This window comes from Amblyomma americanum, chromosome 8, assembly GCF_052857255.1.
Source record: "Amblyomma americanum isolate KBUSLIRL-KWMA chromosome 8, ASM5285725v1, whole genome shotgun sequence".
Classification (NCBI taxonomy): domain Eukaryota; kingdom Metazoa; phylum Arthropoda; class Arachnida; order Ixodida; family Ixodidae; genus Amblyomma; species Amblyomma americanum.
Genome location: NC_135504.1, coordinates 31,849,232 through 31,993,410, shown reverse-complemented (window position 1 = coordinate 31,993,410; position 144,179 = coordinate 31,849,232). Strand labels below are relative to the sequence as shown.

At 47.2% G+C, this 144,179-nt stretch overlaps 2 protein-coding genes across 4 annotated transcripts; one reads left to right on the top strand and one right to left on the bottom strand.

Annotated features, from left to right (window-relative positions):
- Positions 1-63,497: 63,497 nt before the first annotated feature.
- Positions 63,498-113,243, bottom strand: LOC144101246 (uncharacterized). Of its 3 annotated transcripts, XM_077634324.1 has the most exons (6): positions 113,110-113,243; positions 111,295-111,448; positions 104,421-104,546; positions 97,099-97,188; positions 68,163-70,022; positions 63,498-63,991 (listed from the first exon to the last, which is right to left on the bottom strand). In XM_077634324.1, exons 4-6 carry the CDS (start codon positions 97,107-97,109, stop codon positions 63,685-63,687), a joined length of 2,178 nt encoding a protein of 725 aa, XP_077490450.1. In that variant the 5' UTR covers positions 97,110-97,188; positions 104,421-104,546; positions 111,295-111,448; positions 113,110-113,243; the 3' UTR covers positions 63,498-63,684. The 3 variants fall into 3 exon arrangements, with proteins under 3 accessions (XP_077490450.1, XP_077490451.1, XP_077490449.1); XM_077634325.1 differs by lacking the exons at positions 104,421-104,546; positions 111,295-111,448; positions 113,110-113,243 and having other exon boundaries at positions 97,099-97,891; XM_077634323.1 differs by lacking the exons at positions 97,099-97,188; positions 104,421-104,546; positions 111,295-111,448; positions 113,110-113,243 and adding an exon at positions 84,699-84,930 and having other exon boundaries at positions 63,511-63,991.
- A 10,736-nt stretch (positions 113,244-123,979) lies between these two features.
- On the top strand, positions 123,980-136,719 carry LOC144100196 (uncharacterized). The gene is made up of 10 exons (XM_077633211.1): positions 123,980-124,133; positions 126,787-126,833; positions 127,599-127,637; positions 129,202-129,240; positions 130,351-130,447; positions 131,255-131,388; positions 131,498-131,545; positions 134,004-134,039; positions 135,932-136,094; positions 136,540-136,719. Exons 1-10 carry the CDS (start codon positions 124,061-124,063, stop codon positions 136,554-136,556), a joined length of 693 nt encoding a protein of 230 aa, XP_077489337.1. The 5' UTR covers positions 123,980-124,060; the 3' UTR covers positions 136,557-136,719.
- The last annotated feature ends 7,460 nt before the right edge of the window (positions 136,720-144,179 follow it).

Here is a 144,179-nt window from a genome sequence, read left to right as displayed (position 1 = left end):
TGGGGACAGAGTCACCCGGTCGGCGCCGGCGGACGGCAGAGGTTCACGGAGAATGGGGAAGGCTGAGGAGGAAATTAGGGATAGAAAAAAAAGAAGGAAACGGTCAGTGCTACCGTCGCGCAGTGGAGAATATCGATCCGTTCAGGAGCAGGGCTACGGATCTGTGCGAGGGGGGGGGGGGGGGCGTGTGTTCTTGCGTGGAGAGGGAGAGGGTCATGAGAGAGGGATTGGAGGCAGGGAAAGCAACGGCTTGGAGCAGGTGCACGCGGACAGGACATGCTTGGCCGCTCCCGTAACCCGCACGGTGGCACCGGTTCGGATGGGGCGTTGACGTCGGGTGCCGGAGTCCCACCCGATGCTGGGAGTTGCTTCAGAGTAGGGGCTCTGACTCGGCGACTTCGGGGAAATTTTTTTCGAAGCACTGTGTCGCGAGAATCTTCACGTGCGCGGACCTTCCCTGCGACTAAAACGTTTTTCCTATTCTCCTAAAATGTGTGCTCTTAATAAACCCGATCTTGGTCTACCTAAACGACTTTTGTTAAACAATGAAAACATTCGTTTTGGAAAGCCAAATGAAGGTGGTGTATTCGTTTCGCGCAGCGAGTTGCGGAAACACTGCGGCTGCCATGGCGGACAATTTGTCTGAGGGGTGCGTAGTAAAAACGGCATATGCGAGATACGCATAGCTCTTTGTTCTTGTTTTTACGGATGCAACGTGGTCAAGTACTAAGCCTACCGTGCTCCGGCGAGATGCACTGATCAGGCCTCCTCATTAGGGCTATATTTGTTTTCCTGAAGATTCTTGCTGTGAAATTTTATCGCAGGCTTGCATTGTATCAGGCCTCACTTAGCGCTTTTGGCGTATTGTATCTGATGAAGGTTACAGTAACAGCAAAGTTATCTATATTTAAAAAGAATATCTGAAAATGCGCATTACAGTTATAAAGGCCCCTGTAAAGCATGCATTTTTGCATTAACAAATCACTTGCGGCGAAGCCAATTATACGAATATACGAGACATTTATAATTAAATGAACAGTTAGCTTGGAAAGAAAATGGAGCATTTTGCGCAAAAACGAGAATGTGTTTCGTTACTGTGGCCTTCTTGTTTTTACATGGCTTCGACTTTCTTTTTAGCCTAGGCAAAAATACATAGGGACAGTCTGAACGCGTGTTCACCTTACAACACCCTCCTGTAAAGCGTGCATTTTTGCATAGTTAACGTGCTTGCAACAAAGCTAACTCAAGGTTACTTGTGATTCGGACGGAGGGACGGTTACGCTGTAAACGGCGAACTAGAGTCGTTTTTAATGAGAAAGAATTATATGCCCATTAGCAGAAAAGACGCCATCCGCCGTTTTCCGTTTATGGCACTAAATTTTAAGGATATCAGAACGCCGGTGTACGATGTCAAAACACATGTAAGCGAACATGTATATAGTCACGAATGATGAAACGTAACATACTATGACTTATGAAAGTAATAACTGGTAGTTATATTCACTATTCATAGTCATTCTGCAACGTATAATGACTCAGTACTTTACAATTAACGTAATGTTAGGTGTATAGAGCATGTGGAAAGCATGCGTAGTCATAGTCATGAATCATAATCATTCTGAAACTTAGCATGACTCAGCACTATGCAAGCAACGTAGTGCACTATACAAGTATGCGTAGTCATGACTCATAGTCATTCTGCAACGTAGCATGACTCACACTTTAATGCTTTCGCAGTCGCACACGCAAGCAGTCTCAAATGTCTCTGCCGAATGTTTTGAAAGAACAGTGGAATAAGAGGCAATCAGAACGTGAGACCGGAAGAGCAGAAGGAAAATTATAAAGTTAATAAGCGTCATCGCTAGCATCTCAGAAGTAGAAGAAAAAAAAAACGTCGATGCCAGCAAAACCTTGACAAAGTTAAACAGGCATTTAAGCTTACAAAAGAGATTCAAGCTACTCAAAGAGCGGGATACTTAATAAGAACAGAAAGTTGGGCTAGTTGGTGTGGATTCATACTTGGCAGCGCAAAAAAAAAAACAAGGACAAAAGCGAACGAGGAGACACAACACAAGCGCTTGCGTTGTGTCTCCTCGTTCGCTTTTGTCCTCGTTTTTTTTGCGCTGCCAAGTATGGGATACTTATCTTCAGCACTCTGAGTGGGAGTGAGTCAGTGAAAAACTTTATTGAGCTCTAGGTTCGCTGGTCTTCTGCGGTCTTCAGATGGCTTCGTCCATCTCCTTGCACAACAGTCGGTTGCCCTTAGTCCAGGGCTCCGCTGGATGCTGCTGCCAGTTGTGCTCGCCGAATCAGACCTTCTTGGTCGACCCGGCGATCGCTGGAGAGCACTCCCTCCCATTGCTCCGCACTAACGGGTACCACGTCTATCTTCCGGCATGCCCACGTTATGCGATACAGCGTGCGTGTTTCGTGGCACCAGGGGAATTGGTCCTTGTATTGTGTGGGATACATTTTGCTGAGTACGTTTAGGTTCGGGTACGAGCCCGTTTGTAGCTGCCTCCACGCGACAGAGTCCTCTCTGCTAAGGGAGTTGTGCGGTGGTGGATACCGCTTTCTGCAGCCCTTGTAGTAATTTAGTATCGCCAAATAGTCTTGGGGTACAGGTTCGGTCCCGTCGAGGTTGCCTACGTTGGATGCTCGGTAATAAGTGTACCCTCGAGCTATCCTGTCCGCCTCTAGGTTCCCTGCCACTCCCGTGTGTCCCGGCGTCCATACTATCGTATGCCTAATTGGTTCTTCGTTGGGTTGTCGTTGTGTTATGTGGTCTCCGGGGCGGAGTATGCTGAGCGCTCCGTGCCCTATTCTGCCGCATAGGTAGTTGCGGCACGCCGTTTGTGAGTTTGTAAGGATTGTTAGAGACCGTTTAGACCGATAGCCCTCCGCTGCCTCTAGAGCGACGGCCGCTTCTTCAGCCTCGACTATCGTACAGTCTTGTAGTGATGCGCTGGTGATCTTGCGTGGGTTCGAATCAATCACCGTTGCTACCGCGTTGCTGATGCTCTGCCGCGATGCTCTGGCGTAGGCGGCTGCGTTCACGCATACCGTCGTTTCTTGGGGTGCTAGTGTGTTTTGTAGGTATTCAGCCCTCGCCTCTCTGCGTGCTTTGTGTAGGTTGGGATCCATGTTCCTGGGTATGGGTGCTGCTTTTAGTGTGTTTTACGATACTCGTCCGGAATTGTTTCGCTCCTCTGTATCTCTTGAAGTTGAAACAATGTGCGCGAAGTCACTGTATGACTGAAACAGGTATAAGCATGTCTTACTAGGCGAGGTATCTCAGTCGCTCCCGAAGATATTATCAGCGTTCTTCTGGTCGAATGCACGCATTATCAGGTGAAGTAAAAATTCCTGATTAAAAATCGAGCTGCGAAGCAACACTCCTTTTTTTTTGAAGTCGAACATGAACCAGGTGATCTTGACGTATAATCAGCAGTTCTGCGGTCACAATTACTTACTCCCTTCTCTCCTAATAAAAAAAAAAACCCGTAGCAGTGTTACGCAGAAATTATTTAGGTAAAAATGCGCTCGAATTAAACCAGGTGAAAAAAAAATTCTGTGTGAGCCCTGCCTCCGTTTAAGTTGCATATTTCTTTCAATGGCCAATTCACAAAAAAGAATAAAACATGAGTCGTCTCATCACTCGTCGGCACTTCTTAATATTGTTTAGGCTCTAACTGAAGCCATGATGTTATGATTGTTGTTCTTAGTTAAACTGACCAAAGAGACAACCGCAGTCAAGCAGCTCTTGTGAGGCCCGGTGCGGTTTTTAGGGCATCAGCGAGAAGGATCATTAAGTGACAAGTAATTGGGTGGACCGGAAGCGACGCAAGCACATAGTTGTAGAAGGAGCATCATATGAGGCATGCCCGCTCAATAGAGATAACAAAATGGGCACGAAGAAACCGACACTGCAAAGAGAACCGAATGATGTTGCAAATGCAGGGAATTGTAGAACCCACACTCAAGAATGTGTAAGCCGCCGCGGTGGCTCAGTGGTTATGGCGCACGGCTGCTGAACCGAAAGACGCGGGTTCGATCCTGGCCGCGGCGGTCGAATTTCGATGGAGACGAAATGCTAGAGGCCCGTGTACTGCGCGATGTCAGTACACGTTAAAGAGCCCCAGGTGGTCGAAATTTCCGAAGCCCTTCACTATGGCGTCCCTCATAGCTTGAGTCGCTTTGGGAAACCCCCATAAACCATAATCCAAGAATGTGCAGGAACGCTAGACAGATGCTTGCGGAGCCCAGCAAGATTAACGCGCTGGAATCAAGGTTCGGACGTTGTTGTGCTGGTTAAGAAGAAGATGGTGATTGTCAGCAACGTGCAATAAATCATCTCTCTACATAAAACTGATAAGAATATGCAGATCGTCTTTAGCGCTGACAAATACATATAAAAAATGGCTTATAATTCTAAACGCCTGACGTTTCTAACAGATCTTTAATTTTCAGCGAAAATAAACACTACGTAAAGATTAGCACATGACAGTTGAAGTGTGTTCGACGAAGGAACGGTCTAGAGGGCACGCATGCAAACTAGCAGTAAGCACATTGCAAGCATTAAACTATTTACATAACATTTTTATTGTGTAAATAGTTTGTGACTATTACCTCTCCCCCTATCCTTTCTTGCTGTCCCCTCACCTCTTTCATTTCTCTTCATACTGCCTTCTATCCTTTATTTCCGCTGCCCCAGCTCAGGTGCATCAGTATCGATGGCAGAGGCCGGGGCTAGCAAAAATATTTTCCTTCCTTTTATTATTATTTTAATAAAAAAAACGCTTACTACTACTACTACTTACTACAAAGTAGACATGTAGCCACGAAGCCTGAAGAAAACAACGTTTATGTTGTTTGTAGTATCAGCAAACAGGAGAACTGGAACAATATGAAGAGTAGAGTCAATCGTTTATTTATTTATTTATTTATTTATTTGTTTGTTTGTTTATTTATTTATACTGCAGCCTCCATGTGGAGGTATTGCAGGAGTGGGGCAAACAAATCAATAAACTTAATCCACAAACAACGAACAATAAAAACCGAATCGACATGAAATGTGGCAGAGGAGAAGAAATGAATAACACAATATATAAAAGTTGGAGTAGCATGAAAGAACTGAAAACAATATACTCTAAATAACACAAAATAGATTAAATATTGTGGGCTTAATTTCTATTCGGAATGAGTTTAATGGGAGAGATATTATTATTACAGAGATTAAGTTCCATTATTCTACTGTGCGCGGAAAAAAACAAATTCTCAGTACAGTCGAAATATGGCCTAATGTTATGGTTGTGGTACCGGGACGAATTAAATAGTTATGCATGAATAGCTAAGTCTCTTTCGGAGCATTGCTGAAGTTGCACCTCAAGTGCCCACGCTTTTTAAGGGCTTTAACAAATCAAATTATTATGTTTCGAACAAGAAATGTTAGTCGTAAATATGAAGCCGAGATACTTTTATTCTAACACTTTGAGCAATGATAAGCCATTGAAAGCGTAATTGAAAAGTAAGGAAAATAGGCTGTTAGTGAAATACACAACCAAAGTTTTAGTAAAATTTATTTTCATTTGCCACGCATTACACCAGGTACAAAAACTATCAAATGAGACATTTAGTTGCAGGCGATCTTCTGTTGCGTTAATTACCTGATATAATACGCAGTCGTCCGCATCAAGGCGTATGTGTAAGGTGATATTACGAGGAGAGTGATTAATGTATATTAAAAATACTAAAGGACTGAGAACCGACCCTCGAGGGAGGTCATATGACATGTGTAAAGAACGAGAGTTACTTTCATTATAAGATACAAACAATGATCGGTCCGAAAGCAAACTGGCAACCCAACTAACCTAATTTTAACTAGGCCAGTTAACAACTACATTTCATAACCCTGGCGCCGTGGTGTAGGAGTTAAAATTAAAAAGAAACAATCCCCGCTCCGAATGTCCATCGTTTTATCCATTAAAGGGAAGCTCTACGCTTGAAAGGGGAGGCGGCAAGAGGGGTGGGGAGGTGGAAAGAGAGTCGGCTCCCTCGATTACTGCCCTAGCGGGCAAGTCTAGACAGACCGAGACGCGCGCGATGCCAGACACCGGAAAATGTCTGGCGCCGCACGGCGCTGCCGTCATCGAGGCAGTCTGCGCGCTCGCAAAGAATAAACCCCCCAAAAAAAAACAGAAAAAGAGGGGAAATCCGACGCCCAGCTTGGCGACACGACGTGCGGGTGAGACGTGGGAGCGAGGGGGTTAAGGAGGAGAGAGTGAGAACAAAAAGGAAAGAAGGAATATGAAATGGGCGGAGTTGAGTCAAAGTGTTGCTCTGGTGTTCCTATTTTGTTTTGGTTTTTTGTTTTGTTCGTTGTCTTTCTGTTTTGGCTACCGCGCTTCTCTAGCAAGAGCATGCGCTGACGCGCAGGAGAGATTTAGACTTTATCCCCACATGAAGAAAGGAGGAAAATAGGAAAAAGGGGGAGGGGGTCGAAAAGAAATGAAAGGGGGCTTGCTAACGTGTTGTCATTTGATTCTTAACGGGAGGGTGCTCTTTCCTTCTTTCTTTCTTTCTTTCTTTCTTTCTTTCTTTCTTTCCTTCGTTCTTTCTTTTTCTTTTCTCTTTTTTCTTTCCTATTTCCTTCCTTTTTTCTTTCTTTCCTTCTTTCTTTCTATCTTTCTTTCTTCCCTTCTTTCCTTCCTCCTTTCTTTCTTTCCTTCCTTCTTTCTTTTTTCTTCCTTTATTTCTTTCCTTCCTTCTTTCTCTCTTTTCTTTCTTTCCTTCCCTCCTTCTCTCTTTCGTTCTTTCTTTCTTGTTCTTTCCTTCTTCCTTTCTTTATTCCTTTCTTCCCTTCCTTCTTTCTTTCTTTCTTCCTTTCTTTCTTTCTCTCTCTCTCTGTTTCTTTTTTCCTTTGTTCCTTTATTCCCTTCCTTCTTTCTCTCTTTCTTCCTTTCTCTCTTTGTTTGTTTCTCTCTTTCTTTATTCCTTTATTTCTTTCTCTCTTTGTTTCTTTGTTCCTTTCTTCCCTTCCTTCTTTCTCTCTCTCTCTTTCTTTCTCTCGTTTCTTTCTTTCTTTGTTCCTTGCTTCCCTTCCTTCTTTCTATTTTTCTTTCTTTCTTTCTCTCTTTGTTTCTTTCTTTCTTTGTTCCTTTCCTCCTTTCCTTATTTCTATCTTTCTTTCTCTCTTTCTTTGTTCCTTTCTTCCCTTCTTTCTCTCTTTGTTTCTTTCTTCCTTTCTTTCTTTCTTTCTTCCCTTCCTTCCTTCTTTCTCTCTTCCTTTCTTTCATTCCTTCTTTCTTTCTTTCCCTCTTTCCCTCTTTCTCGCGTTCCTTCTTCCTTTATTTCCTTCTTCCTTTCTTTCTTTCTTAACGGAATTAACCGCGTGCACTGGTAGCGTCGGATGTCGTACGTGATGAGGCGCGCAGCAGCAATTTACGCGGTATAGCTTCGCATTCTTCGTCATTACAGTGCAGTGCATTGCGCTAGTAACGACACCATTCAGCAGTACTGCTAGTTCTCCACGACTCGAGTTGAATAATATACGGACAAAAAGAAAATCGAACTGCCTCCACTTGTTGTTATTCTTATAAGCGCACTAGAAGCTCTAAACGAATGCAATTCCAGAAAGTAGCGCCAAATGCCCCTGAAAAGGAGCCCTATTACCAAATGTGCCAACCTATGCCAGTGCGCAGTGCACAACATAATATGCGCGAGCCGGTTGATCGCACACCATGAAAAAATATCGAGGTCATTGGCTGAGGTGCTTCCGTTAATGGCCATTCACTGCGTCGTTTTTGAGTTGTATTCGTCAATAATATAACGCAGAGTTCGACCAATAGTTTGGTCAGATAACCTGTTCGAACGTACAGAAAACAAGGAGCAAATAAATTAAAAGGATTTCGCAGGGTTATGCTTCCGCATACCTTTTCAATCGCACCTTTTTCATAGTTCTTTTCGTGGTCACACATTAGAAACCCCAATTTGCGTCGGAAAAAGAAACCTGGAAGAAACAATCAAATTACTAAAGTCGGACACAACAACGCAGTGGAATATGCCGCTGGCCCCGCCGCGGTGGCTCAGTGGTTAGGGCGCTCGGCTACTGATCCGGAGTTCCCGGGTTCGAACCCGACCGCGGCGGCTGTGTTTTTATGGAGGAAAAACGCTAATGCACCCGTGTGCTGTGCGATGTCAGTGCACATTAAAGATCCCCAGGTGGTCGAAGTAATTCCGGAGCCCTCCACTATGGAACCTCTTTCTTCCTTTCTTCTTTCATTCCCTTCTTTATCCCCTCCCTTACGGCGCGGTTCAGGTGTCCAACGATGTATGAGACAGATACTGCGCCATTTCCTTTCCCCCAAAACCAATTATCATATGCTGCTCAGAGGAGGCCCTACAGCCAATAAAAATAATAATAATAATAATAATTGGTTTTTGGGGAAGGAAATGGCGCAGTATCTGTCTCATAAATCGTTGGACACCTGAACCGCGCCGTAAGAGAAGGGATAAATGAGGGAATGAAAGATGAAAGGAAGAGAGGAGCTGTAGTGGGGGGCTCCGGAATAATTTCGACCACCTGGGGATCTTTAACGTGCACTGACATCGCACAGCACACGGGCGCCTTTGCGTTTCGCCTCCATCGAAACAGCCAATAGCGTGGACCAATTTTTATGGTGCCTCGGTTAATCCGATCAGGCCGTGGTTAATTCTATTTTAATCTGCCAACCACTGCAATTTCACGCTACCAGGTCAAAGGAGGTTAGACACTACGTCATGAGAATCGGTGGGCGTTTTTGGCTGGAATTAAAGGGACACTGAGGAGAACTCTATCAATTTTTTATTCTTAGCAAAATCTGATTGTTCGGCATTTCATGGCTTCGTTGCCGCTTGTCCGGGCGCGAAAGATGCATTTATTTCAAAGAAATTTGGATTCGAAGATGAAAAAGTTTTTCCCGCCGCTCTGATTCAAACTCAGGGAACTCTTATGACGCCACGGCAACTCTTATGACGTCTCAGAACGGAGTGACGTGACACATGACGTAAACGCAGATTCCGTGATTTCTGACGGCTAGCGGTTCGGTGCGTAACCTTCCTTTGCCAGCCTCAGAGATTCGCGTCATCCATGAAGTAAGGAGAACTCCTCCAAGGTGGCGCCTCTTGTCCTAGGAAGTCATCACGCTTGTACTTGCGAGATTGGCCTGTGGCGGCGATACCTGTATTTTGGTTCTTGCTATTTTCTACATTACAAGAACTTTGTTTTCAGTAAGAGTGGCGTTTTTGTGATCAGGAGCTGCTATTCTATCGATACAAGCCAACTTCAATTTCTCCTCAGTGTCCCTTTAAGACCTCCTTTGAAGGGAATCTGCCGCTTGGTTCTTGAGTTGTATCCGACTAAAAGTACGGTACACATCGTGGTGTATGATGCAGTGCCTGGATGAGTCCTTTCTTATCGCAGGATGAACAGAGTGGGACAGGAAGAGAGAAAGGGGGAGGGACAGATATAGCGGTGCACCGCTGCACCCAGACCGCAGAAATGATTACACAGAGAGCAGTGGAGGGGTATCTAGCCGGAATCGCTTTACTCACGCGACTCGCGATGGAAACCGCTGAGGGACCTCGCCCACTGTATACGTAAAGGCATCACGCCAGTTCGCGGTGGCACGCCAGGATTCCCTCTTGGTTTGCAAACTCCTTCCTTTGGAAGCTGCCGCCGCATGGCGTGGCCTGCCGAAACTTCTGCTGGCTGAGAGACCAAACGCCGAAAAGAACTTATTCGTGGTCTGGCGATGGGTATTCTTCCAACTATCCCGACTTTCACAAAGATTGCATATTTTCCAGAAGGTCCGCCAAAGAAACGTTACTACTGTACGCCAGATGACTCAATTTTTTTTTTTCAGTTTGGATTGAAGGTGCAAAAAATTATACGTCAAGTCAGCGTACCTTTCTGCTATAGTCGGATACAACTCAAGAAAGAAGCGGCTTTTTCCAGTCGAAGGATATCCTTCCAGCCAATGGCGTCGGCCGATTCTCACGAACTTGCTATCCTTACAAGAGCAGCGTGACAATGCAGGGAGAAAACCACCCCTTTTCATCTCCCACCTCCTGCATTGTAACGCTAGCAGGGTCACGAGAATAGGCAGACGCCATTGGCTGGAAGGAGGTCCTCGGGAAAAAAGTCGCTTCTTTCTTGAGTTGTATTCGACTACAGGGGGCAGTAATTAAAATGTACGTAACTATATATCTGCTACTCTGCTAACCGGGTGGCATGCACAGACGGTGTCTCAGGGAGCATGTTTTCCAAGTTTAAATATTTATCCCATAAAAAAAGATCCAAATATTATTTGCGTCGGCGAAGCGCTTACTGACTGTTTCAGTGTTTTCTCGTATTTACACACTCGTACGTACGGCACACATACAGAAAAAAACTAAATATTCAATTTGGTTTCTTTCCATATTTTTTGCTAACTATTAAATGTAATATTTCCTGCCATTGGAGTGGACGAAGTATCAGGTTTTCGGTAACCATTCGTGGCTAGCTATGGTTGCTGTAATCACGTCCTTAAAATGACAGGTTGTTCTGCCTTGACGACGTTCCCTTTCATTGAATTTTCTAGTGCACGCCGAAATATTATTTGGAAAGCAGACTATCGTTGTGAGCTAGTGTTATTTAATTTCTACTGCTTACAACGCAGTCAGACATCTCGAATTGAGCTGCAAATGTGCCAAAAGAAAAACAAGGACAAATAACTGGTTATCGAAACGACGTATTGACAATGATAGCAAGCTTCATCGAATTAATAAGCCTCAAAACAGTCGCATCACCTTGTACAAGATCAGACGAGTAAAATCACCAGGAAGTAATCCATTGAGAGATTGAGAGATGAACAAGCACTCAGTAAAACAACGTACTTTCTAAAGGGTGCATTTGGAAAGTTGCCACCCATAAACCTCTCGGAAAAGGCTGCTTACGAGCGCTAACGTCCTAACAAAGATGTCATAATCAACAATAAACCAACTACGTTTACTGCAGGCCAGAGGCTTCACATATATCGCTTCAATGAACTCTGTCGCAAGAAGTACAAACAAATTAATCTTAAGTCAACACAGCCGCGTCGTGGAGGTAGCCCCAACCTTATACTCACCACTATTTAAAACTTGATCTTTCTTCAGAGAAGTAACCGGGAAAAATTTAGCTGCCGTTTCAGAGACAAAACAATTTATGAACCATCTCCCAAGAAGTTTCAAGACGGATTAAATCGTCAAACCCAACTTCTTCAGCCGCGAAACAAAATAGTGAAATCTTATTCGAAATGGATTGTGTTAAAGGGTTAGAATGAATCATTGTGCACTCAATACAAAACAAAATAATGCTTTATCACACTATTGCAGCAACCAGGGCCAAAGCAGCACAGATGCAAAATCAACGCAATAATCTTTGCTTGTAGTGTTACCAGATATGTCGCTACTGCGATATTAAAAAAGGAAAGCCAGCTTTCACAAAGCTAAGCAAGTCACAGCTTAAATACCCTCACCCAGAAAACAAATCCCCGGCGTGACGAATCCCCCGCTGAGGTCGTTACACTTACTCTCGGCCCGCCACTTAACTCTCCGCTTCCGTCCGCCACCCGCCACCCGTCTTGCGTTAATCGCCTCGTCGCCCACCAGGGGGCGCGACCTGCCGCACAAGTGCCACGGCCAACGCCCACCGCTTCTGCCGCCTGTGCTCTCACGGCCACGACGATCATGGGCAGACGAAAAAGAGGCGAAAAACTGCACTCCCCCCCCCCCCTCCCCAATCCTGTCTTTATTTTGTTTGGATGTGTTTGAGTTTATCATCACTATTAGTTCGTTTCCTTTCTGTAATGCTTTGCACTTTGTATCCACAACCGGTGCAGAGAGGGAGCTCGCGGATTGATTATGAGGGCGCCACTGTTCCACCGTAGCGCATGCGCACTAGTTGGGTGCACTGCTACCAGAAGCTGCGCGGCTCGGCACCGAGGTTGTTGGCGGCGTGGTCTCGCAATTAGCAGATGAGGATGGAGTGACGCATGCCTGTATACCGCGCTTGTATCACTCTACGTGTTCGCATAATAGCTTCGGTTTTCTTGTCTTTTAGCTTCTTGCTTCGAAAGGCAGTGCGTTCAGTGATGTCCACCTCGCGTTTTCTTTTATTGCACCATTGTTTAGTTATTCCTTTATTCTTTTTATTTTCGCCGCTCGTTTGTGGATAATTGTTAAGCAGTGGTCATCACACATTGCAGGCACGAGAGGTTCTATCTCTTTTTTCTTGTCACTCTTTTTTTTGCACCACATGCATTCTAGATCACTATTTAATTCTATTTTGCACAGAACTGCATCCGTCTTTGGTTGAAAACATAAACGTTTCACGAGGAAAGGAAACGCGCTGTATTTGTTTTACGTCTCGATGGGTGCCTCAACTGCGCCGTTAGAAAAGCGAGAAATGAAGGAGTGAAAGAAGAATGGGAAGAAAGAGGCGTTGTAGTGGAGGGATTCGAAATAATTTCGACCTCCTGGGGTTATCTGACCAGCACTGACGTTTAAATGGCTAGTGTAAACACCTGGACTCGTTTGGAGCAACGTGTTAGCGAAGCGCTGTGAGTGTGTATCTGCCGCCCTTTCGGCTGTAGTCCTTCGAGTAGCCTTTTGATGGAAAGAAACCTCGTACCTTACTTGGCCTTGCTGTAGCAGTATATCTTCACAGAGCCATTTGCTCGTCTCCATTGAAAAAAACAACAACAACAAACAAACAGAAAACATTATCAGCATAGGGATACGCAGCCCCACTCCACCCACCAGGGTATACAGCGTGCTATAATAAGCAAGAACACCTTCGCGCTCTCTTCAATACCTTACTTTGCGTTGCACACAATTCGTCACACGGGCCGTCTCCCTCCAAACGCGTCGGTCCTTTGTTTTTCGATGATCCTTTATTGCTGCGATCGTTCGCGCATGTCCTCGTGAGACCACTTCCCATGCTGGAGGGCGCACTGTATAATAGGGGGGAGCGGTTCCACAGGCCTCCCTCTCCCCCTTCCCCAACCCGTGCCGCTTCCCACCCCGCCATCGCCAATCCCCCCCCCCTCCCCCTCCACCCGCTTTCATCAAATCATCCGCTCTAGGAAGGGCGTGAGGATGATGCGCAGAGCATCGCGGGAGCAGTCATCCGTGCGCCTGTGGCGGTGAGGTGGCCGACAACAACCAAACCGTAAACGCAGGGGAATCCCCGTTTCGTGCTACCTGGGCTATGTACACGTAGGCGGGAGAATTTCGCGTGAACGTGGGGCTGAGTAATGGTCGTTGCTGCATACATTCGATGACCGACTAGATCTAGAAGTGTGATAAAACAAACAAGAATAAAGCGAACAGATTTGCGTGGACCACCAGATTTCGTGGAACCTTGGAATACGGCTCGGGAAAGAGCCGTCGAGCACATCTCGCTTCTCAAGCCGCACTGCCCAATCTGCCAACTAAAGCGCCATGTTTCTCTAGTAGGGATCGTAACTTGTGCAGCTTTTACAGTGTTTTTGTTGAGTAAAACGCCGTGTTCACCTCAAGCCACATTGTGTTCTTACTTCATAGGACGTAGCACGTGGTCGCGATGGTTTTACGTTGGGCCCACATTTCGTGAAGACCTTATGCATACCCTCTATTGCAGTTAATGTCGCTGCGCCGTTCATATCATAATGCTGCTTGCAAAAGCGCTTTTTAAAACAGTGCACAATGTTATGCAAACATTTCTGACTCAAGAAAACATCTTTGGTGCAGCCTGGAATAACGCTGAACCACAACTCTTCTCGTTTAAGACGAAATCTCTCCGTCCATTGCACTCGCCGCGGTGGCTCAGTGGTTAGGGCGCTCGGCTACTGATCCGAAGTACCCGGGTTCGAACCCGGCCGCGGCGGCTGCGTATTTATGGAGGAAAAACACTAAGGCGCCCGTTTGCTGTGCGATGTCAGTGCACGTTAAAGACCCCCTGGTGGTCGAAATTATTCCGGAGCCCTTCACTACGGCACCTATTTCTTCCTCTCTTCTTTCACTCCCTCCTTTATCCCTTCCCTTATGGCGCGGTTCAGGTGTCCAACGATATATATGAGACAGATACTGCGCCATTTCCTTTCCCGAAAAAAACAATTATCGTCCATTGCCTCCTTCACAAACATCCTGGACCAGACGATCAGTCGCTGATCCAATGCGTAGTGAAATGAAGCTATATAGGAAGAGATTGAAACTGAGGACGTGATAACTGCGTTTGAAAAACGCTGGTATAAGACTAATACCACTGCTACCCCGGCATTCACACCGCTATTCAGGTTCATCGTATAGTGAGAGGACATTCACAGACACCTTCGTGGGATATCGCTGTCAAAGTATCCGGGATGACCGTCGCACATCCACGTGATATGAGACGAATGACGACTGATTTGGTTCACAGGAAAGCCATACAGCTTCCGGAGGTAATAAGCAAGACTGGGAAGATATATTGGAAAGCCTTGATTAAACACTTGTACAGACATTAGAGCCGGCTTAACACGAAGGGTTTGCCAAGCATCGAAGATGGAGGTTGTGTTTTCATAGGACGGCTGAAGTCCCCCCCCCCCCCCCCCCCCTTCTTCTAGCTCGGGCATGGAGTAAGCCCTTGCATGAGCGATGGCATGGTATGGCATGGTAAAACATTGATGGTGGGAGTGGTTTTTATTGAAATAATAGTAAAAAGGAAGCAAAAGATTTTTGCTAGCCCCGGCATCTGCCATCGATACTGAAGAACCTGAGCTGGGGCAGCGGAAATAAAGGACAGCAGGCAGAATGGAGAAATGAAATGAAAGAGGTGAGGGGACAGGAAGAGAGGATAGGGGGAGACGTAATATATACAAACTATTTACACAATAAGAAATGTGTCCAGGTCGTGCGCGTGATGTTGGAGGAATTAAAACACACGCGCACAACACTGTGTTGGCTACAACTGGAGTGGGGTGTCCAGTTATTAATCGTTCAGTAAAACATTGAGTAAAGAACGAATTTGGGGGAGTTGATATGCATTCAACGCAGGGGAACAGAGCAACAGCATTGGGACATATAGACAGCGCTGGTCTTGTCGGTGTCCAGTTGCTGCTGCGCTGTTACCCTACAATGAAGAAGAGAAGAATTTTCTTCCTTGAAGAGGCTACGCTAGACTGCAATTAACTTCATAACGGTGCATTTCCAGTAAGGACGACACGCGTTTGAAACTACTGGTGGAAAGATTTTAATATCCACATTTCTCAGCGAGAAATGCGTCATATTTCGCCGCACAAACTTAAACTCAGCCAGAAAAAGGCAGAGCACCAATTTTTACTGCGAACAATAACTGAATAGAGTTGTCCTTAGTTACCCTTTAAACCTTCAGAACCTATAATTCGGCACACAAAGAACCCAAAAATGAATGTTTCGAATTGTCTTATAGCCCCAGTTCCATACCGAAAAACTGAATATTTAATCATCGGCGTTGAATGATGTAAAATTTAGCTAATTAAGCGCTATCTCCTTCAGGGTTCCGGCTCGCGTGACTGCAGGTGCCGAGATTTGACGTAGACTCCGGTGCTCCTACTTCTATAAAGTTCAATTCTTACTAGGCACAAATAACAGCGTACTGCCGCTCCGCGCACGTGTCTACTTTGCGTTACGTTAAACGCCACTACTGCGCGGTGGGCCGCGGACCGCAACAAAGCGCGTTTCCTGACTGCGGAACGGAGCGCTATACGGAGCAGCGCCACGAGTCGTGTCGTGGCCAAAAAATATATATATATACGCTTAAGTACTTACACTTATACGTGAAATCACGTAGACCAGCCTCCCCCCCCCCCTCCTCCTCCCTACAGAACAGGCAAAAATTAAAGCAGTGGCTGGCCAAACAGTACCACAGACGGTAAAAAAAGAGAAAGAAGTTGGCGCTGCAATCGCGGTAATTCGTCGGCTTTCCGCTCACCGTGGGAGAGCGCTGCGGGAGCACGTGTCGCTCTGGATGGGATGATACGAGGGAAATGGGGATGGGGTCCGGGGGCAGCGTGGTTAGAGGTCTGATACAACATTAGGCTCCGGCGCCACGTGGCCTGCTACGCGAGCACCACTTCATGGATACGCGATGGCGTGTGTGCGGTGGCTGATCGCGTGAGGGCGTGACGATCGCTTCTTCATCCTCGAGTATTTATTATACGTGATGACCTGAGTTGCGGTGTCGAGGGAGACTCCCGCGGAAGGCGCGGTCCCTCAACGCGATATACCTGTGTAAGCATCGCGGTCGTTCATACCGTGCTGTCACAACAGTGTCGTGGTGGTTCTGCTGTCCGAATGCTAAGCCCTGGATCGCGGGATCGAACTCCGGGCCGCGACGGTCGCATTTCGATGGAAGCGAATTTCGATCGAAACGCTCAAGCCCGCTGCGGTGGCCTAGTGGTTAGCGCGCTTGGCTAATGATCCGGAGTTCCCGGGTTCGAACCCGCCCGCGGCGGCCGCGCTTCGATGGAGGCGAAACGCTAAGGCGGCCGTGTGCTGCGCGATGTCAGTGCACGCTAAAGATCACCAGGTGGTCGAAATTATTCCCGAGCCTTGCACTACGGCAGCTCTTTCTTGCTTTCTTAGTCCCTCCTTTATCACTTCTCTTACGGCGTGGTTCAGGTGTCCGCCGATATGTGAGACAGATACTGCGCCATTTCTTTTCCCCAAAAGCCAATTTATTCAAATTTAAACGCAAAATGCGCCCCCGTGCAGTGTGATCTCAGTGCACGTTAAAGATTCCCAGGTGGTCTAAATTATTCTGGGGCCCTCCACTATACGACACCTCTTTAAATCTTTCTCCTTCCACACCCTCCTTTATCCCTTCCTTACAGCGCGGCTTGGGTGTCCGCCGAGATGTGACACGGATGCCGCTCCAATTCCTTTCCCGCAAAACCAATTTTCCAATTTCATAAAAAAAAAATTTCTACCCACTTTCATCGCACAATGGCGTCTTTACAGTTCGCCTTCTTAGAAACACGGCCACCTTGGCCAGGACTTGATATTGCGTCCTCATGTTTATCAGCCTAACGCCAAGGTGGGTTCTCTGAGTGAGCATCTGAAAGGAGGGCGCGGAAGAAGGTGTTGAAAGAAGGGAGAGAGAGAGAGAGAGTAGGACAATTACGTGTCATGCACAGTCTATGACATGGGGCATAAGAGATTTTATATCTATAATATACGGGGCAGGATACTCAGCATAAAGGACGATATAAGGAGGATGTGACTACCATGCACAACACACCCACACAGATGTCGCGCATACATACATATGCGCATACATACATACATACATACATACATACATACATACATACATACATACATACATACATACATACATACATACATACATACATACATACATACATACATACATACATACATACATAGGCTTTTCCATGTAACATCAGCATGCCGAGGCTTTAAAAAAAGTGGTACTCCGCAGCGATGTGAAGCAGGCATCATATTGTTCGCAGTCGTGTGACGTAACTCACGGTATTTTCACAATACTGCCTAAATAAATAATGAGCTCAAATTATCCATGCTGCATTTTGATACTCACTGCCCTAGTGCGTTTTACTTATAGTAGAGGGGTTTCAGACACAGCCAGTCCAATTTTGAAGCGAAAATCTTCACTACGCTAGTCAACACCGCGCTTCGCGCGAGCCGGCGTATGTCGGAGCACGAATGATGTCACGCACGGCACAGGTGGCCGCCGCCGACTCTATCGCCTGACCTTTCGCCGCTGCCGCGTTTCTCTCTCTTTCGCCCCCTCGTTACTACTGCGCATGCGCCACTAGTAGCACCGAACCACAGGTGTACCGCCGCTGCGCAGCGCCGCGTCTTTCCTCAAAATCCTACTTTAATATAATTGGTTTTGGGGGGAAAGGAAATGGCGCAATATCTGTCTCATATATCGTTGGACACCTGAACCGCGCCGTAAGGGAAGGGATAAAGGCGGGAGTGAAAGAAGAAAGGAAGAGGGAGGTGCCGTAGTGGAGGGCTCCGGAATAATTTCGACCACCTGGGGATCTTTAACGTGCGCTGACATCGCACAACACACGGGCGCCTTACCGTTTTTCAATTATCAGTTTTCTTTTGGTTCTTTCCCACCCTCCTTTATCCCTTCCTTTACGGCGCGGTTCGGGCGTCCACCGAGATATGTGAGACGATTACTGTGCCATTTCGTTTCCACAGAAACCAAACAATTGGTTTTTTGAGGAAAGGAAATGGCGCAGTACCTGTCTCATATATCGGCGGACACCTGAACCGCACCGTAGGAGAAGGGATAAAGGAGGGAGTGAAAGAAGAAAGGAAGAAAGAGGTGCCGTAGTGGGGGGCACCGGAACAATTTCGACCACCTGGGGATCTTTAACGTGCACTGGCATCGCACAGCACACGGGCGCCTTAGCGTTTTGCCTCCATAAAAACGCAGCCGCCGCGGTCGGGTTCGAACGCGGGCACTCCGGATCAGTAGCCGAGCGCCCTACCACTGAGCCACCGCGGCGGGTTCGTTAAGGGAAGAAGGGGGTTATCGCCTTTACCAAACCCTTCCAGCTCCTCATGATATAAGGAGACCATTCGGATGAGTATAGCGATGGCGAAGGTTCACGCTCCAGGTTATCCTCAGGTTATCTCGGTTTAGGTTATCCTCACAAGCGATAAGAGCTGGCGACAGCAGGTTCGCCGATGCGCCGTCAGCCCGCTTTTAACGCATGCAGCCATAGCAGCCCAGTTACTTCTGGCAAGAACGGTGTTTGCATATGCCAGTGAATGGCGTGCAGTCTCAGAGACGTTGGCCTACTATTCTACCTGGTACAGCTACTTGGCAGATGAGGATGACAAGAAAGAAATGAGACACATCGACATCAAAGCCGCACGCACACATATGCAATACCGGCAAAGGATTGTAAAACTGAAAATTAGGTATAAGAGCGTTAGCTCTTACTCATCACGTTTCGAGATTTCGTGAGACCTCCTACCACCCTGAGATCAAAACGCCATCTGTGGCTGCAACTAGAAAACGGCTCATCTCGCATTGAGACTTGTAGCGCCATCTACAATAGCACTGTAGAAACAACCAGCTGCCACGTGCCAATAATGACGTCACGGTCCAATATGGTGGATAGAGGTGGAACTATGTGAGTATGACGTCAGGGGATGAAATGGAGGCATAGTTTAGGTTTTTCAAATACAGAATGGCGGCCATTAAAATCGGTTGTGCCCTCTCATCCCTTCCCCCTCCCCTCACCAAAAATAACCTAAAACAGGTAAAAAACTTCCCGTTACGGGACCGCTATACCTGTATACATTCTACCGCTATACCTGTATACAAGGGAGGCGTACGTCTTGAAATGTTACTTGCACGATGGCTCCAAAAGAGTTGCTCTGCGATCCGGCGCGTTATCGATCGGCAAGGCGAAAGGCGCTTTGTTCTAGCGCTGGCAAGTTCTCGCACCATCCTCGTCATTCGGGATGCACCTCTGAGGATCCGCGGACGCAGCTGATTCGGTTCAGCCATTGGCCGGGAGAGGTGATGCGGCGGAGCTCGGAGGCGAACCCCGCCCAAACAACTCCGCATCAAATTCCCGGAGCGCCCGCTCCCATTGGACCGCTCCCATTGAGATGCGGGGGGCACCGCCCGATGGCGGATGAGGTGGAGCCACAGTCGCGGAGGAAGGCGACGCCATGACCCGCGCGCCTGTTCCTCTATCGATCGGCTGGCTCCAAAGCCGCCGCTTGCCGCTGCTGCCTGCTGTGGAGGGACGGCAGCGGGTAGGGCAGCTTCGAGGCGCAATAATGCGCTGTTGTCGGACCCACTTACTCAGGGTTTTTTTTTTAGCCCTTAACGGTTCCTTCCGGAACCAGTGGTCATTCTTCGCGGCTTCTCTCGCGTTGCGACGGCTCTGAATTGCGTCGCTAAGTTCAAATGCCATCGGCGACCGAGATTTCGCGGTACGAGAAGAGAACACAACGAATTGACGACGGCGTCATCAATAAAGGACGAGAATGAATAAAAACTTAATTGTCAAGGGGGATTCTCTCGGCGTAGGTGGGTCCCTCAGTCCAGGGCCCCAGTGGCCTTTGCAATCTTGCGAGCCCTGTAGATCAGCTTGAGCTGTTCTGCAGGCTTCGAGCAGGACAGCGCAGCCTCCCACTGCTACGGTGTTGGTATGTTGCTTGTTGGCGCTGCCTGCGTTTTCTAACAGGTCCATGTAACGGGATAAAGCATTGAGTGTTCCCCGCAGACTGCGTCCAGTTTCCCTTCAGTGTGCGCCTCCCGGTGGGCGTATGCTCAGGCGTTGGCGTCCGCACGTTGGTTTCCTTTGACAGCCTCATGGCCTGGTGTCCACATGATGAAGCATCTCATAAAAGGAATTGTTCTCGCCTTCAGTATGCGTATGGCCGCAGTGGATATGCGTCCACTGCTGTACCTTTAGCACGCCTCTTGCGAGTCTGTAATTATGTCTGCATGGAGATCCTCGCCCTGGTTGGTGATGGCGAGTGCGATTGCTGCTTCGTCAGCCTCGAGGATGTCGTTGGTTTTGATCGAAGCGCAGTTTATTTCCTTCAGCTGGTCATCCACCGCGCTGGCAACCAAGCCGTATCGTTCTCTGTATGTAGTTCCGTCAACGTATAATACGTCTTTTTTTTCCCGGCTTAGCTTCTTTCGTGGGCTTCCGAGCTTGCCTTTCTTCTCGCCTTGTGTATATCTGGATGCATGTTTCTCGCAATCGGGATGACCTCAATGATCCCCCTGGTTTCATTCGGTGCGCTGGCAGGGCTGTTGATTTCTCTCAAAGCATCCCTATTGCCCCGTAAACGCAGCGTGATTCTGCCCGTTCGGGACAGCATTAGTCTGGTTTCCTGCGGGAGATGGGCCTCGATATGGTCTTGTACTGTGTCGTTTATGATCAGTTAAAGGAATTTCTCCGTCGAAGTGTTGACCGGCAGTCCGAGAGCGCTTTTGTATGCTTTCCTAAGAATTGCCTCTAATTGTTCCTTTTCTTGCTGGAGCGGTGTTTGGTAGGGGACGCTGTATAATATCCTACTAACAACGAGGGCCTGTACTCTAGCCTTACATGTTTTCTCCTCCTTCATACCTCTTCTTCGGTTGGGAATTCGTGCAATCGTGCTTGTGATCCGTGATGTGGTATTTGCTAGCAGTCTGATTGTGTGATCTATACGACGGTTACTCTATCCACATGCCAAGGGTCCTAACTCTAGATACTCGTGAATCTTCGTTTCCCCTATGTAGATGTCAATGGAGACTTGCAGATCATACCATTTTCTGTAGACTCTCAGCACCTCGGATTTTCAGGGGAGCATGCAAGTCAGCAGTGCTGGGCGTAGTATGCGTTGACCGTGTCTGCTGCTCGCTGAAGAAGGTCTTATTTTTCTGCTAAGGATCCCTTTGTCACCCAGATTGTGATATCGTCTGCGTAGCTGGCATGCCTTAACCCTTCAATTTCTTCGATCTTCCTTGTTAAGTCGATATAACAATGTTAAAAAGCATAGGGGATATCACAGAGCCTTGCGGTGTTTATTTTTTGGGGGTGATGAAGGTAGCTGTTCTGTTGCCGAGGAAGGCTTGTACATAGTTTTATATTCTCTGCCCGCAACACAGGTTGCTGAGCCCCTCAGGCACAGCCCTGTGACTGACGTTGTCGAAGGCTGCTTTAAGATCGAGAGCGAGCATGCTGTTTTCTTCATATTTTGCGACAGTATTGAGCCCCTCTTCCTTGATCTGCAGGAGAACGTCGCGTGCTGATACGTATTTTCGGAATCCAGACATAGCGTGCGGCATGAGTTCCTTGTCTTCAACGTGGTCTACAACCTCTGATGCACAACTCTCTCATATACTTTTCCCAAGCATGAAGCTAACGAAATGGGTCTAAGATTTTCCAGGTTTGGAGGACGAGAAAAAGAGAGCGTTTCGCCTCCATCGAAACGCAGCCGCCGCGGTCGGGTTCGAACCCAGGAACTCCGGATCAGTAGCCGAGCGTCCTAACCACTGAGCCACCGCGCGGCTCGCCGCCGCCGCCGCTTGGTATGACGTCACACCGTGTTCATCACCCGAACCGCGCATCGTCGCATGCAGAGCATTGCGTATAAAAAAGCAGAGATGTAATCGGCGGCTGTATCGCAACGCTTGATATGGATGCACAGGAGGAGAGTCCAGCCGCTGCTAAACGGCGGTGTGGACAACTCTTCCGATCCTGAGGTTGTCGCCTGGCGCTTGGCTACTAAAAAACGAGAGAATGAGCGGCAGAAGGCGAAGAGAGCAGCGGAGACGCCCGAACAGAGAGAGGAACGGCTTGCCAAACGGAGACGCCAGACTGCCGAGCGTAATAGACGCCGCATAGCCGCCGAGATGGAGCCTATGGAAGGCGTCAGTCAACCGGAACCAACCGAAGAGGATGTGAAGGCCCGTCGTGTGACTGATCACACCATTCGAGTTTCCGAAAGTGCATCTGCGACCCGGATATTTCAAGCGGACATACAGTGCAAACAACTAGCTCAGCCAGGGAAATGTATCTCCCGCTACGTATATCCTGGCATAGCGGAGCTAAGCCACTGCCAATTTTTTCCTCCTCCCCCAAAACCAATTTTTATTTCATTTTCGCCTGATTCACCTGAGGCTCTGAGCAGTGTGGACGTGCACCGCACATCCTCTGACCTCGTTAACAGTTTTTGAGGATTTTCGTTGACTTCTGTTTCTGTGAATATTGCGAAGGATTCGGAAAGGTGCTTCATGCCAACCGATACACGATTTCGCCGGGAACGACCACTGGTTACCCATCTTTCGGGACTTTTAAGTGTCAACACTTTGTGAACTGCATTTGGCCTGACGCTAGACTGAACGCCGGTGCCGTGCCGCTGGGACCCGCTCGCCATGCGGACCACCCAGGACGATCGCATCATGGAATACGCCGTAGAGGGCGAAGACATTACTCCGGCGCAGCTTGCCGAAGGAGGATGGAAGACCGTTCTCAACCTGCAAGAAGGCTACCGGCGCCCCGGAGCGAAAAACGCCATTCATGACAACGCAGACCCGACGAACGCGCCGGCGACACCGGGGAAGGAGCTCGGCACCGCTACCGGCGTTCGTCGTAATGAAAGCAAGTCCAAATCCGCTCTTCGGAAAAATCCACCTGCCCGACGTAGGCAGGCATCGCTCCCATATTTACCAGCAAACGACTATAAAGTCGCCGTCAGGCCGCGAGGCATGGACTTGGGCACCGTCGCGCCGCGCAGCATTTACAGAGCTACCTGCAGGTGTAGATTTCGATCTACTGCTTGAAGAGGTGGTGAATCAAGACAGTCTTCATGTCAACACAGTTAACACATTTACCATTAGCACACCGAATAAGCTCAGGGCTTCAGGAACAACAATAGCAAAAACACCGAAACAATCAGCAGACTCACGGCCACGGTCAATCATACTGTGCGGCTAATCAGACGGATCTCCTGCAAAAGACTAGGCATGAAAGAAAAAGATCTATGTCGACTTGTGCAGGCTTTCGTGCTGAGCAGGGTCGTCTACTCCCTCCCTTACCTGCAACTGCAGCTCGCGGAAAGGAACTAGGTCGAAGCTACAATCCGGCAGGCCTCCAAGGCGGCCCTTGGGCTCCCGCACAGTACGTCCACGGAAAGGTTGATGGCCCTTGGGGTACAACACAACATACTCTCGGAGCTGTGCGAGGCGCACCTCGTTTCCCGGCTCGGGTCACTCGTAGGAGCGCGGGAAGGGCCATCCTATTCAGAATAAAGATGTGCAAACAGCTCCCAGAGAGGGACGCGAAAACGCAATTACCCACGCACATCAGGAGAGCTCTTTTGATGAAACCCCTACCCAAGAACGTGCACCCCGCGCACCACGAAGGCCGACGCGCAGCGAAGGCTCGCGCCCTACACACCCCATACGGCCGACTCGACGATGTGGCGTACGTGGACGAAGCGGAATAGCGACAAACCCCGAGAAAAGCGTTTGCACAGGTCGCGGTGAACGGGAACGGCGCCCCGTCGGCGGCCGTGTCGATAGAAACCACCTCTTCTGCGACGGCGGAGGAAGCGGCAATAGCCTTAGCTACAGCGAACACGCGTGCTGATATTATATTCAGCGACTCCTAAACAGCCATTCGAATTTCGCGAGGGGCCGTATCACATCTACCTCACTCCGCATCCTTCAAAACACACCCCTTCCGAATGGAGAAGTTGAATCGTCTAATTCAGGGAACGAAGAGGCTCACGCGCAAGCCCGACGTTTCTTCGACAGGGCAGTGAGAGCACCCTCCAACCCGAATTTCACGAGGGACGGGTTCATCTCATTTCATGATATCCCCCATAATTTAGGCTGGAGAGGCGCGCATACCCCCCTCGCCACAAATCGTTAACAAAAGCCCAGGAAGTTACCTGGCGCCGACTGCAAACACGCTCCCTTCTGAATCCGGCAGTGCTTGCCCTCATGTACCCTGGCCAGTACGACCCAAACTGCCATAAATGTGGTGAAATGGCCACATACGACCACATTCTGTGGAACTGCGCAAATGATCCACCTCCGGCGGAGTTGATACAGCTCCCTTCTCCCGAGCGATGGGAGGCCGTGTTGGTCAGCTCGGACCCTAAGATTCAAGCACGGGCAATCGAGCGGGCCAATGAGGACGCTGCCAGGCATGGGCTAGCGGCCATCTATAGTATGTGTCTCCTGCAACCTGCTCTTGACGCAATAAGTGTCTTGCAATCAAATAATTTCCATTTCTTGAGGAAAGAAAATGGCGCTACTGTCTCACAAGTCTCGGGTGAACACCCGAACTTTGCCGCAAGGGAAGTGATAAAGGATGGAGTGAAAGAAAAAAGGAAGTTGCCGTAGTGGTTGTCTGCGGATTGATTCCGACCTCCTGGGGATCTTTGACGTGCTGTTGCAAATGGGTTGCAAGCCCCAAGGGTAGCGTTGGCCTGGCGGCCTGGGGCAAAGCTGGAAACATCCGAAGGTCCCGGCAAAGGATAAGTCGACTGGCAACAGAACAACTTGTTTATTCTGGCATCGCAAAAGAGCAGCCGGTCAGGGCGACCACGTTACTCGAAGGACGAAATCGAAGTCTCTCTCGGCGTCCGGGGCAGCGGCTTTTTTTATACCATCGGAGTCGAGGGCAAGAGGGAACGGCTTGGGAAGAGTCATCCGATACGGCGACGCTTGAACATGTCCAGACGTGACGGGCGCGTCCGCCAGGCCGGCGCCGGTCAGACCTCCTCGCCTCCCAGTTGGGGAGCTCCTCTCCCCGGCTGCCGCGCTTTGACAAGCGTGGGCAAAACATGCACACACACACACGCACGCACGACACGTGGCACTGAAACCTGCCTGGACGCGCTTGGCGGGAGGCGTTGCGGCAGCGATGAACGAAGCCGCGGCATCCGGTGCATCCGCGCCGGCTACACCGCGCGCTGTAGGCGAGACGTAACAGACCGCCCCGCCGGGAGAAGGAGATCCCGATGGTCAGGGGACTGCATCCGCTGTCCAGAGGGATGTCGCTCGATGATGCTCGTAAACGAAACCGGTCGTCCCTCGACGTTGCTTGAGCGCAGCGCACAGAGAAGGCCTCGTTCTCAGGTTCAGGATCACACAGGGCACTGCAAAGTCACTTCAGGAGAGTTGCCATTTTTGTGCTCGTTCCCAGCAAGCGTTAGAACTACGCCGAAACGCAACCGCTCAGTCAGCAAGCACGAGACAACCCTCACTAAGCTCTGCCAGGCTCTTTCCCCTTTTATACTACTGCCTAGTTCCTTACAGTAGTCAAGCAGCACTCAGAACGCGTCCACAAATTGGAAAATTGCACTAGAAAGCACATAATCACTTTGAAACACTAAACAAAAGCAATATGTTAAAAATCCTGCCTCAGGAAGAAAACATCAGTAGCCAACAACTTTGAGGCGGATTCCTACGTTAGGGGCTTCGACTTAAGCCATCGGCGTTACCGTTGAGACTCCCCTTTTTGTAACGCACCTCAAAGGAATATTGTTGCAAAGCGAGGCTCCAGCGCAGGAGGCGGCCATTTTTGGGAGATATGGTCTGCAGCCATTGGAGAGGGCAGTGATCCGTCTCAATGATAAACCTCGAGCCGGCTAGGTAGCATGACAATTTCTGAACGGCCCACACGAGACACGCACACTCTTTCTCGGTGGCGCTGTACGCCTGCTCACGACAGGTCAGCTTACGACTAGCATACAGGACGGGGTGTTCCACTTCTCCATTGTCCCTTTGGCACAGTACAACGCCCATGCCTCGCTCACTAGCATCGCACTGAACAACGAACCCTTTTGTATAGTCTGGCGATCGTAGCACAGGCTGGCTTGTTAGGGCGCTCTTTAGGGCGCTAAAAGCTCTTTCCTTTGTCTCGCTCCAGACGACTGTTTGGGGCTCTGTTTTTCTTAGAGCATCCGTCAGGGGAGCCGCGATATCGGAGTACCTGGGGATGTACCTCTGATAGTAGCCGGCGACACCTAAGAACGACCGAATATCGGTCTTCGTGCGCGGTTGCGGGAAGTCTCGTACAGCGGCCACCTTTATTTCAGAGGGGCGGCGACGACCCTGTCCAATCACGTGACCGAGGTAGACAACCTCGGCCTGTGCTAATTGGCACTTGGGAGCCTTGACTGTCAAGCCCGCTTCGCGCAGGCGGGTTAGCACTGCCCGCAAGTGTGCCATATGCTCAGACCAGGATGCGGAGAATATTGCTACGTCGTCTAAATACGGTAAAGCGAATTCTTCCTGTCCTCGCAACACTTTGTCCATGAGGCTTGAAAAGCAGTATGGCGCGTTCCTCAAACCAAAACTCAAAACTTTAGGACGGAATGTTCCCATTGGTGAAATGAACGCCGCATACCTACTAGCCTCTTCTGTAAGTGGAACCTGCCAATAACCCCTGACAAGATCTAGGGTGGAAATAAACTGAGCGCTACTAACTTTCTCAAGGCGCTCCTCGATGTTAGGGATCGGATAAATTTGATCCTTAGTGATGGAATTAAGCCTGCGGTAGTCGACGCAAGGACGAGGTTCCTTGCCCGGTACCTCAACTAAAATCAAAGGGGAGGTATAATCACTCTCACCTGCCTCAATAACACCGAGCTGTAGCATTTTCTTTACCTCAGCCTCCATAATATCGCGCTGGCGGGGTGACACCCGGTACGCCTTGGATCGTACTGGCTCTGGGGAGGTAAGTTCTATATCATGAGTAAGGACAGAAGTCCTACCAGGCCTCTCAGAGAACTGACCTTGAAACTCTTGTAAGAGTTGGTGTAGTTCGGTTTTCTGCTCAGGCGACAGCGGTGCTTTACTGAGTAAGTCACTAATGACCTGATCAGTGTCTTCCCTGTTCGTCACTGAGCCTATTCCCGGAAGCTCGACCGGAAGCTCTTCTAACTTTCCCTTGTCGGGCATTTTCTTTCCAGTACCTGGTGCCTTCAACGCTACAGGCTCAATTTTATCCAGTTCGGACGTGCTCGGAATATCAGCTTGCTGCGCCTCCGACCCTTTTTCATTGTTCGACAACGTCGGCCCCGCAACTACCGCCTTTGCAGCGAGCTCCCGAACTCTCGGTCTGGTTAAGGCCTGAACGCTAGCCTCACCAAACAAAAGCCCCTTCTCGCGCAGGAGGTGATCGGACCTGTTCGAAAATAGGTACGGGTACTGGGGGGGCAGCATAGATGACACTACGGCCTCCGTCTCAAGTGCTCCGAAAGGTCCTTCAATAAGCACTTTTGCTACGGGCAGACACACGCTATGAGCTTCCAAGGCTTGCTTGATCCATGCGCACTCGCCCGTGAACATATCGGGTTCTACGTAAGAGGGGTGAACTACATCCATTGTAGCTGCAGAATCACGAAGCACTCGGCACTCTTTCCCGTTCACGAGGAAGTCTCGCATGTAAGGCTCAAGAAGCTTCATGTTCTCGTCAGTGTTACATAATGACAAACACACGACTTCTCTTTTTGTTTCTGGACACTGCGCCGAAAAGTGACCCGGCTTCTGGCACGTATAACACACGCGCGCTTGCCTCCTCTCGAACCGCTTTCTGCGTTCGGCATCGGCTGCCGCCGTCTCCTTACGTTCGGTCGGACTGCTTTCACTCGCATCCGCACTACGCGTGTCCCCCCATGCTCTCATGGGTGTGAACTTCGGCCTCTCAGACTTGGAGCCAAATTCACCCTTTTGACCGTCCTTAGCTCCGCGAGCCCGACGCGTCACAAACTCCTCGGCTAGCTCGGCGGCTTTAGCCACTGTACTAACGTCTGGCCTATCCAAGACCCAGTACCGCACGTTCTCAGGTAACCGACTATAAAACTGTTCCAGCCCGAAACACTGCAGAATTTTCTCGTTGTCACCAAACGCTTTCTCTTCTTTGAGCCACTCCTGCATGTTTGACATAAGCCTGTAGGCAAACTCTGTATATGACTCATTTCTGCCTTTTTCATTTTCCCGAAACTTCCGACGGAACGCCTCCGCTGACAGCCTGTACTTTTTTAGCAGACTCGATTTCACTTGGTCGAAATCCTCTGCCTCCTCTCTCTTCAAGCGAGCGACTACGTCGGCCGCCTCGCCGGGTAACAAAGTGAGCAAGCGCTGTGGCCACGTTTCCCGAGAGAACCCCTGCTTCTCGCACGTTCGCTCAAAGTTAACCAGGAACAAACCAATGTCCTCTCCAAGCTTAAACGGCCGCATCAGGTCAGTCATTTTGAACGATACCCGTTCTCCTGCACCGTGTGCCTGACTTCCATTACGAGCGCGTTCCATCTCTACCTCGAGACGCTTCATTTCCAAAGCGTGTTGACGGTCGCGCTCTTCTTTCTCTTTATCTTTTTGCTCTTTACGTTCGCGCTCCTCTTTCTCTTTTTGTTCTTTACGTTCGCGCTCGTTTTTCTCTTTTTCTTTTTGTTCCCTCTCCTCAATCGTCTCAAGGCATTCCGACAGCTCGTCATCCTCAGCCTCCAACTCAAGAATAGCCCTTAGCAGTTCTGGTTTTCTGAGTTTGTCTGAGACATCCAGACCCAACTCTCTTGCAAGCTCCAGCAATTTCGGTTTGCGCAACGACTTCAAATCCATGGCTGCTCCGAATGCTGCTTTCTCTACTGCCTACTATTGTCTTGCCGCAAACTAACCCGGCAGCAACGACAACACAATTACCAGCTCTGTTTCTGACACTAACAAAAGCCTGGCAAAACTCAGAAGAAGAAAGTCCCGCACTCACCAAACCTCGCAGCCAAGAATTCAGCGCAGTCGTTCCGCTGCAGGCAACCAGTCATCACACAGGGCTCGTTGCACTGCTCCCGGATGGTCGTTGTGCTGCTCAGCATACAGTTGAACGCATATCTTCGCTGCTGGCCTCCGTTGTCGGGATCTCACCGCTGGCAACCAGTTGTTGCAAATGGGTTGCAAGCCCCAAGGGTAGCGTTGGCCTGGCGGCCTGGGGCAAAGCTGGAAACATCCGAAGGTCCCGGCAAAGGATAAGTCGACTGGCAACAGAACAACTTGTTTATTCTGGCATCGCAAAAGAGCAGCCGGTCAGGGCGACCACGTTACTCGAAGGACGAAATCGAAGTCTCTCTCGGCGTCCGGGGCAGCGGCTTTTTTTATACCATCGGAGTCGAGGGCAAGAGGGAACGGCTTGGGAAGAGTCATCCGATACGGCGACGCTTGAACATGTCCAGACGTGACGGGCGCGTCCGCCAGGCCGGCGCCGGTCAGACCTCCTCGCCTCCCAGTTGGGGAGCTCCTCTCCCCGGCTGCCGCGCTTTGACAAGCGTGGGCAAAACATGCACACACACACACACGCACGCACGACGACACGTGGCACTGAAACCTGCCTGGACGCGCTTGGCGGGAGGCGTTGCGGCAGCGATGAACGAAGCCGCGGCATCCGGTGCATCCGCGCCGGCTACACCGCGCGCTGTAGGCGAGACGTAACAGTGCACTGACATCGCAAAGCACACGGGCGCCTTCTGCGTTTCGCCTCCATCAAAACGCGGTCGCCTCAGTCGGGTTCGAATCCAGGTGCTGCGGCTCAGTAGACGTGCGCCTTAACCACTGAGCCACCGCGGCGGCTCAGTGATCGTCCATTGTCCACTTCTCATAATCACATCCCCGGTTCCACCGCAGGCCCACCTCCCCGAGGAGCCGTTTTCTAATAGCAGCCGTCGCCGGACACGTCCGCAAGAAGTGCCGCACATCACAAATATCCGGTGCAGCGCCACAGTGAGGGCACCTGTCAGTTGCTGGAAGATCTTTTTCACTCCACCGATGAAAGACAGATGGGGTAAGAGCCGCCTTTACCCGCATTCGGCGCACGGATACCTCCTCCTGCCGAGTTATGGACTGAGTGGGAGAGGGTGCACAAAGGAATTACAGCGCGTGTTCGCTGGCGCAGAACTTGATAATCGGAAACATATGGGACAGGAGCGGATCTGAGGGAAGAGGGGAAGGCGGCGGGGGATACCATTGAAGGTGCATATGCCGTCGGTTCGAATCCATGTCGCAAGCTAGCCTTCGACTTGACCAGCGCATGTAGGCTATATGCAACGACAAATCGTATGACACCACTCGGAACGCTGTACGACAAACGCTTGCTCAAAATTTTGGTACGATTGCCAGGAAAACAGGAGCCACATTGACTGACTGACTGATGTTTCTGAGAGGAAGAAGGAAAAGGAAAGACCACGGGCCTGCCTACTGGCTCGAGCCGAGCCACGCTCGCTGCCGCGTGCTGAAAGTAGGAGAGTTAAAGAATAGGAGAGCAAAGATGGAAAGAAATGGCGCGCCCTAATGGCCGGGCCAATCCCGGAGGCAGTGCAATACCGGGCCGATCCGTGCAGTGCTTCAAGCCAAACACTCCGCCATATTCAAAAATAGGTCTAATGTCTTGGGTCCAAGGACCCGCAGCAGATATTGATGCAGATGCCCACGGGTTGTTGCAGTTCCTGATAGGAAGAAAGAAAAGTGCGAGGGCCTGCCTACTGGGTCAAGCCGAACCACGTTCGCTGCCGCGTGCTGAAAGTAGGACAGTTAAAGAATAGGAGAGCAAAGATAGAAAGAAAAGACGCGCTGACCGGGCCGACCCGTGCCAGAGTGCTTCAAGCCAAGCACACCGGCACATTGAGGCAGCTAGTGGGGTATATATGCACGAACGAACGTGCATACGATTGTCTGTGTCCAGCGCCTGTGTCTGTCCGCTCTTTTAGTCCCGTCTTTTTGCGCTGTACCTTTTCCTGCATGCGATTTTCTGACATGGCGGTGCTCAACCAAGCTCATCTTGCTTTGTGCCCACAGCTGCGAGTGCGCACATACACACGCCACTGGCTTTTCTCGCAATGGGCTGGCAATATCCGCCGCGGTGGAGCAGTGATTAAGGCGCTCCTCTACTGAGCCGTATAGTACCCGGATTCGAACCGACCGCGACGGCCGCGTTTCGATTTGGTTTTTGAGGAAAGAAAATGGTGCAGTAATTGTCTCACACATGTCGGTGGGCACCGGAACCGCGCCGCAAGGAAAAGGAGGAAGGTGGGAGTGAATTAAGAAAGAACAGAGGTGTCGTAGTGTAAATCGGAATAATTTCGACCCCCTGGGGTTCTTTAACGTGCACTGACAGCACACGGGCCTCTAGAATTTCGCCTTCTTCCATGGAGTCGAAATGCAAAAGAAGCCCGTGTGCTCTGCAATGTCAGTGTATGTTAAAGATCCCCACGAAGTCGAAATTTTTCTGGAGCCCTCCACTACGGCACTCATTTCTTCCTGTCCTCTCTCTCAGTCCCTCCTTTATCCCTTCCCTTACGGCGGGGTTCAGGTGCCCGCGGGGATGTGAGACAGATACTGCACCACTTCCTTTCCCCAACAACAATTTTCAAAGGAAATGACGTAGTAACTGTCTCATATATCTCGGTGTGCTGTGCAATGTCAGTGCACGTTAATGATCCCCAGGTGATCGAAATTATTTCGGAGCCCTCCCCTACGGCAGTTCTTTCTTCTCTTAGTCCCTCCTTTATCCCTTCCCTTACGACACGGTTCAGGTGTCCGCCGATATGTGAGACCGATACTGCACCATTTCCTTTCCCCAAAAACCAATTTTTCAATTTTAATTTATCTCGGTGCACACCCGAACCACGCGGTCAGGTTCGAGCCCGGGTACTCCGGACCAGTAGCCGAGCGCCCTAACCACTGAGCCACCGCGGCGGGTATCCATTTCCTTTCCTGAAATGAATCTGAAATTGGTTCTTGGGGAAAGGAAATGGCGCAGTATCTGTCTCACATCTGGGCGGACATTTGATGTTTTAACCCGTGCCTGCCACCCTTTAGCCATGGCAATTTTTTTTCGCTCACATCAACTGTCATCCAATAAATACATACATCACTTCGCTATTAATTTCATATTATGCTGATATATTTAATAACTGCACAATATCCTCCTTCATATGTAACGTCCTCTCGTTTTCTTTGGGCATATAGTCAACTAAACAGGAATAATTTCAATCCTCCCTGTGTATATAACGTAGTATCAAAATATTGATGACGATGACTTGCTTGATTGGAAATCCTGAGGATAATGCAAAAGTAAGGCATGCCCCAGCGACAGGCTCATCGCGTTCCGCGTTAAAGTGTGCTCTTTTTCGTAAGTTAAGTTTGACTTGAATGTAACGGCCTGCTTTCTACGCCACACAGAGACGAATAGGGTCCAGCAGCCCAGCTGTCGGGAACCGCTGGAGCGCATTGCGAAGCAGCCACGCTTGCGTGACGACGCGCGTGCCGCCACGCGCTGACGCCGAGCCCAAAGCTGCTGCTAGGAGCATGGTATGCTCTTCGACGAAAACATCTGCTCGCAGCGCCGCCTGTTGAGCGGCGACGCTGCTAGGAGGAGGAGTGGCTCTACTAGAGGTTGACGGCGACAGCTGTCACGAGCGGGAGTTGCGTGCGTTGCAGCCTGATGCTGTTGCTGCGAGCTGTGTAGTGAGATGTGTCTTTCTGTGAGCCCGAGTATGAGGACGTCGTAACAAGGAATACAGAAAGAGATAGTGAGCAGGGAGAGGAACACTGAGTGTTTCATATCTGGTATGTTTGCGCACGTGCGTGCGCCGCCCGCGGAAAACTACGCTTGTATTCATAGTGGAGAGAGGCGTAGTAGCGTCCATCCGTGGCAACCGCAGGAATTCGAGTGCCACGCAAGCTGAAGGTGTCTTGAGATGTCTGTAAAAATGAATTAAACGAGTTATACTGTTTGTTCCGGGGCTGCTTTATGCTCGGACAAGGCCAAGCGGTGGTCAAAACGTTAGTAGGTCTGCGTATCGCATGTTCAGCCGCAGGTAGTCCGGCGGCGCATATTTCCTGCGACGTAAAAGTGCGTTTAAGTCGCCGCGCGGCTGTAGTTCACGCACAAGCATACTAATTCCTTAGAGAAGGTCATAAAAAGGTAAATAACTATCCTGGAGGAGTTGCCATCTTTCTCAAGTGGGACGTTTGAAAGGTTCACACGGCTCTGTACTCGCCATACATTTCTTTTTTTGCATGTCCGTCCCACTCTCTCTGCGTGTTCCAAAAAGCGTTGGCGTCATAAAAAGACCGTCTTCCGACACACCCTTGTTCAAGTTTGAGTAAGAGATTTTTTTTTTTTTGTGTAAGTAACACCCAGTCACGGGTGCGGGTACGTCATATCTAGAGTTTCAAAAAAGCATACAAACAAAAGAATCGTTCTGTGCAATTGTAAGTACTAATAAGGTAGTAATTATTCATTAGTGTCTACCCAAGAACAACCACGCGGCTCCAAAGGAAATGTATACAGCTTGCAAAGAAACTTTGTATTTGGAGAAATGTCCTTTCTGGTAAGGGCTACGAACCTGTGACTACCCCCTCTACCAACTGTGCTAACCGGGATGGCTTGCATATTGCATACGGTGAGAGCGAACTGATCACTCGAAGTGGGAATGATGTTGGTTTAATGCTTAGGGGAATCCCCCAAGGTAGAGTAATAAGGGAGTAATCACACATTAGCATCCACCCAAGCGACACCATACGGCTACAAAAGAAAGCTGTAGATACAGATTCAATAGGAACTTCGCAATTGAATAAAAGTTCGAGCTGGTCCGGAGTCCCCTGAAAATTGGACCTATACTTCAACTGTGAAAGCATTTCGGTGGTGTCCTTTGCTTTCCTGCTTAACTATTCCATTATTTTATGCACTATTTTCTTTCTGGTAGCTGTACTGTCGGAAAAAAGATAGCCAAATCAGCTTAATATTCATTTTCTGTATCCCAGCTCGGTGATTGCTGTTCTCTTGGGCATTCGATACGATTGAAGAGAGGAATAATATATACGCGAATTATTTTTAAACCAACGTCCTTCTCTGTCGCCTCTGGAGCACGGCCTTATCCTAGGTCTGTTTCATCGTTTGGGAGGAGCAACCTAATGTATATTAAGGCGATGCCGCTAAATTGCTCGGCAAAGGTCGCGATCACGCGCCCCTTATTGTGAGAGGTTTATGAGACCTCGCGGAAGTGCATGCAGTTATCTTTGTTGTTTTTGTTACGACCAACATAAAATTGTACAAGCAGCTGCCTGTACTTCCCTTACAAAAATTTTTCTTAGACAGTCTATAGGCTGTCCATAGACGACTGTCTAACCGTCTATTGACTCTCTATAGTTTATAGAAAATGCTATAGTTTAACCTATAGACAATAGAAATCCTATACAGAGTCAATGCAGAATGTATAGATTTATGACCATAGAGTTTCAATAGACTTCCGTCTATAAAAAAAACTACATACTTTAAATAGACACGATGAAATATCTATAGAAGGCAACAGAGTCTGTAGGCAGTCTACAGTAGACCATTTTTATAAGGGTCTGGCTGCATGTTTTTTGCATAGGTCTGCAATAAAATTTCTATACAGCATGAACTCAGTTCAAGGAAATCGATTTCGTTTCTTTCAAACATCCTAAAAGGTGTAGCTTGTAGCGCTGTGCTGTCTAGTTTTTCTGGGTTCTACGAAGTTATGAAACGCGCTCTCGAAATTTCCCACTTGCGCGATCTCTCACGGATATTTATGAAAATACCTATACGAAGTCAGCCATTTATAAAAAAGATTGATGCTCAATTTGGCCGAACACCAACCCGTCGCTTTTAGGCTAATATAAAGTTGGTAGGACGCATAATGAGGAGGGTAGTATACATTGTCACAAAGAAGGTAGTCTTCCATTAGCTGTGTGTTACATTCAACGCCCGACGCAAAGGCTATATCGAGCATCGTGTAACAACGCCTACTTAAAAAAAAAAGCGATGTATTTACTTAGAGACACTGTTGCACCCATTCTTGGAACTGCGTTATTCAATAGAGTGGGCAGCGCAAGCGATGGCTAAACACGAAAACCTTCACCTAAACCAAAACACGGAGTCACGACCTGTCCTGGCCGAGCTTGACGCCAGAGAATTGTGGTTTTTCCAAAGCAGCGCACGGAAACACACGAGCGAACGCGAACCACTTTGAAAATCTCCTGCGTCTTCTTACTGCGTGCAGCAAAGCCAACGGTCATTATGTGTTTTCATCGTTGCTGTGAAATAAGGTCCCTCCATTCATTCATGTTTTTTTTCTATAGAGGACAAAATACTGACGCAGACGTGTTCTGTGCGACGCCAGGACAGGCTAAAGAACCCCATGTGCGTAATATAATCCGAAGCACTGTTTTACGGCGTCCTTCTCATAATCCACAGGCAGCTTCGGATTGTTTATCACAAATACCAATCTTTCTCGCTAGAACTCACACTGACGTGTGGAAAGATGAAGTTTCTTCATGTTTTATCCTGTCGTTGATTTTACGTTAGGTGATCGCAAAGCAAACGCACAGGAGTAAAACCAATATACTTGAGGCGGCCAAGCCCCGCCGCGGTGGCTCAGTGGTTAGGGCGCTCGACTACTGATCCGGAGTTCCCGGGCTCGAACCCGACCGCGGCGGCAGCGTTTTTATGGAGGAAAAACGCCAAGGCGCCCGTGTGCTGTGCGATGTCAGTGCACGTTAAAGATCCCCAGGTGGTCGAAATTATTCCGGAGCCCTCCACTACGGTACCTAATTCTTCCTTTCTTCTTTCACTCCCTCTCTTATCCCTTCCCTTACGGCGCGGTTCAGGTGTCCAACGATATATGAGACAGATACTGCGCCATTTCCTTCCCCCCCCAAAAAAAACCAATTGAGGCGGCCAACGGGCAGGGTCCCGTCTGCCCACAGGTCGCAAGAGAGCGTGTAGCTAGAGAGCCATTTTCCGACTTGACCGTATATTCTCTGCCAGGCGAAATGTGCAGCCAAGCCGCAGCAGCAGCAGAGCACCGGAAACATATGAGGATCGCCAGTGGCAGCCGGCACTGTCGGCCAGTTCGTGCGAGTCGCGTGGGACATCTGCGACTCGCCTCAGCGAGCAGCGTGCTAGGCGACACGAAACCCGTCCGGCCGTGACGAGTACAGCCGAGCTCGACGCTTGCGCCCCCCCCCCCCCCCCCTCCCTCTCAAGCTTGCTCCGCGACATTGCAAATGTGTGCGTGCAGAGTGCAGATGACGGCTGCTCCGTGCGTTGGATAACGGCGGTCCAGTGGGAAAGGACACCGCAACGAGTCGCCTATAAGCAGCCATTTTTTCCCCTTTATTCATGCTCACGAAGAACGCGGAGAGGGGTGAAAGAGGGTCGATGATTGCTAACTCGGGACTGACCCAGCAGATCGGCCCGAGGATTTACGGAGCGGGTACAATCGCAGTTGTATTCACTTTCACGCCCCAGGTGAAAGGCACGAAAGAAGGAGATAGGCAGAAATGAGCAAAAGGAGGAAAAAGAATGAAATAATGGAAGGGAGAAATAGAAGAAAGGAAGAAAGAAAGAAACGAATAAAGGAAGAAAGAAAGAAGTAAAGAAAAAAGAAAGATAGGAAGAAAGTAACAACGAACGACAGAAAGACCAAGAAAGAACGAAAGTAGGAAAGAAGAGGAAAGAAAGATTGTGGCAGGTGGGAGAAAAAATGCGCGGCTGAACGGAACTAAGTGCGCCCGAATAGTTTCAGTCGGTACCCAGATGGCGTGAACCTGGTTTTATTTTTTAATTCTCATTCTTCGTGAACCTTTGAGTGGAACAGCCCACGTGGTGGAAAGGCTGATTAAAAATTCGCTAAAACAGACGTGAACGACTGAAGGGCCCGAACTGAGTAGTAAATACGTAACTTCGATTAGAAGTGATCAAATCGCCGGAACAAGTACACTAGGCGAATTCAATCCTCAACTATTCAGGAATCCTCTTACCAATAAGTGTGCGTTCAGAAAAGCTAAACCATGCTCTTGGCAAGCCAATTAAGGATGCCATTTCTTTTTTCTCCTCATCATTCAACAGTCGTGTGCAGATTACAAACTGTTCCCCTCGCTCAAAGAAATAAAGCGTTAGAGAGTTTTAGCGCAGCGGACATGCACTAGCGTATACCTGTAGCGGACTGCAGGCGAGTGTCTACTGCTCATGCGCAGTACCAGGTGCATACCGCAATGGAAGCCGTCCGAAAAGAAAAATCTTCACATCATTCAACCTTCCGCGGTGGCTCAGTGGTTAGGGCGCTCGACTACTGATCCGGAGTTCCCGGGTTCGAACCCGACCGCAGCGGCTGCGTTTTTATGGAGGAAAAACGCTAAGGCGCCCGTGTGCTGTGCGGTATCAGTGCACGTTAAAGATCCCCATGTGGTCGAAATTATTCCGGAGCCCTCCATTACGGCACCTCTTCTTCCTTTATTCTTTCACTCCCTCCTTTATCCCTTCCCTTACGGCGTGGTTCAGGTGTCCGCCCATATATGATGCAGATACTGCGCCATTTCATTTCCCCCAAAACCAATTATTAATCTTATTATTAACAAAACTTAGAGTAACAGCTGTAGCTCAGTGGTTAGGGCGCTCGACTACTGATCCGGAGCTCCCGGGTTCGAACCCGACCGCGGCGGCTGCGTTTTTATGGAGGAAAAACGCTAAGGCGCCCGTGTGCTGTGCGATGTCAGTGTACGTTAAAGATCCCCAGGTGGTCGAAATTATTCCGGAGCCCTCCACTACGGCACCTCCTTCTTCCTTTCTTCTTTCACTCCCTCCTTTATCCCTTCCCTTACGGCGTGGTTCAGGTGTCCAACGATATATGAGACAGATACTGCGCCATTTCATTTCCCCAAACACCAATTATTAATCTTATTATTAACAAAACTTACAGTAACAGCTGTAGCTCAGTGGTTAGGGCGCTCGACTACTGATCCGGAGTTCCCGGGTTCGAACCCGACCGCGGCGGCTGCGTTTTTATGGAGGAAAAACGCTAAGGCACCCGTGTGCTGTGCGATGTCAGTGCACGTTAAAGATCCCCAGGCGGTTGAAATTATTCCGGAGCCGTTCACTACGGCACCTCTTTCTTCCTTTCTTTTTTCACTCCCTCCTGTATCCCTTCCCTTACGGCGTGGTTCAGGTGTCCATCGATATATGAGACAGATACTGCGCCATTTCCATTCCCCCAAAAACCAATTATTATTATTATTCACATCATTCAACGTTCGGCTAGCTCCTCGAGCCTCCGTGCGAGTGCATTGTGCAACCGTGGCACCGACATCGCAATCGAAGTCGTCGTCCCGCGGCAGACTGGAAATGTGCCGACAGAGTACACAGCAGAGGCACTGCATACGCAAGTACGGCGCCGGACAAACACTGCAACACTTTGCCAGGTCCGCACGGACGACGAAGGGTGACTAATATTCCTGCACACCGGCGCTTAATGAACATGAGAGCGTAAGCGTACACTCTCCGCGCAGAAAGACCAGCGAAGGAAGACGATAGCGGCTACTGCGGCAGCAGAGGCTGGACGCCGCCCTCGTGTGCCTGGTACAGGCAAACAAACGTGCACGTGTGATTGCGCTCGAAGCGAACCACCGACGGAGTAGGATATAATCGATGCGGCGTCGGCCGAAATGCGCTATCCGCTTGAACGGGAACGTAATGCGCTGACGGCAGCTTCTTTCTTTGTTTCTTTCTTTCTTCTTTTCTTTCTTTCTTCCTTACTTTCTTTCTTTCTTTGTTTCTTTCTTTCTTTCTTTCTTTCTTCCTTTCTTTCTTTCTTTCTTCCTTTCTTTCTTTGTTTCTTTCTTTCCTTCTTTCTTCTTTCTTTCTTACTCTCTTTCTTTCTTTCTTGCTTTCATTCCTTCTTTCGGATCACCAGTCTTTCCTTCCTTTTCCTTGGTTTGACCGGGAACGTAATGCGTTCACGGCAGTTCCTTTCTTTCTTTCCTTCTTTCTTTCTTTCTTCCTTCTTTCCTTCCTCTTTCTTTCTCTCTTTCTTTCTTTCATTCCTTCTTTCGGATCACCAGTCTTTCCTTCCTTTTCCTTGGTTTGACCGGGAACGTAATGCGTTCCCGGCAGTTTCTTTCTTTCTTTCCTTCTTTCTTTCTTCCTTCTTTCTTTCCTTCTCTCTTTCTTTCTTTCATTCCTTCTTTCGGATCACCAGTCTTTCCTTCCTTTTCCTTGGTTTGACCGGGAACGTAATGCGTTCACGGCAGTTTCTTTCTTTCTTTCCTTCTTTCTTTCTTCCTTCTTTCTTTCCTTCCTCTTTCTTTCTTTCTCTCTTTCTTTCATTCCTTCTTTCGGATCACCAGTCTTTCCTTCCTTTTCCTTGGTTTGACCGGGAACGTAATGCGTTCACGGCAGTTTCTTTCTTTCTTTCCTTCTTTCTTTCTTTCTTCCTTCTTTCCTTCCTCTTTCTTTCTTTCTCTCTTTTTTTCTTTCATTCCTTCTTTCGGATCACCAGTCTTTCCTTCCTTTTCCTTGGTTTGACCGGGAACGTAATGCGTTCACGGCAGTTTCTTTCTTTCCTTCTTTCTTTCTTCCTTCTTTCTTTCCTTCTCTCTTTCTTTCTTTCATTCCTTCTTTCGGATCACCAGTCTTTCCTTCCTTTTCCTTGGTTTGACCGGGAACGTAATGCGTTCACGGCAGTTTCTTTCTTTCTTTCCTTCTTTCTTTCTTCCTTCTTTCTTTCCTTCCTCTTTCTTTCTTTCTCTCTTTCTTTCTTTCATTCCTTCTTTCGGATCACCAGTCTTTCCTTCCTTTTCCTTGGTTTGACCGGGAACGTAATGCGTTCACGGCAGTTTCTTTCTTTCTTTCCTTCTTTCTTTCTTTCTTTCTTTCTTTCTTTCTTCCTTCTTTCCTTCCTCTTTCTTTCTTTCTCTCTTTCTTTCTTTCATTCCTTCTTTCGGATCACCAGTCTTTCCTTCCTTCTCCTTGGTTTGACCGGGAACGTAATGCGTTCACGGCAGTTTCTTTCTTTCTTTCTTTCTTTCCTTCTTTCTTTCTTCCTTCTTTCTTTCCTTCTCTCTTTCTTTCTTTCATTCCTTCTTTCGGATCACCAGTCTTTCCTTCCTTTTCCTTGGTTTGACCGGGAACGTAATGCGTTCACGGCAGTTTCTTTCTTTCTTTCCTTCTTTCTTTCTTCCTTCTTTCTTTCCTTCTCTCTTTCTTTCTTTCATTCCTTCTTTCGGATCACCAGTCTTTCCTTCCTTTTCCTTGGTTTGACCGGGAACGTAATGCGTTCACGGCAGTTTCTTTCTTTCTTTCCTTCTTTCTTTCTTCCTTCTTTCTTTCTCTCTTTCTTTCTTTCATTCCTTCTTTCGGATCACCAGTCTTTCCTTCCTTTTCCTTGGTTTGACCGGGAACGTAATGCGTTCACGGCAGTTTCTTTCTTTCCTTCTTTCTTTCTTCCTTCTTTCTTTCCTTCCTCTTTCTTTCTTTCTCTCTTTCTTTCTTTCATTCCTTCTTTCGGATCACCAGTCTTTCCTTCCTTTTCCTTGGTTTGACCGGGAACGTAATGCGTTCACGGCAGTTTCTTTCTTTCTTTCCTTCTTTCTTTCTTCCTTCTTTCTTTCCTTCTCTCTTTCTTTCTTTCATTCCTTCTTTCGGATCACCAGTCTTTCCTTCCTTTTCCTTGGTTTGACCGGGAACGTAATGCGTTCACGGCAGTTTCTTTCTTTCTTTCCTTCTTTCTTTCTTCCTTCTTTCTTTCCTTCTCTCTTTCTTTCTTTCATTCGTTCTTTCGGATCACCAGTCTTTCCTTCCTTTTCCTTGGTTTGACCGGGAACGTAATGCGTTCACGGCAGTTTCTTTCTTTCCTTCTTTCTTTCTTTCTTCCTTCTTTCTTTCCTTCCTCTTTCTTTCTTTCTCTCTTTCTTTCTTTCATTCCTTCTTTCGGATCATCAGTCTTTCCTTCCTTTTCCTTGGTTTGACCGGGAACGTAATGCGTTCACGGCAGTTTCTTTCTTTCCTTCTTTCTTTCTTCCTTCTTTCTTTCCTTCCTCTTTCTTTCCTTCTCTCTTTCTTTCTTTCATTCCTTCTTTCGGATCACCAGTCTTTCCTTCCTTTTCCTTGGTTTGACCGGGAACGTAATGCGTTCACGGCAGTTTCTTTCTTTCCTTCTTTCTTTCTTCCTTCTTTCTTTCCTTCCTCTTTCTTTCTTTCTCTCTTTCTTTCTTTCATTCCTTCTTTCGGATCACCAGTCTTTCCTTCCTTTTCCTTGGTTTGACCGGGAACGTAATGCGTTCACGGCAGTTTCTTTCTTTCTTTCCTTCTTTCTTTCTTCCTTCTTTCTTTCCTTCCTCTTTCGTTCTTTCTCTCTTTCTTTCTTTCATTCCTTCATTCGGATCATCAGTCTTTCCTTCATTTTCCTCGGTTTGACCGGGAATGTAATACGTTCACAGCAGTGCTTGCTTGCTTGCTTGATTGCTTTCTTTCTTTCTTTCTTTCTTTCTTTCTTTCTTTCTTTCTTTCTTTCTTTCTTTCTTTCCTTCCTTCCTTCTTTCTTTCTTTCTCTCTTTCTTTCTTTCTTCTGTTCTTCCTTTCTTTCTACCTTTCATTGCTTCTTTCTTTCCTTCCTTTCATGTCTTCTAGCATGCTTTCTTTATTCCTTCCTTTCTTCCTTCCATTCTTTTTATTCGTTCGTTCTTTATTCATTTCCTTTCTCGATTTTTTCTTTGTTCTGTTCTCACATTCCTTTCCTTCTTTTTTCTTCATTGTTTTCTCCTTTCCTTCTTTTCCTTTCTCTTCTTCCTTTCATCCTGCCTTTCTTGTCTTACCTTCACCCATCGACCCCTTGCACTCCCATGTCGAAACAAGTGTGTCGTAAGGAACTAAAAAGAAAAAGACGCAAATGGTACGCGTTGATAGCTATCGCTCGAAACCCCAGCGTGGCCTTGGTTCTAAGTGATATTGCCGCGAATAAAGAGGGTGTTTGGTTTTGTTGAAAAGAACGAGCCGGTGACGACACTTTCGAAAATTAAATAATAATAAAAATTGTTTTTTGGGGGGGGAAAGGAAATGGCGCAGTATCTGTCTCATACATCAGCGGACACCGGAACCGCGCTGTAAGGGAACGGATAAAGGAGGGAGTGAAAGAAGAAAGGAAGAAAGAGGTGCCGTAGTGGAGGGCTCCGGAATAATTTCGACCACCTGGGGATCTTTAACGTGCGCTGGCATCGGACAAAAAAATTTAAAAAAAAAGTAAAAAATTAAAGTCTTCGTTTCTAAAGTGCTGTTGCAGCACGGTCGACGGTGTCTTCGTGAGCGGTAAGAAAGTGGTCCAGCCGTTTAAAGAAATGAGGCGGGAACGGAAACTTGGCGCCTAACTGTTTCTCAGTTTTCGCTCGAAGTTTTCCTGTTTTGCAATTTTCACGCTTAAAATTTCCTCGTTTGTCAAGTTTCATGCTTAAATTTTTTCCTGTTCGTCCATTTTCACGCTTAAATTTTGTTTAACCGTTTGTAAAATTTTCACATTTGAGTCTTTCAGTTTTCTTTTTTCTTCACCGTAGTTCTGATTAAATAGTTTTCGGCAACGTCCGTTTTCGAACTTTTCATTGTGTGGCCATCCCTCGTAGTCTCATAGGTGATGTTTTCTTAGACACCAACATTACCAGGAATTCAATACAAGCGTTTCTAGTTCCTGTGGCTGCCATCACGTGGCGTGTGGCACTGAACATTCAAAAATAGCACGTTGACGTCATTCGTGTCGCCCGAAATTATAAATAGTATGACTGCGTGCCTGCAGAACCGAGTACTCTGATAAGCCGGCAGGCTTAGTTGCCCTTTCTGGACGTTCCGAATTCTCAGTAATACACAACAACAAGCGGAATATTGCCTATGTCATTGTCTTTCTCGTTGCTCAAATATCGATTGTTTATCTTTTTAGCTCAACCTATGGTCTCAAGCGTCCTATAATAATCGCTGCACTCAGTTATAAAAAATCGATCCGTACATCCCCACTTCCACACAAATCTTCGGTTTTTTTTTTCAAAGCCAAAATTTTCTTTGAGATTCTATATATCAGAACAGCGGGGATGTTTGCGGACTTTTAGCCTGCTCAGGGCGTCCGAAATGAGACGTCGCTTTGCGGTCTTTAGTTCCTATTTTCGACAGGCGTGCCGACGTTCTTAATGTTCTTCTCTTAATGAACATCACGGCTGCGAGTGTTCCTTAGTGCGCGCTCTATGCTGTGCGGATCCACAGCACCGATGGCTATTTCGAAGTGCTACTTTCACCTACTCAGTAAATTGCGTGCAGCGCTACGGAGATGGAGGGTCATTTGTAGAGTCTTGAATTGTGTTCCTACTCGTACTAATGTAGTCAATCAGCATCCGCGGTTTCCATTACCCTGCTTTTAGATAGCGGTATGAACCGTACAATTTCTGCAATATACCAACGTGCATCACACTCGAATTCAAGATGTCTGAAGCGCTTCCTTTCCATTGCCACTGTTTATAACGTTTATGATTTTTGTTACCTCTCTGTATAATGAGCGGTGTTAGTTCAGCGTTCTTGCGTGTGGAAGGGCTAAATAATCCCAAGCCCAAGTGAGCGAGCGTAGATTTTTCTATCTACGCGGGTTCGATCCCGGCCGCGGCGGACGAATTTCGATGGAGGCGAAATTCTAGAGGCCCGTGTACTGTGCGATGCCAGTGCACGTTAAAAAACCCCAGGTGGTCGAAATTAATGGAGCTCTTCACTACGGCGTCCTTCATAGCCTCAGTCGCTTTGGGACGTTAAACCTCCATAAACCAACCTTTTATATCTATCTCAATGCTCCTCGAACGCTTCTCTCCGTCGTCTTAAAAAAAAAAGAATCCTTTTCTGTTTTAATTTCTTTCAAGCGGGTTCGATGAGCCATGTGTGAATGATATGGAACCGGCCCTGATTGAGAACCTGCATAACGCCGCAATTTCCAGCCAATCCAGACCCTCCACTACGGAGTGCCTCATATCACTTAGTGTTGCTCTGGCACGTAGTGATCAATCATTCAATTAATTAATTAATTAATTAATTTCAGTAGAAAATATCGGCCAACGGATCAATCATAAGTCCTAGATTCTTGGACATCAGTTTTAAGTGAGGCAACTGTGGTATACTGTAAGCTACTGGTATAGAAATATTGAAGCTAATGGTCCATAGAATAGCAATGGCAAACATTTATGTCGATAGCAAAAACCTTCACAGCAAAAAAATGCAAACCTGCCCAAGGGATATCTGCGGGTATATTGATTGTTATAGTGAAATCCTACATTATATGAAAATTTCTGTTCATAAACTGTTTCCTGCTCAAAAATGCTGCTTCCTTCCTTCTCTCAATCTCTCCTTCATCCCTTCCCTTACGCCGCGGTTCATGTGTCCGCCCAAGTGTGAAACAGATACCGCGTCATTTCCTTTCTCAAAAAACCAATTTTCAATTTTTCAAAAATGCTTTTGTCCAGAATTGCCGGATATGATAGCGCTCAGGCAACAAAAATGAGATGTTGAATTTACCACTGAAGGCTCGGGCGACGGTTTCTTTATCTGTTCACTGTGAAGGACTGCGTTTCTGGGAGCGGCTTTGTGGACTGTCTACCAGAAGCATGCACATTTTAAAGGCTAGCTAAGAGTCTGATTCGTACATATTTCGCCCAGGGAAGTCAGTGGTACTCAGAGTAGCCAATTGGAAATGAGAATGCACTTGTTAAAACTGGAACGAGCTCTAAACAAGTTTATATTATAGCAAGGGAAATTATGTGCCAGCCTAGCTGCTCTTGCGGCACGAGTAAACTTAAAACATAGCGCTGGCAGACAACGGACGAGCTGTGTCCTTTTTCGCGTCCGTTGTCTGCCAGTGCTGTGTTTCTCAGAACGTTCCTCAAAGTGACCTTGCAGCGAATACAGATGGCCACGAAAGAGAGTCGTCACAGTGGAGTCTTCGGCAAAAGGTAGCAAAAAGACTCAGAAAAAGCGTAACGTATATGATAGGATTGCGAAAGAAAAGACAACCAAAAAGACTGCTCCTTCGTCGGAATACTAACGACCTGATGACGAAGCCTTGGACCTGGTTAGAACGATTGCCAAGGACCGCGTATCCCAGCTGTTGCATCACCACGTACGTTTAGAAAAACGATCTTATTCTTGTTCGTTGTATACGCAAACGCAGCGTTGGCAGAGCTCTGTGATCGATTTCACATGCCATAAATAATGGCAATGGTAACAAATGAACACGCCGGGAATGCTTGCAGTCGCCATCGCTGAGCTCTTGCGAAAAAAAGGTAACCTTGCAATGCCCGGACTAGAAGAGCGGCGGCGCTTATTTTAATTTTTTTTATCAGATCTCATCGATGCCGCTGTAAATGGATGGTTTCCATCTGATGACGTCGCGCTTATTGGAACTAAAGACTAACTATATGGTTCTAACCTGGTTTGCTGAGAACGAAAAAGTTCTCTCAGCTAAACACTTTTCCACAGGCCCCTCATAACGCGCGCACTTTGTTTGAATTTACAGTTGAATAAAGCAGATGTGTTAATTAACGAATAAGTAGGTACATTTCAAACTGTACCAAGCAATACTCAAGGAAAATATTTTTCGGTTAATATTAATCAGTAACAACAAATCAGTGCTCCATACTAACACGTGCTGCGTGACCATTTCATTGTGTTCATTCAAACATGGGCAGATCAAAGTACCTACAGCCTGTCTTGCATCAGTTGGATTGTTCCCTTTAGTTTTTATGGGTAGCAGCGTTCATTAAAATACCATAGATAACTATTGGTTGTCGCCAATCACAGCGCAGAAAAATTTAGAAGGGACCGTGTCATGGTGACGATGTTGCAGTGGACACCTTGGTGCTAACTGTTGCTCCAGGTACAATAAGACATGAGAATTGCACTTTTTTAAAAAACAAATCCACTGTCCACGAAATGGAAAACTGTAACTATTAGTATGTCAACAGGAGTGCTCGTAGGTTACCCTGATTCTTCGGGAGGAGGACTTGCAATTTACCCTTGTTATGCCGTGACGTAGGCCGAAGAGGCTCAAGGTAACTGTCTGCCCTTGGTTCTAATCTCAGGGTTCAGGTCCTCCAAAACGTTCAAAACAGCTAAAAGCGAAAACCCCAAACTTGTTCAGAAGGCGCTGTACGTGTAACAAAAATATATTTACAACCGCTTTTTTCCATATTTGCTTTTTGTTGCTATGCGGTCACAATAATTCTTAAGAGAGCATTCAAAATTCCACATTGCCCTGCCGACACAGTACTGGACACTGAACTCTCAAGGTGTCTTTTTTACCATATTTCACCAATGCCGAAATACTGAGCATGAAATTCATAGAGCCGCTGCAGTGGCTCAACGTTTATGGGGCTCGGCTGCTGACCCGAAACACGTAGGTTTGATCCCAGCCGAATTTCGGTTGAAGCGAAATTCCAGAGGTCCGTGTACTGTGCGATGTCAGTACACGTCAAAGAACGCGAGGCGGTCGAAATTACCGGAGTCCTTCACTAAGGCGTCCAACATAGCCTGAATCGCTTTGTGAAGTTAAACCGCCATAAACCAAACCGAAATTCATAAAGGCATTTCCGTAGAAAGATGTGTCCGGCGATCTTGTCGCGAAGTCAGAGCCTATGGTTATCTTATCTACCATACGCCACAGGGTGGCCGTGAAGAACGGAGTCGTGGGACCAGCAATTACAAGCGTCAGGCTACACCGACCACCGGAGCTCATGGACCATCCAGCCTTCCTCCCCCACCTCTGTCCCTCCCATGGCCAGAGGAGAGAAGAGAGCCATCGATCCGCCAGCGGACAAACAGTGTCGTGCACCAGGGTCCCCAGCGCTCGAGGGACACGCGGCATCATGGCGCCGCACACTCCACACGCCTGCGCGGTCGCAATCCCGCTGCTCAAAAATGGCCGCCGGCCGTTCGATCGTACATGGCGTCCCTGGTGCGGAGGATGCTGCGGCCATCAGCTGCTGCTGCTTCGGGACGCGGTTGCGCTGCGGTGACCGTGATTTTCTTTCCAGGACAGCACGCGAACGGAAACGCAACGTTGGATTAAGCGTGAAGAGTGGCCCAGAAGACGAGATATTAGGCACAGTTTAGGGGGACAGATGTAAAAGTCAAATTGGAGGATCTTTAAGCGTCATATGCCACGAGGGACATGCAGATTAAGCGGGAGATGTTCGTAAGGACGAGCCAGGAGCCGTACCCAGATAATGACCATCCCAGATAAACGCAGTGCATGAAGTTTTCTTTTTCATAGTCTTCCATATGAACACATTGATTTATACTGCCTTTTTATCCCGCAGAGTGCCCGCACCTCCTTTATTTTCTTCAATAGATAGCTAAATTTTTAAGGTGAGGTTCAGAGTTCAGCTTGCCAATATACGTGTCCAGAGTAGGAAAGGACACACGTAGCAGGTAGCAGAACAAAGGAAGCGATTAAATAATGAACCTGAATAAGGATGTCTAAACGGCCTTGTTAGCTCTTTGGGTAACTTAGCACGCCTGTTCTAATCACGATATTCAAGTATATCGTTTCCCGAAAAATTTCGAAAATATGCGTAATTTTCTTCTGCCCACTTTCATTCAAGCAGCCATCCACGAAGTAGCTCCCATCTTGAACATCATAAAATTGATCAGCATTTATCCAGGCAGCAAATGTTTCATCATTCCAATATCTGCGACTCCGGAGTTCATATCTGGCGAGCTCATTCCACACTTCTGCCCGAAGCACTCATGAGCATCGGACTGGGACGTGAAACGCCTCCTTAGCGAGGCTCCATGTGGCCAGCTTCGTCTTCGCATCTTTAGGCGTTTGGAAGTTACCAATGAGCCCGCGCATCACCAAAAAAAGTATGTCCTAAATCCGGGCCTCCAAGTCGTGCAAACCATCTTACCTTGCAACCGGAGGTGGCCTTTAGTCCTAGTGCTCAGACGACGAGAATCCGGCACCGTTCACCACAGACGACCGCATCGCGGCTGTACTGGAGCAGCAGGTGTACACAGAAGCGGCAAAAGATGTCTTCGTGGACGTCTTCCAACACCAGCCCCGTTACTGAATCGTGCGAATCATCTTCAGTTTATCCACAGCCACTGCTTGAAACGTGAACTGGACACGACTCCGGCAGGACACAGATTGCAGGGGCGCTTCTCGAAGGTCCGAGCCCTTTTTTGGCGTCCTCGACAGGATATCACAAATCACGGCTGCGTCGGCAGCTTTCGTACAACGTAAGCCTAATTCACACGCGGTAGTGACTAACAAGAACGCGGTGCAGAGATCTTTTCCTCCCAAAGGTTTCCGATTAGGGGTCGAGAAAAAGCAGCCAGAGCTAGGAGCGGCGACCACCAGCCGTCCCGTCCAAGAGCGCGGCGAGGTAGCGACGTCAGCGCTATCCGGATTTTTTTCTCCGGTCAGGAATGCAGCAGCAGTTTTCCAGGAAAGGATGGGAAGGTAAGGAACAAAAACAAGAGTCGCAAAAGAACATCGCTGCGAGAAGGCAGCAACATCCCTTTTCGCTCGGGGAGCCTTCCCAAAAGAGGGAGAACGCAAAAACGAATGCAAAAAGTTAAAGCGGATCGTTCGCGAGCGCCTCCCAGCCAATCACAGCGGGCGTAGAGGGCAGGGCGCACGCCATTGGCCGCTTTTGGCGGGCGAGATTAATCGAACGGGGCGGAGCATTAGGGGCTGAGGGAGAGGATGGGAAATTCAATGGCGGCTACGCCGAACGATGCGGATGCGTCGGGTGGTCAAGAGCGCTGCAGCTCTTTTCCCACTTTATGGCGTGCTTTTTTTTAATTCATCGCATCCGTAATCTCGCGGGAGGCAGCGGCAATTACGTGCTGCACGCTTTTGCATCCCGGGTAGCGATCACAGCGAAAGGTCATTTTACCAGGGGTCCCGGATGCCAGGTGCCGAACAAGCGCAACGCACCACTGAACCCCCGGACTCGTGGTGCATGGCGCATGCGCGAGTGGGTGAGGGGGAAAATCCGTGCATCAGTGGGCCCCCCGCTGATCCAGGAAGTCGGAGCCAGCCGTCGTTTTCTGCGAATTATACGGTCGCGCCCTGCATTCCTCGGTGCGAAATCTTTGGAGTGGCAATGGGCGGAGGGCGGCTTTGCTGGCTCGAGCGCGCTCGGTAGCGCTATAGCAGCGATTCAGCTGCTGCGCGTTTTCGTAAAAGGAATTGGCGCCAAAACAGACAGCACACAGTTATAGGGACGGTACAAGCGCTTGTCCCGTCTCTCTTACTGTGTGCTGCCTGCTTTGGCGCCAGGTCCTTTTACGGAAACTTGCACCAACTAGCACCCCAGCAAGTATTGCGAAGTGCCTGCTTATAGCAAGTGGAAAATGTCTCCGCGATTCGCGTCTATGCAGACACAGTGATCCCAGTTCCGCGATAACAAACAGGAGTTAGATGAGATGCTCAGGAAGTTACAAAAGCAGATGGTTGTGCACCGCTGCTATAGGTAGGTAGATAAATTTAATGAAACGAAGGCAAAGACGTCGCCAAGAAAGATTGATATTTGGCCTGCTACTCTGCACTGGGGAAGGGGAGGAGGTGAAGAAAGTGGGTCATGGTGAGTTCACAACTACACAATGCCATACCGTACCATACCATACTAAACCATCAAATCAGCGAAACTTGCGCGTTTTTGCTTCAGTGATTATAACTTTCTGGTACTAAGTCGAAGTATTAGCGTTACGCTAAACTGAGTGCAACTTATACACGTTTCCACTGTTAGCTGCATTCGCTGTTTATTTTCGTTTACACTCCAGATATGCGCAATCAAAGGTGGAGAATAGTGCTGTGCTGAAATGTATATTAAATGTAGTACAGTCACTAAACTGGATTAATTAAGAGTAGACAGCGGGGCAGCAATGGGGAGTGGTTAATTCTTGCGTGTATGACTGGCCGAAAAGAAAAATGCCTTATAGAAAGGGGTCTGAATCGCAGAAGCCAGTTCTCTGACACTGCTACAGTAAAGAGAGAGAGAAAAATTCTACATTTTCGCTTTTTTTCTGCCCTGAAGTGGCAGCTAGAGCAGCACCAAACCTTATACGTCTTGGGCGGGTCGTTAGGTCATGGGCGGAAGGACCCCTGCAGTTAAACTACCCGTGACCAACCGTTCCAGTGCGAAAAACTAAATTTCCCTTGGGATAGCCATCAGAAAAACTCATGCTCCTGCACCTACACTTTATGAACCGCGCTACACTGACTGCGACAAATATGAACCAAATTGGTTGCTACAGATGCGGTCCTAGTACTATTGCCCAGTGGCTACGGCGTCCGGCTGCTCTACCCAAGCTCATGGGGTTCAATCCCGGCAGCATTTCGACGGAGGTGAGCTGCTAAAACGCCCGTCTGCTGTGCGATGTCAGTGCACCTTAACCCATGTTGTCGAAATAATCTGGAGCCCAGAGCTACCGCGTCCCTCACGACTCACGTGCAGCTACGGGACGTTAAGCAGCATAAAAATACCTTACCTTGCATTACCGTACACAAATACACCATACCTTACTGTACCCTACCATACCATACCATAATGTACCATACCCTATCATACAATCCATACCGTGCCATATCATACCCTACCGTACCATACCATACTTTACAGTACCCTGCTAAATTGGCAGTTTCTGCTTCCAGTGCATTGCAGCGACTCAGCCGCCGTAGTGGCTCAGTGGTCATGGGGCTCGGCTGCTGGCCCGAAAGACACGGGTTCGACCCCGGCCGCGGTGATCGCATTTCGATGGAGGTGAAATTCTAGAAACTCGTGTACTGTACGATGTCAGTGCACGTAAAAGAACCCCGGGTGGTCGAAATTGTCCGGAGTCCTCCACTACGGTGTCCCTCATAGCATGAGTCGCTTTGGGACGTTAAATCTCACAACTCATTAAACATCTCATAATGTTGTCAGAGAATACTAGAGGACATTTCCGTTTGCCTGAGAAATGACTATAACCTTTCGCGAAAGCAGTGCGTTCGTCGGATTATAGGCGATGATAATGGTGTTAATGTATGCGTCGTCGTGACGAAACAGCGTTTACAACATTCAAAGCTTTTATTTCACTTGTGATAGGTTTTTTTTTTGTGGGGGGGTCTCGACCCATTATTTTTGCTCAAAATATTTTAATCATTTCGAGAAGCAAACGCGACGAGAGAGGGCGCCACCTCACGCCATATCCAATCGGTCTGTTGCGAGCCTTGCTAGCAACTAGCGTGCGCTTGAGTTAAGGTGCCGAGTATTAGAATTCCATGCACTTCATGGCTCAGTCAGTGGCTGAATTATATTTAGCTGGTTCTATCACGTTTGTTTACCGACAAGCAAATATACGACCCATCATGCGTGATTGCTTTATAACATGCGTTAAAATGACTATATGGCGTGATGTTGACGGCACCATTCCCCAGCATGGGTAGGATGAATTGGATAGCATTTCTGATGGTATATAACTCTATCGAATAGCCTCGAAAACTTTAAAACGGCGCTATTCGAATCCTTCGACACTCGGACATTCTTTTGTTTCTTTCCGTAATATATAGCACCCATTCGTTTGTGTGTAATGGTTCTTCTCGAAAGTGCCTAACAGCAGAGCACTGGTCTTGAGCACCATTTAGGCTTCGGTAGGCCTTAAATTTGAAAACATATAATCCAAAAATGAAAACCACAATTATTAATATTGCTATGCGATCAAAAGTACAACTTTGCCAAGGGCGGCCAAAATTCCAGATTTGGATTATTTCTTTTATTCCTGAACACCGGCCGAGAGCCATTCCTTCCTTGCAAAAACAAATGAATTCATTCATTCATTCATTCATTCATTCATTCATTCATTCATTCATTCATTCATTCATTCATTTTTCTCCAAGAGCCACCGCGGTGGCGCTTTATATACTGCTGACCTGAAAGACGCGGGTTCGATCCCAGCCGAGGCGGTCGCATTTCGATGGAGGCGAAATTCAGAGGCCCCTGTACTGTTAAAGAACCCCAGGTGGTCGAAACTATTCGGAGCCCTCGACTAAGGCGTCCCTCCTGAATCGCCTTGGGCCGTTGAAACCGCTAAACCAAACCAAACCATTCTTCTTTAAGCTTTTCACATCACGTGCCGCAGATTACTCGGCGGGCTTTTCAGTACCTTGACGCCGTTTGCAGATTTTCAAGAGAGCTAGAGGCCCTGTCTTTACCTAAACTTGTATACTTCTCTCTGCATACCTCCTCTAGAAAATGTATCAACTGTGTGGAGTCACGGAACCTGTAAGTCAAACACTTACAGCACCGCAAGGATTCAGAATAAGCCCTTGTCCATTTGCAAGCGCCGTTTTCAACACCTGTAAGCGGTGACGTGTTTCTTGACAGGCCTGTGTTCTTCCCAATTTATGGTGTCGACGAATGCGGGCAGGTGTTCTTTTCCTTTGCAAACCTGCTCAGTTTGATATTTTGTGCGACGACCTGCTAAGGCTTGTTAATATTCACTCGGTTTCGAACCAGTGGCGGCGCGAATAATAATAATAATTGGTTTTTGGGGAAAGGAAATGGCGCAGTATCTGTCTCATATATCGTTGTACACCTGAACCGCGCCGTAAGGGAAGGGATAAAGGAGGGAGTGAAAGAAGAAAGGAAGAAGAGGTGCCGTAGTGGAGGGCTCCGGAATAATTTCGACCACCTGGGGATCTTTAACGTGCACTGACATCGCGCAGCACACGGGCGCCTTAGCGTTTTTCCTCCATAAAAACGCAGCCGCCGCGGTCGGGTTCGAGTCAGGGAACAGCTTTTCAGGCCATTGCAAGAGGGCACTGCGCTATCGCAGCAGCCGGTTACGCCTCGCGTTAAACTGCAACACACTCTCGCGCTGTGCCTAAAAAAATTGGCACTGGCTTAGCTCGGCTATGCCAGGATATACGTAGCGAAAGCTAAGGCATAGCTTGGTTAGCCTTGGTTAAACTTGATTGCAAGTCCAGGTTAGTCTAGTTGTCTGGCTAGTTGTTGTCACGTGGTTCGTCCCGCGGTTGGTCACGCGACCACTCACGTGGTTGGACAAGTGGGGCGGTGCGACCACGATGGGAATGCGAATACGCGAAACTGGGGGCTCGTGGCCAATGTGGCTTTCGCTACAAAAATGAGCTGCATATTCGAGCTAACCTGCAAAAAAAAAAGTGTTAAGAATATTTGAGCAATATCGCGGCCCACCGGAACTACTGCGGACAAGGCCGCTTTTCCTGAAATACAGAATGTTAAAGGCTAATCAAATTTATTATTTCAAATTGCTCCAGTACATAAAATAAGCGAAGATTTACAGTGTACAAAAATCCAATGCAGGTCCAGCATACACACTCCGTAAGGAAACTTTACGGCCGCCAAAAATAAGAACAAATTATGGAATACCAAAGAGCTAATCTTCTAAATAAAATACAAGAATTAACAGATCTGAGTGATAATGTTTCAAAAAACCCGCTTAGAGCTCTGCTGCTAGAAAATAACTTAGAATTCACATAATCTGTCATTTTTCTGTCCCTAATTGCTATTCTTTAGGAGTACATTATTGTTTTGTATCTTGCTGTTGTTTTGTTGTTATGATGTTGCTATTTTGTTGTTGCTTAGCTTGAAACAACCATGTTCTGAATTTTGTTATATTTGCAATCTTTGTACCAAGTATTCTGTATCGGCATGTGCCAATTATTGTTTGTTGTGCACTGTTATTTTTTCGTTACATGATTTATTTATCTTTTTTTCCCCTTCTTATTTCCCCCAGAAGATTTTGGTGTGAAACTTTTTTAAAGCTTTGTTTAACGTTTGTGCCAAACTGTATGCGGAGCAAGAGCCATCGTCAGGCGTTTCGCCTTTTGCTCTTCTTCCTCTTTTTGCATCAGAAAGTAACAAATAAATCAAATAAAAAACAATAAAAATTGTCAGTGGCTTAGCTCGGCTATGCCAGGATATACGTAGCGAAAGCTAACGCATAGCTTGGTGAGCCTTGCTTAATCTTGATTGCAAGTCTAGGCTAGTCTGGTTGTCTGGTCACGTGGTTCGTCACGCAATTGGTCACGTGACCAGTCACGTGGTACGGTGCGAGCACGGTGGGACTGCGAGCACTGCGAAACTGCGAGTTCGTGGCCAATGCAGCTTTCGCTACAAAAACTGTCCGGCCAAATAATGTTTTCATAACGCATGCATAACACTTTCGACACTCTCCTATTGACAGGATACGGTCTTAACCTAATACTTACTCTGACCGCGTAGATAAATTTCAAAGCTCCTTGTCTGTGTTGTGGAACGGATTGAGAACGGTGGTATGTTAGCTACCTTTCACATGTGCACATGATCGCCGTTTTTCAAGTTAGAGAGCACTACTTCACTGGCAATCCTGAAAAAAAAAACCTTTATCTGAAGCCTCTCATGATACCTGCTGAAAAAAATCGCATGCGGTTTAGCTCTGGTTAAACCCGGAGTGACGCGATAGCTACAGCTGGCCAAGCAGATCTTGGTCACGTGACCAACCACATGACGAACCACGTGATCCGCCACGGCACCGCGCCGCCGGCAGCTGCTCAGCACCACGTGACCAACCACGTGACAGCGTGGTGGCGCAGCCATAGGGTGGCGGCGCCGCCACGCTGAAGGCTCGAAATGCTGCAGTAATGTAGCTATCGCTACAAAAAAATATTGCCGCGACTGGGTTTCAAGTTTATTTTATTTACATCATAGATTTACACCCATTGAGGCGCGAACAGATCAGGTTCGCAGGCCACTGCACGGGGGCATTATGCCATCGCCGCAGACGATCACGCCTGTCGCGCTGTGCATTGCTCATCGTCGTCTTAATCAACTTCCAAATATGCGTTGCGAACAGATCATATCAGCTTAACCTCGATCAGAGCTTAACCAGAGTCTAATATCATCAAAGACGTCACTAAAACCATGAGCCATTTAGGCTGTACGCTAGCTTTCGCACGTCTACTGGATTTAAATACGTTAAAACTGTACCAATTTTTTCTCTCTGTTCTCTTTCTTTACCTCAGGCCTTGAGCTATGCTTCGGTCGGCTGCCGGTTACTGGTATCACTGCGCTTTTTTTTGTATTTTTGTGACCTTCTGTATTCATTTCTTTACAGCGTGTCATGCAAAACACAAAGCAGTCATTTGTGCTTGGTTCTAACAGTTTTGTCTTGATCTACGTGCTTTGCTGCCATATGATGTCTAAAGAGGAAGATTGACAACGGTGGCAGCGGCATCGCCAGCGCACGGCGGGAGACCTGGGCGAGCACCATATTTTCCGGACTATAGTCCGCGGACTATATATGCTCAAAAACTTTCTTTAAATGATTTCATTTTTTAAAATGGCTAATCAAAGCCGTAGAAGCTTAGAGTGTCTTTAAAAGTAAAAAAAAATGAAATGTGACCAGATTGCTCCCCTGACAATTTACCGTGCAAGCCGTATCGCGTCAAGTTTTTGTCAATGGCATCACGAAAGCCGGTCCAAAAACAGACGGGTTTTAGGATAGACCTCTGTGTGTTGTGAAGTGAGTAAAAAGGTCCTGTGTTTCACTGCTCGGCAATAAATATTTTGCTCAACGAATGTATACGGCTAGCAGATAATATAAAAACTAATTTCCAGCCGAAATTCGTCCTTGCGGACTATCTAAGCAAGGCCTTTTTATTTTAAACCGAAATTTGCCCTTGGACTGCATATACACTGCGTGCGGATTATAGCACGAAAAATACGGTACATGCTGATAGCCGTCTCGCATTAGTCTCATAAAACTTGAGAAACATCCACACCAACCAGTGATTTATTTTCAGCCTTATTTCAAACCCAACCAGACAGACTTCCGTAGAAGATGTCTTCGTCCTATAACATATTGCTTGCGTCCATTATTAGACACCTATAGCATACCGTGTACCGTGTTACCGTGACAAGAGTACCGGAACCACGCTCACCGGCAATGCGCTGATTGGTCCCGATGCAGAAAGCTTGCGCGCAGCTGCCGGGTACTTGGCGCCATCTGGCGGCCTCTAGGCGATCTGCGCATGCGCAATGACGGCGCGCGGGCTCCCGGTACTCCGGTCACGGTAACAGTAACACGGTATGTTAAAGGTGTCTATTAACGCAATAGCGTTTAAGGCCCCGTTACGCAGAAAATCCGGCGTCGGCGTTGTGAGCGATAACTAGGGTGGTGTAGGGTGACTCAAGCAGCGACCCCTGGAGAAACAACCTAGGCGGGCAATCTAGGTCACGTGACCTTTTGGCGTCATCACAACGTGCCCCCCGGATTGTGAGCAAACTACCCTCGTAGGCGGCACTGAAATTAGTGGCTGACCGCGAGAGGTTGCTCGGAAAGAGCAACTTGCGTCGCAGAAGATCCACAGGTGGCAGCACCTGTCGTCGCAGGCGCATACCTTAACCTAAGAGGCGCATAGCCTAACAGGCGCATAACCTAAGAGGCGCATACTTTAACCGCAGCACCATTGCCCCAGGAGTGGTATGAGGACACCCTGAGACATAGGAATATAAAGTTGAGAATGATCTGTTCTCGCATATACGGGCATTATCTCATTAACGCTACCGCGTCATATCCTTGAGGCGGTGTTTAAGTCATCTCCAATTTTCGTGTGTTCTATTGTATATGCACATAATTAACGCGATAGCTTGAAAGCTCCTGTTCAACGGTGAACCCGGCACCGTGGGAGAAAATGCGGAGCGGCCGTAAAGGTATAGTGGCGCCATACGTGGAGCGGCGGATTTGAAAAGTAAATAAAGCATCATACAAATTGTGAGTACAAGGTCGCGACATAACTCGCACGTAATTATGACGTGTAAGAATATAAAGTAGATGAACTGCACTGAAAAAAATTGGGGTAAGAAGGAATAGTTGAAACCGTGGCCTTTAGATCCCAGTCAGATGAGCTACCCCTAAGGCCATCGAGACTTTTTTTAACATGGTATTTTTACAGTCAAGCAATGTTCTATGACTGACAATGTAAGGCAATCGAGTCACGTTCGTTCGAATTGGTTAAAGGGAGACCTTGTGTCTTGTCGACAGTGTCCCGTGTCTGCGAAGGGGTATGAAAGAGGAGCACAAGACGCTGAAGGAACCATTAAAGCCCCAACTCGATGGACACATCCTACGCGTACCGGCGGAGCGCCTACGCGCACGGGCGTACGCTGGATCCTGTCTGCGCATGCGCAAAGCGCGACGCGCGCGCAGGCGCGAGCAGGGGCAGATATCTGTCCATGTTAGATATCCGCGCCTGAGCGCGCGCGCTTGCGCGCGCGTCGGTCCGGTTTACAACAATAGGAGGACGGCGGGGGCTCTCGGGGACTCTTTTCTTTATGGCTTGAACCTATCCCAGGTTCCTGGAACTTTTCTTCGCGGTTTAAGTTGTCCTTTCAGCGCCCCCCAAATCCCCTTTCTTCACGCTTGAAATTCCTTCGGTCGGCTCGAGAGGGTGAACGCCCCAGCACAGGGAGCATGGAGGTGTATGACTTTTTTCGACGCCTGGCACGGCGCTGGGCGCGTAGGCGCTCCGCCGTACGCCTAGGATGTGTGCATCGAGTTGGGGCTTAACGCTATCGCGTCATACCCTTAAGGCGGTGCTTAAGTGTCCGCCGAATTTTTCCTTTCTTTTAATTGGTTTTTGGGGAAAGGAAATGGCGCAGTATCTGTCTCGTATATCGTTGGACACCTGAACCGCGCAGCAAGGGAAGGGATAAAGGAAGGGGTGAAAGAAGGGAGAGGTGCCGTAGTGGAGGGCTCCGGAATAATTTCGACCACCTGGGGATCTTTAACGTGCACTGACATCGCACAGCACACGGGCGCCTTAACGTTTTTCCTCCATAAAAACGCAGCCGCCGCGGTCGGGTTCGAACCCGGGAACTCGGGATCAGTAGTCGAGCGCCCTAACCACTGAGCCACCGCGGCGGGTGAATTTTTCCTCCCGTTATTATTTTTTTCCTCCAAAATGCGCCAGCACAACGCTCTCGCTGTCCCTTGTCACGATTAATAAACTCTGATTGTTCACATTATCATTTTGTAAATTTTCGATAAAAATATTATTTTTATTATTATTGGAGAGAAAGACGAGCTGACAAATGATTGAGAGGTCCACTGGCTGGCTGAAAAGTAATCATCCGCTGATTGATCCACTGCCGTGTTATAGCCGTGTTATAGCCGCAGAGCTTACAAGAAGAAAGGAATTGATCGGGGTAGCGGGCTTGAAGGAGAATAGGGTAGGGAGCAGATCGGGTCTGGAGGCAGCGCCAGTGGGAGGCCTGGGTTAAGGTTAGGGAGGGAGCCGGCGGTGCGTAAACGCGCCGGGTATATCTCGGTAGTAGTTAAGAATATCTTTAAACGTAAGCAGACCCGTAAGCAGACCACCCGGGGATCTTGAACGCGCACTGACATCTCACAGCACACGGGCGCCTATGTGTTTCGCCTCCATCGAAACGCGGCCGCTACGGTCGGGTTCGAACACGGGAACTCCGAATAAGTAGACGAGCGCCCTAAACACTGAGCCACCGCGGCGGGTCGATTCAGCGGCCGATTTGGTGTTTCTGAGAAGGCGGCGCTGTTGCACGTTCTCTGTTCCGGCGAATTCCGGCGCCGCGGTATGCGTGATCGATGGGAAAGGCGAAAGTCGACGATGGGAAAAGGAGAAGGCGATCGAGTCGAATACGGAGAATTTGAGCGCTTCGGGCGGATGGCGAATCGATCAAATATTGTCCGTGACGTAAGAAATGGGGTGAGGGAATGGCGGGGGAGACCGGTATACATAACGAGATGCATGGGACAGAGGCAGTGGGAGGCAGGAACTGTTCATTTCGTTTTTCATCTTTTTTTTTGTTTTCGGAGATTAAAAGGGAGATAGTGGTGATTGCTGAACGCTGTCCTTGAACGCGGTGTTTAGGACTGAGTGAACTATGATGACACCAGTGGAGATGAAAATTGGTCTTTCAGGAAGGGAAATGACGCAGTAACTGTCTCACATATCTCGGTGGACACCCGAACCGCGCCGTACGGAGGGAAGAGAGAGAGATAAATAATTTTAATTTGCACCCGTCAAAAATGACGGCGGAGAAGTCTATAGCCTAAACCCCCATTCATTCCCCTAACCGTCGGCCGGAATCGCTTGGGTCTAGGCGGCGCGAGGTGATGGCGAGACCGATTACTTTGCGTTGTTCTTTTGCTTCGTGGTTGAGCAGTAAAGTCTCCCAGGATTCTGCATTTCCATTCGGGTTATAGAAAGGGCAGGTCCTGACCATGTGGACAAGATCTGGAACGCCATTGCAGTGCGTACATCTAGAATTAAAGACTTCTGGATGCCACTTACTGTACAGTTGTGTTTACTGCACAGTTGTTTACTGTACTATTATTCAGACTTTAAGTGAAGTTTGAAGGATTTTATCGCGTCTTGTGTGTTCTACCGTAAGGGAAGGATTTTTTCTTTATGGGGGTTTAGAGTATGCGCTACAAGTGATTGCCACGGGAACAAAATTGATCACAGTATAAATCGTGCATTGATCTCCGCAATACCTGCCCTATAGTCGCTTTGATTCCTGAAATGGGAGGGTGACTTGTCGATATTTTGTTAACAGCCTGCGCTATTTGAACAATTATCCTGTGTAGTTCTATCTCCATAACGTACATGCTTGTGTTGTTCCTATACCTTTTTTTTGGAGGCGCCGATTGCCGTTAATCAGCGCTCGGAAGTGCGGAACCGGGCGAGCACCACCGGATGCCACAGATGCGAGTGGCAAGCGAACGGTAGGGTCACTGCGCCCCTAGCGGTGGCGGATGCGCGACACGCGTCACCGCGCCCCTAGCGGTTCCGGAGCGCGCGACTCGCATAGGCGAGCCCTCATTGTCCGCGCGCTCAGTGCGGAGGTCGTACGAAAGAGCGCGCGCTCCCCTCGAGACTGGCCGTGTCTGAACAAAGAAAAGAGATTTCAGCGGCGGTTCAGTGGTCATGGTAATTGGCTGCTGACCGCACGGTTGCAGTAGAGCAGCAACACGAACGTCCGGTTCAATGAGGCGCCAACTGCGCCTGCTTAGTGGCAACTGTTTGAGAGCTGCCGCCATCTGTCGCATGCGCCTGTCACTAACATGAACTGCGCGGTTCGAAGCCAACCGCGGCGGCTGCGTTTTTATGGAGGCAAAACGCTAAGGCGCCCGTGTGCTGTGCGATGTCAGTGCACGTTAAAGATCCCCAGGTGGTCGAAATTATTCCGGAGCCCTCCACTATGGTATCTTCCTTTCTTCTTTCACTCCCTCCTTCATCCCTTCCCTTACGGCGCGATTCAGGCGTCCGCCGATATGTGAGAAAGATACTGCGCCATTTCCTTTCCCCAAAAACCAATTTCCCAATTTATCGAGAGCGCGTGAGAGCAGCACACTCGTGGAAGTTGTCGCCTGGCGCTCGTAGCTCTCTATACACTGCAGAAACTTGTGGGATGCAGGATCACAATAAAAACTCGCCGCGGGGGCTCAGCGGTGTGCTGTGCGGTGTCAGTACACGTTAAAGATCCCCAGGTGGTCGAAATTATTCCGGAGCTTTCCACTACGGTACCTCTTTCTTCCTTTCTTCTTTCACTCCCTCATTTATCCCTTCCCTTTCGGCGCGGTTCAGGTGTCCAACGATGTATGAGACAGGTGCTGCGCCATTTCCTTTACCCTAAAACTAATTATTATTATTATTCGCAGTAGGAGCTGGTGAAGAAGAAGCGCGCATGCGCAGAGCGGCCGTGTGAAAAGCCGCTTGAGATAAACCTGGATGAATTTTCTCCTCTTTGGATCTGCACTAAGCCCTTGCCAATCCCCCAGTATGTGCCATTGGTTTTGAGGCAACAACAAAGGGGGATTGCAGACTCCGGAGGAACCAGTCGCAAGGCGTCTCTCAGCTACGTCGGAGACACAAGACCCTTCAGCACCGGGGCCTGTGCTGACCGAAGAAGCATTTCCGTTACCGTAAGAGAACGGTAGCCTCGCCCCCGAACAACCTCTTCGACGCAGTAATCGTTCTAAGAAGCCTTCCGATTGGTGCAGACCAAAGACAACGTGTAAAACAAAGTATGGGGAGCTCGCGCTGAAGTTTGCGGTGCCGATTGCAGCGCCATAACACACTGCCTAGCGAGAAGAGCAAGCAGTTTTGGGTAGTACTCTTAGTACTTTTCCGCGCCACCTTCAGGCGCTTTTTGACGTAAGCCTCCGCGCTTTGTCGAAGGCGCACGTGCCGTGCGTCAGCTATCTGGGCTACGCCGAGATAAGCTATATGCAATGAATGCTGTCAGCTAAACGCGGGTATCTAATCGAATCGCGCAGGATGTGTTCTCGCGTTTGAAGCGGTCCAAGCGACTGACAAAAGCAGTTTTGAGTCACCGAATGGAACAATTGCAGTGCCACCTTGGCAGCGCAGGATCTCCATACGGAATGAATGTACTGTCTTGTGATCTACTGCACCACGATATGACGTCACTGCCGTGACGCTCGCTTATCTGCATAAGCGCCTTAGGCTCTTATCACTCGGCTCTTCTGTACAGGTCCCAGTACGCCGAATAAACATGCAGTGTAGACAGGCACCCTGTCTCTGCTTAGTCCACCATGGCCGCAACAAAATGGTTTCGAGGGAAGCTTAGCAAGCGAGCAAAAAAAAAAAGGGGGGGGGGGGCTGGGGTTCAACGTGGCTTGAACCTAGTCAAACGAGCTAAAGCTGTTAAGATTGGTCTCCACTGTCTCAAACCAAATGCCAAGGTCAAGCACCCTAGTCATATGATCACGTGGTGATAACAGCATAGCTTGGGCCACACCATCATCATCATCATCAGCCTTACTACATCCACTGCAGGGTGAAGGCCTCTCCCATGTCTCTCCAATTAACCCTATCCTTTGCCAGCTGCATCCACCCTTTGCCTGCAAACTTCTTAATCTCATCCGCCCACCTAACCTTCTGCCGCCCCCTGCTACGCTTACTTTCTCTTGGAATCCACTCCGTTGCCCTTAAGGACCAGCGGTTATCTTGCCTTCGCATTACATGCCCTGCCCAAGCCCATTCCTTCCTCTTGATTTCGACTAGGATGTCATTAACCCGCGTTTGTTCCCTCACCCACTCTGCCCGCTTCCGGTCTCTTAACGTTACACCTATCATTTTTCTTTCCATGGCTCGCTGCGTTGTCCTTAACTTAAGCTGAACTCTTTTCGTTAGCCTCCACGTTTCTGCCCCGTAGGTGATTACCGGTAAGATTAAGCTGTTGAACACTTTCCTCTTGAGGGAAATTGGTAAACTGCCACTCATGATCTGCGAGAATTTGCCATATGCGCTCCACCCCATTCTTATCGTTCTAGTTATCTCCCTCATGATCCGGATCAGCTGTCACTACCTGCCCTAAGTAGACGTATTCCGTCACAACTTCTAGGCTCTCGCTGCCAATTGTGAACTGCTGTTCCCTTGCTAGGCTGTTGAACATTACCTTGGTTTTCTGCATGTTAATTTGTAGACCCATCGATCTGCTCTGCCTGTCTGATTGATCATGATTTGCAGTTCACCTCCTGAGTGACTCAGCAAGGCAATGTAATCAGCGAATCGCAGATTTAGGTATTCCCCATTTATTCTTACTCCAAACTGTTCCCAATTTAGGCCTCGAAATACCTCCTGTAAACATGCGGTGAACAGCATTGGGCCATACCACCACGCAGTTAAGTTCGGTTTGAACTTGCGAGGCATTGAAGGGCATTGTCTCCTCCATTTCGAAATCGGAAGTTGTATCCCGAGGAGTAGGGCTCTCTCTCTCTAAAAAAAAAAACTACCAGAGGTTTAACGCTTGTTAAGCCTAATGACGAGCGAAAGCACTGTTAAGCACGGTTTGGCGCCGGGGTCGGTCCGGCGCGCGGCTCATCCATGGCGAGACAGAGCGACCGAGCGCCACAGCGAGTCACGTGATACGACGTCACTTGCCAGACCACCGCTCCGCCGGCTCAAGGTCAAACGCGCACCAAACATGACCTCGGGAGTTACACTGCGAAAAGTAGAGCTTTCGCTCAAAAATTCTACCAGTGCACAAGAAAGTCAAGGCTGAAAGGTTCAATGCCAAGGATTTTCTTGTAAAGAGCTTTTTATTACAAACAGTATGTACAGTGTCACTGCCATCGCCGCGGCAGTATCTTCCCTGATAGCATCTTTTGTCAGTGCTATTTTAAAGAAAACAATTCGCAGGGCACGAGGTGCCACAGCGCCTGACTAGAATTAGCACACTCTTGCGGACCTCCAGCAGTTCCGTGCGCCTACGCATCAGGCGATGCTGGTGGGGTCGTCGGCCTTGATGTCTCGAAGCGTCAGATAGCGCCTCACCATGCGCAAACAGTACTCGTCCAGGTCGTCCAGCTGTAGCCGCGAGTCCCCCGGTGGTAGTGGAAGACACTGAATCCGCTCTTTGACGACGCCTGCCAATCGCATGAAGACGTCCATGTCCTCGATGGTGGCCAGCCGCCTCCTAATCCAAGCCATCGCTACGTCATTGTCCAGGCCTGACGTCTCCACCAGCTCTTCCAGGAGGGAAGGACTGCGCCACACCTGCTCCAGGGAATGGGCGCAGTCTCTGCAGACAGTGAAACACCGATTCACACCGATTCCAGTGCAACCCCTTGGACAGCAGTACGCGCCCATAGATAGCGCAGTGCTTGTCAAAAACAGACAGACCAAGGGGCTCCGTTAGATCACAGTTGGCAGTTAGTAACGCGTCCGCAAGGTGTCGCACTGCTACAGGCCTTAAGACGTTCTCGCACCGGCGATATCGCAAGCGTCGCCCGACCGATTTCGGGCAATTAGTTACGGTTTTCTAAACACTAGGAAAGCAGGGAGGGAGCGCAGCAAATCGATTTAAACTTGTCGAGCGACCACCGCGACTCGCCATTGCAAATCCGCCTTTAATCCGCGGTTGGGTGATGACAAGAGTTCCTCTTACTTTTCGATAGATCTGGAACGCTGAGGATCTAGACTTAGCCACAATGAGGCATGGCCATGAAGCAAACCAGGTGGGCTGTATGCTTTAATGCGACAGCATTAGAGCTTTCGTCGCACCAAAACACCGATGTTGTTCGAGACGAAATTCGCTGACTGGATGAGGGAGGTCGTGTGACCTTGTGACGCCATCGCAACCTACCCAACGTGCTGTGAGCAACCTAGTTTCTAGACAGGAGCCTAGATGCAGAATCTAAATAAATAATAAAAAATACGTAAAAACAAGAAAGTTACGTGACATATGCAGAAGTCACCGCCATCAGAACGTAAATAGCAGACACCTGCTACTGCATCGCAGTCCGAATATGGCGTTAGCTATCGCATTCGAGTCTTAAATGGGCCATGACATGGTCGTTCTGCATATTGCAGTTTTGTGCTTCAGTAACTAATACAAGAGCTTATGATTCAGTTTCCAAATTTTGGCAGCCCTGGACGCGCTGTATATTCCAAAAATGCGATCGAAATTGAGAACGGGAAACTCCTCCCACCGGCAGCGCCCACCACAATGAATGCTATTGTGACGTCACCAGGGCATACACGGAGCAACATCGTCTGCTCTCGTTGCTGCAACCTGCGCAAGGAGGTCTCTTATCCCCTGTACTTCCGCGGGCGATCGAAGTAGCAGTCGTCCCCCATATATGAGTGACTGGTGCCGCAAAAGCGTTAATTATAGTAATGCGGTTATTCTTCAGTACAGGTATAGGGTCCGGTTACACTAGGCCGATGGGACGGCGGTCGGTTGGTTGGTCGGTGTGCCGATGGGACGGTTGGTTGGTCGGTGTGCAGCAACCGCCATATTGAATGCTGTCGTGACGTCACCAGGGCATGCACGGAGCAGCGTCGTCTGCTCACGTTGTTGCAATATGCACAGCGAAGTCTCATTCCGCCCTGTACTTTCGCGGGTGATCGAAGTAGCAGTTGTCCCCCATATATGAGTGACTGGTGCGGCAAAAGCGCTAATAACAGTAATGCTGTTTTTCTTTGGTATAGGTAGGGTCCGGTCACACTATAGGCCGATGCGGCGGCGATCAATGGTCAGTGGGCTGGTCGGTATGCAAATGCCGTTGCTGACGCACTGGTCTGTCACGCTAGACTGACGACAACGCCAGCACAATCAACGACCGCGTATCGTAGTAATATTAAGAGTCAGCTTAGTGGCAACTGGCAGTGTGTGGTGGGGGACTAGTTGGTATGACATTCTATATATTTAAGAATTTTAAAACTTATTGGACCTCGTATGCTAGCCACGGCGACGTACGCGACGTGCGTGCACCAGCGAAGATGTGCTTTCCTTCGGTGTCTGAGAATAGAACCTATCGGCGAGACAATTGAGCGACACGGACAGAAAACACCGTACGACGGTGCCGCTCGTCGCTCACTGCCGCCGCCTGGCCTTGTGCGGCCGAGCGAAAAGCTTCACGCCCGGTGAATAGACGGCCCGAAAAACTGCGCTTGTGTACCTTATCCTTATCGAACAAAGCGAAACGAGCGGCTGCATATCATATCTTTACACTTCCTTACTAGTAAATCAGCGGGGAATTCTTGCCAGATGCTTGAATATCGGCCAACGGTGGACCGCCGGCCCCTTTCGTGACGAGGCCTAGCAAGTACGCAGGATTCGTGTGTGCGATTTCGGCGATTGCGGAGAGCGAATTCGCAAGTTTTAGCGCCTGCAAATAGCTCTAGAGAGTAGTTTTGGCTACAGTGCCCTCAAAGCGACGACTGCCTATAGTATCGCAGGGCGCGAGTACAATAAGGGGGAAGTGCCGATATGTGGTCTGCACAGCATGTGCTGAAGGCAGCCGGCAGCAGCCGCCGGCGTCGACTGTAGATAACAAATCTGGTTGTTTTCCGTAATTCAAGTAATGTCCGAACGCAATTTTAGTTAAAGCGCTTTAAAATAAAATACTGATGGCATAGGAGGAAGCAGATGCAATCAGCGGGAAGCGCCGGTCCTACGCGAAGCGTTTTTTAAGCAGGCGATCTAGCATCAGCGGCGCTTATCGCAGTGTTATCATAGTGAGTAAATGAGTAAAACTACAACTTGTGAGCAATACTATACGCAATATTTAAGATAAGGAGAGTCCACCTTGCGTTTTATGCCAAGCAAACGAGCAGTACTGTTTGCGCACAGTAATGTAAACAACCCCAGCGCGGGGCTGCAGTTGTCGTGATCGTCGCATTCCCAGGCCACAATGCGCACGCACACTAAACGCTAAATGATGTACTATTATTTTCAAGCACTTATTTAGACGGCGGCGACTATTCATCGGTGCGGGCAGTGACAGCATTCGAATCGCGTAGGGTTTTGCAAGCGGCTTGGTTCCTGCAAAAGGGTTCTAGGAGCCGAAGGGAATGTATTTTGACTTACAAATGCACACATGCAGCGAGGAAGTCGTCTCATTCGGCACTTTTCTCTGCTCCTTTCGGTGCTCAAATTTACTCTAGTGTCAGCTTGTGATAATTTGAGTTTAATTATCGAGCCGATGAATAACGGACAATAAATTGGTAGCCAGCTACAAAACGCCGTGGCTTTCACGGCGCACATCTGCGAAGGCATGCACGGCACGTGTCGCTTATAACATACGGGAGCAATTGACTGCTCAAAAGAAACCACACTAATAACAAAAATAAAATGTTAATGAGCGTACATTAAAAAGCAGAGACCATCGATTTCTGTTTCCTTAATAATCAGAAAAGGGGTGCCACGAGCAAGTCCGCTTTCTTAAGGATCACTCAGGCTGTGTACTAAGCTGACGGCTTCCGAAAAGAAAACATTGAAAATGCCTTTTATTTCGATAAGCTAAAGAAAGAAAACTTTTCGAGCGACCGCCGTCTACGGTGTGCATGCAAGCACTTCAACAGCGCGCAGCAGACGATGCGGGGCGGATATGCCCCTCTGACGTCAGTGATCAGAGGTTGCCAGACCAGCAAGCAGTTCGCAGAAAAAACGGAAAAATTTTTTTTTAAAAATGTTTACCGCACATAATCAACCGAAACATGGTGGAAATTTAATTTAAGAAGTTGAGAATTAAATGCGATAAGCAGGGTATGCGTGAAAATAGGCTGCCATGGGCCCTTTAAGTGTCCCCATAGTTTTTTTCATGAAGGCTGTGTACGTGATCAGCCCGGTTACGTCTGCTTTTAGATACAAGGGGCATCTTCAGACTTCCAATGAGCTGCGTTATGCGCACTTTACCCCAAATAAGCACAGTAACTGAGAGAAATCGCAAGTTCTGTAAACTGGACGTTTCCCAGCACACAGCGCAAAGTTCAAAGCGCAACACAACATATTTCAATCATGTTCAGGCTAACGATCCTTTCCTACATGTCTCAAGGAAATCGGTGTCACCGTTTGCCATCCAGGCCTCCGGAGGATACAAACTCAAATACCGCTAAGCCTCCCATACAAAAAAGTCCTAGGGCGTCTATGGAAAAAAGCTATGTCCGTCTATGGCCTTTTATGAACGTCTATAAGCACCTGTAGAGGTGCTTATTGCCAGCTATTGAAAAATCTATGCCACTAAAGCTATAGCTTTGGAACCATACAATTGTCTTAAGCTCTCTATAGAAAAATATATCAGCCTGTATAGACAGCTATAGACAGAAATAGGAAAGGTCTATAGCTATTTGGGCCAAAATTCTATAGCCAGCCATAGGACATTTTTGTATGGGCTGGCAGAGCGACCACTCAGCAACCACCTCAGCAAAGCACACCTTTACAACTCTTGTGCGCGACATACACATACCTGTCGAATCGAACCCCATTGGCGAAGTAGGCCGCGAGGGCAACCACGCCGGCGTTACGACGGGGCACCTCCGCGATGGCGAACCACTGCTTGGACACTTCCTTCTCCATGTAGCACTCGATCGACAGGTTCAAGAGCGAGTAGTTGTCATCCAGGGTCTCGCTCAGGGCCTGGATGAAGACGCTGGCGTCGCGCTGCCTACACGGGATGAAGTGGACCGACCGAATGCACCGGCTGGACGCCACGGCGAGGGCCAGCCCCTTGACTCCCTTGTCGTTGAGGCGCACCTTGTCCACCTGCAGCTCTCTCAGGCTCCGGTTGAGGTTCAGCGAACTCACGACGGTCGCCCAGCACTCGTGGGCGGTCAACAAGTAGGCGTCTTCGGGCCGCGAGCTGAGGAACAGCCTCCTCAGGGTCTTCGTCCTTGCGATGAAGCTCGCAATCGCTACGGCCATGTCCGCGTCTATGTTGCTCGTCCAGATGCTCAGGTGCACCGCCGTGATGTGGCTGAAATTGGAGAGGTAGTCGAATACGGCGAGGAACTTCTCCTTGCTCCGCAGCGACGGGTAGGCGTGGTAGCTCCTGAAGCCGCTGCTTTTCAGCAGCTCCAGGTCGTCCTCCGTGTTGTAGCTGCCAAAGAACACCTTGTGATCCGCCCCGCTTTCCCTCAGAATGTCGCACAAGGGCGGCAAGAGGTGTCGCTCGTTGTAACGAGAGTCGATGGTCACCATCCTCAGGTTCTTTTTCTTGGACAACTCGCCGAAGAATCGCTTCCACTGCTTTGTCTTCCAGGTGATCAGGTTGATGCAGACTTCCTCCAGCGTTTCGTTCTGCAGGAGAGCGTCGAGCCAGCGATCGTATATGCTCTGTAGACTACGACTAGGGTCCTCTGGAACGGTGGCCACGTTGAACGCACGCAGCACCGTGTTCTCCGCGAAGACCCGTGGTACGAGCTCGGCGCAGCCGGCGTCCAGCTTGAAGTACGTCATGGTCACTCTCGTTATGGTCCTGTTCTGCAGCAGGCCCCGGAGAACCAGCCTGAGCGACTCAACCGAGCCCTCGAAGTACGCCTCGACGGTCAACGTCGTCAGCACGCTGGCGTTCTTGAGATAGTCGGCGAACACTTGGTGCACGATGGGTGCGCTCACGACAGAGTTATGCACACAGATGTCCTTCAATGTGCGGTTTTCTCGGAGAACTTCCAGGAACTGCCAGGCGCCCTCTGCCTCCATCCTGAGCTGCGGCATCCGCAGCGTGGTAAGCGACGTCGTGGTCAGCATCAGGGTCGCCACGGCGTACAAAAACTGCGGCGTACACGGCCGGTGGCAGTCGAACACGAGCACTTCGAGGTTGCTCAGGGTAGCGATGACGCCGTACAGTTCACTGTGGCCGTCGACCCTGGAAAACTTCATCCTGAGCGTTTTCAGGAACACGCTGTCCCTGAGGGCTTCGCAGAACAGTGCTTCGTGTTTCTTCAACGTGTTTTCGGACACGGCGAAAGAGATGACACAGTAGTGCCTCTTGAGGAGCCAGTACGCCGCTGTGGCGGCCTGAAGCCTTTCGTTCGCCGACGGCATCACCAACCACGGGTCCCTGAAGCTGGTCAGGGACAGTCGACCGCTCAGCCCGGGCAGCTCCCGCAGCTCCAACTGGGCGGCGCTGAGGAACTCGTTCCAGGCGCTTAGCTGTTGCACGACGTGGCACGTCTCGCCCGTCGAAGCCTTGCAGGGTGACTGGTAGTCGACTTGAGCGCCCGTGAAACGCCCCCTAGCGATGTCCATGTCGGCCAGCAGCAAAGTTGGCGATGCCAGCACAAGAGCAGGGACAACGGGTTGCCTTTCTGAGCTTGCCATTGCACGGCTGCGCAGGAGCCAAAAGAAGCAAAGGTGAATGCAAACCACAAGCGGAGTATAAACACAAACTTAAGCCCAGGGTCATAATCCCTGACGATCGATCTTAACACGTGCATAACTAAACTTCAAGTACAATAAGGAACGTCTTACAAAGCACTGCGTCGCGAGCAACCAGCGGTACAGTCCAGGTAGAGACAAGCGGCGGCGGTAAGTCCAGAGCACGCACGAGGGACGGAGCTCGAGCGTTCGGCACTCGAGCATCGGAGCGTTCGGCGCTTCTCGTCGTCTTCTTCGCTAAGCGCCAGCCTCTGAAGATTCCAAAGCCGAAGGCCAGTCTTACAATTCCCCCAGGGCGAAAGGGCGCCATCCTGGCGGCCTAGGCCGATGTGACGACGGCGGGGTCGTAGTATGGTTTGAGGCGGGTCGTGTGGACAATGGCGCGGCGTCGACGACGATGATCAGGGAATGGCGTAAGGGGTTCGATGACGTAATTGACGGGGGATGTGTGCTGAAGAATACGGTATGGTCCCTGGTACTTGCTAACAAGTTTGAAGGAAAGGCCGGGACCTGAGGAGGGTACCCAGAGCCAGACCAAAGAGTCAGGAAGATAAGCGGGAGGAAGTGCAGGGGGACCACGCGTGCTTTTCTGCTGCATGCTGCTGGGCGTGAGAAGTGAAGGACCGGGCAAGCTGTCGGCATTCTTTGGCATAAGTTGTGGCTTGGAAAAGAGTTGTAAATTCGGAAGCATCAGGGCGGTTAGGTAGAATTCAGAATCCCCTTTTTACTGATAAAAATATTTTTCTCGACACTAACTTTCGAGCCGTTCTTCAATCTATGGCACTAGGCAAATGCACTATATACCTACGGCGCATGGTAAAACTTGAAACATTATAGACATCCACTCTAACGTCACACTTCCCATCTCGCGCGGTGGTTTTCTCATGACAACGCGCATAACCTGTTTCTTCTAGCGGAATTACAATGAAGTCAATGCTGTCGAATCAGCTCACTGCTGCCAAAAGAAGCAGCCACCCAGAGATGACTGGCGGCTCTTTCCGAACGCGTACAACAGAACGCTAGCACAGAAAAAAAAGTTTCTAGGCTCTCGAACCTACGCTAGCCGGCGCAAGGTTTTAAACAATAAATGTTTGCAGTTATTACGTCAAAAATCCAGGCATATACGGGTTAAAAGAAAACAGACAAGAAATGTTTAGTTCCGTGTTTCTTTGCAATGCAGGATCATCACGCGGAATCCACGTACGCGTGACAAATATTTTTTTAGAGTGATAGCTCTACTAGACGAAAAAAACGGGTTTATGGGTTTACAGGGGTTTAACGTCCCAAAGCGACTCAGGCTTCGAGGGACGCCGTAGTGAAGGGCTTTGGAAATTTCGACCACCTGGGGTTCTTTACCGTGCACTGACATCGTACAGTACACGGGCCTCTAGAATTTCGCCTCCATCAATTCCCAATTGGCAGCGAGGGGGCTGGAAGTGGTACAGAATACGTTTACTTAGGGCAGGTAGTGACAGCTGATCCGGATCATGAGAGGAAAATAACAGAAGGATAAGAATAGGGTGGAGCGCATATGGCAGGTTCTATCAGATCATGAATGGCAGTTTACCAATATCCTTCAGGAGAAAAGTGTGCAACAGCTGTATCTTACCGGTACTCAACTACGAAGCAGAAACGTGGAGGCTGACGAAAAGGGTTCAGCTTAAGTTAAGGACAACACAGCGCGCCATGGAAATAAAAATGATAGGTGTAACGTTAATGAGACCGGAAGCGGGCAGAGTGGGTGAGGGAACAAACGCAGGTTAATGCCATCCTAGTCTAAATCAAGAGGAAGAAATGGGCTTGGGCAGGGAATGTAATGCGAAGGCAAGATAACCGCTGTTCCTTAAGGGTAACAGAGTGGATTTCAAGAGAAGGTAAGCCTAGCAGGGGGCGGCAGAACGTTAGGTGGGCGGATGGATTAAGAAGCTTGCAGGCATAGGGTGGACGCAGCTGGCAAAGGACAGGGTTAATTGGCATAGAGTTTCTAAATATTACCTAGAGGGAAAGCTGGCACCACCGTCTACGCGAGTTTCCGAAGGAGCCAGGAAAGCGCTCTTCATCCACCTAGGGAATGCCGGGAAGATAGCAAGGCGCACTTGGCTTGGCCCTAAGACATGACTATGACTGCAGAAATACAAATTTTCGCAAATTATATGTTGCAAGGAAGCACTGTATTGCAATTATTATGTCCTGTAATCAAATATGGTAACTGCATATCGCAATAAATGAGCAGAAAAGCAGACAAGCACCGAATTTGCCCATGACGAGACGGCTTTCTCTTCATGCCACCAAATTTAGCCAACCGTGGAAAATATTTTTTTTCGTTTAACAGACACTCATTTTAGAAAAAAATATTCTTGCATAATCATAATTGGTTTTTTGGGGAAAGGAAATGGCGCAGTATCTGTCTCATATATCTTTGGACACCTGAACCGCGCCGTAAGGGAAGGGATAAAGGAAGGAGTGAAAGAAGAAAGGAATAGGCGCCGTAGTGGAGGGCTCCGGAATAATTTCGACCACCTGGGGATCTTTAACGTGCACCGACATCGCACAGCACACGGGCGCCTTAGCGTTTTTCCTCCATAAAAACGCAGCCGCCGCGGTCGGGTTCGAACCCGGGAACTCCGGATCAGTAGTCGAGCGCCCTAACCACTGAGCCACCGCGGCAAAAAATCGCCAATTCTTAAAATACCACACACAGAAGCTTCTTTTTTTTTGCATTGTGAAAAACAGATACGTTTCATTGGTGAAGTCTGCGTTCGAACCCGACCGCGGCGGCTGCGTTTTTATGGAGGCAAAACGCTAAATGCGTGCTGTGCGATGTCAGTGCACGTTAAAGATCCTCAGGTGGTCGAAATTATTCCAGAGCCCTCCACTACGGCACCTCTTTCTTCCTTTCTTATTTCCCTCCCTCCTTTATCCCTTCCCTTACGGCGCGGTTCAGGTGTCCAACGATATGTGAGACAGATACTGCACCATTTCCTTTCCCCCAAAACCAATTATTATTATTATTAAGTCCGCTATTGCGGGACGCGCCCTATATCCGTGCCGCGATAAACTTACCCGAGCTCCCGCTTTTCTATGAGTGACTAGATTTCGCGCACTTATAGTGCCGGCTCTCGGCCAGATTTTGCCCCAGAAAAACATCAGTTAGAAAGCGCGAACCTCTCCTACCACAAGTAAGCGGCGGCCGTGTTCATGCTGACACGTGCAGCGGGTATTTGTGTGAATTAATTCATGAAGTGGAAGCCGTTCCTGCATGCAATGCGCGGCCACCGCCAGTCTTTGAAATGAATCAAGCGTAATCCTCGCCCAGTACGGTTAACATAAGTTGGACTTGTCGAAGTACTTAATTTTGCACCTTGTAAGTGTTTCGGAGGCTCCTACGAGAAATGTGAAGAGTGGTCACAGCCGTGGACTGTCGCGTCCTCAGTTAACAACAACAACAACAAAAAAACTTATTCCCTTAATTCACATCTCAATGCACAGATAGCTACAAGTTCCCACTCAGCAAAACCCAGTTCGCTGCATAAATGGCTCTCAGTGAAAGGGCAAACGGAATTTAGGCCTAACAGGCACCAGACACTGTGCTCAGCTCACTTCGAGTCAAGCGCCTTCGGATGCTAATAATAATTGGTTTTTTGGGAAAGGAAATGGCGCAGTATCTGTCTCATATATCGTTGGACACCTGAACCGCGCCGTAAGGGAAGGCATAAAGGAGGGGCTTCGGATCTCAAATCCTGCGTAGCTGCACTACTCGACCACAAAGTGCACAAAACATCAGTGAAAACTACAGTAGCGAAAGCGAAACCGGACGACCAAAAATCCAATCCGTAGCACAGTCAACAAGCTCCTAGATGTCAATCAAGTTTGTCTTCCCAGCATGTTTCGGGCGCCCAAGGTGGATGAAGTGAAAAGCCGCCAGCTTTCCCTCTAGGGTACACTAAGGAACTCTTTGTTAATTGGAGAGACATGGGAGAGGCCTTTGCACTGCAGTGAGTGTAGAAAGGCTGATGATGATGAAATTCGACCGCCACGGCCGGGATCCCCAGATGAAAAAATTCGAGCTCCGTGTCGGTGCGACGCTTGTCCTTGACTGACCTTGATAATCCAGCATTGCAACATCACTTTGTCAAACTACGCATAACAGCGGGATATACCATGGCCACCACGATTCATCATGGTGACATGACCTTGACCTTGGCGCAGGTCATTTCCAAAATTTGGCTGGGACTACACCCGAAATTTGACTTAGGACGATTTAGACCAAAATCGATGTCTGACTATAAATGACCATGCCCAACTGGATGACGACCTCCAAATTTGCCCAGGGTAATTTACAATAATTTGTCCCTGGCCACCACAAAATTTGACCTTGGTCCATTTGGACCAAAATCGATATCCGGCCATAACTGAGCGTTCCCGACACAAAGGCGACATCCAAATTTGAGCCGGGTTATTTCTAAAATTAGGCCCGGGCCACCCTCGACATTTGACATTGGCCGATTTGGCCCAAAATCAATGTCCAACCATTACTGAGCACGCCCGACACGATGGCGACCTCCAGATTTGGCCCGAGTCCTTTCCAAAATATCGCCTTGGCGATTTGGGATTGCTTTCGAACAATGAAAGGTTTAACCAAGTTAAAACCCTATAGTGTACCATGTCTACCAAAGGTGCTATCAGCAAGAAATGAAACGCGAACAAGGCAACAGACACGAACAGGAAAACAAGAAGCTCTTAGCCAGGCGAAGCTCAGTACTAGCTGGGGTTATTTTGACTTCCAAGGCACGAAGACTCTTCTCCAGAAGTGTTAATCACCCTCACTTGTATTTCCTCTCCAGAAGCTATGTTGGTGCTTTTGTACTGCCACCTGTTTTCTTGTTCGCGTTTCATTCGCTGATGACAGTACACCATGGTGCCTCATCTCCACCACGGTGGCGTGCCCTCTGACCCTTGACTTTTCACCTTAAATGAGTTTCGTCGAGCATTAGCCACGAAAGAAGAGTCGGGACCGCATGTCTAGCCATGCTAGAGCTATCCATCGACCTTTGGGTATAACCGTGGTTAAACGCTAACTTTAAGCGAAAAGCTTCACCCCGCTATGTAAAGAAGTCGTCTAGTAGGTAGGGGAATGACCTTGAGCGACCTTCACCCCAATGACGTTAGCCGTGTGTGATCATATGTGGTACAGTTATGGTGTCGAGCCCTTGACCCCAGACCTTTAGTTGACCTTTGACATTGGGTGACCTTTGAGCTTAAGAACATCCGATGAGGTGATGTGAAGTCACGTTATGACATACGATGGGGGTGTTGTAAGACCATGTGACACCCCGTCATAGCCACGTGGTCGTGTGGGTATGTATAGAATGGCTGTCGCAAGCGTGTAGCGGAGCTGCCATGGAGACGCTTAGCAAGCGTCCTTGCTTTTCGCTGAATTCTAGTGTTAGCCAACTTAAGCCACTGGCAATTTTTTCTCTTGTCTCGGTTTCAACAGCCGAACGGTGCCAATGACATTGCCGCCTCTTTTACGTCTCGGACAAGATTACTGGCATTCGTTTCCTGGTCGACACGGGAGCACAAGTCAGCGTCATAGCGTCCTCTTGGCCAGACCTCCGTCGCAACGAACAGACCTCCCTGCTCCGAGCGATCAACAACTCCCCCATTAGCACGTGCGGCCAACGGTCCCTGACGCTTAACCTGGGATTGCGCCGCACGTTTCGCTGGATCTTCATTATCGCTGACGTCTCACAAGCGGTTCTCAGCGCGGACTTCCTCAGTTTCTTCAACCCAGCCGTCGACATGCAAGCTCGTCGCCTCATAGACCTCAGCACGCACCTCTTCGTCAACGGCGTGCTCTCCACCGCTGCGGCGACGGGGCTTCACGCTCTCGTCCCTGTTTCCCCGTATGCGAAAGTTCTGGATGATTTTCCCAACCTCACAAAGCCGCATATCTGAGTCACCAGTGAAGCACTCGATCACTCACCACATCGTGACCTCCGGTGTTTGCTCGCCCTCGCCGCTTGTCGGGAGAACGCCTCGCTATCGCTCGCCGTGAGTTCAAACACATGCTTGAAATCGGCATAGTACGCCCATTCTGAAGCAACTGGGCCTCGCCACTTCACATGGTGCCAAAGAAAGATCCGGGCGACTGAAGATCATATGGAGATTACCGCGCCCTCAACGCTCACACTTTACCAGGCCGCTATCCACTTCCTCACATACAGGACTTCACATAAAATCTGGCTGGGTGCACGATCTTCTCTAAAATTGACTTAGTGAAGGCTTATCATCAAATTCCTGTGGAGCCCGCTGATATTTCGAAGACGGCCATTACCAGACCGTTCGGCCTCTGAGTACGTGCGGATGCCTCTTGGCTTGCGCAACGCCGCACAGACTTTTCAGCGAGCTATCAACGAGGTTACGCGAGGCCTCGACTTCGTGTTCGCTTACATGGATGATCTCCTCGCCGCAAGTTCATCCGGTTCTGAGAATGAAGCTCATTTGCGCGCTCTTCCACCGACTGGATGAATATGGTCTCGTCATCAACCCGAACAAGTGCCTCTTTGGCGTAGCTACAATCGGGTTCCTCGGCCACCTTGTCACTCCCCAGGGCATTCGGCCCCTTGACAGCAGTCAAAAGTATTCAAGATTTCCCCGCCTCCACGTCACTCAAAAACCTCAGAGAACTCTTGGGCCTCTTGAACTTTCATCGCCGCTTTCTCCCGAAGTGCGCCTCTTTCCTGAAGCCTCTGACTGATCTTTTGGCTACGAAAAAAGATCCTGCTGCGCCACTTCAGTGGACTGAGGACGCTGCCGCAGCATTTGCTGCTGCCAAGAAGGCGCTCGCAGACGCAACTTTGCTCATACATCCAGTTCATGATGCTCCACTGCGCCTCGAGCACTGCAGTTGGCGCAGTTCTCGAGCAGCACGTCTCTAGTTGGCAGCCCCTCGGTTTTTTCTCACAAAATCTGAAGCCACCTGAGACTAAATACAGCACCTTCGGTCGAGACCTGCTCACTAAGTACCTCGTCATCAAGCATTTTCGCCACTTCCTGGAGGGCTGGGACTTTCACGTCATCACGGGCCATAAGCCCTTGACGTTTGGTTTCCAAAGGAACCACAGCACCTACACTGCACGCGAGATCCGCCAAATCTGTTTTATCTCCGAGTTTACAGTCGATCTCCGTCACGTTCTTGGCCCGGAGAATGCTGCTGCTGCTGATGTGCTTTCTCGTATGAGTGCCACGGCGTCTGTATCACCAGTGGACGTGGAGGAGCTAGCGGCTGCATAGCGCAATGATCCAGAGCTGCATCGTCTTCGCTTCTCATCCACGTCCCTCTGCTTCACCGAATGTCCACAGCCGCATTCCTCCCAGTTCATTACGTGCGAGACATCCACTGACGTCTCGCGCCCATACGTACCTTTGGCTTTCCGTCGCGCCATTTTTGATAAACTGCACCACCCGAGCCACCCCGGTATTCGTGCTACGCAGAAGCTGATCACATCTCGTTTCCTTTGACCAAGCATCAATGCCGACGTCCGCCACTGGGCACGAACCTACCGTCACTGCCAGTGTGTCAAAGTTCACTGGCATACCGTCACACCTGCCTCTCCTTTTCGGCCGTATGACGCACGGTTCTCCCACGTTCACATAGACATTGTTACACCACTCCCGTTATCACATGGGACCTCTTACCTGCTCACCTGTGTGGACCGTTTCACCCGCTGGCCCGAGGCGTTGCCCACTGATGACACTACAGCCGAGACCGTTGCTTCGGCCTTCATGGCCGGCTGGGTCTCTCGTTTCGGCTGCCCGTCTGTCGTCACCACCGACCGCGGCCGCCAGTTGCAAACGGCCCTGTTTACTGCTCTTGCTAATATTCTGGGCGTTCGCCACATCCATACGACCGCCTACCATCCTTCGGCCAACGGCATGGTGGAACGTCTGCATCGACAACTGAAGGCTGCCCTTACCACTTATCAGCCAAAGGAACGCTGGTCCAACCACCTTCCCTTCGTCATCTTGGGCATTCGCTCGGCACTGAAGGCTGACCTCGGCAGCTCTTCTGCTGAGCTAGTCTGCGGCGTTCCCCTGCGTCTGCCTGGGGAATTCCCTACTTCCTCCCCTCCGTTAATCCATGACGCTTCCACCTACATCCGAGACCTACGCAACACTATTCGCCACATTACTCCTGCCCCCCCCCCCCCCCCCCTGCCGCCCGTCACCCTCAGTCCCTGTTAGTCAGCCAGGACCTGGCCTCCTGCACCCATGTCTTCATCCGCCGTGACCACGTCCGTCCACCCTTCAGGCCGGCCTACGATGAACCGTTCCGCGTCCTCCATCGTGCGCAGAGTACCTTCGCGTTAGACGTCAAGGGCCGTGAAGACGTCGTGGCTGCTGACCGCCTCAAAACAGCCTACAGTGCCACTCCTCTGCCCGTCGGCCCTACACTCGCTCTCGCTTCGACTGCGCCACCATTGTGCGCAGCTTCCTCCAAGCACATCCGCTGGTCTAATCCTATGACTTCACTCTTAGGGGGGGGGGGGGGAGCCCTGCAGCACCTCTCACGCCGCACTCGGCTCGCAGGCCATGGCACACGGCGCCGGACAATGAAAGGGAAGTTGGGCTAGGCCGCCACAGCGCAAACAAACAGTTCGAACCTCAACGCTGACGTAGCTCCACTTGCGGCCACAGCTGCCGAAAATACGGTGGTACCAGTAGAAAGACGAGGGCTAGGTGGCTGGCCACGCGTCGGATGGTTGGGATTCCGGGGAGCGGTGGCATGGCGTGAACCTCAGCGGAGAATGGCGCGGCAAAGGCGCGAGGACATCGAGCCGCCTGGCAAGAACATCAAGTCGACATTCGATGCTGGCAAGCTGGGAGTGTGCGGCAGTAGTTGGAGGCGGACTGGTCACAGAGCTGACGTAAGGGAGCCGTTAGCAGTGCGAAACACAGTCAGCGAGTTCATCGAGCTTGTGTAATGAAACATCACCCGCAGCTGCGAGGATGGGGACCATGTGTTGGGTAAGACGCTGAAGAAACAACTCACGCAGAAGTGGGTCGTGCTGAGCAGCGGAGTCTCCCTGTAGCTGGCGCATGCGACGGAGGGGTTGCAAAGGGCGGCTGTCACCAAGCCATGTAGCGCTGTGGAGCTGCTGGAGTTTGCTGCGCTCGGGCGCCGCCTTCAACGTGTCGAAGGGCCGAGCTGAGTCCGGCGAGCTGGTGACGTCCACTAAGTCCTCAGCGACGTCACGAGGTGGAGGAACTTGGTCTCCTGGCTGGTGATACGTCGCAGCTGGAAATGTGCCTCAACCTGCAAGAGCCAGGCGCGGGAACTATTGGGCCAAAATGGCGGCAGTCTGACTAGCTGGAACGCGGCCACCGAAGCACTGAGAGGCTGAGCGTTCTGGGACGAGTCGCCGCCGGTAGGAAGGGCGGAAGAGCCAGGGGAATCCATGTAGGATGATGGAGTTGCATGCTCGAAGTCGGGTCGCCAAATCTCTCGGAGCTAAGACGAGGAAGAACCAGCTTCGACAGCGTTGAGGTTCGAACTGTTTACTTGCGCTGCTCGCGCTGCGGCGGCCTAGCCCAACTTCCTCTCTTGTCCGGCGCCACGTGCCATGGCCTGCGAGCCGAGCGCGGCGCGAGGGGCGCTACAACATCAAAGCTTAGGTCCGTGAGCCTTTGAATAACTTCAGTGGGGTCGCTGCTTCTTTGTTTAAATTCGCTGTAACCTTTACGCCAGCTTGCAGGCCGGAATGACAATGAACGATGAAGGGGCTAAAATATCGTTGCTTTAATGCGATAACTTCACCGGCCCCATCGGAAAAGAAAAGCGGTGGCGGCGTGTGTCACATAAATCAGACCACAACTGACGTCCCTTTCGGCACACCAACACCTTCTAATGCTATTGCTCTGCCAACACATAATGTAATCTGGTGTCCCTGTGAAATTTTGCACGCCGGGGCCTAAACTAAATACTGACGCCATGGCAACTGTTCGGCAGCTGATACCGAAACGACAGGAAAGTAAAGTCGAATTATAAACGATTTACTGGGCACAGGCAATTTTCACGTGCTGGTTGATGCTTAATAATATTATCCGCATTATTACGATGAATGAATCAAGGAACGAATGAACGAAAACAAGTTTTTGGAATTGCGGAGGTGGTCGTCTTTAGGCCAGGTTCAAAATGGATTGTTCCCCTTGCCTCCCATCCCTCCATCGTTGGATGTGCGTTTATGTCGATGGTGTCATCTCCCAGGCAGGCCCATACCTGGCCACAGCCCATAGCAGGTGGTAGTGGTCTGCATTCGCTCCCTAGAATTAGCATTGCGTCGACAAGGAGTCGGGCCATCTCGTTGAGTGTCCTGGGGTTATTGAAGGATTGCGTCTGTTTTCTGAATCAATGTATAATAATAATAATTGGTTTTTGGGGAAAGGAAATGGAGCAGTATCTAACATATCGGCGGACACCTGAGCCGCGCCGTAAGGGAAGGGATAAAGGAGGGAGTGAAAGAAGAAAGAGGTGCCGTAGTGGAGGTCTCCGGAATAATTTCGACCACCTGGGGATCTTTAGCATGCACTGACATCGCACATCACACGGGTGCCTTAGCGTTTTGCCTCCATAAAAACGCAGCCGCCGCGGTCGGGTTCGAACCCGGGCACTCCGGATCAGTAGCCCTAACCACTGAGCCACCGCGGCGGGTCTGAGTTAAGTATCTCTTGTTCTTTCGGTGGGCCTCAAGCGCGCCGGTGCCAACGCCCCGCCAAGGTGAAGGAACACAGACAGCCGCGCGGAGAGCTGCTCGGCCCGCTCCTTCAGACAGTCGCCATGGGACAGGGACAGGGTGCGGTCGAAGACAACACCCTAACGGAGGGCTTGAAAGACAAGCTCCTACCGTCGAGTCTGATGCTGGGATGGCTGCGGCGCATCCCCCCACGAGGAGGGGAAAACAGCACACAGATTCATTGTCTCTGCTATCCACTCTCGCCTCCCTATCGACGGGCGGCTCGCTTCTTTGAAGGAGGCGTTGCGCGCCGAGCTATTCACCTGTTTCACGTCCCGGTCGAGCAAATCTCGAGCTGTAGCGTAAGACACTCTTCACCAGAGGAGGCAGAGATGGCGGCGATTGCCCCAGCAATCACAAACCCATCAACTAGAATAATCATCACCGATTCTAAAACTGCAATCAAAGCCTATGACAACGGTCGAGTGTCCAAACAGGCCGGCAAAATTCTGCAAGCACGCAAGGAGAACGTACCTAACGACCTAGTTAGCATAATATGGGCACCCGCCCATAGTGGATTCACAGGGAACGAGGTCGCCCGAGGACTCACACACCGGGCCCTAGCGCAGGCAGACTGCTCCATGTCCAAAAAAGCGAGACTTAACCACATACAGTGAAATTCTAGAACACTACAGAATGGGGAGGACAACCCTGCCCCCCCCCCCCCCCCCATACATCTCTCACAAAGGAAGAAGTAATCTGGCGAAAACTGCCGACGGGTACCTTCCCAAACCCGTATATCCTACACAAATGGCATCCTGGGGTGCACTCTTCCAAATGCAAAAACTGTGAAGGCATAGCGACCCTAAATCACATGCTGTGGGCTTGCCCAGCGCTAAATGGTCTACATGGAAACTAAGAGTCATGGGAATCCTCCCTCCATAGCCAGGAAGAACAAGTCCAAAAACAAGTCATCAGTCAAGCCCAGGCCACCGCCGGAAGTCAACTGATTTCGGCTGACGTCTAGGGGGAGGCGGACGGTGAAAGGGGGAGCTGCGTCTCACCCGATCACCCATACTCTCTGACGGGTGCAAATTAAGTGCTTTCTCTCTCTCGACATAGAACATGAATGTCTTAAACGCGATGCTGCATAAAATAACAAGAAACATTACTTATTGCAGAACTCAAGCAGCAGCATTCAATACTGACGATACTCGGGAAACAACGTGGCATCTCCCAACATAACGGCTTTCACCAGCCGGCACGGACGCGCTGGAATAGAGGTATTGTAGCTTTGCCATTCGTCGACGAAGGTTAAAGCCCGGGATACCTGCGACGTTTTTTTCCGACGATGTTCGCGCGGCAGAAAACGCCGTGGCGGCGCGACACCCGACAGGCGATACATGGAGCGAAAAAGCGGCAGCCCGCCGCCGCGTATATCTCAGCGCGAAAGCAATGTGATCAACAAGTGGCAAATACCATTGAGCGAGGAGCTCTTCAAGAGCAGCGACGCTGACTCCTCTGTCAGAATAACGAAATTGTTCATTTAGACACCACTGTCCTGATTGCAGCACGCGTGCACAGGTATCTACAAGGTTTTGCGTGCTCGAATGCATGCGGTCGCGTACCTTTCTATGCCCGCTCAGCCGTGACTACCATCGGTTGCGGTTTTCTTCGGCACCTTCGCTTCAGGGAGGAAAAGCAAACATTTCGATCCAAGATTCGGTCGTGCTCTCCAAAAAAAAAGTGACATTTCATGTCTCGTGAAGCGTTTATTTTCACGATAATAACATTTCCGTGCCATAAACACAGCACCGCTGGTCGGCCATCGCGGCCATGTTGGCGGCGGCAGCCAAACCGGAAGAGCGCTGCTATTGGCTTGCTTTGGCTGCCGCTTCCGGTCTCGTCGGACGCCGCGCGTCAATATCTGGCGGGGCCAGATGGGCGGCGGCGGGCGTTTTTTTCGAGGCCGCGCGTGGGGCGAAAATCGCCCAAAAAACGCTCCATGTATCCCGGGCTTTAATAAGAAGCATGAACGCCTCAATTTCGAGCCGCCGCGGTGGCTGAGTGGTTATGGTGCTCGGCTGCTGGCCCGAAAGACGCGGGTTCGATCCCGGCCGCTGCGGTTCAATTTCGATTGAGACGAAATTCTAGAGGCCCGTGTACTGTGCGATGTCAGTGCACGTTAAAGAACCCCAGGCGGTCGAAATTTCCGGAGCCCTTCACTACGGCGTCCCTCATACCCTGAGTCGCTCTGGGACGTTAAACCCTCACAAACCAAACCAGCCTCAATTTCGCTTTCAAGCCCCTTCGCTTTTCTGAAAGGCTTGCCCGCAGCGACGCTCAGAAGCGTCGAGCATGCCGGAAACACGACGCAATTTTGTACAAACAAGTTTAGCAAGACATGCTGGACTCTTTCCGAGAAGGCAGCCGTAGTAACGACAACGCCGTTGTTTGATGCCTGTCCAAAACGGCTTCCAAAATAGAGTTCCGCCACACATTTTTTCCCATGGTAAAATATTGATAGGAATTGGGTCTCTCCTGTCTGACTCCAGGCGCTCGAAATTTCCGGAGCCCTTCACTACGGCTTCTCTCATAGCCTGAGTCGCTTTGGGACGCTAAAATTTCATAAACCAAACCAGACTCAATTTCGCGACCCGCAAGGAGTCACGAACGCCCGCCTGATCTTTGCGAGCGCTCAGCCTGGCAACAAACTCACATTTCCGTGACAAGGGTCAGAACACCAGGAGCGGAGAGGTTGCTCTGCGCAGCTACAGCTTCGGACATCTACAGCGGCCCGAGAGCCCGCCGTCGTCTTGCTCTCTCTTCCTTGCCCCTCCCTCTCCCTCGCCTGATTATCTCATGAGTGAATGAAGTTTAGCTAACTGCCGGTCATATAAAGTGTGGCGCCCTCATGCGCCAACCCGACGAATCCAAATTTGTAGTATATGTACTTCGTAAGTACAGGGTTTCAGTTACGGACAATGCGAACATGGACGAAAAAAAAAAGAACACTGTTAAGCATAGCTAAGCGCGGAATACCGTGCAGTAGCACTGGTTACGGTAGGCCCTCAAGCTCCTTGCATGGCTAAACGCGGAATACCGTGCAGTAGTACTGGTTACGGTAGGCCCTCAATCTCCTTGCATGCTGTGAATACGAAAGCATCCCTTGACCTATAGGCCTTTACGCGAAAGGATTTACCATGAAAGCTTTCACCCTAAATGCCTTCGCCCAGGTGAAGGCCTGCCAGGTGTACACACCGGGAGGTTGCCCATAACCTGGTGGTCTGGCGCGCCGCCTGCCAGAAAGCTCGCTCCGCACGTTTCGCTGGTCTTGCCCTTCGTCAGCAGTGAACTGCCACCTCCAGCCACGCTTTGTGTCTCGCCTTATGATTTAGACGGATGATGAAAACTCTCCACATTCTTTTTCGGTCATGATCTTGCCACCTTTAAAGTGAGCGTAGCCGACAGCGGCCGTCATTTTTAACCCAAAGACAGTCGCTTGCACTTGCTGCTACCGCCTGACTGGTTTTCGTACATGGTCAAAAGTTCGCCTAATCACCCATAAACAATTTGCGCCGCCTAACGTTCGCCGTCAGCAACACGTCGCAAAATATGCACAACGTTATCTGTGCTGCTCAAGCTGCAAGGAATGTTGAGATCTCAGCGCTAACAAAGTCTTCTGCGTCACGAAAACCCGCGTGTTCAGCACGAAGCCGTTACGGTGATAGAACAGCACCATTGCCATGCCATTCCCAGAACGCAAGTGAAACGACTTGCTTAAGATGGACCGAACGAGTGAACACAATGCAGGAGCCCGATATTAATCACCGATGCTACGCGATACTATCGGGCAGCTAGCTGGTTGCGCATAGAGTATGGGCTCTTACCTGTCGGTGTCTTCCGGGCTCACCTTCCTTCCACGAACGACTCGAGGGATACCGAAAGAAAAGCGAGACATTCGCCTCTGTTTCGTACAAGCTCGTTCCCGCCGGAAACCCGTGGTGCGGGGTCAGCCGACCAATAGTAGCAGTCCCACATAGATAAAATTTTTCCGAGCAAAAAAAAAAAAGAAAAAAATTAAGGGGGAAAGAAAGCAGACGCTTGTTTATTTCACGAGTGGTCAACGGCATCGTGAAACGACTGCTGTGTCATCCGCTGTTGCTGTCACTCCCCCCCGGAAAGAAAGAAAAAAAAAACACGATGGAAGTCCACAGCTATTGTTAGTGACACATGCAGTGTGGCTCTTTCGCGAGCGAATTTCTTAATCTGAAACATGTGGCAAATATTTTTTTTTATGAACAAACATGCAGTATTGAAAAACGGAGTTACCTGAACTACCCTACCTGAGCCGCGCCATGAACTGGAGGTCTCCTCGATTTGGCTGCACTCACAAAAGTGCCGTGTCAGTGTAGTGCCAGTTCTTGCGGCGCGAGTGTAGCTTGACACTAGTGCTGTCTGCGCAGCGGCCAAATCGAGTGCAACAATTCGAGAGGTTATTCAGACTACCGCTCGAGACGATCTTTTACAGTCCATGCGCGTGATTCAGGCTGCTTCCGTTCTATCAAAAAGTGGCTGCGGGCCCCGGCGCAGATGCCGCGTCTTTCACGGGTACGCGGCCGTCTCAGCGCCGCTCACTAAAACAAGCATGGCCGCGGAGCCGTCTGCTACGGAGCGCGCCAAGCACCTTGCACAAGAAAACTCACCTGAAGGCTAGTGCAGCACGAGGCCAAATCTAGTGCCGAAGTGCAAGTGGCGCTAGCTGCACTGTCAAATCGAGTGCGAGAGTGCAACACTTCCTGAACTGGTGCAGAAAGCGCAGCCAAATCGAGGAGACCGTGGGATGGAGGGAAGTTAGCAGGCCGAGAAAAAAAAAAAAAGGAGGACGCTTAAGCTTCGTCTTTTAAGAGAGAGACGCGACAGCGTGTCGCAGCGTTGCCAAAGGGTACACGGAACGCCACCGCCCGTTCGGCGCGACGCGTGGCCCGTTGGACAATTTAAGGACGCCTGTCTCGCATATCTCGGCCGACACCCGAAACGGGCCGTAAGGGAAGGAAAATGAAATGAACAATTGCTTTTAAGGAAAGGAAATTACGCCTGTCACATTTCTCGCTGGACACCCGGATCGCGCCGTAAGGGAAGGAAATATCGATCAATAGATCATTCAATAGATCAATCAATCCTTAACGCTGTCGTGTTAAAATCCCTTCCGTTACGGCGCGGTTCAGGTGTTAACCGAGATGCACCATTTTTCGCTCACGGCCAAAGACGCCGACACTGGCTTTTCTGCGACACGAGCTCCTTAACGCTGTCGCGTTAGAAAGCGCCGTAATGGCCGGAGTTCTTCGGTTTAATTTTGTACAGCCAGGGAAGTTTAACATGCACCGAAATCGCACAGCGCGCGAGTGTTTTCGCATTTCGCCCGCGGTCGGGATTCGGCCCAGCATGCTCGTCGAACGCCACGACCACTGGCCGAGAAACGACTTCCCGCAAACGCCGCCATTGTGAGGTGTAGGTTTAGTCGAGTTGGCGATTAACCAAAGGCCGTTCAGCACGTGGTAAACGACACTAAAAAGGAGAGACGCGGACAATAATCTCAAAACACGAAAATAAAATTTATTGAACCTGACTTCACACTTCCTTGCAGTGACTGCCAATGCAAAACAAAAGTGGACCAGGAACAAGCAATCAGTAGTCATTAAATGCCATGACAGCTATGCATGTGGCACTCAGTATGACAGAATGAATGAGGGAACAAATTTCCATTTAAAAGCCATGACACAGGTATGCACCCAGCACTCAGTAAGACTGTGAGAGGGAACAAATTTTACTGGTCACAAAATGTCCTTAGCAGTCGTATGAGACCCCAGACAAGGTCACTCACTCCTACAGTGTTTGAGCAAACTTGCAGTTGCTCTAAAGAAGCACAAAGGTGTGCTTGGACTGACCTCCTTCAGTTTTCCTGCCACCACAGGAGTGCATAGGTCTCTCCATAGGGGGGGGGGGGGGCGGGAGGGGGGGAGAAGAAAAAGTTCATGGCAGTGCTTGTTCATGTCTTTTGGGTAGAATGAAACAGTACAGTATAAAATTTGCTCCCCCCTTGGCTACTGGGGGGGCCACTGCCCCTCTGCGCATGCTTATGCCTGCCACGATTATTTAACAATTGGTCAAGTGTTATGACCAACAGTGATACATGTGTCAGAGTTGTCCACAGACCTGTCAAAAGCGCTCGAACGGCGCACCCCTGGTGTGATTTATGAATGGCCTAGGGCATTAAATAAGACCGCATAGTGCATGCACATTGACATGGCTCGTGCTTAACTCCTCATACCTTTAAGCGCTATATAGGGCCCCCCAGGGAGCGGCACCTGTCAATGCAAAATCGAGTGCACCGCCACAGTGCTATGGACATGTGTGTGGATCATTGCACTAACAACTTCCATAGTCCAATGAACGACACCTCTCCCATAGCCTGTTGTTTAGGTATCTGCTGATCTTCTCTGCGTACCTGTGCTATTGCAGAATAGGATCTTACACATCAAGCCCTGCACAAAGTCATTGTACCATTTACAATGGTTTGTTGAAATCTGACACTGCTCCGAACAGAGGCAACCAACCCTCAATGGGTTGGTCACAGAGGTGAACAGACGTGACCCTGCTTCTCAATGGGTACACTACTGTTTCATGCTATGAAAGCAATGTTCAAGAGCACAGCAGTTAAAGGAAGGTAATGAATATTGGGGAAGTAATTTTGGTAAAAGCAATTAAAATGATGTGCCCTTCTGTTTCAGACATCAGCCAGCTGGTTGACAAAGAACAAAACTTGGAGAGCACTGCAGAGACTGCATTAGAGAAATGCAAAAGCATTAGTGTTTGCCGCGACGTTGGTGGCTCCTAGTCGACTTTGGTAGCTCCTTTCCATATGATGTCGTATGGAATGCTCTAGAACTATATGCAAACCTGCATATCATTGCACTTCTCAGACACCGACATTGAGGGCTCCGTGTTTTGCTTTCCTCAAACTGGTTGATGGCGTGACCTCATCAGACGTATGGGATGATGTCACACCCTATGACCTCCCATTAATTACCCCTTTAGTCAGCATAATTAATTATTTCGGCATGTGACCATTATTAATTGGAAATGTTAATTAGTATAATTATGCCTTTTAATTGACATAAGTAATTACTAACTAATGTTGACCAGTGACTAATGGCTGACTCGATATTGTTTAATCACCGACTTTATATGCTTCACCACACCACTCTTCCAGATTTAGCGGACACTTCCGGTGCTGCCGTAGCGTAGTAATGGTTTCGCATTAACAAAGATCCGCAGTCCGTTTACAGTAAGCTCCCTTAAGCTAAGCTGCAACCAGTCGGAGTTTAGGACAGAGATTTTTAACGAGGAATAGACTCCAATCCAATACTGCACTGGCCTACAATTGATTTAACTCACATTGTTTTTCAGGTGATAGAAAACCTAATGTTGAAGCTGTCCAATAATGTAACAGCTGCACTGGAAATGTTATGAAACCTTTTCAGGGTTCTTGTCATTAGCACAAACACGTATGTACCCCAATACTGAAAACAGCAGAGCGCAATGGTGATTGTATCTTGGCAAAAGAGAGAACGTGAAAAGATATGATGTAATGTGCATAAAAGTGAACTGTCACGAGAAAATGAATACAATACATACAAGACGAGACTGCCTCTCCTGTCTTGTATGTGTTGTCCTCATTTTCTCACGCTAGTTTGCTTTTGTTCACATTGTCTCGATACAAGCTAGCTCAAGCAAAATTCTTGTCAAGCAAACCTTCACTGAACAGTGCTATGTTCAACTTGGCACATGCCTTCGGGACCAATGCAATGCTTTATCCTAACCTACACACACTTGCATGCTTTGTTACACATGCATGACTGCATTGACATGTGTGTGTGCTGAGAAAGCTGCTGGAGCTCCACTGTAACACTCATTGATATAAAGGCAATATCGATGAGTGTAACCTGCTTCACATTTCAAGATGCTGAGAAGAGAACATTAACGTAGAAAGCCCTTCTTGTGTTATTAGAAAAGGGAAATGGGAGGGGTAAGACAATGCATCCAGCAAGTATGTCATGCAGTTACATGACAGCTATGCAGGCAGCAACAGTTTTAGGACCGAACACGCATTGCTTGATCTATTTTTGTTCCCTGTGCCAAATAAAGATAAAATTTCTCATTCACATGCAACATCATGCCCAATTCTGCTCATGTAAGGAAAGATCCTTTCATTTGAGCCGTAAGCTATCAGTACCACTAGCTACATAAGCATTGCTGATGACTTCTGCCAAATGTCATGTTCCAGTACAAAAGCCTAAATGGCACATAAACTTCATGAATTTTTGCAGCTGAGAACAACTTGAAAATTAGGTTACCATGGTTGCCAGCAGCCTTTTTCAACTTGGTCAACAAGAGCTGGATGCATAGGTTCATGGCCCTGTTATTTACTTTTAGCTGACGCATCAGTAACGCATCAAATACATCATCATCATCATCAGCTGAAGTCCAGTGTAGGACAATGGCCTCTGCCACATTCCTCCAGCTAATCCTGTCCTGTGGCTAGCTGTGGCCACTTTAGCCCAGCAAACTTCCTAAATTTCTTCCGCCTACTCGGCTATATGCAGTTTTCTGCTATGTTGCCTTCTCCTGGGATCCACTCCATTACCCTTAACGACCATCAGTTGTTTTGCCATTGCATTACATGCACGATCGATGCCCATTTCTTCTTCTTGATCTCAACTAGGATATCATTAACTCCTGTTTGTTCCCTCGTCCGCTATGCTCTCTGCTGTGCCTTGTCTGAAAGCATTCCTTCCAAGGGGTTTCCGTTACCTGAATGCTGAAGCTGAACATCCTCATTCTCCACACAGGCACTTTGCAGGTCTATCAATGTTCGACTTAGCACCTCACATAGAAGGTGGCACAGTGCAGGCTTTCAAGATGGCTAATGTAAATCTCTGAAAGGTTACCATAATTACCTACTTGTAGAGTACTGCTACTTTGTACTGCTAATTTGACAGCCCTGTTTACACCAGTTGCATTAATACTTGAATGATACAACCCCCACCAATGTAATGACTACAAGGACCTCTAGGGCACCTCAAATAAATAAATAAAGAAATGAATAAATAAATTATTAATTGAATGAATGAATAAATAAGGAAATACACAGAATAGAGATAAAACACAATGGTAACAATCATGGCCAGGACATGAATAGATGAACAAAAATACACACAGTGACACTTGCCTTTCTTGACTTTTTTCACCTGTTATTGCTGTGCAGACATGCAGACATACAGGTGGAAAAATGAGCGCATCAACGTCACACACAACTACACTTTTTGTAATATTGTGCTCCTCACACATAAGCCATGAAAGAAGCACCTTTTCAAGCAAACTTGAGTTAAAGTAGCCCATCATTCCAGCAGTGATGTTCCATTTGGGGAATTTTCCCTTTTCCAGAAACTTTGGGGAGTAAAACTTGGCAAAAAGAGAATTTTTAGAACTGAAATTGTCTCACTTTTTCTAAGTTGCTTGAGTTTGATTTAAAGCTGGTGCAGGGAAAAGAGACTCGAATAAAGAAGGAGTTTTTGGTAATGGCATGGAACAACACTGCATTCCAGGTACCTTTGGCAGGTATTATCTCCAAGCGGAGGGGCAGTAGTACATACTGTATTGCACCTCTGGAGAAAAGTAATGGATGTGTTATGCAAACGAAGAAATGCAGTCACTGGCTAAGTCAGAGATGACAGAATTGATGTTTTGGAGTGCGAGTGGCTTCCTTGACACTGCGAACATAGAGCTCGCATGGCCTCTGAAACATCATTTCCATCACTACTTATTCCATCAGTGACTGAATTTCTTTGTTTCCATAATAATACCAAAATTTCACCGAGCTCCTGGCTACAAGGCAATGCGAAGTGTCCAGAATCGTATAGTAAAATTACTGCTCAACAGCATTCTGACAACCTTTCTACATCATTACCCTCATCACAACTACATCCACTGCAGGGCCCTATCCCTGCAAACCCTCATCTACTCATATGACTCTCTGTCAGTACCTTCTATGCTTTGCTCCTTTTCGGAACCAATCAGTTTCCCCGAGGGACTGTCATTCATCTGCCCTCTGCTTTACACGACCTGCTCATGTTCATTTCTTCGAAATTTCACCTTAGATATCACTAAATCCCCTTTGTTTTCTAAACCACTCTGCTCTCTTCCTGTATCTTACCTTTCCTCCTATAATTTTCCTTTCCATTGCTTGCTGTCTAGTCCTGAATTTAAGTTCAACCCTTTTCTTTAGCCTTCATATTACTGCCTCATGGTTGAATATTTCCTCATGAGGGATCCTGGTAGCATGCTGGTGGTTTACACTCCAGAAAATTATTCTTTAGTTCATGACTTATGAAACAGATAAAAACAATCGCTCTGTGATGACAGGCAGAGGAAAATTCTGCATTTACAACACCGGATGCGGCATTTGGATGCGTACCGTTCACATCTGCACCGTTGTGCATTTATTGTGTTCAAAAGTTAGGGCCAATGGTTGCTTCCAACATAGTCAGTGCTTAAGGTCTGGCTCCATAGAGGGGGTCTCAAGCGCTTTGACAAAGGGGAGAAATAATTTTTAAACGTCGTTGTTTGCTCAATTTATGACACAGACCCTAAACAAATGATTCCCATGCTCTACCTGTGTGCTGACTGTAGTGTAGCCTTGGAGCTGAGTGGCTAGCTCTGGACTTACTCGTGGTAGGGTTTCCTTTTTTCACCCGGCTCTTGTGCAGTGCTCCCCACTGTATTTTTCTCCTTTCCAGGTTTTATAAAACACGCTAATGATTCTTGCTAAAAACCACAGCGAAATTTTCAAATCGATAGAGAAGAAATGTTCCAACCACCACTGACAAAAAGCATAAAAAATGGTTGCTTGCTTCAGATTCATGCAGTCTACATGCAGATCTCTTTTCAATATTAGTGGTGGGTCTAAGACCGTCAGAGACCCTCCTGACTTTATGCACTGATTACAGCGCACTGTGTTTGTCGGCAGCAACTCAGTGTTGTGAGAATTCCTAGCAACCATCTAACGGCCTTCATTGCTCGGTTGTCCACACTTCCTTGGAAGTGCTTTTCCATTGGCTATTTTCATGAACAACGCTCCAGCGCTGAAATCGTCCAACGTTCATCTTGTAGAAGCACAGTTTTCAAAACCTGTAAGTAATAAACCCACTTCGTACCCCATTTTCCCTCAAAAACTATGCACAAGGGCTAGAAAACAGCATTTTGATATTTTTGGCATTAAGGCACCATGCCCATGTTTGTAAATGTGCCAATCTGAATGTTCACCGCAGCAATTTTTCTTCGTCTATGACGATGAAAATTGGTGTGCTGTTTCTACATTAACCTACTCACACATTACTAGTGGTAAATTGCATCATTCACTACCATTTGAAAAGAGAGCAGTCAAAAATAAAAGCTACTTTACTCGCCCCACACAAAACAACGTGATAACCATCTTTACTTCTTTTTACAAACACATTTCGCTGCAGCTGCAAGAGAGGCATTACAAACTTGATAGAGAGTGTCAAAATGTTAAGAGTGCAGAATTCAAAGGTGGAAACCGCCTTGTATACGAAAATATGAGCATGCTTAGGTCACGTCCACATATGTGGACACAGCGCCTGAAAGGGATAAGGATCGCCTGAGTCGGCGTCCTTTCACTGACCATACTACGCTGCTCATGCGTGCATTTCTGACAAAATTTTACATTACAAATTATGACTGTATTGAACTCAACAATATTTTACCTACGATATGAGGTTTGACTGTATAAGCTGCACTGAAAGACATACTGCCCTGAAGCAAAATCAAGCATCTTCTAGACTTTTATACCTTATTTGTGGAACACAGGGGACAAGCAAATGCAAGCATGCTTCAGTTTTGAGACTGTGAGCTGGCACCTTTTGTTACAAAAAAAAAAAACACGGAAAGGAAAGGAGGCACCGTAATTTGAGCTAATATAGCAACTCCTAGCATGCTTCACAAGCCTGCTGTAATGTTTGTGCATGCCCAGGGTGAATTAGGCCAGCCTCTGTCTAAATTATTGTTTTGTGTCCCACTATACTCGTAGCTGTCAGCCCCAGGTGGATGATGTATCTGTGATACCATGCAGTTTGATTCTGTCAGGCAATATCCTATCTATATTCCAGTGTTGGCGGTAACGTGTTTTTTCGGTAACTAACCGTAAGAACCGGAATATAGGTCGAACTTTTTTTCAAAAAACCATGGTGAAAAGTCGACCCCCGTCTTATATACCAGTCATTGGCGGAAAAACAACGGAAGTCTTGCAACAATGGGCGGCTGAAGTCAACAGCCTCCATCAGCATCGCCATCAGCAGCAGTGCCGCCATTTTGGGTTTCCATAGGCGCAAAGCGGAAGCTGACGGCAATTTACCGTCGCCTTCAAGAAAAACGCGATTGAGTATGCAGAAGCTCACGGGAACCTGGCGGCACAGCGCGAATTTGGAGTATCCGAAAAGAGCATTCAGTACTGGCGGAGACAGAAGCTGCGTATTACAACTTGCAGCAACCAGAAGAAAACATCATTTCTTGTGTGGACCGCAGCGTATTCAGAATTGGAAGGAAAGGTTGCGCTGCTTGGAAGATCGCTGCCTGTGACTGACGAATGCATCTGCGTGAAAGCGGTAGAGATCGTGCGTGCCTCTAGACTCACGAGGGCGCAATTCAAAGGCTCGCCATCCTGGGTGCGGTGATTCGTGAAGAGGAAGGGCTTTGCTGTACGGCGCCGTACTTGCGTGTGCCAGAAACAAACACGCGGGTCGATGGGTGCGCGATATTGCTAAAAAATTTGCCGGGTGTACATACGAGCAGCATTTAAATGAAAATAAATACTGTCACCATTGTGCAACCTGTCGAGTCGCATTTGTTTCAAGGTAAGGGTGTCTTTTGGTACTTTTTCCATTGAAAAGGATTTTTTTTATTTTTAGAATTGGTTAGTTAAGGGGCCGACTTATATTCCGGTCCGACCTATAGTCTGGTTTTTACGGTAATAACGTACTTGTTACCATCTCGCAACTGTAACAGGTAACATACTTACGTTAACATTTTTCGGTAACGTGAGGCGTTACTAGTTACTTTTTGTTCCAGTTGTCAACCGCTCCGGCCCCTTTTTTTTACAAAAAAAAAAGCACAGAGCCCCCAGTCATGTTGCAAATAAACAAACAGGTGCTCTCGGTGACCTTTGTTGCGGCTCGCATGTATGCCAGAAAACACCTGGCTTTGACGACGCGCCCAACTAAAAGAAAAAGAACACCTGTAACGCACGAGCACGCATTCACACACTTCCTTCACCTATATACCTCCCGCTCCCAAACCACTCACACACACAATTCTCTACAGAGTGGAAGCATGCCGAGCATTTGGGAACATTACTTTTTCAGAATTACTGTAAATTGGCTGAGAGTTCAGCGATGTTTTCTTTTGAAGTTAGAGTTGATGATGAAGTGTCATTTTGTGTTTAAGTTCACATTCATAAAATGGCTTCACCATGTGTCACAGAGTCAGCATCCATCACATGTAACTCTACAGGCAAATTTAGGCCATTATAACATTGCTAAGCTTCTGCACATTTCTGCATTCTCGTTAAGTCATTGAAGTATTCTCGTTAAATCACGATTTTTCATAAAATGGTTGTTTGGGCTAGGAGTTTCATGTTAAATATGAGCTTTATAAAATTGATATCTTCAGTTCTTAAGGCAAAGGTGCACAATTAAAATTTATGGCCATGAAGTAACAGCAAACTAAGCTGCGGTACTTTTTTTCGGTAACGGTAATAGTAACGCATTACTTTTTTTTGTAGGTAACGTAGGGCGATAACGCGTTCCTTTTTTCTTAGCGTAACGAGCAACATATTTAGTTACTTTTTTTCAGTAACGCCTACAACACTGCGATATTCTTATGCTGCAGCTGCTGTTCAGCATTTCCCTTGGCTAACCAGTTCCCAAAAACATTTTCTTCACAGACTCCAAGGATTGCTAACGTTTGCATAGACAGCTATAGGCGTGTGCAACATAGCCCTTTAATTTTGTTAAACTCGTCATAAATTAAAAATGCTATTCACAAGATATATTAAACTCATGCAGTTAAGGGCTCCTAAAATACCCATAACTCAGTGTGTGTGCGCGCGTGTGTGTGCGTGCGTGCAACAGCAGTATTGAAAAGGTAAGTTACCTGCTTGCACTGTAACTGTGAATTAAAACTTTTCAACACTCGAGCTTTTGAACAGGATGAAAGAAAGGGTGGTTTATGTGTTTCCTTTAACCTGCAATAATTCAAACTCAAAGACAAATTAATGCACAGTTTGAAGTGACAGAACTTCTTTCATACAGCCAGTGTTGGCGAAACAAAAGTGCGTGCTCTTCGATTAAGCCGGAAGTTCGGATTAACATGATTTTACTATGCTGTTTGAGTTGGCACTTTATATGTGCACATTCCTTCAAGTTCTGCGCAGCTTTCAGAAAGGAGGGTCATGTGACAATGGGCAGTATATCCTCACTAGCCAGTAAGTACTTGTGACAATGCTTACTGGTCGTGAGGTGATCACGTGAGGCCATTACCGAAGTGATGGTTTCATAGAGTTTTTGGTTACTGTACAATACTACTGTGATGCCATCATAAACCCAATAAAACTGCCGCCGCAAGAAAAGAAAAGCATCAGACATGAATCTACTGCCACTGACAACTGCAGGTTACATAAAAGGCTTGTTCTTAAGAAGGATGCGGTAGTTAAAGCTACTTTAATTATTTTTGTAAGAAATGAAATGAAATTTGACACAAATACACAAATTTTCATTTACATTTCTGAACTCAACCTTACTTTAAACTAGCTTTATAGTTACTCAGTAACTAAATTTAACACCCCCACAAAATAAAACCCAGGGTGGTAAATAATTAAGAAAGCGCCGAAGTTTTTATCTCAACATGCTTACTAAATACTATTTTGTGCAATAAAGCAATTAATTGTTTCTTTATATGCCAAGAACTGAAGGCAATTAAAATACAGCATGCATATTTACATGAAAACGTGTTAGAAAAATAACTTCGAAAGACTATAGCACGCATGCATTAAGATGTCAAAGGCTTTCTCGCAATCCTCAATCCCTCAGGATTAATTCACAAAGGACAATCATTCTTCTTTCACTTGCTACGAAATGCCAAAGGGTTGAGTGATAGTAATCGCAAAAAACTGAAAGCTGAGAAAATCAACCTTAAAGTTCATTCCCTATTTAATTGCCTCGTTTGATTTTGCTTTTGGTCACAGAAATACAGCACTGCAGCCTCATTCGAAATTTCGTGCTGTTTTCAAACATGTAATTGCTGTTCTAATACGGCAATTCATTCTCAAGATATTGAACATTTATAACACTGATAAACAATTTGAAAAAAAAAAAGACTCATTAGAAATCTATTCTTAACAAGAGCCTAGATACTCTGATGTGTAAGGAATGCAATATTAAAGTACCTTTCAGATTAAACCATCAGTGATTTAACAGTGCAACCTTGCACAATAAAGATGGTTGATGAGTGGTCCAAATTTGAGCATGCAAAAAATTTGCACACATAACGTAAGGAACCTGCTTGCAACAAAGCATGATTTGATCAACTGGTTAGCATGATACAAAATAAGTTACCAATCAATGTGCTTAGATTCCAAGACACTCTCGAGATACTTCCTGTAGAGTTGCAAACAGTCCAAGATATGTGCTTTGAGAAAATAAACCAATATGGGCAAAGTTCGATTAATTCAAAAGTACTCAAAAATATGCACATATACTTCAAAATTTACATAGCCAAATTACCAATACCATTCCAGGCATATTACCACCAAAGTGCTATATTTTTCAATTCTCTTTATCAATGCTTTGCATGCACACTTGAACTCTGATGCCAATTTTCAGCATTGGTCCTTTTCCATTACGTGCTTTGTGTTCTGCAAAGGCAGAAGCTATACTGAGCTTTCTTAGAACACTTAAGCCCTTTCATTCCCAACATGGAATTTCGTCACAACTTCAACCGTAGCTGCTTGAAAGTTGAATAGAGAAGCATGAAGCACCTTTGGCACCAATGCTGTCATCATTATCTGCAGGCTTTCATTGCTGTTTTGTATTTTGCCATGCTGGCACTAGTCAAGCAACTTCCTGTCAGCGGGTGCTGATATAGGAGAAAAAGTACCTTGTAAACATGGGGAGGCAGGTTGTAACGATGCAAGGGGAAGCTGTTCCCTGGATCTTGCCATATTCTGGAGACACCAGAAGCTGTGGCCTGCTCGACAAAAGGCATGGTTTGACACACCAACATTCGATGCAACACTGCGATGTGCAGCGATCACAACCTTGGTCATGGCCTCTACATCCCCCAAGTGCGACCTTATCGTCATTGTCAACCCATATATGTCGCTGCAATGCCTCCTGCCACTGTCCTCCAATTAACGCAGTCCTGTGACAGCTGCAACCATCCTACCTCCCCAAACTTCCTAGTCATGTCTGCTCACGTGATTTTCTGCCATCCCTATGCTACATTTACCTTCTGTTGGAATCCATTCAGTTACCCTAAATAATCACTGGTTACCTCTGCTCTGCAGTACATGGCCTGGCCATAGCTGTTTCCTCTTACTGATCTCTGCTAGGATATCATCAACTCGCTCCTGTTCCTTAATCGACTATGTTATCCTTCCTGCTCTGTAATATTACCCCTATCATTTCCCTTTCCATAACTTGTTGTCTGCAATAGCATTTCAGGCTATTTCGTCATCCTTGTTGAGCGTGACTTAAAAGACCAATACGGGACAAGCTTTAATAAAGACACCTAACAAGTGTTTCCTTTCCCCAGATGTACTCAGAACTCTAAACAATTTAGGCTTAACCACAACGAGGCTGTGTAGAGCTCTACCCATGCATTTTTGAACATGATTCAAGCAGTCTTCTTTCTGGATGGGGTGTAGCTGTACACCTAAACACCCTAAAGAGCTAGGAGGAATGTATTGCTGAAGCAACCTGAAAAAAAAAAAAAAAGTCGTATAACACAGGCTGTTCTCTTGCAGAGATATCCGGAATGATACAAGACCAACCTGTAGCTCCATCTCCCCAGCTTTGTTTTCTGGAACTTATGATTTAGGTTCCTTTTGCACCCTGGAATCTGGCCTTCTTAATGCTTCATTTCATAATCTATCACATTCATACTTGCTTTTTCCTGGAGCTTCACTTTTTCTGGTGACGTGATCCATGTCGGCCACTCCTCCCCAAAAGATGCATTTTTCTTCTTGGCTTAGTGGCTTTTCTTCTTTCTTCTTGGGCTTGGTCCAATCTTGGGGAGGGGTAGTTTCCCGCCTGTAGTCTTCTTAGTATCTTGCACTCTCTCTAGCTTAGCTCCTTCCTGTCTGGAACGAGATTCTAGGGTGCAATAGGAACTGGCCCGCCTGGCAGCTGCAGCATCACTTAAATTTAAGTGTTAGTCTAGTAGTAAAAACAACCCCTACTCCTCTCCCGGAGGCCCGCGTGCCGTGCCGGAGAGGACAGGTGGGGGGGCTGGTTGAAACAATAAAGTTATTCTGAACTGAATTGAACTAATTTAGAATCCATGCTGGGTAACACAGAAATTAGGTAGCACAGAAATCAGACAATACCCCCAGTCCAATGTAAATCCCGTGAAAAAAAATTAAATTTTATGTACTTATACATACTGCAGCCCTTTTAAGGCTATAGAATGAGCAGGCATTAAAATAAAGACCAAGGAGGAATGCCCCTATTCATTTGGGGCAGAGCACCCGCATGCTGCGCTGCATGAGACCACAGTGTTATTAGGATCCCCCAGGCCCTTTCATGTAAACCTGCGTGCATAAAAGTACTTAAGCTGCAAAAACGTGCAGTGTATATGAGGACTCATGTTCATAGTATTCCAGCGCAACGGCACATAGCCAAGGAAACGAAGACTGAAAAGAAGAAGGACGAACACAGCGCTGTGTTCGTCCTTCTTTTCCGTCTTCTTTTCCTTGGCTATGTGCCGTTGCGCTGGAATACTATGAACGTGAATCAAGGATACCAACTAGCCCAAGAACTGACTCTACTGAATTATATGAGAGCCTGTTTCTCATACTCTGGCTTAGTAGACAAGCGCCTTAACCACTGAGCCACCACAGCGGGTTCAGTGATGGCTGTGTTGGGGACCCCTTGAGCACCCATAAAATGACTAAGGAGCTCAGGAGAGGTGCACAGAAGTATTTTGATACTTCCAGCTAGCTGTGAACACGAATTATAGAGACACTGGGTACAAGTTAAGTTCAAACACATTGACAGATTACACACATTGTTACAACAAAGACGCTTCTCTCATTACTTTCAGCATGAGGTTTCATAAGCTGGAAAGCCTGAGAAATGAAATACAGATGCTGACATTGCCGGCCGATTTCACATGTAGACTGTGGTGCGTTGACATTTTTTTGTGTGTGTGCGCGTGTGTGTGTGTGGATCCTAGAGGCTCAGCTGGAACGCCATTCACTTCAAAATGGTGGCTATCGTGTGCTTTTCAAATCTGGATTGATTGGCGGGCAGATTTTAAATGCAATTTTCTCGGCAATAAATAGGTCTTTGCCTGCCAAACAAACAAACGTTCACATTTGAAAAAAGCGCAAACTGACGGGGAAAACAGGAAGAAATGACGACGCAGGTGCTGTGTTGTCATTTCTTCCTGTGTTTTCCCTGTCAGTTGTTCGTGCTTTTTTCAAATAAGAACTTCAACTAACTCGCCCAACTTTTGGTACTACTAAACATCAATGTGCCCAAGACAGCGACAGAATCAATTTTTACTAAGAGCAAAAAATGGATAGTTTTCCCCAGTGCCCCTGATGTGGGGACTAAGGAAAACTGCATACAATATTCAGCTGCTTTTCGAAACTAGAGTTTAAAGTCTCATACAATTTCTTTGTGAAAAATTTCATCCTTTAAGTCCATTTACATTTTTTACACTCCAGCCACTGGTGATGTCATCCACGATGTCACCATTAAAACTTGATTGGGAGAATTTCAGGGTACTGAGCCGGAGTACCCGGGTTCGAAACTGACCGTGGTGGCCGTGTTTTGATGGAGGCAAAATGCAAAAGGCGCCCATGTGCTGTGCGATGTCAGTGCATGTTAAAGATCCCCAGGTGGTCCAAATTATTTCCCCGACCTCCACTACAGCACCTCTTTCTTCCGTCCTTCTTTCACTCCCACCTTCCTCCCTTCCCTTACAGTGCTGTTTGGGTGTCCACCGAGATAAGTGAGACAGCTACTGCGTCATTTCCTTTCCTCAAAAACCAATTTTCATTTCAGGAAGTAGTCACTTCAAAACAATTGTCTGCTTAGCTTGAATTGGCCATGCTCATGCCAAAATCATAGGACACTGACCGACCAATGCAGTGAAGCTGACACGGCCACAATGACATGACATTTATCAGTAATCATTACATCACACACAGTAGTTCATACGTGCACGTATGGCACTGTCATGAGTTTTCTTTATGAACAATGGACAGTGCCGCCGTACTATCAAATAGTCCAACCGTGTCTATTTCATCTTACTGCCCAACACACGCAATAACTGAAATTCACTTAGGTGAATTTCAAGTCTCTATTACATCTTACAATATACCCATCAGTTCACTTACTCACTGTTTCACTACAATGCAGCACAAAAGAGTACAGACACCAAATTTTTGCTTGCAATTTTTTCTTAGGAACGATATGTAAGACATTGGTATACACGGACCACCACGTGATATTCGCCTGCGACTGCTAAGTAAGTTGTAATGATGTTTCAACATGATGTTTCAACAGCTGAACAATGGCTGTGACGTTAAAGGTCAGTATACGTCGTGCGAGACATGAAAAAAATGAGATAAACTCTCTACTCCTTCGTTTCAATTTGCTACAACGCTGAAGCCAGGCAGCCTCAAGAGCTGAAAAAACAACGAACGAAAGAGCAGCATTACACTGCAGATTTTTCATGCCTCATGTGACCTTTGTCATTATAGCCAATGTTTCGCTGTTGAAACTAAAACAGCATAGGAGAAGAAATTCAATTATAAATTATTTAACAGTCGTAAATGAATACCACATGCTGATCCATGTATAGTAATGGTTTATGGTTTATCCGGGTTTAAAGGGGCCATGCAGCCTATTTTCACGCCTACCCTGCTTATCGCCTTTAATTCTCAACAGGTTAATTTACAATTCCCCGAATTTTCAGTTGATTCTGTGCGCTAAATATTTTTAAAACGAATTTTTTTCGTTTCTTTTGCGAACTGCTTGCTGGTCTGGCTACCTTTGATCGCTGACGTCACGAGCGCATACACGTCCTGCATCGTCTGCTGTGAGCTGTTGAGGTGCTTGCATGCACACCGTAGACAGTGGTCGCTCGAAAAGTTTTTATTTTAGCTTAGCGAAATAAAATGCGTTTTTCGTATTCTCTTTTGGGAAACCTTCAACTTAGTACGCGAGCTGACTGATCCTTGGGAAAGCGGACTTGCTCGTGGCGCCCGTTTTCCAAATGTTGAGGAAACAGAAATCGATGCACCCCCACTTTATTATTTACGCTTAGAAGCATGCTATTCGTATGTTATGAGTGTGGTCTCTTTTGAACGGTCAAGTGCTCCTGTATGTGAAAAGCGGCACGTGCCGTGCATGCCTTCGCCGATGTGCGCCGTGAAAGCCGCGGCGTTTTGCAGCTAGCTACCAAGTTCTTGTCCGCTATACATCGGCTCGATAATTAAGCTCAAATTATCAAAAGGTGGTACTAGAGTCACCTTGAGGACTGAAAGGAGCAGAGAAAAGTGCCGATTGTGACGACTTCCCCGCTGCATGTATGCGTTTGTAAGTCGAACATACATTCCCTTCGACTCGTAGAAACCTTTTGCAGGAACCAAGCCGCTTGCAAAACCCTACGCGACTCGAATGCTTTCATTGCTCGCACCGACGAATAGTCGCCGCCGTCTAAATGAGTGCTTGAAAATAATAGTACATCATTTAGCGTTTACTGCACGCGCGCATTGTGGCCTGGGAATGCGACGATCACGACAACTGCAGCCCCGCGCTGGGGTTGTTTACATAGTTGTGTGCAACCAGTACTGCTCGTTTGCTTGGCATAAAACGCAAGGTGGGCTCGCCTTATCTTAAATATTACGTAGTATTGCTCACAAACTGTAGTTTTACTCATTTACACACCATGATAACACTGTGGTAAGTGCCGCTGATGCTATATCGCCTGCTTGGAAAACGCTTCGCGTAGGACCGGTGCTTCCCGCTAATTGTACCCGCTTCCTCTTATGTCATCAATATTTGATTTTAAAGCGCTTTAACTAAAAATGCACTCGGATATTACTTGAATTACGGAAAACAACCAGATTTATTATCCACAGCCGATGCCGACAGCTGCTGCCGGCTGCCTTCAGCACATGCTGTGCAGACCGCGGGTCACATGTCGGCACTTTCCCCTTATTGTACTCGCGCCCTGCCATGTAGGCAGTCGTCGCTTTGAGGGCACTGTAGCCAAATCTACGCTCTACAGCTATTTGCAGGCACTAGAACTTGTGAATTCACTCTCCGCAGTCGCCGAAATCGCACACACGAATCCTGCGTACTTGCTAGGCCTCTTCACGAAAGGGGCCGGCGGTCCACCGTCGGTCGAAATTCAAGCATCTGGCAAGAGTTCTGCTGATTTACTAGTAAGGAAGTGTGAAGATATGAAATGCAGCCGCTCGTTTCGCTTTTTTCGATACGGATAAGGTACACAAGCGCAGTTTTTCGGGCCGTCTATTCAGCGGGCGTGAAGCTTTTCGCTCGGCCGCACAAGGCCAGGCGGCGGCAGTGAGCGACGAGCGGCACCGTCGTGCGGCATTTCCTGCCCGTGTCGCTCAATTGCCTCGCCGATAGGTTCTATGTGCAGGCACCGAATGAAAGCACATCTTCGCTGGTGCACGCACATCGCATACGTCGCCGTGGCTAGCATGAGGTCCAATAAGTTTTAAAATTCTTAAGTTTATAGAATGTCATACCAACTAGCCCCCCACCACACTCTGCCAGTTGCCACTAAGCTGACTCTTAACATTACTACGATACGCGGTCGTTGATTGTGCTGGCGTTGTCGTCAGTCTAGCGTGACAGACCAGTGCGTCAGCGACGGCATTTGCATACCGACCAGCCCACTGACCATCGATCGCCGCCGCATCGGCCTATAGTGTGACCGGACCCTACCTATACCGAAGAAAAACAGCATTACTGTTATTATCGCTTTTGCCGCACCAGTCACTCATATATGGCGGACGACTGCTACTTCGATCACCCGCGAAAGTGCAGGGCGGAATGAGACCTCGCTGCGCATATTGCAACAACGAGAGCAGACAACGCTGCTCCGTGCATGCCCTGATGACGTCACGACAGCATTCAATATGGCGGTTGCTGCCGGTGGGAGGAGTCTTCCGGTCTCAATTTCGATCGCATTTTTTGGAGCGTCCAGCGCAGCCAAATTTCGGAAATTGAATCATAAGCTCTGGTATTAGTTACTGAAACACAAAACTGCAATATGAAGAATGACCATGGCATGGCCCCTTTAATGTCCCAAAGCGACTCAGGCTATTAGGGACGCCATAGTGAAGGTCCCCGGAAATTTTGACCACTTCGGGTACTTTAACGTGCACTGACATCGTGCACTACATGGGCCTCTAGATTTACTCCTCCATCAAAATTCGACTGCTGCAGCTGGGATCGAACCCGCGTCTTTAGGGTCAGCAGACAAGTGCCATAACCACTGAGCCGCCGCGGCGGCTCCATGTATAGTAATGTCACGCGCATTATTACAAAAGAGAAATATGCAACCAAAATTTGGTGCTTATACTCTTTTAAACATTTTCTCTCCATATGATATGTGGGGCTTAATTCTCCAAAGCTGTATGTCAGCTCTGATGGGTGCTGTAAGAAAGAGCTCCAGATTGATTCAAACTGCCTAAGGGGGTTTTTCAATGTGCACTGACATTGCACAGCACTCAGGTGTTTTTGCATTCCGACTCCATCGAAACGTGGTTGCTCCAGCTGGGATTCAACCTCGCGACCTTGGGATCAGCAGCCAAATGCCAAGGCCACTGAGAATTCCTCTCGACGCGCAAGTCCCTGAACAGGCCTGATTCAATTTATCCGCTGGTCAGAACAAACACATGTGGTTCCATCAAGTGTTTCCATTCAGTCCAGAAATGTAGCTGTCACTGGTGACTAAGAACTTCAGAGAGCTTAGAAATGTCTCTGAGGGCGCTCCACAGGGTCAAAGAACCCAATCTGAAAACCAACCTTAAGAAGCATCGCAACTGTAAAACCAAGCAGAGGTGGTTGATAAGTAATTGCAGGTGTGTTTCATAATGTCCGCTGTAAGCACTTCACAGGATAAATCCAGAAATGGTTTGTGCAATCAGAGTAACAGCAGGAGATTGGGCATAGCAGAATAATCCTGACATTTAGTGCCCAATGTCTTACCCAAGATAATTTGCATTTGTTTTCTGAGGTCAACTGTTGTTTGGAGGCCATGCCAAAACAGCAGCTGGCAGTTGACAAGCTTCCCTGGCACCAAAGAAGTTTCGAGCCAGGACCTCCCGAGGATCACTGCAAGATCGAACACGAAAAAATTAGAAAGAGAAGGGCCAGGTGTCAGGACAACACTCTTATCTCTGCATTCCAAGGCAAGGCTAGAGTGGTCACAAACAGCGACCTTTCTCTACAGAACAAATAGAATGAATTAATGTCTTCAAATGCTTGCTATCCAAAGTAGATGTTTTGCAATCCTTAATGCAGGACCAAGAAAACTGGCAGAGTAAACTTCAATGAACTATAGCAGAAATAGCACTACTATTAAATTTCGGCAAAATGTACAGGATAGATTAGTGGTCAGTTAGACATGGTTAATGGCTAATGGACTTTTACATGCTACAACAGCATTGTGGCCTATGGCGGCGGCATGCTGTTATACCGTAAAACTGTATTCATGTGAGCAATGGATATGTTTTTTCTTTGTCCACAATAAATGTATGTACGTTAGGACAGGAAAAACGCAACAAGCGTTCAAATGCCTTCTAATTACTGTATCTTTGAAAGCTCAGTAAAAGCAGTGCCATCAGTATTAGTGGTATTTCCTATGCTGCCTTGAGTATTTTCTCACTGACAGACCACGGAACAGAAACAATAAGCTTGTGCTATACAGAGGAAAAAAGAAGCAGGGTGTTTCGCCTGGTTGGCTCATGTTTTTTTTTTTTTTGCTGGGTCGTCGGCACATCTGATGACGATAGTTGATTCAGGTCTGGTTGAGGTTAAGCTGATCTGATCTGTTCGTACTGCAGCTGGAAGTTGATGAAGACAATGATGTGCAATGCACAGTGCGAGAGTGTGCTGCAGTCTAAGATGAGATGTGACCGGTTGTGACAATAGCATGGTGCCCTCGTGCAGCGGCCAGCGAAGCTGATCTGTTTGTGCCACCGTGGGTTCGAAACCCAGTCGCGGCCATATTTATTTCTGCATGGGCTGTTGCTATGCTAGCTTTTGCCAAGGTCGTCTTCAAGGTCAAGCTTCACACTAACTCGGTGAGCCGGCTGACCTCATGAAGTAGCGTTTTCGCACTAAAATAAAATGAGCAGTCTCCAAAAGGAACAGAAGAATAAAATGTCGTTTATGAAAATTTTGGAATATACTTTACTGACTTCCATACCTGATAGTCACCAAATTGGTGCAGGCAGGCTTTCTATGTTTCTCTCCGAGTGAACATCCACTTCTACACTCTCAAACATGAACACTAAGCAACTATTCGAAGTTGTATGTACTATCCAATTTAGAACTTGAATCTGACACAGAACGATGAGATTAAAGTTTTTAACACTCACAAAACTGTCTAACTATACTGATAAAATTTCCTAACTTAAGGCTTCCTGCTTGCATTTTCAGTACCTTGGTGCCCCATAGTTGAAAAACTTGCCACATCTTAATGTCACGGTTGACTTGGAAGCAGGCTGAAAATCGGGCCAGCTACACAAGATAAGAAACTGGTTAAAATGACTTTCATGTAAGCTTCAGCTCGCACAGCTGTTCCAACTGCAAATGACACGTGGTCTGAAACTGGCATCTCTTGAATGCAAGAAAAAGAATAAATAAAAGCCACCCGGCGCATGAGCATATTGAGCACGATATAAATATTGACCCTCTCGTTTCCAGCATAATCAATCCCAAATGCACGACCACAGACAAGATTGTTGTGGCATTGCTTCATTGGATTATGCACTATTTTCTTGTGAAGACATCTAGACTACAAAGGTACCGCAGTCAGGGTGCTTTGGGTTCTAGGCCATAATAACTTGTACACCACAACATATATGTATATCATTAAAAAAATCACGAACCCAGAACTAAACAGCCCTCAAGATATGTGAACATGTCACATTTCTGCACCTGAGCAGCAACTGCTTCTTTATCGCAACATAGAATGATGTATTGCTAGTCTAGCTATTATGTTGCTCCCGTTTAGCCTAGCTGTATAATAATAAATGAGTATCATTTCTCCTTTGTATATGAATCCTCAGCACTTGAGGCAGTCTTGTGAATGCTCCTATCAATGTGAAAGCAGGAACAGGCACAAAGAGCAAAAATTGTTGCTTAAAACAAACCATGCAATGCAACTCAACAATTGGCCATTGTCATGCAGTCCTAAGCTGAAGGAAGGTGCTTGAACAAAGAAAAAAAAAAAGCCTGGCTAGAGGAATCAAAATTCTAATCCAGTAAGGCAAAAACTAATAATCTAGTGGTATGCAAGCATTACTTGTGGACATGAAGGGTATTAAGGAACAAGCACCTAATGCCATTTAACTGGCAGAACCGCTGGTTCAGAATTCAAAATTTACAAAAGCACTTGTACAGTCATGAGTAAAAGTGAAGAGACCACGGCTCCGGGCACGGGAGCGGCTGCGAGGCGCTACTATCTCACACCGCACGCTCGCTGCGAGAGTGCCCCGAGTGACGACAAACTTCACCCTCGCTCTCGCGCGGGTGCTTATCATGCTTGATAAATTCCCAGTGCGGCGTTCGGCTACTCTAGAGCTGATGGTCGTGACGCGGGGGAGTGCGCATCGCAAAGCGCCTCGTCCATCGTTTTCGGCGTACCTTGGAGGTTACGCGTCCATGCCGTGCCTGTATCGGCATGCTGTTGGAAGGCACGTGCGGCTTCCACTCGACTCTCAAATCATTAGGCAGAGACGAAAACATCGAGGCGTAAAATGCAAGGCCCTGTGGATCCTCGCTCCGAACACCCCATTTAAATAAGTATTAAAAATGTTTGGCACTGAAAGGCTCTTTATTGCCTTGAGGAATAATCTGAACGTAACATGCAACTAATACTTAGTGAAGTTGCCATTAATGGCAATTACACCAGCAGTTCATTGCGGCGTCGAATCATACAGTGGTGACACAACATCGGGGCGAGACGAAGAGTTTGCCATTCTTGTGTTATGGCAGTCCACAGGTGATCAGCTGTAGCCGTGCGGGGATCCCGGGCCTCAAGTTGTTCTTGATCAGCCCCCACAAGTTTTCAATGCGGTTCAGATCTGCACCTACTGGTGTCCACTACAGTGTGCGGATGCCCAGCTCTTCCAGCAGTGTGCCCACGAGGCGAGCTGTGTGAAGAGGGCTACGATACTGCTGGTAAAGAAAGCAACCGCCCATGAAGGGACCACCAAGCACGTAGGGGACCAACTCCTTATGAATGATGACATTGTACGCGCAGGCTTTGAAGCGGCTCTCGATGCACTCCAGACACTGACAGCGCACCTGCCACTTGACAGGACGCCCATCGTCTACTCGGGCTATAAAACAGGAAGGAGGAGAGAGACGTAGAGATAAAAAGCACGCCAGGTAACACACGATCTCTCTAGGCCAATGAAGGCAGTAAGATAGATTGTAATTGTCCTGGATAAAGAAATGTCTGATATTTTACAGGTTTAGCATCAAGCACTCTATCATTTTTTTTTTACAAGCCGACGTCCACTCAGTAAGTGCTGGTCTTGAAAGAGAGAATGCGAAACACAACGCTACCGTACCGACGGGCCGTCAACATGACAAGCACTGATGTGAAGCTCCAAAAGGAAACACGATACTCACATTGTTTCGGAGCAAAGTTATTTATGTGTGATGAGCATTAAAAATAAGGTCAGTGGTCAACTCTATGACACGTGCTAAGGTTCAAGCGTTTCTAATGCTACCGAAAGAAAAGAGCTTACTGTTGAGGAGGAAGAAACAATATAAACACACAATTGTCCTGAGCATACGTAACCCACTGTACCATGTGGAAGCTAAGTAAGAGGTCTCCTTGAGAAGTCACCCTTCTGAATACTCGGCATTGGAGAGGTGGTTTCCACATGCCTGCAGTTAAATGGGTGCAGACCTGCCGTTGCTGGTCCCACTGACTCGAGAAGCTACTCTTGTCAGAGAGTAGATCTCCCTCTAGTCGGTTGCCGTCCAGTGCGGCACCGCTTGTGCAAAGCTGAGACGCAGAATGCGTTGCCTGGGGGTTAGGTACGGCTTCTGAGCCGCCACGCAGTTTCTTAAAGCTGCTTCGTTGAGACGTCGCACGGTCGATGGCGACACCTCAAGGCCCAACATGTCACGCATTTCTCGTGCATTAAGGAACGGGTCCGCCACAACTGCGGCGACAATGAGCTCATCAGTTTCTTCATCCGTGAGTCTTGGTCAATCGCTGCGCTCTGTGTCGGCAATTCTTCCACCTTCATACCGACATGCATGATTAATGCCATTAACGGCACTATGCGAATGGCCAGTAATAATAAATTGCACGTTGAGAAGTGCCCTGGAGACTAAGCTCAATTACCCTTGTTCTTGTCAATTGGCACTGGCGGTGACATTTTCGCCGTGACATTTTTGTACTAAGAGAAAGGTTAAAATCGGGGCATGATTACAAGGCAAAGACGAGCAGCGAGTGGAAGCCGTACGATGATGGTCCAGACAGTGCAGAAACTGGGCCCAAAGCTTTGCCGTGACAGCGGCTCATGATTGAGATCGATTGATAAAATGACCTTTCCTTGCTTCACCAAAGCCCTGTCTCACGATTAAAATGCTAGGATCTGTAGCCAGCTTGTGCCGTTACAGCGCCTTTATTTGGGCCATGTTTAAAGCTGGACTAGAATATAGTGCATTTTCGCTGCAGTTATGCAAGGCTCAGAATTCTTGTTGTTCAAATTTAGCGCACAATCACACGCATTTGTAAGGGATCAGTAGTGGAAAGGCACAAAGGCAGTTGGTCCCTAACGAGGGCTATCAAGGATTCCCTTCTACTACTGCTTATTTACTATTATTACTAAAATGGTTATTTCTGTCACATACCTATTTGCTGTTTTTGAGATGCTGCTAATACTCATACAAAATTAGTAGCAACATACCTCATTTAATTGCTAATCATTTTCAGCCAGCCTATAATTTTCAATGGTGCTTTTTATGTCTCAGTGCTGTAATCATAAAAACCACAACACCTTATTTGTTATCCATTGTAACCTATCATCATGCAATTGCCGTTAGTGGAGCGCCCTGTTACTTCATGCTGTGTGTTTGTTCCGTGTCCATGCTGGACGAGTTGCTGATGTATTTGCCGTTAATGGCAACTTCACTAAGTATCAGTTGATTGTTATGTTTAGCTTGTTTATTTCTCACGGCAATAAAGAGCCTGTGAGTGCCGAACATATTTAATACTTATTTAAATGGAGTGTTCGAAGTGAGGATCCACAGTGCCTTGCATTTTACGCCTCGATGTATTCATCTCTACCTAATGATTCGAGAGTCGAGTGGAAGCCGCGCGTGCCTTCCAACAGCATGCTGATACAGCCACGGCATGAACGCCCAACCGTCAAGGCGAGTTGAAACCAGAGGAGGAGGGGAGCAGTTTGCCCTACTTTCCCTTTAGAGACTTTAGGCGCTTTGCGATGCGCACTCCCGCTCGCAGAATAGCCGAACGCTGCACTTGAAATTTATCAAGAGTGATAAACACCCGTCTGAGACTGAGGGTGAAGTTTGTCGTCACTCGGGGCACTCTCACAGTGAACGTGCGGCGCGAGATAGTAGCGCCGTGGTGCGGCCCCGCAGCCACTCTCGCGCCCGGAGACGTGGTCTCTCCACTTTTGCTCACAATTGTACATACTCGTAGACTCAGGCATGTCTTTTTAACTTTCATTTCACTTAAAACTATGATTTCGTGGTGCTACTTCAAGTCTGCTCAAAATGTAACGGCCACTTCAGTCCATACTTGTGCTGTCAACCTCATCTGGGGTAAAGGCAGCGCCCATAACGAAGCATTGACTTGCTAACTCCTCTGTGACAGGTATTCTACCCTTTCTTACTTTTGCAACATGTCTTAAGACACTATAATCACTATTAACCTCGCAGCCAAAGGGTGAATCCTCAAAACAGCACGCAACATATCTGGTGCTCCAGGCAGCCGCTTCATAGTTGAGCCTTGAATATAGCGGATACACACAGGGTGGCTGCTATAAGATGTTGGCAAGTTTTGCATAAGCTGTATATATGGCCTTCACAAATTATGAAGAAAGCATTTCAGTCACAGTATCTATGCACGCATTACGTGACCAAGCTGCTTAACAACGTGTAAATATGTAAGAAAAGAGCCACAGGAATTGCGCAACTACCACAGTCTTATGCAGGAGGAGTGACAGGATACCATTCAGAAGGGGCTCTAGACAGAAAGACACAATCTCTTCATCGTTATTCACCGAGTGTCTACAAAAACTATGCAGAGTTGCAGTGAGACCTAGGATAGGAGCTAATACGGAACACATGAGCAACCTTTAACTAGCTGACATGGTCCTGCTAAATGATGCAGGCTATAAATTACTATAAGTGAGTAACAACACAAAGAGCCAAAGCAGTAAGGTAGGTTTGAAAATTTATGTAAACAAAGCTAAAGTTCAACAGCCCAAGGCACCAATTTTCAGCAGATGATGACGCACTAGAAGCAAGGGGGAAGCAGGCCCATCCAGCTCATGAAATTATGGAAAGCGGAAATCATGAAAGACAAATCAGCTGGTGAAGAATTGCGGGTTGGTGCGTACATGATTTGGCCAACGTTCACCTCTAGGGTGAAAACTTCTAGGTGAACGAAAGAACTTGAAACAGCACAGTGCATGTTGAAAAGAAAAATCATGGATGTAACATTAGGGTATAAATAGAAAGCAGTTAATATGAGTTGGTGATATCCCTAGTCGAGATTAAGGTGAGGAAATTAAAAGTTTCACTGTGTGCCTAATGTGCAGGGAAGATAACTAGCAAGCTATTACAGTGAAGAAGTGGTTACCATGGAAGAGACAACATAGTTGAGGGCAGCAGTGAATCCAGTGGGGTTATGAGGTTCAGGCCTTTTCTGGGGTAGGGTGGCCACAGTTCACCCCAGGCAAGGGTGCGTGGACATCACTAGGAAAGGCCACAGACCTTCAGCGTGTTCAGCTCGGCTGTAAATAGTGAAGATTTGAGGTCATGTTATTTTAATTCTAGGAGACTGTTGAAAAGAACAGCGAGCTGTAAGTAATGAATGAATAAATTTATTAAAAGTGAGGGCTCATGGGTCACTGGATGGGGAAGGTTTTATGGTTTATCGGGGTTTAACATCCCAAAGCGACTCAGTCTGCAAGGGACGCCGTAGTGGAGGGCTCTAAAAATTTTGATCACCTGGGGTTCTTTTGATGTGCACTGACATCACACAACACAGAGGCCTCTAGAATTTTCTCTGGATGAGGAAGGGGATGGAGAGCTGTTTTAAAGCTTTCACTGGGTCACGACTCCTATTCAACTTGCCCAACTTTCCACCTTACTTCACTACGTGACTGGGTCATTACCCAGTGAAAACAACAAGAGAACATTGTTTTACTTGAATTGCATCTCGTGAAAACAATGTGTCAAACTTTTGCAGTTATTTCCAACTAATTATTTACGTGTATGTTACAGAGACAGGCATGAGCTTGATCAGTTCTGTGCTTGGGCAAATAAAAGTTGCACAAGTTAGACATGTACACACTTCGTAAATAATTACATGCATGGGGAAACAAATAACCCTTTTAGAACAAAACACGAAAGAAAAACAGCAAAATATAGATAGTAGAGATGACTTAAATATGAAAGGGCTGAGAATACTTATTAGACACATATAAGAAAATCACATATAAGAAAAAAAAAAATGATAGGTGTAACGTTAAGAGATCGGAAGCGGGCAGAGTGGGTGAGGGAACAAACACGGGTTAATGACATCCTAGTCGAAATCAAGAGAAAGAAATGGGCTTGGGCAGGGCATGTCATCCGAAGGCAAGATAACCGCTGGTCTTTAAGGGTAACGGAGTGGGTTCCAAGAGAAAGTAAGCGTAGCAGGGGGCGGCAGAAGGTTAGATGGGCGGATGAGATTAAGAAGTTTGCAGGCAAAGAGTGGATGCAGATGGCAAAGGATAGGGTTAATTGGAGAGACATGGGAGAGGCCTTTGCCCTGCAGTGGGTGTAGTAAGGCTGATGATGATGATGATGATGAAGAAAATCTTTATGTGTTGTATTGTGAATTTTTCTTTCCCAACGTAGTCTCTATTGTGCTAGTTGTACTGACCACTGGGTACATCTCCAATAGGTCCTTGTGGACGGGGCTGACCCGACGAACTAATGTACTATCAAATATTACGAAGCAATAAACTATCACTCTTATTCCTTCATATGTACAACATATGCTGCTTCCCACAAGTGCACGGCGATGACATCATTGCACTACTACGCTTTAAAAATACCAGCAGCACAGCACACCGCCTCTAAAGGCAATCAGCTACAGTTCCACGCAAGGAACAACACAAGACAGGCGTGTGACAGGTCCCGCGGCCACATGCGACAGAGCCGAATTGTAAATTAAGCGACAGCTGTTAAGTGATGCTTATCCTAGTACCCGCGGTTGTCATGCGAAACCCCCACGCCATGTAGTTAATGTAATGTGTCCATTACTTTGAAGAGCAAAAATAATCGGGCTTTAGCAAAAACACGACGCGTATGTCAACACAGAAACGACAGCTGTCGCGACCGCCTAGCATGTGGCTTCCGCAAATTCCCAATTATTTTTTCTTTGTGGTACTAGTAACACTGTTACCTGTAGAGAGACAAAGACTACCATGGCACTGCTGAGAAGAAACCAGCGCCGCTTTCCCGTAGCGTTCCTCAGGCACGCAAATTTGCCCGCCAAACACTCGTTCTCGGAATGCTTTCAGATTCAGGGTCTAGTTCGTGCTTGACTTGCTCCTCGACTGACTTATATCTCTTCGATGTAGGGCGAAAAGGAATTACTTTTATATACTTTTTTCCCACTAATACTTAAAATTGTAGTTTTACATTATTATGGTAATCAAGCAATCCTTAGGCTACACAGTTATTTCAAGCATAAAATTTCACCCAAGGTTCTGGGCTATCAGCGTAATCCAATACAAGCCATAAATTACTACACGTGCTTTTGTGTGTAAACACAACTCGTGGGCAGTTTGTGGCGCAGTGCTTTATGGTGACAGGTAGAGTCACTAAATAAAGACTTATCTTTATTTAGTGACTCTAGTGACAGGTTTGTAACAGCGCGCTGCCGCCAGGTAGTTTGTGCTGGCAGTTTGCGGGCGCAGTTGCGCTACGATTGGAAGCGACGTGGATTAGATGTACGAGGTGAGACGAAGCTCCTTTGCAGAGACGTCGAGTCCCACGTTCTCGGCCCTCTACGTCCGCCTCAAACAGTCCATGGTCCTATTAAGACTTCTTGCGAAATCCGCGCACAACGCGTCGCCCAAATTGCCCCTGAAATGCGTCATTCATAGAGTTGACGCTGGTCCCACCACCGACGTCGTCATGCCAGAGGTGGAAAGCGACAGGGTGACAGTACTCGTCGCCGGCATGATGGGCTGATTAGAAATCATTATTATACGCTTGAGGGTAGTACCAACGTCCCCCATAATGTTTTCTACTGCTGGTGCACCCACCACCCTAAGGCTTACTGCTGCTACAAGTACCAGCGCCTTCGCTGAACAACCCAGGTTTCATTGCTGCCCCACAGATACATCATCAACCCCTGCATGCCCTGTTGCAGCCACCGTAACAGGGAGCACACCACCTTGACCCCCCCCCCCCCCCCCCCCAATTCCCAGTGAAAAAACAACAACATTGGAACCAGTTGGACATTCCAACTGATTCCAACTGGACTTTCCAATTGGAACCAATTGGTTCCAGTTGTGTTTTTAGCCACCTGACCATTGGACCCAACTGGACCAACCAATTGGACCCATTTGGCTAGGCAGTTACTGCAGCCACGTAATATTCACAAAATATAACTCACAATTAAGTTTTGCAAAATACGCAGAGTGAGAAATATTTCTGCAATTTAGCATATTATTATTGTGCAAAAGGAAAACAGATTTGTGAAGACTGCAGGGAGACACTGTGTTTGGGGCGAATCAACATTTTTACTGCGGAATTGAAATTAGCATGCTTTTATGGAATTCAAGGCCTACATCACATCACACACGAGAAACACTACAAATTCAGACTCTATTAGCATATATTAGGTAAATCTGTACATCCGGAGAACACAGTTCTGGTCCAACTTATACAGTATTGTGCGTTTTTATCGTGAAGAATTTCAAAAATTTCCCCGCCTCAACCGCTGGCTGATTTGCGGTGAACTGCACACAGAGCTTGCGTATTATGGTAACTTTTGTATCGTAGCAAGTTTGACAACGGTACTTACTGATTTGAGCCGTGCATGATGCGAAAACGTAATCGTCTACGTAGAGATCGGCGAATCAAAGCCCACAGACGACGTTTTTTTGCTAAACGGCAGCAGTGGCGCTATCTGTTTGCGGCAGTGGAAAGCATCGCGACAAGGCCGCCGAGACGAGCGTTGCAAACAATATTCTTTGAAAGGTAAAGCCTCGTTAAATCAGTTGTTCTGATATTTTTCCGCTCACTTAGCCGAAAATTCTGTAAGCGCTTCAGTTGAAGCAGACGAAATGGCTGGAACGTCATATTCAAAGGGCCGCGCTTCTCGAAACGCTCGCCTCGGCGGCCTTATCAATACGCTTTTGACTGTTAAAAACAGATGGCGTCACTGCCGTCATTCAGCGAAAAAACGGCGTCTGCGGGTTTTGGTTCGTCGATCTCTACGATTGCGTTTTCACATCATGCACGGCTCAACTAAGTAAGTACCGTTATCAAACTTGCTACGATACAAAAGTTACCGTAATACGCAAGCTCTGTGTGCAGTTTCATCGCAAATGAGCCAGCGGTTGAGGCGGGGAAACTTTTGAAAGTCTTCACGATAAAAACGCACAATACTGTATACCCCATTTATGAGGCTCTCGTGCTGGGGGCAGTGGTGCTTGGCCACCGAGCGCAGTTATTTAATTTTGACCGCAGTGGTGGTGATGATGAATACAATTTAGTAGGTTAAGCTGCTGATAGCTCTTATTATAAGAACCAGATTAGTTCTGCCTTGTATATCAAATATGCAAACATTCATATGGATACAGTGGGTGCAGCTGGACAGATCCAATTGGATGCAATGGGTAAGACCAATTGGGCTCACCAACTGGAATCTCAGTTGGTCAAATGGTTACTCCATTTGGACTGTTCAATTGGGACTTTTGTACTTTTGTCCAATTCGAATTTTTGTACAGTCTGGCGGTTTCGCTACCATGTGCTGTGGCCTGAGCCTGTCCATGGCACCGCTGTAATGCTCTAGAGGATCTCGACCTCCGTCTTGCTCTATTATTGCTGATTTCTCTCTGGTAGCCAGTTTCTCACACAGGTTCCGCAGCCCCACAGGAATGCCAGGAAAATCGTGTGCTTCAAAAGTTCACTGTTCAGTACTGCCTTGAACTGCTTCATTAGTCATGTTCCCAAGTGTACCCGAAGCAAGACTAACGATTGTCTCCTGCTTTATTTTGAGTGCATTCTGCAGTGTGTAGACAGCTTCATTGTAATGAAGCTGTAGCCTTCTTTCTTGTGTATTGTGTATCTTGGCGCTAGAATCTTTTATTATACATTTGACAGCCAACTAGGCACATATACAACGTTTACTCTGCTAAGAAATTTTGAATGTAGGAGAATTCTAAGCCACTGTTAAGGAAATATTTAAGGTATTTGTGCACTCTTCGCATGTGTAGCAAAATATTCCTGTTAAAGTTTTTGCATCGCTCGCATGGAGCAGTTAAGAATATCATGGAAAACCGATACGGAGCGCTTTTGACGACTGTAAAAATAATATAAAAAAAATGGCAAGCCTCTGTACGAGTGATCTGTGGATATCGATTGTTATAGTAAAATCTTACATGAAACAACTGCGGTTACCAACTGTTTCCCGCTCAGAAATGCTTTTGCTCAGAATTGTTGGGTATAAGAGTACCTCATCTGTCTCTATTACGCAATCTGCTCTATTGCACAGGTGCATTTCTTAAACAAACCGTCAGGCGTATGCTCGTCAAATACATTACAATCAGCCGATATATAGAGAGAAAGTGCACTGATTGATTGCTTAATATATTGATTGACAGTTATTCACATTCCGCAGCAGTGGATAAATTTTGACAACATGGGGCTTTTACCGCGCGCTACAATCTCACTAGAGCAGATATGTTTTTAGCCTTCATCTCCATCTAGCTTGAGCCTTCATGGTCCGACATATAATCCACGACATTGTGCTCAGTAGACGAATGTCGTAACCGCTAAGCTTGTGACCACGAGGGGTCGATTTTCTAACGTAAGCAGTCGGAGTACGCACAAGCACGATGGCTATACCGTCAGCCATCTTGCGAGTAAAATACGGCAGAAAATGTCAAATTTTTATTCAGCATATCCCACCACCTCTTTTTGTTTTCTCTCTCTCGCAAATGTGCAGAATCATGGAGCCACGCGATAGGGACGAGGTCATCGCCGTCTGCCGCACTGGAGACTCGATCGCTACTGTCTTCTTTAGCCGCTTAGAAAAAGGCCTGGAAGTGAGACAAGGGATAAGTTGCATCAGACACCTTTGAAACAGGAGCAGGTAGGCGTGCATGATCTCGAGTTAAGCGTTTTTTCCCTTCAAAAACAAAAAGTGGTTACTTACCGACATTCCCTAAACACTTGCACTGAGCATGAATTAGACATCCATATCTCCGACAACCGAGACGGCATTTATTTTCAATTAGTCTTGTTATATTCACGTTTGCGTGCAGTAATAGACTGTCGATTTGATGCCATACATCTGCGAACGTGCACTTTGCATGCACAGAATCAGACGACTGTAGGCTGCCTGAGAAAAATGTTAGCGATTTCAGCTTAGATTGGACCCTGGGGTCGACATGGTGGGTGTGAGGTATAACCCGGAAAATACGGCGGGTAACCAATCGCTTTCCCTGACCAAAGACAAACATGCGGTACACTCACATGAGAGGCCCAACGAGAGGGTGATGGCTTTACTAAAGGAGCCGAAAGTCGCCTGGAGCGTCGAATCCATCTGTATGGCCTGGTTAATGGCCGTGATCAGCTGGCAGGCGATGCCCTTAATAACAGCAAGGAACTGGTCTGCGGGAAGCTGACCCAGGATGCACTGTAGGCAAAGAAATGCAAGACACGGTGGTTGAAGGCCTCCCAGGGTGATCCCCAAAGTGCTTCGGCAAATAAAGAGCAGAGGAAGCATTTGCCCATGCAGTCCTACAAAGTAGCTTCCATTGTACATGTAGGAAGCATGCCGGACTGCGACGAGTGTTAACGGGCTCAATTATTACTTTTTTTTTGCAGTGACAGCTCATGTCGATTCTTTCCATTTCATCCGTGGCGCTATCACGCACTCTCCAGGTAACGAGATTATTTAATGGTAAACGATGGTAATGGTAATGAATTAAATTAATGATAATGGATTTAATGGTAAAATTTCAATGTTTCGCGTTTAAGAGCACTTTATTTCCTTCCTTCGTTAATGTTTGATGGACAATGCCAAAAGATAACATGGTGACCACTTGAAGCTAGAATTATCGTCACAATGTGTGTGGCAACGTAGAATGATCCCTGAAATGCAACAAATCGTCGTGATACGGCGAGCAAAGCCTCTAGCTATCGCTCTTACTCTCATGCTCGCTGCCAATTTTGTAACGTTTTAGAATTTGCAGAAACGGTGGAGAAAAACACACAAAACAAGCATTTCACTTTCAAAATGGACAAAACTTTGCAGAGATGTTTCATAACAGTGCTGTATACTCACAACAATGGACTGCACCGTGGACTGCACCATGTTGGTCTGCAAGGAACGCACAGTGCGGAGCAGGAAGGTGAATCAGCATTTCTTATTCAATGTATTTAACGACTACCGTAACAGCCAGTGCGCAATAACGAGAGACTTTCTTAGCTTCCAACTCGAGCAACTAGAACGTATGTTGCAGCACAGGCGAGGCACAGAGGTCTCACAACTACGGATAGCAGGTTCGCTCAGGTGCGCGCTTTTTTGTCCCTTCATTGTTGCTCTATTTGTCGACTGCAAATCAGCTTAGTGATTTCACTAGCCCTCGCCTATGTCAAGATTATTTGAAAGCTGGCAACCAGGAAATGGAAAGTGGCACCTTACAATCTAGTACGGATGCACTTTTTATCCTTCCGAATAACCTCTCTTTTGGTCTCCGGTTCCTTGTTCCTGCTCGGAAATAGAAATTCGCTTATTATGCCAAAACACCGAAACAGTAGGCGGACGCACCAGCATAGCGGTGTTGCAGCGGCGAAAAAATTGGTTGCTTGGATCTTGGAGAAAGGAAATGGCGCAATATCTGTCTCACATATCGGCGGACAACTGAACCGGGCCGTAAGAGAAGGGATAAAAGAGGGACTGAAAGAAGAAAGAGGTGCCGTATTGGAGGAATCCGGAAATTTCGACCACCTGGGGTTCTTTAACGTGCACTCCTATCTCACAGCTCACGGGCCTCTAGGATTTCGCCCCCATAGAAATTCGACCGCCGCGGCCAGGATGTACCCGCGTCTTTCGGATCAGCAGCCGAGCACAATAACCACTGAGCCACCAGCTGCGGCTTAAATCAGTAATATATACACATAAATAAACTTATGCCATGCTATTTAAATACATGCTGTGATGTTCTCGGTGAGAGCAGGAAAACCAATCGAAATTAATGAGAGCCTAATTATTATTAGAGCCTAATAACCTAATTATTCAATAACATTGCAACGAATGTAGATCAGTTAACTCTTTCTTGCTCACATCTGTAAGAAATAACCTTTCAAACGCGTATAATGTTGAAAAAAGAGTCAAACAGCGCTATCAGCGAAAGTTTCTTGTTTTCAAGTTCTAAACCCTACACGTGAAAAGGCGCAGCTGCGCACAATCGCACCCGTTTTGCCGTGCCCTGGAAGTCGGAAGTCAGCATGCGCGTCCAGCAGTCGAATGTTGAAAGGACTTTATGCCTTAAAAACGTCAATATATATTTCAACTATTTTGAATTTTTTTTCTGTTTCTTTCCGCGCTCTGCATAAAGCTTCCGTTACAAGATGACGCCTTGGAGGTTCCTTTTGCGATGATTCGAACACCGCTAAGCTGTGTTTTTTCGCTGTTCCCCACAGAAAAGTGCTCAGCGACTAAATTAACAAAAAAATTGAAGCAGCATAAAGTATGGCGATGATTGCTAGGCAACCAACGACAGCTCTGTCTTAGTTATGCATGTATGTGTACGTATGTCTTTATAGTTTTTTTAATGGGACCATAATTCAAGGATTCCGCGTTAATTTAAGGTGCGACGCAAACAAACACAGGCACTGGAACTATCTCAAAAGGATTTTGCTCGTTTCATTGCTCTATAGTTTAAATAAATTGCAACTAGAATGAAACCTGCCTTGACTTCACATTTTTCTTCTCTCATCGCAGACTGTTTGCCCCGCATACGTATTCATACATTACTCCAACCATAGTTCCGCAGCAAGCGTACCTCAACGCCTCGGCACGTATCGACAAGACTAGGCCTTACTCACAAGATCGGTACCCCATTCCTGCAAGTCAAATGCTTTCCTTCAGATAGTTTTCACCATAGGCACGCAGCCAGTATAAGTTCATCCCCGTCAAAAGTATGCAGCCCAAGGGGTTTGCTATTGAGGTCTGCAGCGTGGCTCGGTATGCGTCCTGAGCGACCACAATCTCTTGTAAAGGGAATGGCTTCACGTCCTCGCTCGTCTCAAGCTTTAGACTGCTAGATGCGCTCGAGAGCCCCGCTAAACAGATTACAAGCGAACCCTTGGGCCTGTATGCTTTTCTAATGGTGAACGATGTGCGCAAATAGGGAAGTCGTAACGAGGGCTGCACGTTCCTTCCACAACAGCGGCCATCGCAGATAATCAACTGTTCAAGAACAACTTAGCTAACATAACTGGGAGCCATTTAGGATGATGATGATGATGATGACTTTTTATGGCACAAGGCCAGCCCAAGGGCGCGAAACTCGCCAGTCATTTTCAGAACACGTGAACCTTTTGTGGCCCTGTACTCTTTCCTGTATATTTTACCCTGTATTTTTGAGCTTTTATTGTTTACCCTTTTTGTAACCACTTGATCCTCCTTATTTTATTTTTTTAAACTTTACAGCTGCACTGTTTCGTTCATTGTGCATATGTTTTCATCATGAGTGGATTTACACAAAACCATGTGTAAGTCCTTCCTTATGTAATGCCCTCGGGCCTTTATGGATGAAATAAATGAAAAGAAATGGATTAAGAGCGCCATTGCCCAAGGTAGTTTTCATTGCACAAGGTGGGGTCAAAGATCCACTTTCTCAGGCATTTCACCCTAAGGTACCGAGCACCAGACCAGGGGAAAGCTTGTACCCATTGTATCACCGGTGGGCACCCGGCGACACTGGTGATCGAACCCCGCACCTCCCGCATGCGAGGCGGATGCGCTGACCACTAAGCACCGTTGCGGTCAGGAGCTATTTATGAAAGAGGTGCATCTGTCCACTGAACTGTGCTAAATTTTTATGTCTGCTTGTATCCGCCAGCTTCTGCATTGCGTTACTGGTCCTCTTTTATATATATGAATGGAGAAATAAAAGTAATATTAAAGCACAATATTTCTACAGTGAAAAGAAAACAAAGTGGGAGAACTCAACCTGGAGAGATGAAAATATCGCGTAATTACTCTTGTTGTTTTTCAAAATTGGCCAATTTAATATGTTTACTAAAACTCCTTTAAGTGACATAGTTCTCAAATAAGAAACTAATTAGTCATTAGCATTCATACAAGCCAAGCTATATAGCTACAAAAATGGCTGCGCTCTCTTGGATGCGAAGTAGTTATTATTCATTAGTCATTAGTTATTACTAGTTTTTTTTCCTGACCATTTTTATCTCAAGTATAAAGCACAAACGAGAATTTCAATGCTTAAGTTATTGACAGAGCACCTCCGGTTTCGATTAAATGGTTCACGGAATGCAAATAATGCTTGTTAAAATATAAATTACTGACCATTGTGGCATTCTTTCAAGTTTCCTGAAATTGACACCCTTACAGGATCCCAAATATTCTTCGTGCTGCTTCATGATGAACAAAATTATTGTTTTTGATAATGTACTTTAACTGTTCCATTACTCCTGACAGCAATCATGTGCTGATCGCAATGTAGGTATGGTGTAACATGCAGCGCAAACCGTTTATATTCGGACACTTATTCTAGTAAATTTCCTTCTGAAATATACTAGAAAGTGATATCATTTTTGTTGTTGATTCTGTAATGGCAGTGCTTCGTTTGTAGCCGCTTTTCACCTGCCTAGTCTGGCATCACTCCACTGACTACTAAGTTTGTTGTTCGGCATTTTAAGGCCATCTACGAGTGAATACCTCTTTATGGAACGCAGCCGTTTGAATACACTCTCTTCCAGGCTGAGCCAATCAGCGTAATTTCTAAATAAAAGCCTTGCAAATATGACTGATCCAGGCAAAACAACAATAACAACGTTTTGCAAATGCTTCCAGCTGGGACCAGCTTTTTTAAAGAAACCTGCACCACACACATAACTCGGAACAGTGCTAGTACCCAGAAGGCATATTACCAAAACTTGGTGCGGGCGCGTTAGTAAGAGAAAGACAAAGTTCCTAGTAAACGCGACAATATTTATAGCAACGCAAACCGGCATGCGGGCCAGCCTTCTTCAAGTCAACTTGTTGAAGTCGCGTAAAGAAAGTATGGTATACGGTATATGGGGTTTGACGTTCCAAAACGACATCGGCTATGAAGGACGCCGTAGTGGTGGGAGGGGGGTTGGGTTCTGCATTTATTCAGACAACCACCTGTGCGTTTCTTTACAGTTCACGAGTACTTTACGGTTCGCCTTTAAGGAAACGTGGCAGCCGCAGTCAGGATCGAACCCGCGTCTTCGGAATGAATAGTCGTGCGCCATAACCACTGCGTAATTGTGACGGGGCCCGTCAAGAAAGGTAGAACATGGTTTATTTGGAAATGTTGCGTTCAAACAATTCATGGCGCAGTATTCGCAGCGTCTCGAAACCGCCACCAGGTGACGTCATGAATTTCACAGGACGTCTTCAATTTTGTTTTACTGGTGACGTTCACACTCTCATGGTTACATGCTCTGTCAGTACGAATTTAGACACAGTTAACGCGAAACAAAGCCCACACGATAAGCACGCTCCCAAAATGCTCCTAACTTTTCCCCACCCCCAACCTCTTGCGCGCTTATCGTGTGGTATTCGTGTCCTGTTAACAGTGCGTAAGTTCCTATCAGTATCTCGTTAAACCACGAGAATGTACAATCAACAAACCTCTATTGCTGATGATGTGATTTTTTTATGGCGCGAGGCCATCTGCGGCGAAAGAGCGCCATGGCACAAGGTATTTTCGTCTACTCAAGGTGGGGTCAAAGACCCGTTTCCCAAGCATTTCGCCGTCAATAATCCCAGCACCAGGCCAGGGGAAGCTTGCACCCATTGCATCACAGATGGGTACCCGGCGGCACAGGGGATCGAACCCCGCACCTCCCGCATGCGAGGCGGATGTTCAAGTCACTAGGCCACAGCTGCTGTCTATTTCTGCCTTGTTTGTGAAGCGCACAGTCCCGTCAAAGCCGGATTCGGATCCGGATTCTCAAAAGAGCTGTCTGACGCAGTTAATATTTTTCCCCACGTCAAGTGCTTTTTTTCGGCTGATAAAAAGTGTTTATCGTGTTTCCACATAGAAAACACGGAAAAACGATTAATAAAGAACTGGGCGGTCACCACAACGCATGTGTTCACAGATCAACGCTAGAGTACGTGGCTTGCTCTTTCATTACCGTTTAACAGGATTGGGATCTGTGCTCGGCATTTTTATTACATCCGGTTCTGCTACCTCGTTCGTATGCACCCATTATTTGAAGCTGACTTGTCTTTTGACATTATTTTGTTATTTTTTGTTCTCTTTGTAGTGTCAAGGCCTAGGCATACTGCAGCATAGCCTTTTTTGGTGGCAATGGGAAAGTCGCTTGTGTCCGGTAAAAAATGAGCGCGAAACAGTCATCTAAGTGGAGCCCCACACGCAAAATTCATCACATGCATACCCGCATGTGCACGAAAAAGGAAATCCCAGTCATTCGTAGGGGCGTACTTCTGCGCTGGCAACGCCTGTGTCCCATTAACCTCCCGCGTCTGTTCAGCAGGCGTATGACGAATAATTACAAAAATAGCGCAGTTGTAACTCACTGAAGTGGCGTGTCGGCCGCAAGCGTCACAAAATTTATGAAACAATGTGGGCATAGAAAAAAATCGTTTTTAATGAGGCGCTTTTAATAGTGACGGTGAGAACAACACGTAAGCAACCTATCTAGCTCTCCACTTCACGCTCTAATAAATGACTGTGCGAAAGCATTGATCACCCTCTGCACTGTAAACAAAAGCTTTTAATGACGTCGTCCTCGCGTACTTCCACGTCCGGTTAGTGCCTGATTTTGGGGTATAAAAGGGCTCAGAGTTCCAGGGCACAGACATCTTGAACTGCTCCTACCAGCCTGGTCTCAGTCACCCCGTCCGCCGTACACTCAACTCAACGATGGCATCTGCCTACCTCCTCCTCATCCTTCTGGTCGCCGGAGCCATGACTACTGCATCAGCTTCATTGCCGAGTAAGCAGAAATTTTAAAGACCAGCAAGTTATAACGGCTAACCAATTTTTACCGAAAAATAACTTCGGAAGTTGTGATCCTCTCTAAAACTTTCTAACTTTTCAGCGCTCTCCACGCGTTCAGAACGCCAGAAATTCTCATTTAACGCTCGCAGCCCAGCAAATAATTGGTCCCTGTCGAGGACCATACGGCCTCGTTTCCTGCACCGAAACGTTTGCATGTAAGGAATAAAATAGCTAGCCGGTTACCATCCCCCATCGTTGTACTGCAAGCTAGGCTTTTTTAAGGACTTAACGTCCCAAAGCGACTCAGGTTGTGATGAACGCCGTAGGGGGGGACTCCCTAGAATTTCGACTACCTGGGATTCTTTAACGTGCACTCACATCGCACAGTACAAGGTGTTCTATCGTTTGGTTTCCATCGAAATGCGACCGGCGCGGCCAGGATGGAATCCGCGTCTTTCGGGTCAGCAGCCAACTACCATAAAAACTGAGCAACGCCCGTGGCTGCCTATGGTTTTTAATAAGTCCCGCACTGAAAATGTCGCAAGGAATGAGAAATTTAATCATTTTATCAGGCCTTGACAGGCAGGACATCGCGTAGTGTTGCTGTTTGAAATGTGGGACACCTTTAGCATAAGGTTTAGCTGGAGGAAGGCAGACTGCATGGTACATACAGGAAGAATCAGCTTATAATGCCGACCACAGAAGTCTCTTGTCGCACGCTTCTTAATACACTTGTAGTAAAATATAATGGAACCAAATGTGCAAGTCCGACCTTATTTCAATTATTCTGCCGAAAGGACATGAAGTTTTGTGGTTCATTCTTGAATGCTACCGGTCATTTCATGAAGTCAGCAATTTTTAAGAACTATCCTGTTTAAATGGAGTTACGTTACAACAAGTATTTAGAAGAAATCCAGGTGCACTTTTAATCTTTTCTACCCTAAATTCCTCAAAACCCCTCGATCATGGCGCATTGCCATCGTACTCCAGAATAGAACACTTGGTTCCATTAACTCCAACCGAAGAGTCAACGAATGATTTTCTCTACGAATATTTCCCTGAAAAGGCAAGGCAACAAACTGTTCTTTCATATATTTAAGCTTTTGGACATAAATCATTTTTTTGTCGTCTTCTCGATCAACCAGATTCGAATGACAGTTGAGGAGATTTGGTAGGAGGTGTTCATGCTTGAGAAAAATCAGAGCGGACATAGGATCCGTGTGCGAGATGTACCACCTCATCTGACGTCCTGTGACTGGGTAGTTTTCTAATCAGAATTCATTGTTTTTTCTGATATGAAACTGACCATAGTCCTTTTATGCTGCACTTACGTGTGCGTAGTCAAAATTTTGAAGTTAGTTAAAAACATTTTGTATATTTGCCTGTCTTGAAATGGCATACCCTGGGGTCATTTTATGATGAAGCGTTCTGCCATAGGCCTAGATCTCAGTATTGTTGTAATGCTGTTTATTTATTTATTTTTATTTATACTTTAACCGCAGCATCAATTTGTCATTACAGTGTGGGTAGAAGGAGGTGGCACATATAACACATAAATGCAGGTAAATGACAAAAAGAAAAAGCAGCACCATCATCTACAAAAGAATAGAAAAGATAACAAGCATCAGCGGAGTGCACATGTATATGCAGAACTAATACTAAATAAAGCTTCAACTTCGTACTTCACCCAAAAATATGCACTTCAAAGAAAAAATAAAACATCAACGCAGTACATGTGTAAATGCACGATTAATGCTACATAAAACTTCTAATGTGCTAATGTTTATTTCACAAAACTATAGTGCGCAAAGATGAGAATAAAGTGGAAAACACTAATTGGCCAACTACTTCTTAATTGTTCTTTTAATGTTGAAATATCGAGCGTTACACTCGGTATAGTATCCCTGCTACGTATTTTATTCCTTTGTGCTAACAATTCATTGATCACTGACTCTGTCCTGGCGTGTTGACAGGGCTAAACACAGCGAAATTGGAACTGTCGAAAATGAATAAACCTCGCGGTTCGATTCAGAACTATAATTAAAATGTGGCGCAAATAAAAGTGGCTAGCGCGACGAACTATTAGCAAATGTAAACTAATGCTAGTACCCCAACACATGTGGCCCTGCTAACTTTTATGGCCTGCACAAAAGCCTCCTGAAGCCCCTAACACTTTTCTTACTTCACGTGTGCTTGGCGCATCATAGTCTTAGTTTCTTTTGCGCCATTAAACTCAATATAACTAAGTAACTTTTCTTACTTAACTAAAATCACATCCGCACAAACATTTTGCTGTAAGTCACAGTATGCAAGATGTATTTGAAAGCATTGATAAGAATACCCTGACAAGGTTTTTGGCTAGTTGGACTAATGCAACCTTCTTACAATCCTTGCCGACATTTATGATGATAGCAGTTAATATGCACTTGTCAATGACATTCTTTTGTCACGTAAAAAGATTGAGCAATTTATCAGGCAGTCGGCAAAAAATAAATAGAAAGACTGAACAAACCGCAGAGATGTCGCTCTTGATACTTAAGAAATGTATTCGCAATCACTGTACGGTGTAATTTCAAATATTCCCTGCGACTAAATCGGCCACATCATTTCGAAACGCTCCAACTTATTTCATCACTTTATCTTTTCAGCCTCTTGCGTCAACATCACCCTCAACAACATACTCGGCATCGGAGCTGTGAGTCTCACAGTGATGCTATCTGCGCATTGTTCTGATTCGATTGAATAATAATAATAATTGGTTTTTGGGGGAAAGGAAATGGCGCAGTATCTGTCTCATATATCGTTGGACACCTGAACCGCGCCGTAAGGGAAGGGATAAAGGAGGGAGTGAAAGAAGAAAGGAAGAGAGAGGTGTCGTAGTGGAGGGCTCCGGAATAATTTCGACCACCTCGGGATCTTTAACGTGCACTGACATCGCACAGCACACGGGCGCCTTAGTTCCTCCTTAAAAACGATTCGATTGCATACAAAAAAATTCTCAACTGCTGTGAAAATAGCAAAGCTTTACTCGCTTGTTCATAGCGAGAAAGTAAAAAATTTCGTCGGCTTTCTGATGCATGAGCACGTAACATTACATGTGCACGCTGAAAAGCGAAAATTGAAAAAAAAATGGCTGGGAGAGAAAGAAAGTAAAAGAAGAGAGAGCATGCGAGAAAAGAAAATATACTTCGTGGGCGACGCTTTCAATACTTCACAAGATCGTTCAGCAGTGTCAAAAGAGAACGCAGAAAGAAGTAACCACGCAGTAGTAGATCTGAAGCGCGCCTGATACCAACGAGTTGGGTCCACCACTCATAACTGTAGGCACGAGAGAAAGTAGGTCGGACAGGTTGTCTAAACAATGCCTCATTTGGAGACTTCGTTTTAAATTTTTTTTATAATTGAGACGCGGTAACAAACAGCGCCTATATATGTTTCTCACTTTTTTTTTCCTTTTCAGTGCGCCGGCACATCAACAAACTTCTGCGGTAACACGAGCGTAAGTTTTCGCCTTTTGAAGCTCTCTATTAACTGAGCTCTCTTCGTGGTCTGTAAACTAGTGGCCTTTATTTCTTTCTTTTTCTTTAGAACGTGGATATTTCAGTCCGTCAATGAATCAGTTTTTTTTTAGTTCTTGTTGAGATCTGACCATTCACGGTAACATAACATGTAACAGCTTCTCCATAGGGGAGATAGTGCACAGCTGTCCATTTTCAGCGCACCCAGAAATTCTTGAGAAAAGCCTTTCCCAACGGGATATAGTTCATGGCCACAATGTTTTCATACATTGTAACATTTCACTATAGCAATCAATATACCCGCAGATCTCCCCTCGCCAAGCTTGCATTTTTTGCTATTAACGTTTTTGCTATGGTCAAAAAAGTTCCCCGCTGGTTTTCTATGACATTGGTAACTACTCGATGCGAGCAATGAAAAAACTTTAAAAGAGAGATTTTACTACGCATCCAAACAATGAATCACTACCTTCAATATTTACGTAACAGTACCTTACAGTGTTCCAATATACAAATTTTTGTCCAAGAATGGTGGACTTGTAACATTCTGGCCTGACAGTGCTGTTCTATTAAGTCGCGCTTATTAATAAAGTTTCCGGATGCACGTCGCGTCTTGGTTATGCTAGAAAAGAAGTGCTGATAAGGCACAATCACATGTGTATCCGTGAAGTGGGGTTATGTATTCACCATTGGTTATATAATGATATAGTTAATGGTTCTACATGAGCTCTCGTACCGGTGTATCATGCACTCGGGCTTCTTGAAGCTGTACTAATGTTGTTAGGCGAAGCTTGGGTTTAAAAGAATGGCCCGAACTCAGACTCTTCAAGCTGCCTGCACGATTACTGTGTCCTCAGCAAGACAGAGATAAAAAGAAACCAGCGTTTATTATTAGTATTATTATTATTTTTATTAATTGGTTGTGGGAGAAAGGAAATGGCGCAGTATCTGTCTCATATATCGTTGGACACGTGAACCGCGCCGTAAGGGAAGGGATATAGGAGGAAGTGAAAGAAGAACGGAAGAAAGAGGTGCCATAGTGGAGGGCTCCGGAATAATTTCGACCACCTGGGGATCCTTAACGTGCGATGTCAGTGCAGGTTAAAAATCCCCAGGTGGTCGAAATCATTCCAGAGCCCTCCACTACGGCGCCTCTCTTTTCCTTTCTTCTGCGCCATTTCCTTTCCCCAAAAAACAATTATTATTATTATTATCCTTACCGTGCACTGACATCGCACAGCACATGGACGCCTTAGCGTTTCGCCTCCATCGAAACGCAGCCGCCGCGGTCGGGTTCGATCCCGGGAACTCCGGATCAGTAGCCGAGCGTCCTAACCACTCAGCCACCGCGGCGGGTAACCAGCGTTTGTGAATGCGTTTAGTTTCCACGATAAATGGAGGCCACGGTTGTCTATTCTTTTCAATAAGAACGGCATTTCGGCTTGCAAGAGTCATTGTTTAGTAGATGCATTGTTTCCTGTGGTGGCAGTCAGGCTCATGTGGTGTAAATAACTGTCCTCAATATTCTGTCCGTGTTCGCAATTGCAGACAACTGCAACCACCCAAGGACTCATCAAGATCATCAACGTAAGTTTCTGCACTCTCCTGCATTTGATCCAGTTGAAAATCTTTGCTTGGCGGCCTTTTATGTCGCTAAATAAGCTTTCGTGGGCACATTTTTTTCGCTATTATCAACAAAATAAAGCGAAATAATCGCGGTTAACAGGGGTAATTACGTTGATGTGCTAGTCAGTGAAGTTCCACAGATATCAGTCCGACTTCTGTGATTTTGAGCCAATGTTATTTTGTTATCGTATGCAAATGCACATTGCGGCAAGGTTCTTTTTCTTAAAATAAAAGAAAAAAATATTAGGCCCTCAAATGACCCGTCTAAACGCCTTCGCTACAAACTTCATTGAACCCCAAATTCTCCGCTCAGACGTCGCTGTTCACCTTCGCTTCTATACTCGTAATTGAGCGAGAAAATTTTGAAAATTGATTGTTGCAGAAAGGAAATGGCGCAGTATTTGCCTCACATATTTGCGGACAACCGAACCGCGCCGTAATTAGGGATAAAGGAAGAAGTGAGAGAAGAAAGGAAGAACGAGGTGCCGTAGTGGAGAGCTCCGGAATAATTTCGACCACCAGGGGTCTTTAACGTGCACTGACATCGCGCAGCACACGGGCGCCTTAGCGTTTTTCCCCCATAAAAACGCAGCCGCCGCGGCCGAGTTCGAACCCGGGAACTCCGGTTCAGTAGTCGAGCGCCCTAACCGCTGAGCCACCGCGGCGAGTCTTGAGCGAGTGACAGCGGACTTAATAATAATAATAGTAATCAGTTTTGGGTGGAAAGGAAATGGCGCAATATCTGTCTCATATATCGTTGGACACCTGAACCGAGTCGTAAGGGAAGGGATAAAGGAGGGAGTGAAAGAAAAAAGGAAGAAGAGGTGCCGTAGTGGAGGGCTCCGGAATAATTTCGACCAGCTGGGGATCTTTAACGTGCACTGACATCGCACAGCACACGGGCGCCTTAGCGTTTTTCCCCCATAAACACGCAGCCGCCGCGGTCGAGTTCGAACCCGGGAACTCCGGATCAGCAGCCGAGCGCCATAACCACTGAGCCACCGCTGCGGGTCTTGAGCGAGGGACAGCGGACTGCTGACAATGAAACCCCGTCGCGACGTTCACTTGCAGTGCGCCATTCAAGGAATCGTCCAGAACGGCTCTCCTCAAGGAATTCTCAGCGCCCTGGCGCCTCTGCTGTTGATCATTGTGAACCGGGACATTGCAAGTGAGCTGACCGTAAAATTTTATTTCTAACAACATATTACGCATATGATTTCTATCCAGAGGGCTAAACCTTTTTCTATGCACGTAGCAAAGAAATAGCTCGCAAGCCGGAATGCGTGCGGCAATTTCACAGATCGTATTTTTTTATGTACTGAGTTATTTATTTTTCGTTTATTTACTCGTTTATGTATTTGTTTAGTTCCTGCCCTATTTCTTTTTTTAGTAATTTATTTATTTGAGGCACTTTTCTTGTCATTTATTCGCAGAAGAGTTGTCTTCCGTGAAAGAATGACACAAGACTCTATGTAAATGTATCAAAAGTTTCAAGTTTATTTAATAACGCAGACAGTAACAGTGTAATAACTTCTAATACAATTCTAATAACAGTAATAACTTCTAATTGTATCGCATTGTGAGGATATAATGTAATTCGGTGTGCCTGTGAATATTTCGTGATCAGATTGAGCAGTTACGTTGTCCAGAACGCAACACCGCTTGGTGCTGAAAAAGACAACAAGAAAAACAGTCATAGATTGCTGGTCCCTGTATACATGTACAATCTACAAGAACGTTTGAGCGTTCTTCGTTTTTATTAACTGGTGAATTCCTAATCATATTACTGTTGTCATTTATGTTGAAGCTGTTGTCCAAGACCACAATTTTCCTTAGGTTTTACCGGCCGATCCATAGTAAATGCATGATTTCATGCTTTTGCCTGTGAAGCGGGTGCAAAGAAGCAGAAATATTAGCATTTTATAATTTCCTCTTTGAGCTTCTTTCTACTAATCTATGGGACGTAATTTTGCAGCCGGCCTCAACCTTGGGCCGCTGGGAAACTTCCAGCTCTGCAACTCCAGTGGATGCCTTAACTTCCTCATCAAGAACGACTCGTGCCTTGGATCGATCAACATTGGTCTGCCAGCCGTCGGAAATCTAAGCTCGGTAAAAAAAAAAAAAAAGTGGGCCGGGAGCCTCTGTCGTAGGGACATTTGTCTCCCTAATGTTACTCTTTGTTCCTAACGATTATTAATTCCTTATGTATCGTTTTCAGTGCGCTGGAGATACTGCTATGCTGTGCACCGCTGGATCGCCTACCACCGTAAGTTACCGGTTATTACGCGATAGCGTAATGAGCTCGTTCCACTGAAAACCCAAAGTCGGCTGTGGGTATGCGTCAGTCGAAAAAAATCCCAGATTCCCTGAAATCAGAATACAGAAAATAAAACAGCCGGCATTGGCACTCAAACCCATACCCACTGTGTGCCAGGCGGGCACGCAATGCGTAGTCCAGGAAGTGTCCTTCATTGAAACGCGTTAGATGGACACCAAGTGAACGCGTTATAATGTTTTGTTTCGTTTGGTTCGGTTTGGGGTTTAACGTACCAAAGCAGCTCAGTCTATGAGGGACGCCGTAGTGGAAATCTCCGGAAATTTCTACCACCCGGGGTTCTTTAACGTGCACTGACATCGCACAGTACACGGGCCTCTAGAATTTCGCCTCCATCGAAATTCAACCTCCGCGGTTGGAATCGAACCCTCATCTTTCGGGACAGCAGCCGACCGCCACGACTAAGCTACCACGGCGGCCAGTTATGGTGTGTAGGACTTAGTAACGTGTGTTTGAGATGTGTAGTGATGTTACAGTACTTTTTTAAAAAATAATATAAATATGCTAATTAGGCGCCAGAAATTGCGCGCAACGAAAAGGCGCTTTTATGGTGCTTCATTGTACCGAAACAAATAGTGGGCGCGTGCACGGGTATGCAGTGGGGTAGTATGTCGTGCAGTGTAACCTAGATAGTGATTTGTGATTGCCAATCGAAAAGTGTGATTGGTGATTGGTAATCGGTAATGTGATCGGAAATTGTCGTTGCAATCGATGACCGTGATCGGTAATGTATTGTGGATTGGTAATCGATGTGGAATGAGAGAGAAAAGGAATAAAAATAGAAAAAAGTAGGAAAAGGTGCTGTCGCGTCTACTCCTAAGGCGAAGCTTAAGCGTCCTCCTAATATTTTACCCCAAACATCCCCCTGATAGTTGTCGCGCTTGCTCTCATGATTTATAGCAGGTTGTAAAGTTGGATGGAATCAGCATCAGATCCATAGTAAGGCCAAATTACTATTAGGAAAGGTCTTAGCGATAACTTCAATTAGGGTTACAACCTGATGATTGAGGAGTAAATATTGCAGGTAAAAATTTTACAATGGTTCTTTACCCTGAGTAAGCACACCATGGGGCATGTTTCTGTAGTTCCCCGCTCGTAGCGAATTTCAACGCAGTTCCTCGTATGTTTATTCGCGCCACGTCGGATAAAATTTGAGAAATCAGGGGAACACACAGGTAGTTCTAAAATCAACCCAGCGCTCACCAGTGGCCGGCAGCCAGTCCCTGCGTGCGTGTTGTGGCTTCGTAGGGAAAACAGGGGACGTTGGGATTTCAGTCACAGACAGTTTTCATAAACTGGTGACAGCTAACATTGGTGCGTTAGACGGCGAGGTAGGTGAGGAGGGCTAGAATCTGCAGTATGGTAAGACAACAGTTTAAACGCGTCCTAGCATAGTTGTAGTACTATCATTAAAAAATGCAGCTCAATTAACACCGGATTGCAATGCCTACTGTGCGACACAAACGGCAGAGAATGTTTTAGCGAATATTTTATGGTAGATATGTTTTTTATATCACATTCAGTTTTTATTTGTTTATACATTTCATAAGTACAGTATATCATGCAGAAGGATATCCCGAAGTCAAAGACTGTAGTGAGACCTCCTAATCAAATATATCGCGTAAAACATTTAACAGCTCGCGACAGATGAAATGAATATGTGAAATTAAATATATACAATATGATACAACTTAAAGAAGACACATGAGAGAGAAATGAAAGCTATTAAAATTTAATATTATTATTATTATTACTATTATTATTATTATTATTATTATTATTATTATTATTATTATTATTTGTAACTATATACGCAAAAACACCGACGCGTCACAAATGCCGAAATGTTCATTTTCAGACTGCCTTTTTCTCCGCGTCTCTGAGCTCTGCCGCAAAGTACTTCGATCTCTTTGGAAAAAAAAATGGAGTCGCCAGACTGTTTTTTTTTTTGCAGCTTCGTCATTAACTCAGTCTCATGCAATGCCTGTGTATGGCGCAGAATTGTACACAGCGAGCGAAGTGCATCAACACTGTATTTCCAGTTTGCGGGTTCAATTTCCTGGTTGCCAGCATTCAAAGAATCAAGGTACCTTTGAGAGCTATTCAATAAATTGCGAGAATTAATAAAGCGCGAACAAAGCAACTTAACAAGAACAAAACAAAATGAAACAAAAGACAAAACAGGCTATCCGTACTTGTGGAGCGTCCCTGAGAGTCCTTGAAGAGGCATTCGCAACTATGAACAAGGCAACGCAAATCCTTGTTCGGGCTAGTACTAGAGTTGGCAGGCAAAGACGTAGCTCGTTACGACGAAAAGATTGTTGCGATGCACATGAAAATACGTCCATCAAATATTGACTCACCTTCTTGTACGTGTTCCTTGTTGCAGACCAACATGATTCAGTCCACGGTGCAAGCCATTGTTGTGAGTATACGGCACTGTTCTCGTACATATCTCAGTAATCTGCTTTTTACGCGATGACGCATACAGCTCGTCTGATCGAAAAGCTGTCGGCGTAGTAGTAGTCTGCACCGCGTGCCGGAAATATTCGGGCGCTGCGTAAAAAAATCGTATCATGGTAATTTGTGGAGCTAGTGATTGAGGATTGATTGGAGTGTGATAGGCGATGACGAGTTGATGAAATCATTGCAATTCATTGATTATTTAAAGAAACAAAAAAATTGAAAAAAATGGAGATCATAGGCGTCAAAATGCTCAGAATGAAAAGCCAATGCTTGAAGATGCTAATTAAGAAAGTTTTGAGTGTGTAATTGACCATCGAATTAATAGAAACAATTGAAAAAATTAAAAATGCGTTCAAAGGTGTCAAACTGCTCATAATGGAAAGCCTAACCCACTACGCTATCATGTCATACTCTTAAGGCGGAGCTTAAGTGTCCGCTCCAAATATTTTTTTAATGCGAAACCATTACCGGACGCACTGCGAGAAAAGCCGCTGGCTTGTGTTAGTGTGTGTACTCGCACACGGTACGGAAAATATCAGCGAAAACCCAAACCTAGCACCGCCATCTCAGACAATGATATACTTGTCGTTCGTGTATGCATGTTCCTCACCGGCTAATATTAATGTGGCGCCAGTTTTTCCGACTACATTTGTACCAAATGGTCACATACGATTTCTCGTCGTATATAGCTTTCATGTACTAGTCAAGTGTCAGGCTAACCTGCGACATAAAAATAATAATTGGTTTTTGGGGAAAGGAAATGGCGCAGTATCTATCTCATATATCGTTGGACACCTGAACCGCGCCGTAATGGAAGGGATAAAGGAGGGAGTGAAAGAAAGGAAGAAAGTGGTGCCGTAGTGGAGGGCTCCGGAATAATTTTGACCACCTGGGTATCTTTAACGTGCACTGATATCGCACAGCACACGGGCGCCTTAGCGTTTTTCCTCCAAAAAACGCAGCCGCCGCGGTCGGGTTCGAACCCGGGAACTCCGGATCAGTAGTCGAGCGCCCTAACCACTGAGCCACCGCGGCGGGCAATATGGATTCGAATCGACGACATAAACACCTTCAATTGTATGCCTTTCCAGACTTCTTACTTCTCCTCTTAAGGCACGGTTGAGGTGTCCACCAAGATGTGAGACAGTTACTGCGCCATTTCCTTTCCTCAAAAAAAAAGTTCGTATCAAAATTGAGATGCAACCGTCCGTCGTACAGAGTTCAGGGTGGTGTCATACGCGCGCGCGTGTGTGTAGGCCGGCGTGAATGCACCCAAGCAAAGTAATGCTTTCGCATTCCTACACATAAGCAATGTTGAGTATCTCTGTCGAATTTTTTTATTCGCTCTCTTAAACTGAAAACTTTTTCTTTTCTATTAACTTCTAATACTTTACAGAAACAACGGCGATCTTCAGACCGGCACCTTCGGTGTTTCATCGCCAGATGGCGATAAATCTTTTCATTTCATTGATCAATATGCGTCGTCATACACATCACGACAACGATTTTTTTTCACAGAGTGCATGGACGCATTAAGCATTAGCAATTAAACATTTACAAATAAAGATGAAGTAAGGTGTCCTCAAACATGAAACACTAAACGTTAGCTTAATCAAGTTACCTGGGCAAGACGTGACATTTCCGCGGATGTAATGCAACGAATCGGCAGCAGCTGTCACTAAAATATTTGAGCCCATTACAGACATCCCACTCAGACATGCTGCCTACAGAAATGCAGACTACTAATTACCTCAAGGTTTAATGCTTCCAATGCTTTTTAACAGCCGAAACACTCTGAGGACCACCCTGGGAGACCTTCAACCACCGTGTCTTGCATTTCTTTGCCTACAGTGCATCCTGACTCAGCTTCCCATGAACCAGTTGCGCGCTGTTCTTCAAGGCATCATCTGCCAGCTCATCAATGCCATTAACCAGGCCTTACAGGGAAATCTGGCGCTCCAGGCGACTCTCATTGCCTTCCGCTTGGCCATCACTACCGCTCTAGGCGTCACGTGTGAGTGTGTCATGTGCCTCGCTCTGATCGAGAAACGCGATTCGTTACCCGCATTATTTTCCGGATTATACCTTACACCCACCGTATCGTCCACAGTGGCCAATCTGAGCTGAGATTGAAAACGTTTTTTTTTTTCCGGCAGTATGCACTCGTTGTCTGGTTCTGTGCATACAAAGCGCTCGCCTGTATATGCATCGCATGTATTCGGCAATGTTTCAGTGCACGTAATCATAATTCACGAAATACGCTCACAATGACTCCGATCTCTGCTATCGGAGTCTTGGATTTCTCATTCTCGCTCCACGTATGACAAAATTTTTTAGGCAGTATGACCAAGCCGCTGTTCTTTTTGATTCCATACGAATGCCAGGCATGAAGTCATGCCCGCCGTGTTGCTCCTGTTTCAATGGCGCCTGACACCGTTTTCATCTTCTCTTACTTCCAGGCCCCACGATTGGCTAAAGACGGCAGCAATGAGTTCCCAGTCCGTGAGGCGGCAAGAGCACCCTTCTTCCCTCGTGGCTCGACGCTTCTGTGCTTTTCTGAAAGGAGAAATGATAAAAAGGTGGTTGGCATATATTCAATAAACATTTGACATACGGTTTACCGTATTTTGCTCTTAAGATGACTGGCCCTACAACCGTTTTCTTGGCGCTTACTCAACCACCTATGTCCGCCAATTGAACCCTCGAGGTCGCTTAGCAGCTATGGAATTCATCTGCTGAGCTCCGAGGGGCATGGATTAGATCCCGGCCATGGCAGTAGCTCGTCATTTTACTCCGGTTCGGAAGCTCGACTCGTTAACTCAGCTACTACTGTGGCTCAAAGCTCGACCAGCCGGGTTACCCAGCGTCGCAACGCTGTAACCTTGCGAACACTGCAACAAAGCCTTTGTTTTTTTAGTAAAGTCAGTTACTTCCTTTTTCAGTGTTACGTCAAATCTATCGCAATTACTCGATTCTAACGCGCACCTTTTTTTTCAAGAAGAAATCGACCAAAAATGATACTCGTGCTAGTATGCAGTGCTAGAATCGAGGCCCTGCCGCGCTGGCTCAGTGGTTAGGTCTCTCGGCTACTGATCCGGAGTTCCCGGGTTCGAACCCGACCGCGGCGGCTGCGTTTTTATGGAAGAAAAACGCTAAGGCGCCCGTGTGCTGTGCGATGTCAGTGCACGTTAAAGATCCCCAGGTGGTCGAAATTATTTCGGAGCCCTCCACTACGGCACCTCTCTCTTCCTTTCTTCTTTCACTCCCTCCTTTACCGTTCCCTTACGGCGCGGTTCAGGTGTCCAACGATATATGAGACAGATACTGCGCTATTTCCTTTCCCCCAAAACCAATTATTATTATTATCAGAATCGAGTGCGAAAACAAAACTATGCCAGCAATACCCCACTGATATCGGCCTCACAAAGATGGCGGCTTGGTACTTGTGAATCCATATTATCAATACCGCCTACCGCAGGCTTGGATACCGAAGAGCCTCGAGAGCATATGAAGTCTGCTGTCAGCCAGGCGCCGATCTGCACTTGAGTCAAGATGGAAACGTCAGTTGCGAAGACGCGCCGAGTTCCCTACTATACGTAGGGTTGAAATAAATTGACAGTGGCTTATCTTGGCTAACCCTGGAATTCAGCGAAAAACTTCTGCACACATGGTTACCCGCCACGTGGCTTCACATCACCCCATCGGATGTTCTTAACGTCAAAGGTCAACCCTAAGGTCACCCAATGTCAAGTTTCAGAGATCAAATGCCAACTAAATGTGACGAGTCAAAGTCCGGGGTCAAGGCTTGGACACCATAACTGTACCACATATGGCCATACACGGCTATCCTTGGTTGGACTGAAGGACGTTCAAGGTCGTTGTGCTGCCTACCCGAAGACTGCTTTACTTAGCGTAGTGAAGCATTTCGCTACAAAAGGCGACAGTGCAGGAGGAGGCTTTGCGCAGCCGGCAGCCCCGCGCCGAGAGCGCCACCACCGCTGACGCTCCCGACCAGGGCGCACAACCGTCTTGGCGCCCTGCCGAGCTCGCTGAACGTGTCACCGCTGGCAGAGCTCCTGTTGAAAGATAAACGCGCCACCATCCTATGGGAGCGCAGCATCTCGGCGCGCTGCCAAGGTCTACACTGAGGACACGGACGAAGGCGGGAAGGAACGAGCTAAGATGAGCGAACGCTTTGAAATTAAGGGTTAGTTCGCACGAATCCGGTGGCAAACGAGTGGCCTCACGTGCGTATTTTTTTTTATCGAAGCATGAAAATCCGGTGCGCATTACAGACTTTGAAAAGCGGGTGCGCGTTACAGTCGAGGGCGCGTCAGAATACAGTAAATACGCTATTTCCTCAGTTTTTGCAGTTGGCGTTGACCGCACCGAGGAGGGCGCGGTTGCCATGCCATAAAGACGCGCAGCATAAAATCCTGATCAGTTAGCAAAAATATTTTACCTTTCTTTTTGCTTTTATTTTAAATTAAACACTTACTACTACTACAGGGTTGAATGACGTCATGAGTGACGGCAGTACATACAGGCCAATCGGCGTGTCATCGTATGCAGCGTGTCAACGAGTAGAAAAGAAGAAGGCGACACGGATGCTTCTACAAAAGACGACTAAGGTTGTTGGAGGAGCCCTTGCAGCATCTTGGCCTTGGTCTGAGCAGCCCGCGCTTGCTGTCATTTGGCGCCACCGCACTTGCGTTCAGCCACAGATCTCTTTGTAGCAATAATAATAATAATAATAATAATAATAATAATAATAATAATAATAATAATAATAATAATAATAATAATAATAATAATAATAATAATAATAATAATAATAATAATAATAATAATAATAATAATAATTGGTTTTTGGGGAAAAGAAATGGCGCAGTATCTGTCTCATATTCGTTGGACACCTGTACCGCGCTGTAAGGGAAGGGATAAAGGAGGGAGTGAAAGAAGACGGGAAGAAAGAGGTGCCGTAGTGGAGGGCTCCGGAATCATTTCTGCCAGCTGGGGATTTTTAACGAGCACTGACATCGCACAGCACACGGGCGCCTTAGCGTTTTGCTTCCATAAAAACGCAGCCGCCGTGGTCGGGTTCCAACCCGGGAACTCCGGATCTGTTCAAAATTTCTTGCCGGAATCTCGTCTACTGTCCTGCTAAATGTTATGATATTTGCTTTTCTATGCATTATTACATTTTGAATCGATCATTCTTTTTTTTTCACCCAGACCCTTATCTCTTTTCAGACCATGCCCTACTTGAGGTAGAATCCACCAGAGTAGTTAACCCGCGTGATTTGATTTTGCCTTTGTTATGTACAGGTGTATATAGCAACTTCTGCCTCCCGACTCTTGGCCGATCCACCTGTGTGAGTATGTGCCAACTTTTGAAAGGCTAACAACAACACTAAGACGACGGATCAAGCAGTCTTAGCATGAACAATACAAGTGTCCGTCCAGTCAATTCTGCCATATACGTGCCACGGAGGGAGCAGCAAAGCGACTTTAGCAAGAATAGTGATTTTTTCAGGCCGCAGACACGGAAGAAAAGTGCCTTCGAAGCAAGGACCTTGCCGTTTGAACCGCGGCGATCAGGGCGAGTCGACTTAGACGCCAGGGCCCGAGCACTTCGAGTCGATTCCACAGGCAGATCTTGGGCGACCAAACAAGCGAGCCAAGACAGCACTCAAGGAAGAGGCTGCAACTAAGGCATTCACCAGAATGTTTCTGGACAACCCGTTCGACTGCAGCTACTAGGTAAGCGATCAGTTGTGATTCAAGATCGAGCTCTTTGCCTTGACTCTGCCCAAGCAGCGGCCAGTGCTCTCGTTGGAGTTTCCGGACAGCGGCGTCTCTATGGTACGGCTGTGCATGACTCTGGACCACTGGCAGTACAACACTCGCAACCGTACTTTTTTTTTTACTTAAGCCCCAGAAGCCGTAGGTAGTCTGCTATTCTTAGCTAATCGTGGCGACGTCGGTATGACGATGGTTGTACAGCGTGTAGTGTGTGCACGACGTTGTCGTAGCAAAGAGGATGATGTCTCCGTAATTCGGCAGGATTGGCCAGATGAGCTGCTACAGCCATAAACCATGACTTATAAAACCCGGCGCATGCTAATACGCGTGCAGGCAACTAGGCACTTTGGAATTAATTAATTAACGTTCATTGCGGGCTTTATATTCGCTATCCGCTGGGATATCAACCTGAGTGTGGCATGACGTGAAAGTGCCCTGCATGGGTTTAAGAGAGGCAAGAATGCGATCATTTAGGATGATCGATGAACCCTGAGGGGCAGCACAGATTCTTCTTTTGTTTACGCTAGGAATTAACGCTTCGAAGAAATCACGTGACCTTGTGGAGTGGCCCTCGCATGAAGTCATTATCCACGAGGGCCATTCGGCGATGCTACGTCGGCTGTGTGGTCGCTTGCATACATGGTTCACTCTATACTGGGAATCGTGACCACAGTAATACACATACACTACGCATATGCTACTTGTGCATCACTGTGTGCTTTATCATCGTCATCGTCATCATCTGCTTACTGCAACGCAAACGCATTCAACCTTAAAACGTAAAATGAGAATTTTGGACAAAATTTTGAATGTAGGAGAATTCTAAGCCACTGTTAAGGAAATATTGAAGGTATTTGTGCACCCTTCGCATGTGTAGCAAAATATTCGTTTTAAAGTTTTTGCATCGCTCGCATGGAGCAGTTAAGCTGCCATAGAAAACCGATGCGGAACGCTTTTGACGACTGTAAAAATGTTATCGGAAAAAAATGCAAGCATCTGCACGAGGGATCTGCGGATGTCGATTGTTACAGTAAATTTTTACATGAAACAACAGCGGTTATCAACTATTTCCCGTTAAGAAATGCTTTTGTTCAGAATCTGTCTATATTACGCAATCTGTTCTATTGCATAGGTACATTTCTTAAACAAACCGTCAGGCGTATGCTCGTCAAATACATTACAATCAGCCGATATATAGAGAGAAAGTGCACTGATTGATTGCTTAATATATTGATTGACAGTTATTGACAATCCGCAGCAGTGGACAAATTTTGACAACATGGGGCTTTTACCGCGCGCTACAATCTCACTAGAGCAGATATGTGTTTACCCTTCACCTCCATCTAGCTTGAGCCTTCATGGTCGGCATATAATCCACGACATTGTGCTCAGTAGACGAATGTGTCGTAACCGCTAAGCTTGTGACCACGAGGGGTCGATTTTCTAACGTAAGCAGGCGGAGTACGCACAAGCACGATGGCTATACCGTAAGCCATCTTGCGAGTAAAATACGGCAGAAAATGTCAAATTTTTATTCAGCATATCCCACGACCTTTTTCTGTTTTCTCTCTCTGGCAAACGTGCAGAATCATGGAGCCACGCGATAGGGACGAGGTCATTGCCGTCTGCCGCACTGGAGACTCGATCACTCCTGTCTTCTTTAGCCACTTAGAAAAAGGCCTGGAAGTGAGACAAGGGATAATTTGCATCAGACACCTTTGAAAAAGGAGCAGGTAGGCGTGCATGATCTCGAGTTAAGCGTTTTTTTTCCTTCAGAAACAAAAAGCAGTTACTTGCCGACATTCCCTAAATACTTGCACTGAGCATGAATTATACATCCATATCTCCGACAACAGAGACGGCAGTTATTTTCAATTAGTCTGGTCATATTCACGTTTGCGTGCAGTAATAGACTGTCGATTTGATGCCATACATCTGCGAACGTGCACTTTGCATGCACAGAATCAGACCAGTGTGGGCTGCCTGAGGAAAATGTTTGCGATTTCAGCTTAGATTGGACCCTGGGGTCGACATGGCAGATGTGAGGTATAACCCGGTAATTGCGGCGGGTAACCAATCGCTTTCCCTGACCAAAGACAAGCGTGCGGTGCACTCACATGAGAGGCCCAACGAGAAGGTGATGGCTGTGCTAAAGGAGCCGAAAGTCGTGTTGAGCGTCGAATCCATCTGTATGGCCTGGTTAATGGCCGTGATCAGCTGGCAGGCGATGCCCTTAATAACAGCAAGGAACTGGTCTGCGGGAAGCTGACTCAGGATGCACTGTAGGCAGATGAATGCAAGACACTGTGGTTGAAGGCCTCCCAGAGTGATCCCCAAAGTGTTTCGGCAAATAAAGAGCAGAGGAAGCATTTGCTCATGCAGTCCTACAAAGTAGCTTCCATACATGTACGAAGCATGCCGGACTGCGACGAGTGTTAACGGGCTCAATTATTACTTTTTTTTGCAGTGACAGCTCATGTCGATTCCTTCCAATAGATCCGCCGCGCTATCACGCACTCTCCAGGTAACGGGATTAATTTAATGGTAAACGATGGTAATTGAACCCGACCGTGGCGGCTGCGTTTTTATGGAGGAAAAACGCTAAGGCGCCCGTGTGCTGTGCGATGTCAGTGCACGTTAAAGATCCCCAGGTGGTCGTCATTATTCCGGAGCCCTCCACTACGGCACCTCTTTCTTCCTCTCTTCTTTCACTCCCTCCTTTATCCCTTCCCTTACGGCGCGGTTCAGGTGTCCAACAATATATGAGACAGATACTGCGCCATTTCCTTTCCCCCAAAAAACCAATTATTATTATTATATTAATGGATTAATTTAATGGTAATAAATTGAATGCTAAACTTTCAATGTTTCGCGTTTAAGAGCACTTTATTTCCTTCCTTCGTTAATGTTTGATAGACAATGCTAAAAGATAACAATGGTGACCACTTGAAGCTAGAATTATCGTCACAATGTGTGTGGTAACGTAGAATGATCCCTGAAACGCAACAAATTGTCGTAATACGGCGAGTAAAGTCTGTAGCTGTCGCTCTTAATCTCATGCTCGCTGCCGTTTTTGTAAAGTTTTAGAATTTGCAGAAACGGTGGAGAAAAACACACAAAACAAGCACTTCACATTTAAAATAGACAAAAATTTGCTCAGATGTTTCATAACAGTGCTGTATACTGACAACAAGGGACTGCACCGTGGACTGCACCATGTTCGTCTGCAAGAAGGAACGCACAGTGCGGAGCAGGAAGGTGAGTCAGCATTTTTTTATTCAATGTATTTAACGGCGACCGTAACAGCCTGTGCGAAATAACGAGAGACTTTCTTAGCTTCCAACTCAAGCAACTAGAACGTATGTTGCAGCACAGGCGAGGCACAGAGGTGTCACAACTACGGATAGCAGGTTCGCTCAGGTGCGCACTTTTTGTTTTGTTCCGGCATCGCTGCTCCATTTGTCGGTTGCTAATCAACTTAATTATTTAATTAGCCCTCGTCTACATCATGACGCTCTGTCAGATGGAAACCAGGTAATGGAAAGGGGCACCTTCAAACCTAGTACTGATGCACTTCGCGAGCAGCTTCGCTGTCAAGCAGCAGCACTAAGGCACTAAATAAGATAAATAGTTAAAAACGCAACTTGGCAAAAACAAGAAGTCCGACATCTTCACATTTCTGCAGATTAATCGAAATGTTGCGTGGCACTGCTCGGAATCACGGGCAATAAAAATATCCCAAAATAAACATTTCGACAATTGTCACACGTTGTTTTTGTGGGTTACAGCTACAAACCAATGTCTACCACAAACATTTCTCTCAAACATTCTTTGACATCTGTATAATGCATTGTCTAATACAGTTAGGAGTAATTTCACTTATTCTTGCTTCAAACAATACGTTAAAATGCTTTTGATGAGCTTAAGTGCCTTTCTAGAATATTTAATTTCTCCTTTGTGCTCTCCTGTTTCTGCCCCGCCGCGGTGGCTCAGTGGTTAGGGCGCTCGACTACTGATCCGGAGTTCCCGGGTTCGAACCCGACCGCGGCGGCTGCGTTTTTATGGAGGAAAAACGCTAAGGCGCCCGTGGGCTGTGCGATGTCAGTGCACGTTAAAGATCCCCAGGTGGTCGAAATTATTCCGGAGCCCTCCACTACGGCACCTTTTCTTCCTTTCTTCTTTCACTCCCTCCTTTATCCCATCCCTTACGGCGCGGTTCAGGTGTCCAACGATATATGAGACAGATACTGCGCCATTTCCTTTCCCCCAAAACCAATTATTATTATACTCCTGC

What these genes read in the sequence shown, in the direction of transcription:
- LOC144100196 (XM_077633211.1), top strand. Translation starts at nt 124,061, where the DNA reads ATGGCATCTGCCTACCTCCTCCTCATCCTTCTGGTCGCCGGAGCCATG. An exon ending in GACTCATCAAGATCATCAAC is followed by an intron (nt 129,241 to 130,350) that starts GTAAGTTTCTGC and finishes GTTCACTTGCAG; the next exon opens with TGCGCCATTCAAGGAATCGT. An exon ending in CCGTCGGAAATCTAAGCTCG is followed by an intron (nt 131,389 to 131,497) that starts GTAAAAAAAAAA and finishes TATCGTTTTCAG; the next exon opens with TGCGCTGGAGATACTGCTAT.
- LOC144101246 (XM_077634323.1), bottom strand. Translation starts at nt 84,769, where the DNA reads ATGTCTCGCTTTTCTTTCGGTATCCCTCGAGTCGTTCGTGGAAGGAAG. An exon ending in AGCCCGGAAGACACCGACAG is followed by an intron (nt 70,023 to 84,698) that starts GTAAGAGCCCAT and finishes GCTCCTGCGCAG; the next exon opens with CCGTGCAATGGCAAGCTCAG. An exon ending in AATGGGGTTCGATTCGACAG is followed by an intron (nt 63,992 to 68,162) that starts GTATGTGTATGT and finishes CACTGTCTGCAG; the next exon opens with AGACTGCGCCCATTCCCTGG.